Source organism: Theropithecus gelada, chromosome 14 (assembly GCF_003255815.1).
Source record: "Theropithecus gelada isolate Dixy chromosome 14, Tgel_1.0, whole genome shotgun sequence".
Lineage (NCBI taxonomy): Eukaryota > Metazoa > Chordata > Mammalia > Primates > Cercopithecidae > Theropithecus > Theropithecus gelada.
Window position 1 is genome coordinate 53,095,119 of NC_037682.1, and position 121,896 is coordinate 53,217,014.

Genomic DNA, 121,896 nt, shown 5'->3' on the forward strand with positions numbered 1-121,896 from the left:
GCCAGTGATGTAATGGGATTGTAACAATTTTCTTCACAGGAAATAGTTCAGGAGCACAACCACTCTGCAAGACGAAACACACCTAATACAAGATGCAGCATGTCTCTGGTGTCCCAGTCAGGGTTAAAAAATGGGAGAAGGAGATCCAGTGTGCACCTTTTGGGGTTAACAGCCAGACATCTCATAAGGCTCAGGACTGAGGACATGTGCACTGAACTCTGTAAAATTTTAAAATACACTTCAGTGTATACTCCTAGGTATATATCTAAGACAAAGAAAAATATGTGTCCACACCAAAACTTGTACATGAAAATTCATAGTCACATTATTCACAATTGCCAAAAAGTATGACTATCCAAGTGTCCATCAACTGATAAACAAAATGTGGCATATTCAAATAATATTTTTTAGTCATAAAAAGGAATGAAATGGCCAGGTGCGGTGGCTCACGCCTGTAATCCCAGCACTTTGGGAAGTCAAGGCAGGCAGATCACTTGAGGTCAAGAGTTCGAAATGAGCCTGGCCAACATGGTGAAACCCCGTCTCTACTAAAAATACAAAAATTAGCTGGGCCTGGTGGCAGGTGCCTGTAACCCCAGCCACTTGGGAGGCTGAAGTAAGAGAATTGCTTGAATCCAAGAGGCGGAGGTTGCAGTGAGCTGAGATCGTGTCACTGCACTCCAGCCTGAGTGACAGAGCAAGATTCTGCCTCAGGAAATTTAACAAAAAAGGAATGAAGTACAGATACATGCTACAACATAGATGAAACCTTGAAAATATTATGCTAAGTGTAAAAGGCCAGTCACAAAACACCATATATTATTCCATTCCATGTATTATTCCATTATTCCATATATATATATTATTCCATTATTATAACAATATATATTATTCCATTTACATGGAATGTCCAGAGTAGGCAAATCCAGAGAAACAGAAAGTAGATTAGTGATGACTTAGGGTTAGGAAATGGGGAGGGGAGGAGGAGTGACTGCTAATGGGTACAGGGTTGCTTTTTGGGATGATGAAAATGCTCTAAAATTGATTGTGGCAATGATTGCACAACTATGAATACACTAAAGACCACTGAATTATGTCATTTAAATGGGTGAATTGTATCTCAATAAAGCAGCTATATTAAAAAAGTTCCCACTCCTCCAAATGGATCAGACCACCTCTCCTCTGGACTTGAGCTTCCATCAGAAGGCAGGGCACGTTCCCAGCTCATAAGAAGTCTTTGGAATTCCGGGCTCTGTGTTAAAATCCAGGTCCATTTCTGTGTGCAAGTGACAATGACATGACACACACATGCTAATGAGTCTGAAGTGAAGATGAGAGGTCACGGCTGGAAATGTAGCTTGGGGAGTTAGCAGCATATGCAGGTAGGAGATGAAACTGTCATCCACATTCACGTGAAAACTGATAACCCATTGATACCAACCCTGCACAAACACAACCTTCCAACCCCAGAGATACAAGCAGGGGTGCTGTTTTTCTTTTTCACACAAGAGCATAAGCTAAACCATGAATCACACTTCCCAGAACCAGTAATACTGAAAGGGCTAGGTAGCTGGAAGCCCAAATTACTTAAATCGATGTCATATCATCTGAAGAGGCGACATTAGTATCTCACAAACTGAACGACAATTGCCATCTAGCCAATTCATGGTCCTGGACTCCTGTTTCCCACCTGCTCCAACACCAATTTAAGCAATTCCGAACTTTGATCTCCACAGCAGAATGTCTCAGATTTATTGAAGCGTCAGGTCCCAATTGTGCTAACATCCACCCTGGCAGGGCCATTATAAGGTGTGAAATCTGGGTGCCCATCACCCCAGCCACGTTCAGCACAGTGACAATCAGAAGGAACAAATCAATCTGCCTCTCTATAGTCATCATGAGAGCCTTGCAATTTACTGTAATGATGGCCATGGAGGAAATGCAGGTGAAGGGATCATTCTGTTCTCTGGGAACTTGGGCATGTGCTGAAGGAGCTGCTGAGCCCACCAAGAGAGGCCTTGCAACACTCAGCCAAGAGGCAGCTGCTACTCCTTACATGGGACTATTTCAGGACTTGCTTATATCCTGAGAGCTGCTTTAAAATGGAATTGTGTTACCCTCCTCCTGTGTTTTGCAAACAGCATCAAAACTGTTGGTTCCTGCTGCCCCAACTTCTCCCAGCTGTCATTATTAATTACCTGTCATCTGCAGGTCTGCCTCACCAGGGCTGGGAGCCAGGGAGAGCTCAGCCTCATAGTAAATAGGAAAACCCCTCCCAACAGAGAGGAAAGTTTATTTTCAAGTCTCAAGTGTGGGAGAATGGGGTGAGGGAGGCAAGAACCAGGGTCCCTTTGTGAGCCTCCCCACTGACCTCTACTTTGTAGGGCCAGGAGTTCTGATTCCACATAGAGACTACAGCAGCCTCTGCTCCTTACCTACTCAGCTAGGGTCGTAACCTGCCTGCTACATTCTGCCAGCTTCTGTCCCATGTCTCTGAATCTGAGACCTCACCCTGGACTCTGAGGAGTCTCCTTGATTCAGGACTCAGGCACTCGAGAGATGCCAAGAATTCTCTGCGCAGAGTCTCTGCACCCTGCCATCTCACTGTCCACTTCAACAGACCTGGTGTGCCCTGCTTCCTAAACATGGTGATTAGAACTACAGACCCCTCCTGAATTCCTCTCTCCTTCCCCATCCCCACCAGGAGCTCCCAACACATCCCACAGCCAAAACCATGCTGGCCAAGACAAAAACTGCTTTCAGAATAATCATTGTGAATTGAAAAGTCAATGTAATACTGCAATTGGCAGACTAAGGATTCTGCCTATGAATGTATCCTGGAAAGAAACGAGCACATAGTCTGCTCCACCTGGGTTCGTGTCACCAAAGGAGCAGAAACAGGCCCCCAACCGTGCCCCTTGGTAGTTCATCATCATCCCCAGGAGATGGGCTGCATTTTCATGAAGAGCCTCATTCACGGCTCCTCAGAGCCAGGCTGCTTTTCAGAGTAGAAGAGGTGCATTGCCTCTGGATTTTAAAAGAGATGAGGGAATGAGTGAATGGAAAGGAGTATGATTCAATGATGAAATAAATGCCCTGACACATCCCTCCCAGGGAGAGCATCCACCTCCTCCAGTGATTCCCCAGAAACACTCCCTGAGGTGTCAGGTGTGATAATGACATGCTCCAACTAGCTCAGATCCATTCTTCAGAGATGCAATGAGATACCTGCCTACTGACTTCTAATGCAGGTAGAGGAAACTGAGCCCCTGAGGCATCAGCCCAACCCACTCTGTCAAAACAGAGCTGAAACTCAGGTTCCCAAAGCCCATCCCTTCTCTTGTTGCCCTGGAGGGGAAATGGGTGGGAGGGGATCCCTTTGCTGGCTTCAAGACCCAGCTTGAAATCACCATGTCTCCTAAGGGTTCCACTTAAATGCGTCTACTGCAGCACTCAGTCCACTGTCTTGCAATTATCTCCCATGTGTCTGTAATTGCCAAGTTCGGGGTAAGTCCAAGAACTCAGAAGCTGGGAGGTGGGGAGAAAAGTGTGCAAGAGAAAGAGATTTCTTGACCAGACCTCCACTGGGTCTCACACAGGAGTGGCTAGGGCTCAGAGGGGAAGAGGGGATGGTGGTGGTGCTTCCCAGGCAGCTTCAAGGATGGCACTTCCCAAGGCAGCCACACCCTGGGCTCTGTCAGAAGGGAGTAGACACGGGTGATACACAGGGCCATATATGGATGGAAAGATGGCCATAGAGAACATTCTCAAACAAAGGCCTGCCTCTGAGCACGTTAGTGGCCAGGCTGGAAATCTCCTCTCCCTGACCCATCACCCTCCCATCCTACCTCTTAGGTAACCTGGCCCTTCCAGCCCAAAGCAAATAGAAATTTTCAGCCTCACAATGTTGATTTTAACTTCCAAGCAACCTATCAGAGCAATCACTCAGACTTAACAGCAATCATTTCTTCTTGGCTATCAGTTCTAACCTACTGATGATAAACAAGCTAATTATCACACTCTGGCCCTGTAATTGCACTTTTAGGACTTTATCCAAAGGAAAGTACTCTTAATTTTTTTTAAAAAAGCTTTAGGTTGCATTATTTACAGAAGAAAAAAAAATGAAGACCAAAGTAAACAAGAAAATCACTCAATGGACTATTATGTGCCTATAAAATTGTGTTTAATAAGATTTATAACACAATAATATTTACATCATAATAAATGAAGAACAAAGACAAAAAACTTATCTTTACAACATACACAGTATACTCACAATACTAAAAAAGAAAAAAATTATAATAAAGAATAGAAAGAAATGAAGCAAAACGCTAATAGCTGTTGCCTTTGAGAGCTGGAACTTTGCACAATGGTTTTATCTATTTTTCCATAAATCCCATAAGCATGGGCTAATTTTATAATGGGGAAGGAAAAACTTTTATTAAAAAAATCAGATGGTAAATGATTTGATTCATTCTTCTTTCCCCCAAGAGTGTGCAGTCATTAAGAATGTTTCTGTTCAAGCTGATAAAAGTTCACTGCCTCTTTCATTCATGGCCTCTCATTGCCCTAAAGCTGGTTCGAAGCAAAGACAATGACACTGGTCACAAGTCAGTTTACTAAAGCTTTGGCAGGCTGGCCTGTTCCAAGCAAACAGAATGATTGAGGAGACCACCCCTCATATCATCTTATGCCCGATTTCTGCTTCCAAAGAAAAAAAAGTAAAAACTAAAAGGCAGAAATGAAATCCACAAGCAGACAGCCCGGTGCTGCACCCTGGGCCTGGTAATTAAAGATCAACCCCTGACCTAATCCGTTATGTTATCTATAGATTGCAGACATTGTATAGAAATGCACTGTCCTGTTTTGTTCCGATGCAATTACCAGTGCATGTAGCCCCCAGTCACGTACCCCATGCTTGCTCAATCAATCACGACCCTCTCACGTGCACCCCCTTAGAGTTGTGAGCCCTTAAAAGGGACAGGAACTGCTCATTCGAGGAGCTCGGCTCTTGAGACAGCAGTCTTGCCAATGCCCCTGGCCGAATAAACCCCTTCCTTCTTTAACTCAGTGTCTGAGGAGTTTTGTCTGTGGCTCGTCCTGCTACATTTCTTGGTTCCCTGACCAGGAAGCAAGGTGATTGGCAGATGGTCGAGGCAGCTCCTTAGGTGGCTTAAGCCTGCCCTGTGGAACATCCCTGCAGGAGACTCCGACCAGCCCAAGCGACATGGTTCCTGAGAGCGCTCCCAGGTAGGCATTTGTCCCGGTGGGATGCCTCGCCCAAGCAGTGTGTGGCAGGCTCCTGTGGAGGATCAACGCAGTAGCTGAACACCGGGAAGGAATGGGCACTTGGAGTCTGGACATCTAAAACTTTAAGACTAGTCTTTGAAACTTGTCCACTCCATTTGAGTGGAAGCGTGGCCTGATCATCCACGGTGTGCCTTTATTGGCACTTTGGTTTTGGTTTTGACTTGGTTTGAAATGCTTGACAGGACCGGTCTTGGGAGCTTGCCTACTCCATTTGAGTGGAAGCGTGGCCTGATCACCCACGGTGTGCCTGTACCGGCACTTTGGTTTTTGTCTTTGACGTGACTTGGATTGCTTGATACTTTGGTTTTAGTTTTGACCTGGCTTAGATTTCTGGATACTCCGATTTTGGTTTTGATTTTGGTTTGGTATAAACTACAAAAGTGTGTGTGTGTCCTTTTTACCCATTCTTTGTTTTGTAGTGAGCATAGTGTTTTGTCTCAAGGAAACATGGGTGAGGCACAAAGTAAGCCCACCCCACTAGGAACTATGTTGAAAAATTTCAAAAAAAAGGATTTAAAGGAGACTATGGAGTACTATGACACCAGGAAAACTTAAAACTTTGTGTAAGATAGACTGGCCAGCATCAGAGGTACGTTGGCCATTAGAAGGAAACCTGGACAGGTCCCGTTTCAAAGGTATGGCACAAGGTAACCTGTAAGCCAGGGCACTCAGACCAGCTCCCGTACATAGACACTTGGTTACAGGTGGTTTTAGACTCCCTGCCCCTAACACACAGTGGTTGAGAGAACAGCAGCATAAGCAGCTGGCAGAGGCAAGGAAAGACCAGCAGAGAGAGAGAAAGGAAAGAGATAGAGAAGAAAAGAGGCAAAAAGAGAGAGGAAGAGACAGACAAACAAGGAGTCAAGGAGAAAGAGAAAAAGAGAGAAGCAGAGAGAGAAAAAGAGACAGAGGCAAAAGGAAAGTCAGAGAGAGACAAAGTCAAAGACGGACGGACGGACGGAAGGAAGGAAGGAAGGAAGGAAGGAAGGAAGGAAGGAAGATAGATTTAACATTAACCACTGAAAATTCCCTTAACCCAGCAGGTTTCCTAACGGGGATCTAAATCTTAATTATCATACGAAGGTCTGACCAGACCTAGGAGGAACTCCCTTCAGGACAGGATGATCGATGATTCCTCCCGGGTAATTGGGGGAAAAAAAAAAAAAGCCATCTATACCAATTCTAATTTGGACAAAACAAGGTCTTATTAATAGCAAAGGATAATTAAAATCCCAAACTTACAAGGTTTTCAACAAAAGTAAAGTTTGCTAAAAGTTAACAGTGTAGCATGTATTATAGTAACTTCTATTATTGTGGCCTTAGACAGTCTAGTCCACAGACATGAAAAAACGTTCACTTTGGAAAAGAATGGTTATCATCTTCAGGAAAAAAAAGGAAGAAAAGGGGGGGGGTGGAATTTATATAAAAGGAGTGTTATATGGTAAATTCTTGTCCTGAAATAAATTAACTGGTTGTTTAAAGAAAGAAATGTTTGCAATAAGCCAGAACGTTAAGGCATGTCGAAAAATTGCCTGTAAAAGTCGTGAAAGAAAAAAAAAGTTATTAAAAAAGTGTGTTAAAAAATTTATGCAAAAAATGCTGTATAATTTAAAAGTAGCTAGGCCTCCTAAATGTAAAACTATTGAAAAATAAAACAGTTTATATGCAAGATGTATAAGAAAAGTAAAATATACCTTTGGTAAAAGGATTATAAGGAGGCATAAGAATGTACATTTTTACCTACATTAAAAAGTTTTAAAAAAATTATTCTTTTGAAGGTTTAAGCAAGTTTTTAAATGTTAATTTTAAAGAAAATTCTGTGTATAAACATATTAGCTAAAGTTAAAGAAGTATCATCCAGTTTTTCTGTGAACTGGACATTAAAGTAAAAGGATAACAGGTTTTTCTTAAAGCACCAACCTTCTCTTTAGCAAAAATTATAAAAGGTTAAAAAGAGTCTATAAAATCTTACCTTATGGTCAAACATTAAAAATCAGATAACTATGTCTACAAGGTTTTATTAAAATTAGGTTTAACATTAATAACACACCAATATAAAAATAAAATTTAGCTTATCTGGTATAAAAATCATACGAGAAGCATTGTTAAATGTAAAATAGTATTTGGCTTTCTTTGGTTTAAAAACTAATAAAAATAGGTGCTAAAGGAAAACTCTCAGTAAAAAGGCACCAAGGACTATAAAGTCCACAGCCAAGGTCCCCACATTTAAAACAAAAGGTAAATTTCTTAGAAATTATATACTTGGTTTATCTTCCACCTTCCTTTCTCTCAAAAACTAGAAGTCTTTTAGCACATGTACTACCCCTAGAATTTCTGGTAAACCAGCACCAGCCTGAAGATCACATTCTCATCAAAAGATGGAAAGAAGAAAAACTCAAGCCAGCCTAGGAAGGACTCTACCTTGTGCTGCTAACCACCAAGACCGCTGTGCATACAGCAAAAAAAAAAAAAAAAAAGATGGACTCATCACACCCGAGTCAAGAAAATGCCACCCCCTCCAGAGTTGTAGGCCATAGTCCCAGGGGAAAACCCTACCAAACTAAAGCTAAGAAAAATTTAACTCTTTTCATCTATTCTATTACTCTTTCTTCTTTCCTAGTCTATTGCTGACCATCTAGTTATTAACGTAACCAAGTCAATTTCGCCTCAAACTATTGCATTTAATGCTTGCCTTGCTATACACGGTGAGGACTTGCCAAGTCAAAGACAGCTCTCTACTTCAGAAAAGTACTTCTGTCCCTCCTGACTCTCCTCAGACTGGGCATTAGTAAACTAAAACCATGTAATCCAGGGAGATTTTGATAAAGACGCCAGTGCCAACCAGGAGTCTTGCCCCCCGATGTAGAGCTTTCATGCCATAGTTAGTCCAACGTTCTGTGGATCACTACAGAGCAAGGATGGACTGCCCCAAACGGTTTTTGTAATTTCCTAAAACCATACATTCATTTTACTAGAGGATCACAGAAGTTAAAGACTTCAAACAAACTTTAGTAATTAAGACAGGATAACAACATGCAAATGCCTGGTTAAAATGGATCAAATATTCTATCTGCACGTTAAACAAAAACAATTGTTATGCTTGTGCACATGGCAGGCCAGAGGCCCAGATTGTCCCCTTTCCACTAAGGCGGTCCTCTAGTTGACAAGGCGTAGGCTGCATGGTAGCTCTTTTCCAGGATTCTACAGCCTGGAGTAATAAGTCATGCCAAGCTCTCTCTCTGCTATATCCCAAAGTCCAGCACCCTGCGGGTCAGCCCCCAAAGGCCATCCAGCCTCCGTCTCCCAACACTAAGTTCACTATGTGTCTCTCACGACAGGGAGGAAACTTAGCGTTCCCTGGAGACCTGAAAGGATGCAGTGAGCTTAAGAATTTTCAAGAGCTTATCAATCGGTTAGCCTTTGTTCATCCCCAAGCAGATGTGTGGTGGTATTGTGGTGGACCTTTACTAGGCACTCTGCTGAATAACTGGAGTGGCACTTGTGCTTTATAGCCCAATTGGCTATCCCTTTCACCCTGGCATTTCACCAACCAGAAGAAAAAAAAATAAGACATTGTAAAGCGAGAGAAGCCCCTTATAGGTCTTTCGACTCTCATGTCTATTTAGACACAATTGGAATCCCACGAGCAATACCAGATCAATTTAAAGCTTGAAATCAAATAGCTGCAGGATTTAAGTCAATATTTTGGTGGGTGACAGTTAATAAAAATGTAAATTAGATAAACTACATCTATTACAACCAACAGCAACGAGCTTATCATAAGTTAAAAGAAAAACTCATGTCGGCCCCAGCCCTGAGGCTACCCGACCTGACAAAACTCTTTATACTCTATGTGTCAAAAAGTGAAAAAATGACAGTTGGAGTTTTAACCCAGACTGTGGGGCCCTGGCCAAGGCCAGTGGCCTATCTCTCAAAACAAATAGACAGGATTTCCAAAAGCTGGCCTCCAGGTCTAAGAGCCCTAGCAGCAACAGCCCTGTTAGCACAAGAAGCAGATAAACTAACCCTTAGGCAAAACCTGAATATAAAGGCCCCCCCATGCTGTGGTAACTTTAATGACTACCAAAGGACATCATTAGTTAACAAATGCTAGATTAACCAAGTACCAAAGCTTGCTAGGTGAAAATCCCCACATAACCACTGAAGTTTGCAACACCCTAAACCCCACCACCTTGCCCCCGGTATCAGAGAGCCCAGTTGAACATAACTGTGTAGAGGTGTTGGATTCAGTTTACTCTAGCAGGCCCAACCTCCGCAACCATCCTTAAACATCAGTAGACTGTGAGTGGTATGTGGACGGGAGCAGCTTCGCCAACCGCTGCAAAGTGACTCTGAAGAAGATGACAAGCCCTGCTCCAGTCACACCCGGAAGCTGACTGGTCCACGCACGGCCAAAGCATGAGAAAACTCATCGCAGGATTCATGTTCCTTAAAATTTAGACTTTTACAGTAAGGACTTCAACTGACCTTCCTCAGACTGAGGACTGCTCCCAGTGTATACATCAAGTCACTGAGGTAGGACAAAAGGTTGTTATGGTCCTATTATTTTATAGTTATTGTAAATGTACTGGAACTCTAAAAAGAACTTGTTTGTATAATGTTATTCTATACAAGGTATGTAGCCCAGGAAATGACCAACCTGATGTGTGTTATGCCCCATCTGAGCCTCCCATGACCACAATTTTTAAAATAAGATTAAGGACTGGGAACTAGTGAAGGCTCATAAATGATACGAGTAAAGTGTTAGCCAAAACAGAAGAAAAAGAGGTGTCCAAACAAGTCACCTTAAAATTTGATGCCTGTGCTGTCATTAATAGTAACAAGTTAGGAATAAGGTATGGTTCTCTTAATTTAAAAAGAGGCTATATGGCAGAAAATAAGTACATCTGTCATAAATTAGGACTGTGTGGAAATAAATGTAAATACTAGTCTTGTGTCATTTAGGCCACTTAAATTAAAAAAAGAAATGAAAAGGATCCAGCCCACCTTCAGAAATGAAAAAATGGCCCTTCCTGTACTAAGGGACAATGTAACCCCTTAGAGCTAGTAATAACCAATCCCCTTGATCCTCGCTGAAAAAAAGAGGAGCGTGTGACCTTAGGAATCGACAGGGCCAGACTGGATCCTCGAATAAATATCTTGGTTTGAGGAGAAGTTTACAAACGCTCTCCTGAGCCAGTATTTCAAACTTTCTATGATGAATTAAATGTGCCAGTACCAGAAATTCCAGGAAAAACAAGAATTTTTTTGTTTTGTTTTTGCAATTAGCCGAGCATGTAGCACAGTCTCTCAATGTCACTTCATGTCATGTATGTGGAGGAACTGTAATAGGAGATCAATGGCCATAGGAAGCCCGAGAATTAGTACCTACAGACCCAGTTCCTGATGAATTCCTGGCTCAAAAGAATCACCTTGATAATTTCTGGGTCCTAAAAGCCTCAATTATTGGACAATATTCCATAGGTAGAGAAGGAAAAGAATTCACTCACCCCATAGGATGACTTAGTTGTCTGAGACAGAAACTGTATAACAGTACCACAAAAACAGTCACTTGGTGGAGTTCAAATCACACAGAGAGAAATCAATTTAGTAAATTCCCAAAGTTGCAAACTGTGTGGACCCACCCAGAGTCCCACTGGGACTGGACAGCCCCCACTGGATTATACTGGATATGTGGGCATAGAGTTACGCCAAATTATCTGACCACTAGGCAGGTAGTTGTGTTACTGGCACTATTAAACCATCTTTCTTCCTACTGCCCATAAAAACAGGTGAATTCCTAGGCTTCCCTGTCTATGCTTCCTGCAAAAAGATAAGTACAGCTATAGGAAATTGAAGAAAATGATAAATGGCCCTCTAAGAGAATCATACAATATTATAAGCCTGCTACTTAGGCACAAGATGGCTCGTGAGGATACCATACCCCCATTGACATGATCAACCAAATCATACGGTTACAAGCTGTCTTAAAAATAATCACTAATAAAACCGGCAGAGCCTTGACTATTCTGGCCCGGCAAGAAACTCAGATGAGAAATGCTATCTATCAAAATAGATGAGCTTTTGACTACTTGCTAGCAGCTGAAGGAGAGGTCTATATGAAATTTAACTTTACTAATTGCTGCCTACACACAGATAATCAAGGGCAAGTAGTTGAAGACATAGTTAGAGATATGACAAAACTGGCACATGTGCCCATGCAAGTGTGGCATGGATTTGATCCTAAGGCCATGTTTAGAAAATGGTTCCCAGTGCTAGGAAGATTTAAAACTCTTATAATAAGAGTTGTAATAGTAATAGGAACCTACTTACTGCTCCCTTGTTTGCTACCTGTACTTCTTCAAATGATAAAAAGCTTCATCACTACCTTAGTTCACCAAAATGCTTCAGCACAAGTGTACAATATGAATCACTATCAATCTGTCTTGCAAGAAGACATAGGTAGTAAAAATGAAAGTGAGAACTCCCACTATTGAGTGAGAGTCTCAAAGGGGGGGGATAAGGGAGGAGACCACCCCTCATATTGTCTTATGCCCAATTTCTGCCTCCAAAGAAAGAAAAAGTAAAAACTAAAAGGCAGAAATGAAATCCATAGGCAGACAGCTCGGTGCCACACCCTGGGCCTGGTAGTTAAAGATCAACCCCTGGCCTAATTGGTTTTGTTATCTATAGATTACAGACATTGTATAGAAAAGCGCTGTGAAAATCCCTATCCTATTTTGTTCGGATCTAATTACTGGAGCATGCAGCCCCCAGTCATGTACCCTCTGCTTGCTCAATCGATCACAACCCTCTCACGTGCACCCCCTTAGAGTTGTGAGCCCTTAAAAGGACAGGAATTGCTCGCTCGAGGGAGCTCGGCTCTTGAGACAGGAGTCTTGCTGATGCCCCTGGCCAAATAAACCCCTTCCTTCTTTAACTCAGTGTCTGAGGAGTTTTGTCTGCAGCTCGTCCTGCTACATTATCACTTAGTAAATGCTAGCAGAACCAGATTTTAGGTAAGTCCTATGGCGATCCACACACCAAGCTAACATTTGTCCCAGGCCTGAACAAAAATTAAGCAGCTGCAATTAACTGAGGCTAGGCAAAGCTCACCAAAGGTGTGCCCTCCAGCCATCTTCTCCTCTTGGTAAGTTCTGTCTTTTGGGGGAGGGCTGAAGTGAGGAGACTCTTGCTGAGGAGGAATGATAGTGGCTCTGTGTCTGGCTGATTTTCAGTTGCCTTCATTTTGCACTTTAGTGAGGAAATGAAGCTGAGATGGGCAAGAGGGAATGGAATAGGTGTGGGAGGGAGAATGAGACAGACTTTGGGGAATTAAGGGAACTCTTAATCTCTCCTATGGAGTTTTGGTCTGTACATCACTTATCTCTCCTAAATCTTGCTATTGGGCTCTTTTACCATAGTCCTCCTTCATATGAATATGTACTAAGCCATTTCTGAAAAGCAAGCTTTTCTGGATGAAAACAAAGAAGTCAACTGGCCTTCACGTTCCATCTGGTCACCCCCGTCCCCTACCCCGACGCACCTCCTCCAGGCTCACTGCTGCCACTGCAGAATCAGTGCCCATGGACTCTAGGACCCTCTGGTCTCACAGGCCTTTGTCAAATAACAGGATTAACCAACAATGTCTTCCCACAAAAGGAAAAGAGATTCCTGGGGGCAGGGATGAGGCATTTTCATAAGCTACACACACACACACACACACACACACACACTCAAAAATAGTGACCTGGATGGAATCTGGGGACCAGAAGAGTCATCCAAGGTTAGAGCAGAGTTTGGGGTAACCTGGGGACTCCCTCAATGGGAATAAGATGCCCAGTGATGATTCAGTTAGTTAAGAAGCATTTTAGGGAGCATTAGTTAAGTACTAGGTAGTATGCTAGGCACCAAAGATACCACAATGGCTCCCCTCATGGCGTCTGCAGAAAAAAACAAAAAAGAAAGGACACTGCCCAGGGCCTATGCAGGAGGAGGTCTCCTTGTGCTAGTGCTCTGGTCCTTGGGCAAAGCCCTCATTGAATTTCCTACTGATTTCAGGCTGCACAACCTATTGAAAACCTAACAGAATGTGTTTACATCTACTTTTTAAAAGTATTTTATTTTTGAAATGATTGTAGGGCTTACCTCAAATGTTGTTCTTTGTACCATGACAGTGAGTGGAGATTTTAGATGCTTACAAATGTTTATATGAGGATTTCATCTCTTCTCCTGGACTAACGGCTGGAACATAATTATGAATTGTGCTTGTTAACCAAATAGAGATATTCCATGAGACAAGAAGGCTGATTCCTAATATGGAGGTGTCCTTGGGCCAGGGCCCACTTATCCTGGTATCCATCTCCTCCTCCCAACACAGAGGTGCCTTCATTAGTAGAGGAAAGAAAGAGGTCTTTGTGATTATGTAATTCCCAGACCACCCTACACAGACAATAAAACTGAATGTGAGAGAAGCCGGGTGAAATAACAGCTCAGAAATCATAGAATACCAGTGCAGCAAGGGCCTAAGAGGTTATTTAGCCTAATCTTCTAATGTTAGAAATGGGCAAATAACACCAAAAGGGGAAGAGACCTGTCTAAGATTACATGGCCAGCTAATGGTGGGCTATTTTCATAAAGGTAAATATGGGGAAATTCATTCCACAGAAATTCTAATAACTACGTGTTTGATGATATTATGGTAAGCAGGAGGGCTCTCGCCATAGTGTGTGACAAGTGGCTGCAATGCAACATGACCAGTGCTACCACAGAGTATAGACAAGGCACTGTGGGACCACAGAGGAGGAAGCCTCTCACTCTTCCTGGGGGCACTGGGGAAGGTTTCATGCAAAAGGGGACTTCTGAGTTGGGTCTTTATGAATGAATAGAAGTTGGTTGTATAGGAAAGGAAAAAGGTCTTTCCAGAATATGGAACAGCATGTAAAAGCATAAACATATGAAAGAACATGATGTGTTTGGGGGATAAAGAGTGGTTTCCCATGGTAAAAATGGAGATTTATCGGAAGGGAAATAGAGGAGACGGCAAAAAGGTAAAGGAAGGAGTAGCTGTGAAGGCTTTGGACAGCATGCTAAGAAGTTTGTCCTGGAGAGAAGTTATCTTTATGCTTTAAAAAACAATGTAGTGGCAAAAGGATGAAGAATGGGTTGAACAAAAATAGACCCATGACAGGAAGTCTAGCTAGGTGGATAACACAGTATTTCAGGTGGAAAATAGAGTAAATATTTTGAAAGTGAACAAACAATCCAGATCACTTGTGAAGGCTGAATTAAAGCAGTGATATTTAGATGGTAGACTCAGCAGGATTTCATAAAAGATGATTAGACATGAGGAATAAAATGGAGGATGGGGCAGCAAACTACTGCCCTTGGGTCATGTGCAGGCTGCCATCTATTTTGTAGAGCCCGAGTGCTGAGAATGGTTTTTACATTCTCATGTACATGTAAATGCTTCCTTCAATAGCTGAGAAGGAACAAAAGAAGCATCTTTCATGTAATTTCACATGAAAATCGTGTGAAATTCAAATTTCAGTGACTATAACTAAAATTTTATGGGAACATAGCCAGCCACACTTGTTCATTGACCTATTGTCTATGGCAGCAAAGACAGAGTTGAATAGGACTCATAAAGCCTTAGATATTTACTATTTGGCCCTTTCAGAAAAAGTTGCTGACCTCCTGCAGGATTCTCCAATTCAGTTAAAATCAGTTCATCTTTCCAGTTGCCCAGACCAAAACCTTTGGAGTCATCTTAATTCTACTCTTACCCGCCATCCAATCTTTCATCAAGATCTGCTGTATTTTAAAAATATATCCAGAATTTGACACTCACTCACTCCTTCCCTTGCTACCACTCTGTTCCTGAACACAGCCATCTCTCAGCTGGGTCATTCTAGTAGCCTTTACTTATTTATTTGTTATTTATTGAGACAGGGTCTTGCTCTGTCACATATACTGGAGTGCAGTGGTGTAATCATGGCTCACTGCAGTCCCACACTCCTGGGATCAAGCGATCCTCCCATGTCAGCCTCCTGAGTAGCTGGGACTACAGGTGTGCACCAACACCCATGGCTAATTTTTTGTAGAGATGGGGTTTCACCATGTTGCCCAGGCTGGTCTTGAACTCCTGAGCTCAAGCAATCTGCCCACTTGGCCTCCCAAAGAGTTGGGATTACAGGTGTGAGCCACCATGCCCAGCCTCATTCTAGAAACCTTTTGCCTTATCTCATCTTTTGCTTCATCTCTGCCTGCTTCAGTCACTTAACACCATCTGAGCAATGGTGTTTTAGCACCATCAGTTAAAACAGAATTGAGATCACGCCATTCCTCTGCACAAAGTCTTCCCAAGTCTTCCCATATAACTCTGAGTAAAGGCCCAAGTTTTACAATGGCTTCCAGGGCCCTACACATCCTGCCTCTCCCCTTTCTCTTGTTATGCCTGGGACCAACCCCCATTCCACAATCATGCTCACTCTCTTCTCCAGTCACATCAACCTCCTTATTGGTCCTCAATAATGTACCATGTCCACACCTGCCTCAAGATTCTTGCATCTGTCATTCCTTCCACCTGTAATGTTCTTTTCCAAGATATACATATGGTTCTCTCCATCACCTCCTTCAGATTGGGACTCAAATCTACCCTTTTCAGTGAGGCCTTCTCTAGCCATCCTACTTAATATTGACAACCATCCTCAGACCACAACCCTCCATTTCTCTTTTTCTTGCTTTATTTACTACCACTCTACTAACACTGTTTGAGTGTTTTGTTTACTACCACTCAAACAAAAAACATACATTACCAATTTATCTTGTTTATTGCCTGTCTGCCCTATTAGAATGTAAGCTCCAGGAAGGCAGGAGTTTTTGTTTTGTTTTCCTTTCTAGTGCCTAGTACAGTGCATGGTACATGTTAGGCACTCAATAAATAATTGCTGAAAGAATGGGAATAATGGATCAGAAAGTGACTAGGAGATAAGAAAAGAGAAGCAGGTAGAGATAACTCTTTCAAGGCATCTGGTGAGTAGCTAAAGAGGAAACCAGTTATCAGGAGATCTTCTCCAAATGGGAAAGACTCAAGCATATTTACAGAACGTCAGGGCAACAGAGTGGCAAAAAAAGATGGGATATGATAAATAGCATATCTGGCTATGCCAAGTCTGGGAGGAAGCTGAAATAAATGGCCTTATGAGCAAGAAGAGAAGGGACCTTCTTGGAAGGGACTAGGGCAGGAGGGGAGCACAAAAAGACATTTGCACATATGGATGGGACTGGCCGGATATGGTAGAGAACTTGAAGGAGCTCATAGCTGGTCTCAATTTTCCATTTGAAGATCCACGGAAGGGTTTTAGGGGCTATGGACAACAACTTGGGTTTGAATTTCAAGAGTTCACTTATATGCAAATTTTTAAAATAAATGTATTAGAAAATTTTTTGAGAACTGCAACAATTTGGAAAAATTACAGATGAATTTTGTGATCTAGAAGTATCAAAAAAAAAATTAAGAAAAAGTTAGATATGCCCAGGAGTTCAAGACCCACGAGGGCAACATAGCAAGACCGTGTCTATACAAAAAAGATGTACTTTGGAAAAATGAGAATGCACACTGGTTAGAAGAAAAGGGAAGCTCTGCAGTGCTAAGGGTTCTACTCACTCTAGAAACCATAAATTTGTTGCAAGGTTTGTGGATTTTTCTCTAGCAACACTGGGCAGCCAATGAGAATCAAGTGGTCAGAACCAGTATTATTAGAAGAATTATGAAATTAAAGCCTTCATTGGATACTTCAGGTCCTGATCAAAATGTAAAACTCTGGGGGATAAAATCTTAAATGAATGGGTAAACGACAGGAATGACCAGTGCTGCCGGCCTAATTTGGGTGCCTTCAGCAGACAGGTACCATTCAAGTTGGTGTCCCTTGAAAGAGCACATCTTGAGGACAGTTTCAGAGAAAGAAAGTTGAAAAGTGGCCCTCTGGCAAGTAGATTCTGAAAGGGTAGTGAAAGAATCCACACAGGAGGACCATGTCCAGCAGAAATGGAATTGAAAACCCAAAAGATGATGAAAAAGATCAACAGAGAAAAACAAAAGTCATTTAAGCTACAACTCATAAGAATGGGCCCAGATATTTTAAAGTGCTGAAATGTGTCATCTTGGGAAAACGGAGGATCTCACTTGCAAAGAAAGATCCCTTAACTCCTAAAGGGACAAAACAGTGTCCCACAGGCTCCATACAGTCATGGGCTACTAGGCTATTTACAGAACCTGAAAAAGTCAGTGCAGTCCATAACAAAAAGACTATTTCAAATTTCAAAGACCAATGAAAATTGAGTTGTCAATTTTAATAGCTACCATTACTTGTGCCATGCAATGCATTTTACATTGTCGATCTCATTTAAACCTCGCAACTTCCATGTAAAGAAGGAATTCTTATTCTCATTTTATAGATGAAGACACAGAGGCTTACAGGGGTTAAGTAACTTGTCTTAAGTCATAGAATAAATAAGGGATTGAATCAGAAATCAAATTGAAATGTATCTAATCCTAAAGACCATGCTTTTAACTCCTGTTCTCTCTTGGACTCTAACACTGTTTTTTCTTATGAAAACACAGGAATGATGACTAGTTGAGTGCATTCTTATGAAACTCATAGTCATTCTATGATGTAGGTTTCCTTAGGAGGACATTTTTTTACATGAAATTATTGACTTAGAGTTGATCCTTGAACAACACAGGTTTGAACTGCAAGGGTCCACTTACACGCAAATTTTTTCAACAACTATATGGGAAAATATTTTTGGAGATCTGTGACAATTAGAAAAACCTTGAGATGAACCACGTAGCCTAGAAATACTTAAAAAAATAAGAAAAAGTTGCTCATGTCACAAATGCGTAAAATATACATCAATACTTGTCTGTCTTCTCATTTACTACCATAAAATGTAAACAAATCTATTATAAAAAGTTAGAACTTATCAAAATGTCAGAATGTATACATACACACAAAAACTGTGTGATGCCATTTGTAGATGAGAAAAAGTGTAAATGTAAAGATTAAATCCTCACTGCACAAAATGAACTGTAGTACATACTGTACTACTATAATAATTTCACAGCTACCTCCTGTTGCTATTGTGGTGAGCTCTAGAGTTGCAAGTATCTGCTTAAAACACCATATGACACCAATCATCTCCACGTGAACAGTTCATCTCTCCAGTAAATTGCGTACAGCAGTTAAAAGTGATCTCTTGAGATTCTCGCATATTTTTCATCATGTTTAGTGAAATACCATAAATCTTGAATAACACCATGGGACTCTAACGAAGTGCCACTAAAGATGCTAGAAGTACTCCCAAGTATCAGAGAAAAGTCATGACATTATAAGAAAAGTTGAATTGCTTGATACGTACCATAGGTTGAGGTGTGCAGCTGTGGTTACCTGCCATTTCAGTCAGACGACGTAAACTTACAGTATCGATAAATGCAGCACAGTTCTGCAAATGTATTTTCCCTTCCTTATGATTTTCTTAATAACATTTTCTTTTCTCCAGTTTCTTTGTTGTAAGAATACAGTATATAATACAAAATATGTGTTGATTGACTATTATCAGTAAGGCTTCTGGTCAACAGTAGGCTATTAGTAGTTAAGTTTGGGGGGAGTTAAAAACTAAACACAGATTTTTGACCATATAGGGGGTCAATGTCCATAACCCCCACATAGTTCAAGGGTCAACTGTATTCTAACCAGTATCATATCTTTCCATTTGTTGTGTCCTACAGTGGGGCACAGCAGGTACCAAATGAATGAATGGGAGTCCTTGGGCCTATGAGAACGCTACACCAAAGCACTGAGATAATTTGTGGACAGACTGATGGCAGTGATCTTGAGGAATGAAGAATGGGAGGTTCAAGAACACCAGAGAGAAAGTGGAAGAAGGCAGATTCCACAGAGCACAAAGCTGTGAGCTTATCCAGGATGCAGAGCAAGACCTGGCCTTATTATTACTGAAGTGATGGTTAATGGCACCCCACACCTACTAACCATCACTTCAGCACTGATCATTGAGATCCAGCACATACTCACTAAGGACAGTCATTTCAGACCAACCCACTGCCTTCTTTGCCTGGGCTTGCAGAAATACCATAAGCCGCAGCAAGCAGCTGGAGCTGGGTGGTGGCTGACCCTTCAGAAGAGGTTCTATGTTCTTCCATTCACCCATTTACAGCCCCTGGATTAGCTGACAGACTGAATGACGAATCAGGACTTTACAGTGAAATATAACAGGGATGAAAATAAGATCTTGCACTTGGTTTCAAAAACCCAACTGAGTAAATCCAAGATAGGGAAGGCTGTGATTTAGGAGCAACAAATATAAAAATGTCTTTGAGTAAGCTGATAGCAAGCTCAATGAGAGATCACAGTGTGACGTGGCTGGCAGAATAGTTAGAAGCAACCTTAACTGCATTAAAGGAACATAGTGTCTGTGCTAGAATAAGGGAGGTGACAGTCCTAATCTGGGGTGGCTGGCCTGCACTACAGCTGTACTATGGTGACTTCTGGAGAGCTCACTTTGAGAAGGTCTGGTAACAGGTCGATCTGCTAGGTATTCTCCATTTCCCCCGTCCCCACTGTGATCCATTCTCCGCACTGCTCTGTGCACTATGGAAGCTGCCCCTATATATTGCAGATCCCTTGCTCTGATGGGTTCCCACTGGGTTCAGCCCCAGTAGGTGATGCAAGGGCAAGAAGACAGAGAACATGCAGAATGTGCATTTCTTGTGCCACTCTCTTCTTGCTCTGTCTGCACATTTCTGACAGTGGCTGCATCCCTCTATGACTATAGTTCCAGTCCAGCAGCCCCTCGTCCATAGCCCCAGCTTGTAATAGGTTCCAATTTGCTTCCCTTGTCCCTCAGGCCTCTGAGTGATTAAGAGCTTCCCCCTGTTGCTAGCCCCTAGGGACCTCAGCATCCCGTCTTAGTTCCCTTAACCCTGCCCACAGCTCTGTCAATAGCCCCTTCACTAAACTATTTTCAAAATCTCAACAAATTGGCCTTTTTCCTGCAGGGACCCTGACTGAAACTAAAGAGACAGGATGCAAAAGACCTTAAAATTATGTCTGTGAGGAATAGAGGATGTTGGGCCCAGTGGCGAGAAGACTCAAGAAAGCAGGATAGCCTATTTCAGCAAGGTATCAATAAAAGGCCACCCCAGACTCATTCTCTGGCTCCAACAGTAATAGGTACAGAGAGATACATTTTGGGCTAAATATAAAATAAACCTTTCTACAGAGTAGGTAAAGATGGTTCTCCTGGTAGCAGATATTTTTTATTGCATGAGCTTCAATATTTCTCAGTTGCCCCATCTTAAACCAGATGAGACTATGTCAGGAATGCTGTAAGGAATAAGTTAGAAACCTGGTCTAGAAAAGAGCTTTCCAAGCCAGGGTTTCATGATTTGCCACCAACTGTACACTACTCAGTGGGTTACCAAAATAACCAATGTGGGGAAACTTTCGCATGTTTTTGCTGCTTCTCGTTTCAATATAAAGAACAGAAGTCTAGTTCTTCAAGTCTGATAATCCTGAACACTGAAGACGTTTTTATACTTTAAGATGACTTACAAACATGAAACATTTTACACAGCATCACAGCTTTCAAAAGGTTATTTCCAATTCACGGGCAATCTATTAAAAACATTTTTTAGGGGGAAAGAGAAGTTGATTAATGGTTACAAATATATCATTTGATAGAAGAAGACCTAGTGTTAGATTGGTAAAATAACTATATTTTACAATAACCTCTTGTATATTTCAAAATATCTAGAATTCCAATGGTCTAGCATAGAGAAAAGGCAAATATTTAAGGTGATGGATATCCCAAGTACACTGATTTTGTCAGAGGCATGTGAACCAGAGCAACTCCATCTTGAATGGGGCTAGGTAAAATAAGGCTGAGTGAGACCCACTGGACTGCACTCCCAGAAGGTTAAGGCATTCTAACTTACAGGATGAGATAGGATGTCGGCACAAGATACAGGTCATAAAGACCTTGCTGATAAAACAGGTTGCAGTAAAGAAGTCGGCTAAAACCCAAAACCAAAATGGCGATCAATGCAGACACTGGTCTTCTGCATTGATACACTCCCACCAGTACCATGACAGTTTACACATGCCATGGCAACGTTACCCTATATGGTCTAAAAAGAGGAGGCATGAATAATCCACCCCTTGTTTAGCATACCATCAAGAAATAACCATAAAAATGGACAACCAGCATCCCCAGGCTGCTCTGTCTATGGAGTAGCCATTCTTTTATTCATCTACTTTCTTAATAAACTTGCTTTCACTTTACTGTGTGGACTCATCCTGAATGCTTTCTTGTGTGAGATCCAAGAACCCTCTCTTGGGGTCTGGATTGGGACCCCTTTCCTGTAACAACTTGAGCTTTACAAATTATATGAATGTATTAATCACATGTGCCCCAAAACTATGTACATCATGCATCAATTAAAAAAATGTTTAAAACAAAAAATTTTAACTCAGCAACTTCTATCTACACACCAATCTTCTATCTACACATCAGTGCTTCTTGAGAACTGCCACCTCAGTTTTCAAACCAAAAACCAGGACGCAAAATCTGCCCATGGGCAAAAATATTCTACATGCAAACTACCCTGAAAAAAAAAAAAAGAATAAGGTCGCCTCAGTTCACTCTGGTGGGGCGGGGGGAGGCCCACGACGATGTTTGTGTCTCACGCAGGTTTTCTCCTTTGGTGGGGGTTTATCGTGTATTACACCGAGGGCATGCTAGGTTTGCCAGTTTTTCGCTCATTCATTCAACAAACACTCGATGTCCACCTACTCCATTAACAGGGCCCTTCTCGGCCCTCGGGATGGACAAAAGATCCGAAGAGGCCAACGCCACGACGCCGCTATCAGAGGACGTCAGCAGGTCCAGGAAACGACCTGATTTTAAGGACCAATGAAGTCAACGAGTGAGAGTGACGGCGCCCAGGAAAGTTGCGGCGGAAACTTGGGAAATGCCAGCCTTCGGGCGCAGAGGGCGGGGCAGGGCCTACCGGATCGCGCTGCCTGCGGTCTGGGGCCCCGCCTGGGCTACGGTCCCGCCGCCTCCGGCCGCCAAGCGGCGCCTGCCCACTGCCCGGCGGGGGCGTCGGCCTGGTCTCCGGCCCAGGAGGGCAACGCCGCAAGCGGGCGGGGCGGCCTCGATGGCCCGCGAGCCCCAGGCTCAGTGTGGGGCGCGAGTCGCTCCTGCCCGACGTGCCCGGGAAGCGCGCGCACTCATCGCCGCGCGCTCCCGAACGGCCCCAGCGCCCCGGCCCCTCGGCCCCTATGGCACCCCCCAGCTCCTACCGCCCGCCCGGCCTGCCTGGCCGCACTCACCCTCCTTGGCTTTCTTCCTCCGGGCCAGGGTCCCTCCGAGTTTCCCCAAGAAGGAATCATCTTTCTTGCGGGACGGAGGCGACTTAGGAGTGGGGGACTTGGGGACAGAAGGCGACTTCTGCGGGGAGGTGGCCATGGCGCGGCTCAGGCAGCCGCGGGCCGGTCGGGACGCGGAGCTGGCGCTGGGCTGACGCGGCGGGCGGCGGCGGCGGGCTGAGGCTGCGGCTTTCCAAACGGAAGCGGAATTATTCCAAGCATTTGAGGCAGCTCACGCTCGCCTTTCCCTTCCCTCGCTCCCTCCCTCGCTCCCTCCCTCGCACCGCCCTCTGCCCTGGAAGGAGCTGTGCTCCCGGGGCCGCGCCCTGCGCCCCTGGGTTGCCCCAAGCAGGGGGGATGCCCCAAAACTGCCACTTGCAGTACAGGAGGCCGTATGTGCCCAGGTTGGGAGCGCTCGAGCTGGAAAGCTTCATTTACCCAGGCTCTGCACCCATCACACAGCCTGGGGCAAAGCAAATCTGAGAACCAACCCAACCCTGCTACTCTCCCAAGGTCTTCCAGCCGGGGCTGGTGAGCTCGCTCTTCCCCAGCACTACTGCCTGTGGAGTTATCAGGCCCACGTCTTGCGCCCACAAGACTGCAGCTCCTGGAAGAAATTACTAGAGTGAACCAAAATGCGTCCAGGCCCCACCAAAGTCGGCAGAACCAATCACTCCTGAACCTATCCATGATAGTCAGCCTCCTCTTCTCTACTCCCATCCGAGACTGAGAAGCCTGGAGTGCACAAGGGTAAAGCCGAGGCTGCTTATTGTAAGACATCTGTGTTTCTAGCAGCTTATATAAACGAAGATCACACATGGTAGTGGAAACATGAATGGGAAAAGCACAACCATGAGCTCCTACAGGACCTCCCAGAGAATTTATCCTGCTAAATAAAATCAAGAGAGTGACAACCAGACTCATTTGAGATAACAGGGGAGTCACACAAAGCACAGTGTTTGAAGGACTCATACTGGAAATGATTAAAAGGCACGTGTTATTGTGCTTGCCCATCTCAAGTTCTCACTCGGGCTGTTTGTCCCTCTGTCTCTCTCACACACGGACTCACAGCGCCTTGGCAACTGTGTTTCCTCCTTATGGCCCCTTCCCTCTAGGCTACAGCTGATTGAACCTGGGTGAACAACTAATCCAAAGGGCGCTACTGCTTTACTGAAGAGCAGCCGATTGGCTAGCCCCAGTTAAGACTCTGCACTAAGCTGGAGAGACTGTTGTCAGAAGTTGTGCTCGTGACTGATGATCACTCGCAGTCAAGACTGGGGTGGCTGTTTCTAACCACGTGCCTGCTGACGAGTAGGGAAACAAAAGAAAGGAGCAAAGAAGTGTGCTCAAAAAGCCACTTGGTCTGCCTAATGGAAACCGTGGGGAGTAGCTGCTTGGACCTGGAATGTTTTCCCAGACCCCACTTGCACTTCCTGCCAAGGCCAGCTGTGCTTCTTCCCAGGAGCTGTTACTCAGCCTTTTATTAACCCATCCACCTTACCTTAGACTAAATAAACTGACAAGCAACAGTTTCAGAGTAGAACTAAAATTTAACAAACAAGATAGTCAATAGAGTCTCACCACTGTATAGGTTCATTTTATCTTTGCTTGAGAGTCATAATTTTACTTTTTTTTTTTTTTTTTTTTTTTGAAAATTCTACTTTAGTTGGTGCCTCTTACCTAACAGCAGAAAAGTCACGATGCCCGCTAGCCTGGGAGGATTACTACAACTCCTCCTCCCAGACAATAAATCTTAAAGGGATGGTGAGAACCCAAAATAGAAGTGTGTTTTGCTTACATCATTAATCATTTTCATTCAGGATATCAGATGTAGGACATCTTCAAAAGTGTATCTCCAGCACCTGGAGCTCTTGTCAGGGAATTAAGAGACACATAGCTCAATAGCTGTGTGATCTTGGAAACGTTTACTCCCTTTTCTGAGTCTCCATTTCCTCATCTACAAAATGAAATGGTTGGTACAGAATGGTGGTTCTCAAACTTGATTGTGCATCACAGTCCCCTAGAAGTTTGTTACATTCACAGGCCCCATCTCCAGAATTCTGATTCAGTAGATCTCAGGTGAAACCAAGGGATAGGTGTTTAAACAGACTCCATCAGGTGATTTTGATGTACTAATAGCTGATTCACACACTGATGTCTTGCCATTTAGGGCTACTTTCAGCTCTAACAGTTTGTGGTTCTTTATTCTTTCAAAAATTGCTAATTTCTGTATGCAAGACTTAGTCTTAAATGTGGCATAATCAAAATTACCCATGGAGATTCCTTCAATTGCCCATGCATGCTTTTACATATATAATACTCCTCAGTAATTGTTATGTTCATTAAACTTTGAAAACCACTGAGCAAGACTAAAAGGAAGGGTAAAGTCTTGATTGTTGAATGCTAGCTCCCAGAAAATATCAGCAAAATAAGCTGTGGAAGAAGGCAAAGCTGAATTTTTTGTATACCATGATAAGAAGAGCCCTGCCTTGGCAGAGTCTCAGTAACATCTGGGAGTAGGGGAAGGGATATTTATAAGGTTTTGGAATCTTGATGAAGACAGGCCTTTCAGTGGGATGGTGCTTGATTAAGTTTGACTAAGGATCATGATATGATAGATTAGGACTGGTAGACCCAAGGCAAAGCTTTCCAAGATTCTTGGAGAGTAAATAGTCTTTTTAATGCTATCTATTAAAAAGTGTAAGGGGTTTATGTTCATTTCGATGAGATTTGGTGGGAAGTTCTTGAAAAGAACAAGAAAGTTATTCATAGCTTTTATCTTCCTGGGCAAGAAATTTTTGGAAGACAGACAGGGGAATGATAAAGTCCTGTTAATGTATGCAATAACCTGCATTGGTGGGAATGGTTTCCAAGGTCTCATTATTATGCCGATATCTTGTTATTCAAGCACATCTACTGGTAAGATCATTATCAATCTTTCTGGAAAGGCCAGTGGGAATGGGTGGTGAATTATAAATCAGTGCTACTCACAGTGTAGTCTGCAAACCAGTATTGATCTGGATGCCATTATTAGCTGCCAAGACCAGCTCGGTCGGGGAGACCCTAACCCAGTGGTGCTAGAGGAATTAAAGAGACACACACAGAAATATAGAGGTATGAAGTGGGAAATCAGGGGTCTCACAGCCTTCAGAGCTGAGAGCCTCAAACAAAGATTTACCCACATATTTATTAATAGCAAGCCAGTCATTAGCATTGTTTCTATAGGTATTAGATTAACTAAAAGTATCCCTTATGGGAAACAAAGAGATGGGCCAAATAAAGGGATGGGTTGGGCTAGTTATCTGCAGCAGAAGCATGTCCTTAAGGCACAGATCACTCATGCTATTGTTTGTGGTTTAAGAACGCCTTTAAGAGGTTTTCCACCCTGGGTGGGCCAGGTGTTCCTTGCCCTCATTCTAGTAAACCCACAACCTTCCAGCATGGGTGTTATGGCCATCATGAACATGTCACAGTGCTGCAGAGATTTTGTTTATGGCCAGATTTTGGGGGTCTGTTCCCAACAATTAGCCAATGACACAAATGTAGAAATTGAGAGTTTTTAGAAACTTTTATAGCAATTTAACAACACTTTATGTCTGTTTAATCTAATAATAAAAATCAGGAGCATATATTTTGAATATCTTTTCATTCTATTTTTCTAGTAATTTTTGTTCTTATTTTATTTACAAAAATATTGCTCTATGATGAATTGGTCCTTTAGCAGATTGTTTGAGAAGCACTGTTCCACATTGCTCCTGTTTACTTACAGAGTTCATCTACTCTCATTTGATATAATGCTTTTAGAATCCTTAAGAATGCAAATTGATCTGTTTTTTGTTTGGAAGATTAAATGAGATAATCTATGGGAAAGCACCATCTACAGGGCCTGGCACTGAGGTAGGCTGAATCTAAATCTTACTTAGTCAGAGACATGCTGCATGCTATTCTTTGATAGGATGAGAAGACCTTGTACCAGCTCCCTCCAATCTAAATTGGTATTTACAATTATGTCCCCACTGAACAGCACCCTCTCTCATGCTTGGTCATTGTTTTCATCTTACACAAGGGGTTTGATTATAAGGACAGATCATCAATTAAATGTGTGATGTGTAAGACTCTGCTGAATCTCTAGGCTGCCTCTTCTTGAAATTGGGGCCTAGACAAATGCACTGGAAGAGAATAAAGTCAGGTTCCAATCTTAGCTCAGCAGTCAGGTGATCTTGGATAAATCTCTTCCCTTTCTGCATTTATTTTTCCCATCATCTATAAAATGAAGCCAAGGCAGTACCTACTAAAGCCAACCATCATACATACCTTATGATCAACAATTTCAATTATGGATTATACCCAACAAAAATGAGTACATGTGTACACACAGATATAGGCTCTAGAAAGTTCACAGCAGCACCATTCAAGTGCCTGCTAACAGTTGAATTGATTGTGATAACCACAGCAACAAGAGTGAACAATTTGCAACTACAAGCAGCAATAGGAATGTATCTTACAATATAATGTTGAGTGAAGGAAACCAGACACAAAAGAGCACATATTGTATAATTCTATTCACATAAAGTTCACAAACAGGCAAAACTACTCTATAATGTTAGAAGTCAGGATATTGATTAGCCTTGGATGGTATAGTGACTAGAATGGGATGGGCGGCATGAGGGAGACCACTGGAGCTGGTAATGTTCTGTTTTCTGATCTGGGTACTGGTTACATGGATATATTCACTTTTAAAATCAATGGGACATACAAATAGTACTTTCAGCAAATTTTCTGTATGTATTTTATACTTCAATAAAAATCTACAGCTGGGCATGGTGGCTTACGCCTGTAATCTCAGCACTTTGGGAGGCTGAGCTGGGCAGGTTGCCTGAGTTTGGAGTTCAAGGCCAGCCTTGACAACATTGCAAAAACCTGTCTCTACAAAAAATAGAGACATGTTGGTTTGCTGCACCCATCAACTTGTCATTTACATTAGATATTTCTCCTAATCCTATCCCTCCCCCAGCCCCCACCCCCAAACAGGCCCTGGTGTGTGATGTTCCCCACCCTGTGTCCATGTGTCTCATTGTTCAACTCCCACCTATGAGTGAGAACATGCGGTGTTTGGTTTTCTGTCCTTGTGATAGTTTCCTTAGAATGATGGTTTCCAGCTTCATCCATGTCCCTTCAAAGGACATGAACTCAACCTTTTTTATGGCTGCATAGTATTCCATGGTGTATATGTGTATATGTGCCACATTTTCTTAATCTAGTTTATCATTGATGGACATTTGGGTTGGTTCCAAGTCTTGGCTATTGTGAATAGTGCCGCAATAAACATACATGTGCATGTGTCTTTATAGTAGGATGATTTATAATCCTTTGGGTATTTACCCAGTAATGGGATAGCTGGGTCAAATGATATTTCTAGCTCTAGATCCTTGAGGAATCACCACACTGTCTTCCACAATGGTTGAACTAATTTATACTCCCACCAACAGTGTAAAAGTGTTCCTATTTCTCCACATCCTCTCCAGCATCTGTTGATTCCTGACTTTTTAATGATTGCCATTCTGACTGGCATGAGATGGTATCTCATTGTGATTTTGATTTGCATTTCTCTGATGACCAGTGATGATGAGCATTTTTTCATATGTTTGTTGGCTGCATAAATGTCTTCTTCTGAGAAGTGTCTGTTCATATCCTTTGCCCACTTGTTGATGGGGTTGTTTGTTTTTTTTCTTGTAAATTTGTTTAAGTTGTTTGTTGATTCTGGATATTAGCCCTTTGTTAAATGGGTAGATTGCAAAGATTCTCTCTCATTCTGTAGGTTGCCTATTCACTCTGATGATAGTTTCTTTTGCTGTGCAGAAACTCTTTAGTTTAGTTAGATCTTATGTGTCTATTTTGGCTTTTGTTGCCATTGCTTTTGGTGTTTTAGTCATGAAGTCTTTGCCCATGCCTATGTCCTGAATGGTACTGCCTAGGTTTTCTTCTAGGGTTTTTATGTTGTTAGGTCTTACATTTAAGTCTTTAATCCATCTTGAGTTAATTTTTGTTTACAGTAAAAGGAAGGGATCCAGTTTCCGCTTTCTACATATGGCTAGCTAATTATCCCGGCACCATTTATTAAATAAGGAATCCTTTTCCCATTGTTTGTTTTTGTCAGGTTTGTCAAAGCTCAGATGGTTGTAGATGTGTGGTGTTACTTCTGAGGCCTCTTTTCTGTTCCATTGGTCTACATATCTGTTTTGGTTACTGTAGCCTTGTAGTGTAGTTTGAAGTCAGGTAGCATGATGCTTCCAGCTTTGCTCTTTTGGCTTAGGATTGTCTTGGCTATGCAGGCTCTTTTTTGGTTCCATATGAACTTTAAAGTAGTTTTTTCCAATTCCGTGAAGAAAGTCAGTGGTAGCTTGATGGGGATAGCATTGAATCTATAAATGACTTTGGGCAGTATGGCCATTTTCACAATATTGATTCTTCCTATCCATGAGCATGGAATGTTCTTCCATTTGTTTGTGTCTTCTTTTATTTTGTTGAGCAGTGGTTTGTAGTTCTCCTTGAAGAGGTCCTTCACATCCCTGGTAAGTTGGATTCCTAGGTATTTTATTCTCTTTGTAGTAATTGTGAATGGGAGTTCACTCATGATTTGGATCTCTGTCTATTATTGGTGTATAGGAATGCTTGTGATTTTTGCACATTGATTTTGTATGCTGAGACTTTGCTGAAGTTGCTTATCAGCTTAAGGAGATTTTGGGCTGAGACGATGGGGTGTTCTAAATATACAATCATGTCATCTGCAAACAGAGACAATTTAGGCCGGGCGCGGTGGCTCAAGCCTGTAATCCCAGCACTTTGGGAGGCCGAGACGGGCGGATCACAAGGTCAGGAGATCGAGACCATCCTGGCTAATACGGTGAAACCCCGTCTCTACTAAAAATACAAAAAAAACTAGCCGGGTGAGGTGGCGGGCGCCTGTAGTCCCAGCTGCTCGGGAGGCTGAGGCAGGAGAATGGCGTAACCCGGGAGGCGGAGCTTGCAGTGAGCTGAGATCCGGCCACTGCACTCCAGCCTGGGCCACAGAGCAAGACTCCGTCTCAAAAAAAAAAAAAAAAAAAAAAAAACAGAGACAATTTGACTTCCTCTTTTCCCAACTGAATACCTTTTATTTCTTTCTCTTGCCTGATTGCCCCAGCCAGAACTTCCAACACTATGTTGAATAGGAGTGGTGAGAGAGGGCATCNCCGTCTAAAAAAAAAAAAAAAAAAAAAAAAACAGAGACAATTTGACTTCCTCTTTTCCCAACTGAATACCTTTTATTTCTTTCTCTTGCCTGATTGCCCCAGCCAGAACTTCCAACACTATGTTGAATAGGAGTGGTGAGAGAGGGCATCCTTGTCTTGTGCCAGTTTTCAAAGGGAATGCTTCTGGGTTTTGCCCATTCAGTAAGATATTGGCTGTGGGTTTGTCATAAATAGCTCTTATTTTTTGAGATATGTTCCATCAATACCTAGTTTATTGAGAGATTTTAGCATGAAAGACTGTTGAATTTTGTCAAAGGCCTTTTCTGCATCTATTGAGATAATCATGTGGTTTTTGTCATTGGTTCTGTTTATGTGATGGATTACATTTATGGATTTGCATATGTTGAACCAGCCTTGAATCCCAGGGGTGAAGCTGACTTGATCGTGGTGGATAAGCTTTTTGATGTGCTGCTGGATTCGGTTTGCCAGTATTTTATTGAGGATTATCACGTCGATGTTTATCAGGGATATTGGCCTAAAATTCTCTTTTTCCGTTGTGTCTCTAGCAGGCTAGCCTCATGACATGAGTTAGAGAGGATTCCCTCTTTTTCTATTGATTGAAATAGTTTCAGAAAGAATGGTACCAGCTCCTCTTTGTACCTCTGATAGAATTCAGCTGTGAATTCATCTGGTCCTGGACTTTTTTTCGTTGGTAGGCTATTAATTATTGCCTCAATTTCAGAACCGGTTATTGGTCTATTCAGAGATTCAACTTATTCCTGGTTTAGTCTTGGGAGGTTGTATGTGTCCAGGAATTTATCCATTTTTTCTAGATTTTCTAGTTTATTTGCATAGAGGTGTTTATAGTATTCTCTGATGGTAGTTTGTATTTCTGTGGGATCGGTGGTGACATCCCCTTTATCATTTTGTATTGCATCTATTTGATTCTTCTCTCTTTTCTTCTTTGTTAGTCTTGCTAATGGTCTATTTTGTTGATCTTTTCAAAAAACCAGCTCCAGGATTCATTGATTTTTTGAAAGTTTTTTTGTGTCTCTATCTCCTTCAGTTCCACTCTGATCTTAGTCATTTCTTGCCTTCTGCTAGCTTTTGAATTTGTTTGCTCTTTCTTCTCTAGTTCTTTTAATTGTGATGTTAGGGTGTCAATTTTAGATCTTTCCTGCTTGCTTTTGTGGGCACTTAGTGGTATAAATTTCCCTCTACACACTGCTTTAAATGTGTCCCAGAGGTTCTATACATTGTGTTTTTGTTCTCATTGGTTTCAAAGAACATCTTTATTTCTGCTTTCATTTTGTTATTTACCCAGTAGTCACTCAGGAGCAGGTTGTTCAGTTTCCATGTGGTTGTGCAGTTTTGAGTGAGTTTCTTAATCCTGAGTTCTAATTTGATTGCACTGTGGTCTGAGAGACAGTTTGTTGTGATTTCTGTTCTTTTACATTTGCTGAGGAGTGTTTTATCACCAATTATGTGGTAGATTTTAGAATAAGTGTGATGCAGTGCTGAGAAGAATGTATATTCTGTTGATTTGGGGTGGAGAGCTCTGTAGATGTCTATTAGATCTGCTTGGTCCAGAGCTGAGTTCAAGTCCTGGATATCCTTGTTAACCTTCTATCTCATTGATCTGTCTAATATTGACAGTGGGGTGTTAAAGTCTCCCATTGTTATTCTGTGGGAGTCTAAGTCTCTTCATAGGTCTCTAAGGACTTGCTTTATGAATCTGGGTGCTCCTGTATTGGGTGCATATATATTTAGGATAGTTAGCTCTTCTTGGTGAATTGATCCCTTTACCATTATGTAATGGCCTTCTTTGTCTCTTTTGATCTTTGTTTAAAGTCTGTTTTATCAGAGACTAGGATTGCAACTCTGCTGTGTTTTGTTTTGTTTTGCTTTCCATTTGCTTGGTAGATCTTCTTCCATCCCTTTATTTTGATACTATGTGAGATGGGTCTCCTGAATACAGCACACTGATGGGTCTTGACTCTTTATCCAATTTGCCAGTCTGTGTCTTTTAATTGGGGAGTTTAGCCCACTTACATTTAAGGTTAATATTGTTATGTTTGAATTTGATGCTGTCATTATGATATTAGCTGGTTATTTTGCTCATTATGATATTAGCTGGTTATTTTGCTTATTAATTGATGCAGTTTCTTCATAGTGTCATTGGTCTTTACCATTTAGGGATGTTTTTGCAGTGGCTGGTACTGATTGTTTCTTTAGTGCTTCCCTCAGGAGCCCTTGTAAGGCAGGCCTAGTGGTGAAAAAATCTCTCAGCATTTGCTTGTCTGTAAAGGATTTTATTTCTCCTTCACTTATGAAGCTTAGTTTGGCTGGATATGAGATTCTGGGTTGAAAATTCTTTTCTTTAAGAATGTTGAATATTGGCATTTACTCTTTTCTGGCTTGTAGTGTTCCTACTGAGAGATCTGCTGTTAATCTGATGGGCTTCCCTTTGTGGGTAAGCTGACCTTTCTCTCTGGCTGCCCTTAACATTTTTTCCTTCAATTCAACCTTGGTGAATCTGACAATTATGTGTCTTGGGGTTGCTCTTCTCAAGGAGTATCTTTGTGGTGTTCTCTGTATTTCCTGAATTTGAATAGTGGCCTGCCTTGCTAGGTTAGGGATGTTCTCCTGGATAACATCCTGAAGAAGGTTTTCTAACTTGGTTCCATTCTCCCCATCACTTTCTGGTGTTACCAGGGGTCCTTGCTCCCAGAGCTCCCAAGATGGTGGTGGGCCACTTCCAAGATGGTGGCATGCCTCATATTCTCTGACCTGGGGTTCGTGGCCTCATGGATTCCAAGGAATGGAATCTTGGGCCATGCAGTGAGTGTTACATATCTATTAGAAGCCGTGGGTCACAGACGAGAACTGTGGAACCCAGTGACTAGTGTTCAGCTCGATTAGGACGAACCCAGGCACTTAGCCATGCAGGAACAATGGCAAGCCTTTAGCCCGATTGGGAGTGGCAATGGGTGCCTTGCTGGATCAGAAGCACAGCAGACACTCTGCTGGATCCAAAGGGATGGAAGTCAGTGGCGGGTCTGCAACAGCAGCAAACAGCAGTGGTGGACGGTGAACAAAAGCTCAGCTCGAGCCGTAACAAACATGGACCAGAAGAACACAGTTGCAAGATTTAATAGAGTGAAATAGAGTGAAAACAGAGCTCCCATTCAAAGGGAGGGGACCCAAAGGGGGTTGCAGTTGCCAGCTCGAATGCCTGGGTTTATATTCTGATCATTGTCCCTCCTACTGTGCTCTCAGGCAACAGATGATTGGCTATTTCTTTACCTCCTGTTGTTGCCTAATTAGCATTTTAGTGAGCTCTTCTTATGTCTGATTGGTCAAGTGTGAGCTAAGTTGCAAGCCCCTTGTCTAAAGGTGGAAGTGGTCACCTTCCCATCTAGGCTTAGGGATTCTTAGTTGGCCTAGGAAATCCAGCTAGTCCTGTCTCTCACCAGTACACCAATCAAATGTGTATTTGGTCTTTTCACATAGTCCCATATTTCTTGGAGGCTTTGTTTGTTTCTTTTCACTCTTTTCTCTCTAATCTTGTCTTCTTGCTTTATTTCATTAATTTGATATTCAATCACTGATATCCTCCCACTTGATTGAATTGGCTATTGAAGTTTGTGCATGCGTCAGGAAGTTCTCATGCCATCGTTTTCAGCTCCATCAGGTAATTTAAGGTCTTCTCTACACTGTTTATTCTAGTTAGTCATTTGTCTAACCTTTTTTCAAGGTTTTTAGCTTCCTTGTGATGGGTTAGAACATGCTTCTTTAGCTTGGAGAAGTTTGTTATTACCGACCTTCTGAGGCCTACTTCTGTCAACTCATCAAACTCATTCTGCGTCCAGTTTTGTTCTGTTGCTGGTGAGGAGCTGTGATCCTTTGGAGAAGAGGTGCTCTGTTTTTTGGAATTTTCAGTTTTTCTTCTCTGGCTTCTCCCCATCTTTGTGGTTTTTGATCTTTGATGTTGGTGACCTACAGATGGGGTTTTGCTGTGGACGTCCTTTTTGTTGATATTGATGCTATTCCTTTCTGTTTGTTAGTTTTCTTTCTAATAGTCAGACCCCTCAGCTGCAGGTCTGTTGGAGTTTGCTGGAGTTCCACTCCGGACCCTGTTTGCTGGGTATCACCAGTGGAGGCTGCAGAACAGCAAGTATTGATGCCTGATCCTTCCTCTAGAAGCTTTGTCCCAGAGCGGCACCCACCTGTTTGAGGTGTCTGTCGGCCCCTACTGGGAGGTGTTTCCCAGTCAGGTTACATGGGTCAGGGACCTGCTTGAGGAGGCAATCTGTCCATTCCCTGAGCTCGAACACCATGCTGAGAGAACCATTGCTCTTTTCGGAGCCATCAGACAGGGATGTTGAAGTCTGCAGAAGCTGTCTGCTGCCTTTTGTTCTACTATGTCCTGCCCCCAGAGGTGGAATCTACAGAGGCAGTAGGCCTTGCTGAGCTGCAGTGGGCTCTGCCCAATTCGTGCTTTCCATCCTCTTTGTTTACACTGTGAGCTACTAAAGCCTCAGCAATGGCAGACAGCCCTCCCTTCGCCAATCTGCAGCGTCACAGGTCAATCTCAGACTGCTATGCTAGCAGTGAGCAAGGCTCTGTGGGCATGGGGCCTGCCAAGCTGGGCATGGGAGGTTATCTCCTGGTCTGCCAGTTGCTAATACTGTGGGAAAAGCACAGTATTTGGTCAGCAGTGTACCATTTCTCCAGGTGCAGCCTGTCACAGCTTCCCTTGACTAGGAAAGGGAAGTCCCCTGACCCCTTGTGCTTCCTGGGTGAGGCGACGCCCTACCCTGCTTCAGCTCACCCACCATGGGCTGTACGCACTGTCCAATCAGTCCCAATGAGATGAACCAGATACCTCAGTTTGAAATGCAAGAATCACCTGTCTTCTGTGTTGATCTCACTAGGAGCTGCAGACCAGAGCTGTTCTTATTTGGCCATCTTAAAAGCACCTTTTTTTTTTTTTCTTTAGACTGAGTCTCACTCTGTCGCCCAGGTTGGAGAGCAGTGGCATGATCTTGGCTCACTGTAACCTCCGCCTCCTGGGTTCAAGCGATTCTCCTGCCTCAGCCTCCTGAGTAGCTGGGATTACAGGCACACACCATCATGCCTGGCTAATTTTTGTATTTTTAGTAGAGACAGGGTTTCACCATGTTGGTCAGGCTGGTCTCAAACTCCTGATGATCCGCCTGCCTTGGCCTCCCAACGTGCTGGGATTACAGGCGTGAGCCATTGGGCCCGGCCAAGCTATTAGTATGTCATTTGAGACTCATGCATGATATTGTCATCACCACCATTTTATGGACAAGTAATTCAAAACCCAGAATTTAAATCATGGGCTAGAGATCACCTGTGGCCAATAACTTAGAGACTAATACTACAGCTTTCAGGATCTGTTCTCTCAAATATTATAGGATCCATACCTTTTAACTAAGATTATCATCCTTCAGAATAAAGACTATATTTTTCAGCTAGGTGTGATCACATGGCCAAATTCTGACCAACAGGTTGTAAGCAAGAGTGTCATGTGGCAGCTTCCAGGAACTGTCCTAAAAACATAGATGGGAAATGGATAGCCAGCTTCTCATATTATCAGACTATATAATCTAGGTCAACTCTCCCACTGAGAACAAATGGAAAAGCTGGACAACATGAAAAAAAAAAAAAAAAAAAAAAAAAAGGCACTGGAAAGGAAATGAAACTCACAGGGCTGAGATCTTGGAAAAGAAAAAAATCCCCAGAGAGGAAAGCCTGCTGCTTTGGGCTCACTTTTCCCTTAGGGACATCTGTTAATTTCAGATGAAGCAGTCAGAGAGGGGGAGAAGTTGTGCCAACCTAACAAGGACAAGTAGAAAAACGTTCAGGCGCCACCCAAATGGGTGAACCCCCAGCAAGCCCTCCAAAAGAGTCCACTCTCCGGGTGCAATGGCCCATGCTTGTAATCCCTGCACTTTGGGAGGCCAAGGTGGGAGGATCACTTGAGATCAGGAGTTCAAGACCAGCCTGTCAACATACCAAGACCACCCCTGACCCTCTCTAACAGAAAAAAAAGAAAAAAAGTTAGCCAGGTGTAGGAGCGCATGCCTGTAGTCCCACCTACTCCAAGGCTGAGGTGGGAGGACCTCTTGAACCCAGGGGCTCGAGGCTGCAGTGAGCTATGATCACACCACTGAGCACCTGGGCAACAGAGCAAGACTCTGTTTCTAAAAAACAAATGAACGAACCCGGAAGAGCCTACTCTAGTAGACAAGGAGATCATAAAAATATTTTCAGTTAAAAAAAACTGAGAAAAAAATATTAATAGTTGATCCAAACAAGAGGAAATACTGAAGTGAATGGCAGAAGGAACATCATCCCAAGTGAGGGTAAGTATATGGGTAAGCCTAAAAGCCTATTCACTATACAAAACAACAGAAATAATACAGGATTTAAAAATATAAATCAAATTAAAATACACAAGAGCAGAAGCATTCAAATCGGGAAGCAAATACATGGAGTTAAGTGTTTTAAGATCCAGGCATTGTCTGGGAAGAAGTAAAAGTAGCAATTTCTACTGGACTCTGATAAATCCAAGATTATGTTGTAATCTCTAGGGTAACCATTAAAGGAATAATAAAAAAGTAACTATAAGTACCAAGATAATGGAAAGAAAATTGGAGTCTAGGTGCTCCATTCAGATTTCATAAATTACATGTGATCTATATCTGTCATATAGAAGGAAGCTTTTCTTTTGTATTCTGTTATCTATTTATTTTACTGGGTTGCTTTTTATTGAATAGCTTAAAAACCCAGGATAGAGGTAAACCAATCATATCAAAGCAAATTAAGGCAAAATTCAAGCCCAAAGTGACTTTCACTAGGAAAAGATATTCTTCCTAAATGTGAAGGCCATCTGTTATGGGTTGAATTGTGTCCTCTAAAAAAGATATGTTGAAGCTCTAACACCCAGTGCTTCAGAATGGGATCCTGGAAGTAGGGTCACTGCCAATATCATTAGTTGTTAAAAGTTGTATTTAGGTCATACTGGAATATGGTGGGCACCTAATCCAATGAGACTTGTATCTTTACGGGAAGAGGAAAATATGGACACAGACATGCACAGAGGGAATCTGATGCAAAGATACAGGAAGAAGATGGCCATTGGAGTGATGCAGCCACAAGCCAAGGGATGTCTGGGACTTCCAGAATGTGGAGGAGGAGACGAAGAATCCTCCCCTAGAGTCTCAGAGGGAACATGGCTCAGCAGACACCTTAACTTTGGATTTCTAGTCTCCAGGAGTGGGGGATAATAAATTTCTACTGTTTTAAACCTGCTGTACTTTGTGACAGCAGCCCTAGGAGTCTCTCACTCTTCCAAATCACACTGACCTCGGAAAGGATCAGGGAGAGGAAAATCAAGAACTCGGTGTCATCTCAATGGCCTGGGACGTGGACCATACACCATCCAAGGGACATAATGGCACCCCCTGCAGACCAAGATGAGGGTTTTACAAAAGCTCTGGGTCCCAATCAATAATCAGAGTTATTGGACCACAGCAAAGCAGGATGGGGAAGAGAGAAGCCAGCCAGAGCCTCTTGGGGATCTCTTTGATCACTGCAAGCAAGGTGTGCTCTTAGGATGACAGGAATGTGTGAGAAATGAAATGCCTGTGGAGTGGGGGTCTTAAGGGACAAGCCTCACTGCATGTCCCCCTTGGGAACTCTGGGATATTAGTGGTGGCCTTTGAAGGTCAGCCTGCTGGTGAGCATGTCCTCCAGGAGTTCTACCTGCCTGGCTGAAGGCTGTCCAGGTGGCAGGGATGGAGTGCGAGAATAGGACTTCTCTTGCAGGGCAGGGAAGTCACAGGACAGGAGGAAGTTGGACAACCTCAGCCTTAGTTGGCAACATGGTGGAGTGAGGGCAGGGCTGTTTTTGAGAATCACACAGGATGATGCCACTCAAATAGTCTCTGATTCAGCCAGGGGGGAATGAGTCCAAAGTTCTTTGAGACAGATGACCTGCTCACCTACCCTTCAGGAGTAATAATGAACTATAGACAGTTGTGGAGAGATTTTCTCACCTGAGCATGATAGCTGAGGGCCAGCTGCAGAAGTGAAGCCCTAAAATCAGTAGTTCCTCCTTGGGTAATCTCACAGAGGAATGAAGAACACACAGGTAAACAAGAGCACAGCAACGCTTTTAAGGGCAGAAAGCAATAGGTATGAGCCACTGCAGACCCAGCCAGGCAAGAGGGAATACCTGGGGCCCCAGTGATTATACTGGTGTGTGGTCCATGTCCCAGGCCACTGAGATGATACCCACGGTCTTGATTTTCCTCTCCCTAATTCTTTCCTAGGTCAATGTGATCTGGAGGAGTGAGAGACTCCGCTTCCATCTTTTTTGAGGGAGATGTTATAGCTATTCAGACGTTTGATGTTTCCTTTTAGGGAGGAAGGTTGGAAGTATTATATCTAACAATGAAATGGAACCAAATCACCAAGGCCAGATGTTGTCTGCTGGAAACACTAAAGGGTATACTTGAAGAATTGGCCAAAGAGCTGTGCAAGGGGCTGGACATCCAGTCAGCAGAGGGCAGTCCAAAGAGATGGTCCCCAAAGAGATTCCATGAGCACTCTAGTGAGTCAGACGAAATCAGAGAGGTAGCAGAGTTCTGAGGAGTGAGTTTCCTGGCCTAGTTCACCTGGTAGGTGAGAAGAGCTGAGTTCACAGTAGCTGTTACCATTATCCAGGTCAGAAGGGCTGGGCGAAGGGCACTGTGATGTTTGGTTTTGCTTTCTTTTATTTCTAAGTGAACTGGGAGAGGGAGAGAGCGTGAAATTACCAAGTGTGCCCTGAAGGCTCAGAGACGGTGAGTTGCAGCAGTGGCTGAGAGTCTGCAGCTCTGGGAGCATAAGGAGGTCAGCTGAGCCCCAAGGAAAACTTGCAAAGCGCCATCAGAGGTAGCTGTTGCTTGGAGCTCTTCACTGCACACATTAGTGCTGGTAAAACAGGAGCTCTCATCTGCAGTTATGTGTATTTGCTGTTGATGTTCAATAGAAAAATAAATCATTTCAAATATTTGATCAGCAGACAAAAGCTTTCAAACAAAGGGGGCACCTTCATGTGAAATGATGGGAGCTCCTGGGACTGACGGGTTGATTACTGGGATGTGGCAATTCTGGTGTATCCTGCACTCATAGTTTAAGAATACGCATGTTCTGGGGTTAAGAAAAGAGGTAAAACGAACAACCTAAAAGAGTGTGACTTGAAGGAAGAGGCTAGCTCTGCGCAGAAGGAAACATTCCTGTTGAGTGAATTAAATGCAAAACCAGGTGAGAGAAAGGTGAGAGAAAGGGGGAGCCTGAGGCTACCGTAAGCCTCATCCCTCCCCTTCCCCAGCCTTGAAAACAGCTTTCTTTGTTGAAGGAATACACCTGAGGTGAGCCTTCTTCGCTCCTCCTCCCATTCAAATCCAATCTGCTGGTCAGGTAAGTCCTTCCAGATGCCCTGTGGTAATAAAATCTCCTGGGTTAATTAACAGACTCCCACACAAAATCAAAGCCTTGCCCAGGCTCTTTCACTGAGAAGAAATAAACGAAATGGATGCTGCTCTCAGAGGTGCCAAACCAAGCCCACATGAAAATGTTTTGATTTCTGAGACACAAAACCATTTATTTTTGGTTCATTTCAGTATCTATAGCAGTGCACAAATAACACATTTCCATCCACATGAATAGTTCCCAATTGTTGGAGCAAATTAATCTTTTACAAGCTACTCAGCAGTGAGGTTAGAAGATAAACAGTAGATGAAATTGTACACTTTCCCCTGTATGTGAACTTTCTTATTACAATAAACTCCTACATTTAAGCTCACCACATCCAATGACTGCCGCTCTCTGTTCATGTGGCAGCCCCGGCTGCCCCCTGCCACCTCTGCCCTACTGGGGTAGTTCTCTGATCAACCACCTGGGTGGGGCATGCTGCCATTTTCAGTTTGGAAGGAAAAGCCTGTAAATCTGCTTCCTGGGAAGAGAGACACTGCTGAATTGTCATTTGCCTCCAGAATGCAGAAAACATCAATTTCATTGCAGCTCATCAGGGCTGGAAACACCTGCCACTTCCTTTCTCAGTTGCAACTAACATGGTGCATCTTGATTGATTCCAAGCAGCCTAGCACTGCCAAAGTCAAGGTTTAAATGAAACAGTACAACCTGATATTATTTTTCAGTTTTAGAAATACAAACTTATTTTTATTGCCAAAGAAGCACTGTGATAGTGGAGGATATTCTTTATGCTTGAGACAAACGTGAGTAGAATAGGTTGATGCTTATAATAAAAAAAGATTTTTCATCTTTGTATTTGGGGATGGTACCTATTTCTTGATCTTTGTATTTATTTGGAGGTGGAGTTAAGGACTAATATTCTTTCTGTATCTCAGCATCTGGCACAGGGCTGCAGAACCCCATGGGCATTCAGAGGATGTTAAATAAATAGACCAATAAATCAATGGTTTGGGACAGCAAGCTTAAGAAATGTCCTCTTGGCCCAACTTAGGTACAATTCTGACCTTATAACTATCATAAACACTTTGATTTAACTGAGAAACTGTGTGAGACTGACTGTGAAATATGATCTGAGCCTGGGCTTTCTGTCCCATTTGGAGTCCTATATAGTTTGGCCTTGATCACATTCACTAGTGCCCTTTTATGGGGCAGTGCAGACTCTGTGCATTTTCATCATAATCCTACTCATATTGCATACAAATAAACTGTCTTCAAAATGTACAGTATTTTACACTTTGAGAGTCTTAGAACGCTCTCTCTTGCAAATAAGGAATGGAATCACTTTAGATAGTTCAACAGACACAATATTTGTGTCCATTGGAAATGTTGAAATGGTTTTTATGTACTAGTAAAACAGAAAGACCAGTGTATGTAGAAAACTGTTAAGGATCAAGTTTATGTTTTAACTTGGCCAGATAAAACTGAGCCATAAACCACAGAGCACAGCCTGTGAAAGAAAGTGAACAAATTGCTTCTCTCATCTATTAACAGAATACTAGGGACCAAACCACCTTCTCTGTTGGCTCTCTTGGGAGACTCATTCTTTGGGATGGAAATATAACAAATTAAAATAAGTGGCAATTAATTCTCTTGCACAATAACAACTCAAATATGACACACTTTGAACATCATCTGTTAAATGTATGCAAGCATCAAAGGATGCACTTTTATGCAACTGACAGAAAAGCCTGAGGTCTGAATATTTCTGCATATTCTAGAATGAAAACTGAAATTATAAATCTTTTTCTTACAATGAGTTGATATTCCTGTGCATCTATAATCTTACCTCTAAATGCCTGATAGCTGAAATCTTTAATACTATACAACTCACTGCCCCAAACATCTGGGTTATTTGTATATTAAATAGCTTATGTACCAATTTCTTAGTGCTAATAGGTCTTCTCCAAATTATAACACCTGGAAACCTGAATTATGAGGAAATGATATTATCAATTATCACCAATACACAAATAAATAAAAATAGATAAATATCCAGAAGTGGTACAGTTTTCATAGGTAGGTAGGTAGGTAGGTAGTAGGTAGGTGCCTCCTCATATTACCTAATAATAGAATTCAGGCACTGGAAGACTTGATTCTTATTTTAAAAAAAAAGGGAAGGAAGGAAAGAAAAGGAAAAAGAACTGCAGCCTTTGGAACTTGGTATAACACAGAAAGGATGTACTTAAATGTAACCCAAAGCATTGGCTAACTCAGATTCAGTTATACATCTAATTTCTGGCTTGTCAGCTGGCCACATTGGTGTGCGCAGAGAGCGTCTCTGACAGAAGTGGTTCATGGATCGATTTGAGAGAAATCTGGTCTCCCTAGTCAGAGCCAACTGTTGAAGAGCACCTTTTGTCTAATGACACATTTAAACACTTGCCGAAATGAGGGCAGCCAAATATACAACCAAGAGTTCTTTAGTGTTTCTCTTATCAATAATAGACTAAATCTTCAGAGAATCCCATTGAGCAAAAACAATCAAATGTTTTATGACAACACATCACCATATTAAATCTTCTCTTCTTTGGCCCCCATGGGAACTGTCATAATGCCCCAGGAATTCCAACATGTCAGCACACAAACTTCATCTTCCAGCTTTCTTTTCAAACTGAATTGTCATTAAAAAAGTCCATGACCCAGTTTGGGATTTGGTAAATAGGGTTACTGCCTTCAGCCCTCCCTCTAAGTCAGAAGTGGTTTTGTCCTTGCTCTGTAGAGTTCCTGGGGAGAGGGAGAGATACTTCTCTCTGTGAGTCTCAGAAGACCAGCAGCAAGAAGCATTCCTTCTCTTGTACCCTAGTGTGCTCAGTTTCGGTAGCAGCACCAATATCATCAATATTTTATCAACAAATAAAAGAAATTCCCTTTTTTTTTTTTTTCTGTCATCAACACTTACTTAAAAAGTACTTTAACATCATTCTGTTTCTGAAAATGCTTTTCGTTATTTTCCAGGGTCCATAAAAAGCATAGCATGGGGACAAAAAGCTTTTCTAAGCCAGCAGTGTTTGGTGAACACTAACAATCCCACTGGTATAAAGTTAAAGTTTTATTTCCTTTTTTCTTTTCTTCTTAAAATAAAATTAAGGCTCAAATGTTCTATTAAGCTCTCATTGCTTATGTATATTATATTAAGGCTTATAAATGCACCTGGTAAATGAAATTCACCCTGGATTGAATTAACACCTGCCATATAAGTTATTTGCTTTATGTAATCAGTAATCTGAAGGTTTCTCCTCTTTCTCTGGAAACACAATTTAAATATTAACCTAATCTTTAAACTGCGGCTGCTTCTTTCTGACATTTGGAAACCGGTCATCCATACAAAAAAGGCAAATATGGATATATTAATGAAAAGGCAGCTTCTCAAAAATCTTAAAGTATGTAACTCAATGAATTGGGAAGGAAAATGATAAAAGCAGCAGGAAAGTCAAGTCTTTGTGTCACTTTCTAGGGAAAACAATGCTGGTCATCTGCCAACAACACCTCCAGTCTGAGAGCCTGGCTGAAGTTGACTGCCAATTGCCAAAGAGCTTTTGGGTTTTCTTCATTATAATCTCTGGAAGGACCTTGGGAAGCTGCCATGCGTGCAAGAGAATTTTAATTTAAAAAAATGCAGTAGGGTATAACTTAAGTTCCAGGGATGATAAATCCTGCAGAAGGACCCACGAGGGTGTGTGGTGAACTTGGCCTGATCCGGTCCCAATGTGCAGCCAGGGAGAGGGACTACGGGCCTCCTCAAGTCCTGCTCAGCTGACAGCCTCTGGAGAATACGAAGCTTTCAAAGTGCTGGTCCTCGGCTTTTTCTCTGACGCGTTGTTCCTCTAAGGAATCGACGAGTTTATTCCTTTGCTCAATCACTTGCATCAGCTCGGTGAATATTTCTTGCTCTTCATTTAGATCCTTCTCATCTTTCTGGCTCTCTAAAGAGAAAAAGGAAAAACAACATTGGGCTCAGGGAAGATTGGGCCCCAGGAGAGTTCTTGGCATGGACATTCTCAATTGTTATGGACTTGGTCTGCCTTTAATTTTAATGGAGAAAACAAGGAAATGAATTTAACACCAAGGAACTGCCCTTAAAGCGAGAGATGAGAAAGGTGGGTGCGGTGAAGCAGTTCACTCAGTTTTCATCTTGAAGATATATACACAGTGACAGGGAAAACCCCTTTGTAACAAAAAGAATTTAATACCAGCCAAACCCTATCAAGTCCCCCAACCTTCCCTCTGCCCCAAAGAGAAACTAACAAAACAACAAAAAGGTGGTTCCCATAAACATATCTGAGCCACAGCAAAGAAATCTGTGAGAAGTTTCTAAGTAAACCAGCTGCACCAGTGGCTACTCTTTCAATGACCAGAATTTTTTTTTCTTCTTTTTTTTGAGATGGAGTCTCACTCTGTTGCCCAGGCTGGAGAGCAGTGGTGTGGTCTCAGGTCACTGCAACCTCCAGCTCCCAGATTCTCCTGCCTCAGCCTCTTCACTGCAACCTCCACCTCCCAGATTCTCCTGCCTCAGCCTCCTGAGTAGCTGGGATTACAGGCGCCTCCCACCACGCCTGGTCAATTTTTTGTATTTTTAGTAGAGACAGTGTTTCACCATGTTGGCCAGGCTGGTCTTGAACTCCTGACCTTGTGAGCAGCCCACCTAAGCCTCCCAAAGTGCTGGGATTACAAGCGTGAGCCACAGCGCCCGGCCAGAATCTTTTTCACGTTTAGTTAATGACAAACTGTAGCCTTTTGTGTAGGGACCACAGGGAAGCAAAGTGAGGCTACAACTGTCTGATAGAAAGGTGTTTCCACACTGACTTTGCTTTTCCCTTTGTCTTCCCGAGTACCTGACCTTCTTGATAATTGGCCTGAGGCATTCAGTTGCCTGGGGGAGATAGGATTGTTAGAAAATGAAAAGAGAGAGTAGGAAACAAGTAGTAATGAGCTTTGGCCACAGAACACAGGATTCTGAAGCCAGATTTAAGTCTTGTCAAGTAGATGATTGCCTTAGGAGAAGTCTTTCTAAATTCCTAGAGCCCTCTGTCTAACCCATGGAGGACTGGGTGAGGAGCCTTATCCCAGAGAAGAGAGGGTGCCACTGTCCCTCATCAGGCTTAGCTCTGAGGTCTGGGCCAGGGAGCAGGTAGGTCTGATGGAAGGGAGACAAAGAAACACCACCCCTTTGCACCTCAAGTTTTAAGCAGAGAGAAGAGAGAAGCAGGAGGGGCAGAGGATTAGAGCCCCAGGCTTGGTCTCTCCATTCTGGGCCTTGGAAGCCCCACAGGGGGCAGGAAATGTCATATCTCATTTGATGGGAACAGTGGGAGTGGGAGATGGATGGGCACAGGACTCTTGCCCTGCCCTTGTTCAGAATTCTGGAAAGAAGCCAGCTTAAAGGGCACCCCTATGTATAAACATAGGACAGTACTTCATGGTTGGGCAGAGAAGAAGGGTCTGAGTGTGGCCCCCCAGATCTTGGTGTGCTGTATGTGGCATGGTGGAGCCTAGAAGGGTACACTTGCCCCACTGATACCAAAGACAGCTGGCTGGTGGACCTGCCACAGGGCTCCCCCATGGGGGAAAGTGACCCCACAGGAGAAACTGTCTGGCCGCACTGAATGGGAGATGTGCTGAAGTGAGGCTGGGTGAGCCAGGAATGCCGGTAGGCACCCAGGCATGCTGAGAGAGTGGGCAGGCTACGGATGAGACCAGCATACACCTCAGCTGCAGATGCCACAGAGAGAGTCGCAGCCCAATGATGGGGGATGCCATGTGGGGACTCACTAAGCAGAGCATTCCACACAAAGTCCTAATGCCACAAGGTCACACAGACCTGCCTCTTCCCATTACCTGCCAGGCACCCTGGGGAGAGACGCAGAAGGGAGGGGTGGCATCTTCAAGACTGCACATTTTCATCCCAAAGAGACCGAGCATCTCCTACATGGACTGTTTAAGTTATTGCATCAGATTAAGTTTACCATGGAGGGATAAAGAGTTCCTATTTTTTCCCTTGCTAATTAGTGGGAGGATGCGTAGGCGGAAGATGAGCTCAGGTACAGACAGAATAAAGAGACTACATTTTTTGGATACATCTGAGAGGGGTGAGGAAAACATATGACCTTCACTCCTTAGTAAGAATTTTTTAAAAAAGAATCAAAGGTGGCAAATAGTCTTTGGTAGTATTTATTTAGTATCCTGAAACAGAACAAATTAAACTTTTCAAATCTGATATACAAGTTAGATATCAGTTAGACTCTATGGTTTATTAAGTCCAGGATTACTACTCATTTAATAAACAGCACAGAAAAATTAAAATAAAAAATCCTCTCTCAGTTTAGGCTTGTCATGGATGGACCCATCTAAGCCCCTCTGACATATAAAAAATGATTTATACCACTTTAGTCTGTACAGTGCTGCTGCATAAGGATTTTGTTAGAGTTCTGTTGCTATAAAGAAACAGCCTGCAAATCACTGCCATATGGGAAAGAACAGGAGACCCTGATCTGTGATCTATTCCTAAATCTTAGCCCTACCATTCACCTTGAGCATGTTATTTAAATTCTCGGAGACTTGGTTTTCTAATTTGTAAAACTGGGCACAAAAATACGTAAATAAAAATCAGGATAATGATGCCTAATATTTGCTCAGTACTTGCCCTATACTGGGCAACCTCATAAGGTAGGTGCAGTATGATATCCATGAAGTATAGACATTCTTTAAGTTGTTCTTTAGATCTAGGTCTGAATATAGGAAAGTCATGCGTGGATCTGGCACTGCAAACACACAGGCACAAAACAGTGAATATGCCTTTCTGGCGGGAACTAATAACTGCATACAGCAGTGTATGATGTCAGTTGGGTTTATCTTCACTCTCCCTCCTTCCTGGTGGAATCATTTTCTCATGTGTGATGCCCTGGCCCTGCCCACGCTGGGAGGGAATGTTTCCTTTACCAGCTCTAGTGCCTGGCAGCACTAGACCTGCCTTTCTCTGTGTTCCCAAAGCCCTTCTGTTATGGCCTTCATCTCACTGAACTAGCATTACTGGACTGGGGGTGTTAGTCTCCCCAGTGAGACCACAAACTTCTAGAGGGCAGGGGTTTCTCTTCATCATAAACCAGGCCCACAGTTCCTAGTAAATGTGTGTTAAATGAATGGGTGGATATGTGAAAGAATAAGTGAACACAGGACTTTGTTCCTACTGCCACATGTGATGGGGGAAAGCACTGCCCTCACAGCCCAAGTGAATGAGGCTAAATGGGGCTTGTGGTGCTGCTGGTGGGAGGCAGGCTGGCTTTGCACTTTCCTTTGACTCGCAGGCTGGCAGGCAGGAAGAGCACCCCACTCTGGGATTTGTGGCACACTCTTGCTCAAGAGCCTTTCAGGGTGAAAGTTCTGAACAAGGACCCAAGACATCAGCATACTTACCCTCCTTGAGCATTTTCTCTCTCAGTTTCTGCTCCAGTCTGCTTTGATGATCTTCTAATTCTAGTTCCTGGGCCCTGGGTGATAAAATGTTAAACTTTATAAACACTATAGATTTGTGAGGAAACATTGATGAATAAGCCCATTGAGAGTAGCTACAACATTCTTTTTTCCTTATTAAAACTGGAGTTTTAGCCTATCTTTATTTTTTATTACAATTATTATTTTTTTGAGACCGAGTCTTACTCTGTCATCTGGGCTGGAGTGCAGTGGCGCCAGCTCACTGCAACCTTCGCCTCCTGGGTTCAAGTGATTCTCCTGTCTCAGCTTCTCAAGTAGCTGGGATTACAGGCATGCACCACCATGCCTGGCTAATTTTTTTTTTTTTTTTGAGATGGAGTTTGCTTTTTTCACCCAGGCTGGAGTGCAATGGTACAGTATTGGCTCACTGCAACCTCCATCTTCCAGTTTTAAGCGATTCTCCTGCCTCAGCCTCCCGAGTAGCTGGGATTACAGGCATCTGTCACCCAGCTAATTTTTGTCTTTTTAGTAGAGACAGGGTTTCACCCTGTTGTCCAGGCTGGTCTCAAACTCCTGACCTCAGGTGATCTGCCCTCCTCTGCCTCCCAAAGTGCTGGGATTACAGGCATGAGCCACTGCACCCGGCCTTAGCCTGTCTTTAAACTGAAGGTTCTGCTGCTGATGGTATCTCTGTAGGTACCTGGAAAGACTGCTGAGATACACTGAACTCAAGAGACCAGGGGGAGCAGCTGAAGGCTGCAATGTGCTTTCAGTAGGCTTCGGAAGGCCATCCAGACCACCCTTTAGGGATGGGGTGGGGATGAGGAGAATAGTGAAGAAATGACTAGCATAGGCCCGGGGAGAAGCAATGACAATCAAAAGCTTTTCTCTCTTTTAGGAGTAACTTGACTTAGAGCATTATCTCCAATGATGCCCAAGTCTCTGACTGTGGTACATGAGAAAACAAAATGGAGGAAACAAAAGTGACATATTTTGTTTGGGTGGGGTGAGGACCTTAAAACTCAAGCAACTCTCCAGCTGGCTGTAGGAGAGGTGGAGTCAGTGACGCTTTGGGGTAGACAAGCTTGGGTGCTGGGGCCTCAGCATTTCCACTGAGAGGAGCAGCAAAGTCAAGAAATGAAGTGAGTCCTCGGTGAAGGTGGAACTTACATTTTCCATGCTGGGGGATGCCCCATGGATATCACCGTGGGTGTGTGAGCTCCCCACAGGCTAGCCCATGTGGTAATGTGGACGCTCCCCAATGCCACTCTGGAGTTCTCAGGAGAACTGAGGACCACACACAGATGTGGCAGTGGTCAGAGGTGAGAGTTGAAGTTGTGTGATCCCTAAAAGGAAGGCTATAGAGAAAGAAAGTTTGAAGACAGAAGCCTGGAAATACCTACACTTAGAAGCCAAACAAAAAGGTAGCCAGGGAAGAAGTCATCCAAAAGTTGGAAGAACAAAACAAGAAATGCACCATCACAGAGACAAGCAAGGGATGTTTTGTGAGAAAAGAGAAAGGTCAAGGGTGTTCACTGCAACAGAGACTTGAAGAGGGTGAGGGCTGAGATTCGATCCCTGGGTTTGACCTGGTGGGGTCTTCTCTTCCAGCCTCCACCTGCCATCTGCATGTGTATCATGCATCGCCCCTATGAGTGCTGGGGTCACTTTGTTATACCCTGTTACTGGCGTTATTTTTACTACATCTGCTACTACATGAGCCAAGGTCCCTGCTTCTTGTTATCAACCCTGAACTTCTTGTGGCCCACTGTGGTAGTCAATGGAGATGGACCAGTCAGATCTTCCTTTAAGAGAACTTCTGGGAGAAGCAGAGTGAGCTCACTGCTGCAAGATCCACTTCCATGTCATGCAGACCGAGCACAGAGGAGGTGTTGCAGTTGCCCTGTTCCTGCCCTGCATGGAATTCCTCGATGGGCGGTCTTTGCACTGATGTTCCCATTGACCTAGCCAAGACTTTCTTAGACCTGTGCCACATCTGGGGCTCCTCCTGCCCAATTCTTCTCCCTCCCCACTCTCCTTTTACAGGCATAAGAACTGCTGTGGAGTCTGAAGACTTCTCACTTCCTCCTGCTCCCTCTCCCTTCACAGGCATTTTCCCCAATAGACCTCTTGTTCTTTGAAGTGTCTTGGCATCTGGTTCCCAAAAGCATTGAATCAAGATACCAATAAGACATTTCTCCATGCTCATTCAGGGCTTTCTCCAAACTAAAACCCATCTTTTAGCAGAGCTCCTACCAGCCTTTGTCTAGTTCACATGCCCAAGTTTTCCTATTCACCCTCCTTTGGAGAGGAAAGTCCTTCCGACAGCGTGTTGACCAGGGAAACTGCAGTTATGGGACACAGGCAGCAGCCGTGCCTCCCTGACTCTCAGGCAGACCCTTCTATCACCATGGAGCTCTTCTGTGTTTTCTTATTACTACCGTGCTATGCATGTGCCTATCTGTTTCCCTCAAAACTACCAGATCCTAGAAGATAGAGTCTATGACCTTATCCATCTTTATTTCCACAGAACCCAGCATAGTTCCTGGTGCATAGAATGTGCTTGATACATTTTTTACACTTTTAAAATAATTTTTACATTTTTATAATTTATCATTTATACCCGGCCTCAATGCAGACACTGTAGCTATATAAAAAGGGCTTTGTAGTCAGGTAGAGTGGACAAATTACTTAGTTGCCCTGAATCTCATTATATGCGTCAACTTAAAAAGTTGTAATAAGGCTGGGTATGGTGGTCCAGGCCTATAATTCCAGCACTTTGGGAGGCCAAGGCGGGCGGATCACTTGAGGTCAGGAGTTCGAGACAAGCCTGCTCAATATGGTAAAACCCTGTCTCTACTAAAAATACAAAAATTAGCTGGGTGTGGTGTGCACCTGTAGTCCCAGCTACTTGGGAGGCCAAGGCAGGAGAATCACTTGAAACCAGGAGGTGGAGGCTGCAGTGAGCTGAGATCGCGCCACTGCACTCCAGCCAGGGTGACAGAGCGAGACTCTGTCTCAAAAAAAAAAAAAAAAAAAAAAGGTTATAATGAAACAAATCATCACTAGAGATAACCCCTCTTCTTCCCAATTTCTGGCATCCTGGCATTACCTTCCATGTCAATGGAACTCAATGAATGTAACTCTGGGCCACCTCTCCCAACCCTACCCTTTCTCATTCTCACCCCAGGGGAGGTACATTTGGGAAAAATAGACTATGTGAGCTCAACTCACTCCTGTCTTTCTCTCTCAGGCTCAGTCTTTAGCAAACATTTGTTCTCAATAAGCCTTGCCATAGTTCTAGGGCAAGGTTTCTCAACCTTGACACTTTAGACATTTTAGGCCAAATAATTCTTTTTCGTTGGGAGGGACTGTCTTGTACTTTGTAGGATGTTTAGTAGCATCCTTGGCCTCTGTTCACTGGATATCAGTAGCATCCCTGCCCCTAGATATGACAACAAAAATGTCTTCAGACATTGCCAAATATCCTCTGAGGTTATCGCCCCTGGATGAACCCCACTGGTCTAGGATAACAGCCTTGCCCCTAAGGAGCAGGTGAGTCTTCTACCTTTTGTGATTAGGTAGGTGTATGTCTACTTCTGGGGTTGGTTAGTGTAGTGGGTTGAATGGTGACCCCCTAAAAGACATGTCCACTTCCTAACCTATGGAAACTGAATGTGATCTTTTTTGTAAAGGGTCTTTGCAGATGCATTTAAGTTAAGGACCTTAAGATAAGAACATTCTGGATTTTCTCAGTGGGTCCTAAACTCAATGACCCAAGTGTCTTTATAAGAGCAGAAGAGAAGACACAGACACACAGGGAAGACTGTGTGAAGACAGAGGCAGAGACTAGAGTGATGCAGTCACAAACTCAGGAAAGCCCAGAGCTGGAAAAAGTGGAAAGGGCTAGGACAGGTCCTTCTTTAGGTCCTTCCTCGTGTTTCTGCAGGAAACACAGCTCTCCCAACACCTTGATTTTGAACTTCTGGCTTCCAGACAGTGAGAGAACAAATTTCTGCTGTAAGCCATCCGGTCTGTGGTAATTTGTTATTGCAGCCTAGGAAACGAATACAGGTAGCAAGCCAATCTGGGCTGTCATACTTAGCCATGTACAAGCCATTATCATATCAGCCATTATTGGTAATGAAGATAATATTTTGATGTTCCATCTATTGACTTGGTTGTCTTATTTCTCACCTGGCTCAGAACCCAGGCAGGGAAGAGTGGTAGTATTTATTACACCCCTTCAAAATCCTTAAAATTACCTCCTGGGGTTGGGGCAAGAATGAAATGATACAGCATAAATGGAAGCACCCAGCACGACTTGTGGCACTTAAATTTATACTACATGTTACTTTTTTCTCTCTAGAATGATGACAGGTTTAGTGACCTTCAGCTTTTTCAGAATGTGGTGAGATCCATCTCCACTTTTTGATCTCCCAACGAGGCTGCAACTGCATTCAGAGAGGACAGCCAGCCAGATCTTAGTTCTTCATTCTCTTAAAGCCACAGGAAGTGGTCAGGCATATGTCACTGAGTCCTTCCCAAGATTTATCTCAGAGGCCAGACACAGCCTTCCCATTGCAGGTGTGTGATCACTCTTTTAACATGGGCCCAGGGAAGAGAGATGGATTGAAAATGCCTTATCCAAATGACCTTCAGTTCCAGACCCATTACCCAAAAGGTATTTTAGCCACAGGACTCTGCAGAGAGAACAGACAGCTAAAGATTCTTTGCACTAATGCCAGCATGATATGCAAGACATAAAATATCAATTTGCCTCAATCACTATTCTGTATGCACAAGGAGAAAAAGTCCCTAGACTTCAGCCTAGGAGGGTAAGCCACCCTGCTTTGCCCCTTTGCTTTTAGGACTCACTGGTATCTGTGTTGCCTTACTTACATGATTAGGAGCTCCGACTCATATCGCATTAATTTATTCTTCTCCAGAACCAGCTTAAACCATTCCTGCAAAAGCTGTGCTTCATCCTGTGCGCCTGAATCTGCTTAAGAAATCAACAGCAAATGGGTTAGATTGGCGTTTCTCTCCCCATGATCAAACTGCTTTGAGCCACTTTAGCAGGTTATGTTTGTAGTGAGAAGGGCTCTGCAGGCAGCAGCTCCCTGACACCCTGTAGATGCCTCCAGGTTATGGGCATGACAAATAAAACCCACCTGTGCATGCTCTGGGAACGTGTGTGGGGGGGTCTTCTCGGACACTTAGGGCATGACCACTCCAGTTCCAATGGTCACATAACCATGATAACATCCCACCACAAACGACCCTCCCCTTGCCTACTTGTATATTCTTTGTAAAACTTATACATGTAAATGTATCACATTCTTCACCAAGGACAACCCTAGCTGCTGGTCATCATTTCCTTCTTCTTTTTTTCCCCCAGATCAAATGCCTACTGAGTGCCCAGGTGGCCTGTGGCTCCTTCCATGGGGCAAGGAAGCTCATGCCACATTTGGTCACAGAGGAGTGTTGACTGGCATTTTGATTTTTTGAACAAAGAAAAGTCAAATAATAACAAAAGAAGTTATTAGCTTTGTGTCTCCTGGGGGTAAAGTTATATCCATGTATTCTTATTACTTAGATTATGACCTTTATTAAACAGAAGAAGAATCATGAGAAAACTGGCACTGTTTCTTAGATATTTAATGTTAGACACTAAATATCTAGGTACTAAAATGTTAAAAGGTGGCTTTTGAATATTTCACCCTGAAGGGAGAACACAAGCTGTATGGCAAATGCTCATGGCCATCCTAGAAGGATTTATCCTGGAGGGTCCTATACATAGAGGGGAAAACAAGGCAGACAGAAGCTTTGTGTGACCTTGTGCAAGTTGCTTAACTTCTCGGAACCTCTGCTTCTTCACTAGTTAAACTGGAATGAGAAGACACACAGGCAATACGATATGAGGATGGCTATGTTGATGGGCTATGTACCTTACATGCAGCATCTAATTTAATCCTCATAACAAACTTTTCTGTAGATACACTTATCATCACCACTTGATAGCTGAAGAAATGGAGGTTTAAAAGATTAAACTTGCCCAAGTTCACAGTAAGCAGCAGAGCTAGAGCCTGAACTTAACTGTGTCTGATCCTTAACTGTGTCTTCACTGCTATGTATATTTCTCCCTCCCTCCTGCTAAAGTAGTCTTTTAAGGTAAATAATACGCTTAGTTCATTGCCTTGCACATAGCAAGAAATCCATAAAAATTAGTTCCCTTTTCTCCCTGTCTCCTGGACCACCTTTTTATTGAAAATGAAACTGGGGCCCAGAAAGATTTACAGTCATGTCTCAGTATTTATGGAGGACTAGTTCTAGGACCCCCTCTTGGATATCAAAAGCCATGAGTGCTCAAGTCCCTTATATATAATGACATAGTACGGTCAGCTCTTCAAATCTGTGGGTTCCTCATCTGTGGATTCAACCAACTGTGGATCAAAAAATATTCAGAAAAAAATATTTCACAAAGTTCCAAAAAACACAAATTTGCTGCACTTCAAGTACTATGTTGAATCCATACAAATGAAGTAATTTGTAGGCATTGTGTTAGGTATTATGAGTAATCTAGACATGATTTTAAAATATGGGAAGATGTGCATAGGTTATATGCAAATACTGTGCCTTTTTTTTTTTTTTTTTTTGAGACAGAGTCTCGCTCTCTTGTCCAGTCTGGAGTGCAGTGGCACGATCTTGGCTCACTGCAACCTCTGCCTCCTGGGTTCAAGCAATACTCCTGCCTCAGCCTCCTGAGTAGCTGGGACTACAGGTGTGCACCACCACACCTAGCTAAGTTTTGTATTTTTAGTAGAGATGGGGTTTCACCATGTTGGTCAGGATGGTCTCGAACTCCTGGCCTGAGATGATCCTCTTGCCTTGGCCTCCCAAAGTGCTGGGATTACAGGTGTGAGCCATCATGCCTGTCCTGCTATGTCATCTTATATCAGGGTCTTGTGCATTCATACATTTTAGTATCTGCACAGGAGTTCTGGACCCAGTCCTACATAGATACCAAGAGGTGACTGTATTTGCATGTAACCTATACACATCCTCTAGTATACTTTATATAATTTCTAGATTATTTATAATACTGAATATGATATAAATGCCATGTCAATATTTGCCATATTGTATTGGTTTTTCTATTTGTATTATCTTTTATTGTATTATTTTAATTTTTCTCTAAATATTTTCAATTTGCAGATGCAGAAGGGTGAACTGTATATGCAATATCCCAGATTATTTACTTTATGGGCAAACTGGTGCTAGAATGCAGAGCTTGGCTTCTGTTTCATTCATTCACTTAATAACACCTATCTATCAGACATCTCCTATGTGTTGGTATTACCTTAGGTACTGGAGATATAGTGATATATAATGTTACATTGCATGAGAAATTTGCAGATAGTAAGGCATTGTGCCTACCAAAAAGAATATCACTAGATGCTCTTTGGATCAGATGGACTCAAAGAGCTAGAATAAAATAGAATATTAGAAAACAATCACAATAAAGCAACAAAAAGTACTGTGGGCACACGGGGGAGGGAGGATTTTCCTGATCAGGGTGTGAGGCTGGACTTTCTAAGGGACTGGGGTGGAAGAACAGGAACACTTTTGAGAGGAAATAATGAGGGTGGAAGAGGGCATTTTTCAAGAAGAGGGAACAACTTGAGGAAAAAGGAGGGAATGGGGAAGAAGATGGTGGAGACAGAGATTGGGGGGGCTGAGGGGCACGGAGGGGTGGGCAAGGAGGCCTGGCATTTTTTTTGATGATTTCATCACAGAGAATAGTGCTAAGGCATTTGCACTTCATGCTGTAGAACACAAAGGGACATTAAAGGAGGTGGAGTAGGAGAATGATGTGCGAAGTGTCGTGTGTGAAGGACTAAAGTGAGAGAGGGAGGAGGGAGGGAAATAAGGTGTGATTCTTTCTTAGGTTTCTTGAGTGAATGAATGTTTGAGCAAGCGAATGTATAAACATTGAGGGCCAACATCTTCTAAGCATTGTATGTGGTGCCAGACAGGGGTAAACACTGCTTCTAGCTCTTTAGGTAACTGGTAGCTCATGGTCCATTGGGGAAAACCAACATAGCCAAATAGAATACAACATGCCTCTTGTGAGAACACAGGAGGCAGGCAATTAATTGTGTGTGGAGAAAGCAAGGGAAAGCCTCAGAGAGGGGACAGCAGGTGCACTCAGTCTAAATGGATGAGTGAGTTTGCCAGGGAGAGGAGGGAAAGAACAAGGCATTCACGGACATTTGTTGTTGGATGAAAGAACGAAGTATGTATGCCAGAGATCACATAGAATATAGAAGTTAAGAATGCACACTTTGAACTCAGACTTGGGATCAAAATGCCACTCCTCTACTTCCCATTTTGTGGGCTTGAGTGATTATCATAGACTTCCTAAGCCTCAGTCTTTTTATCTGCCATGCAGCTGCAGTGGGATTATGCACACAAAGCCCTTATCCCAGTCCTGGCACATAGTATAAGCTCAATAAATGGGAACTGTCACTACTGAAATCATACAATATACATGGTAGAAGAACCCTCCGGGGTCATCTGGTCCAGCCATGAGCCAATGCAGGAATTCCCTCCATTCCTCCCTGACAGGTGACTGCTCTATAATTATCCATGGGATGAGGGAGCTCCCTTCTGTTCAGGAAGTCTACTGCAGGGCTGTGTACTTTTAAGTCCTGAAAACTTTCTATTGGCCTTCAATGGGTTGACAGCTAGACATTGATTCCAGTTTTTCTCCCTGGAGGAGGATGGAAAACAGTCACTGTATATTTTACATGACAGACCTTTAGATATTTGAGGACACGTCTCAATTGACTGAAGTTTGCTCTTTTCACAGTGCCTCCAGATCGTCTGTCATTTTGTCATAGGAAGGATGCCCATTCTGCTTACACTCTAATTTTCCAAGATATATCTTAAAGAGAGTCTAGAATTAAACAATATATAAACAACCCAAAATAGAGAGACCCTCTCACACTTTCATCCTATGCCCAGAGATTGAGAAGTCTTTTTAGCAGCATTTTCACTGGGGCTCTTATTTACCAGTAAATGAACTCTGGCTATTCCACAATGGTGGTAGTTAAGTCTGATACCTTCATCTCCTACTTGTGCAACTGATCTTTTTCATAACCCAATTCAAGACTTTATATGCATCTTGTTAAATATCACCTTATTTATTTGGCCCATTATGGAGATATCTTTTGAATATTTTATCCAGCTGATACATTTCTCCTAACTCTGAGATTTCTGCAGAATTGATAAATGGGCATCCTGTACATTTATGTGATATTAGAAAGCAAAATGTCAGATGGAACTGGACATGGAAGACAGCCATCTGGCCCATCATTAGGGACCTTTCTCAGCCTTTGGATGAAGCTGACTCTATATGCACCAAACTGGTATCATCCAGCCCACATTGCTATATCTTGTCTATGAGGCTGTTAGAGAGATGACCAAGGTCAAAATAATTTCCTGAACTGAAGTTCCACAATGTCTGTCACGTTCATTGGCACTACAAACCTTGCATCTCCACCCAGAAAAAGAAATGACATTTGTTTTTCACAGCTTCTCAATAAACACTAGTGGTTCCTAGTAATCTCAAAATTCTTTCTAAATACTCACAATTTCTTTTCTTTTCTTTCTTTCTTTCTTTCTTTTTTTTTTTTTTTGAGATGGAGTCTTGCTGTGTTGCCCCGGCTGGAGTACAGTGGCGCAATCTTGGCTCACTGCAAGCTCCGCCTCCCAGGTTCACGCCATTCTCCTGCCTCAGCCTCCCAAGTAGCTGGGACTACAGGTGCCCACCACCACGCCCAGCTAATTTTTTTGTATTTTTTTTTTTTAGTAGAGACGGGGTTTCACCATGTTAGCCAGGATGGTCTCGATCTCCTGCCTTGTGATCAGACATCGTGCCTGGCCCACAATTTCTTTAATAATTGTTTCTAGGCTGGGCGTGGTAGCTCACGCCTATAATCCCAGCACTTTGGGAGGCTGAGGCGAGGGGATCATCTGGGGTCAGGAGTTCAAGACCAGCTTGGCCAACATGGTGAAACTGCGTCTCTACTGAAAATACCAAAAATTAGCTTGGCATGGTGGTAGGCACCTGTAATCCCAGCTACTCAGCGGCTGAGACAGGAGAATCGCTTGAAACTGGGAGGTGGAGGTTGCAGTGAGCCGAGATTGCACCACTGCACTCCAGCCTGGGCAACAGGAGCAAAACTCCATCTCAAAATAATAATAATAATAATAATTGTTTCTAGAATTTTGACAAGGGTCATAATTCATGTTTCTTTGCCATATGAAAAGTGGAAAATATGCTCCAAAACCTTTAGTCTTTTGGTTCCAAAATTCTCCATGAGTTTTCAAAGACTGAGGTCATACGTACAAGCTATTCCTTTTGTTTTGTTTTGTTTTGTTTTTGAGAACGAATCTCACCCTGTCACCCGGGCTGGAGTGCAGTGGTGTGATCTCTGCTCACTGCAACCCCTGTCTCCCAGGTTTAAGAGAGTCTCCTGTCTCAGCCTCCTGAGTAGCTGGGATTACAGGCATGTGCCACCATGCCGGACTAATTTTTGTGTTTTTAGTAGAGATGGGGTTTCGCCACGTTGCCCAGGCCGGTCTTGAACTCCTGGGCTCAAGTGATCCACCCACCTCAGCCTCCCACAGTGCTGGGATTACAGGTGTGAGCAATCGCGCCCCGTCAATGTGCAAGATATTTCAAAAACAGGGGCTTAACTCAGCAACTTCTGATTGAGTAACGCTACATGCAAGACACTATTCTATGTTCCATCTTTCACCTGGGCTTACAACTCTCTCATTTTTTCCACCTATCTATATTCAGTCCCTTCTAGATATTTGTTTAATGTTTCTAGATTGAAGATCGTTTTCCCTTGATAGAGAAAACAGAAAAGCTGAGAGCTGAGAATTCTGCCTTTCCTCGTCATCTAACATTATACCATCTGCCACACACACTGGGCCTATCCTTCCTTGTTCTCAATCCAAAAGCAGCAGCTTTCAAGACACTATTTTGCTGTCTTTAGAGCATTTTTTTGTTGTTGTTTTTCAGATTCAGCCTCTTTGCTGCATTATACCCACAGGTTCTAGCTAGACTTTTATCCAGGATTATGTATCCTTTTTTTCAATCTTTTGTGTCCTAAAATCTGGCCTGTTAGAGAGTCTCTGTGCTGCCACAGTGATTCCCCTTGACACTGTACTTGACAAACACAGGTTGAACAGAATCACTCAATTTAATTATTTTTTCAGTGGAATAACTTGTAATTTTGTTGGCTATAGTTCTTTTTTTTTTTTTTTTTTTTTTAATGGAATGAAGCTCTTGTTGCCCAGGCTTGTGTGCAATGGCATGATCTCGGCTAACTGCAACATCTGCCTCCTGGATTCAAGCAATTCTCCTGCCTCAGCCTCCTGAGTAGCTGAAATTACAAGCACCTGCCACCATGCCTGGCTAATTTTTGTATTTTTAGTAGAGATAGGGTTTCACCATATTGGCCAGGCTGGTCTCGAACTCCTGACCTCAGGTGATCCACTCGCCTCGACCTCCCAAAGTGCTGGGATTACAGGTGTGAGCCACGGTGCCCAGCCTATTTTTCAGCGTCTTCCTTTCTTCAGTAGTCAAACACACTTTGGGGGATCTTTGGATGTGGAATCAAGTGCAGGCTTCCAGGAATCTGCCTTCCCAAAGTGTTGGGTTCAGGGTGACTATGCTCAGTTCAGCGTTGCCTTGCTCTCCACTCCAACCATGCACCAAGAGGTTCCTCTATGATTTCCATCAGCTCCCTGCCCCCTCCCCATCAGATTCCTTCCTGTGGGTCCTGATGAAGGCAGCATTGCCCCTCGCTATAAATGCAATAGAGCAAAGTGAAAGAAGCATGGGCTTTGAAGTCAATCAGACTTTGCTCTGCCACTTACAAACACGTGACTTTGGGCACATAACCTCACATCTCTCTGCCTGAGTTTCCTCCTGTGGAAAATGGGGATGGTGATGATAGTACTACCTTATAAATTGGATTAAATGAGCTGATGCCTATCAAATGCTTAGCATTGTGCTCGGCACATAGTAAACACTCAGTAAACTGTACCGTTGTTACTCCTACCTTGCCATTTCTTCCAACATCTAGTTCTATAGTTTAGCATGGATTATTTTCTGTTCACTTTTAGAATTCAGCTAGAGTATAACTCCTGCCTTGATTATACATGGCTAAACTTTATTTTGTAACTTAACATGAAGGTAACAGAAACTCATAAATAATAATTTTTTTTTTTGGCTTCATGTACATGAAAAGGTCATGTGGCTGTGTGGATCATCTGCACTTCTTGGGAAGACACGAACACCTGGTACCTATGCGATGGTTTGCTTATCCACATCTCCATCTGGTCCCATAGCTGCTGGTGCATGGAAAACCCTTTCAGGGGACTCTCATGACCAGTTAGGAACCAGGATGCAGCTGCAATGGTGCAGCCAAAAGGCAAGCAGCCACTGGCTGTGAATAGAATGGCCCAGTTCTCCAGCCCTTTCTTCCTCTCACCCTCTGCCTGGGTCCACTGTCAACTGGCTCTTCAATTGTTCCTGTGTCCTCATCACATGATTTTTCCTGTGAGAAATGTAAATATCCCACTTGCTGAGGTGAAATGATCAAAACCCAACACAAAATGACTTTTTATTAATAGAGTCATTTATATTGGCTCACTTTTGCCCAACAGTGCTCTCAAAATTGCAAAGCACACTATGTCACTCCCAACCACCAAGACTGGTAAATCTTAGTCCCTACCTACCCTAGGGTGACTGGCATGTAAAGGTCAACAACTTTTTCGTTTCTTTTTTTTTTTTTTTAAGACAGAGTCTTGCTCTGATGCCCAGGCTAGAGTGCAGTGGTGCAATTTTGGCTCACCACAGCATCCACCTCCCAGGTTCAAGTAATTCTTTTCTTCAGCCTCCTGAGTAGCTGGGACTACAGGCATGCACCACCAAGCTCAGCTAATTTTTATATTTTTAGTAGAGATAGGGTTTCGCCACATTGGCCAGGCTGGTCTTGAACTCCTGACCTCAGGCGATCCACCTGTCTTGGCCTCCCAAAGTGCTGGGATTAGAGGCATGAGCCACTGCGCCAGGCCAATAACATTTTTTGGAATGGATAGTAGTAGAGAGAAAAAATGATCTATTTGTTCTTTAGACTCATGTCTTTTTTTTGTTTTTTGTTTTTAACCTTTTTTTTTTGTAGGTAATGCTGAAGGCTTCTCCGATTATGTATTGGTGTGTGTTTTTTTTCCCAAGTTGGGTCTTGTTTTGCCGTGTGGTTCATAACTATCTATCTCTTTTGATGTGATTTTGCACCTCCTTAGAATCTGTGAAAAGTCCTAATTCAGTGTTCACTGCAATTTTGTTGACGTACTCTTCATCCTCACTGATGATCTAGGGGCCTTCAAGGGGCTTTAGAGAAAGTGGGGCAGGAACTCTCAATAGCAGTGTGCAGGGCCTCTCCCCTGGACTGGCTGGGTTTTGGTCCCTGCCTTTTGTTCTCTGGTCTCTGGTCAGCACTCCACTCTGGAGCTCATGCACAGACCTGTTTCATTCAAGTCTCTACCAACCTTCATACCTGGAGCTCTGGGTATGTCTGCCTCCCACAGGCTCCTTACATAGAATGATGATCATCCAGAAAGCTGTGCTGTGGATCTGGCCTGATTCAGTCTTGACAAGCCCAGGATGCTAGTAGCTAGCTCACAATTCTGTTCTGGGAGTCAGAGCATGCAGCTGAAAAATAAAAATTCTAATCTTCCCCTTTTAAATTACTTTTTTTGTTTTGTTTTAAACTGTATATTTTTTAGAAACAAAATAATTAATTTTTCTTGACTTTGGGCTTTATTGAAATTGTATTACACTGTATGTATTCTTCCACAACTTGCTTGTTTTAAATTCAAAATTATGTTGTAAAAATGCATCCATGTGACTGATTCATTTCCACTGCTGTATATATAATATTCAGTTGTATGACTATACCACAAATTATTCATTTTCCTGTTAATGGATATCTGAGTTGTTCTTACGAGTTCTGCTATTATGAGCATTCTTCTATGTGTCTTTTTGGCCATGAGGGTAAGAGTTTCTCTGGAATATATATCAGGAATGAAATTCTTAAATTGTAGGGTATGCACATATTCAACTTTACAGCCTAAAGCCAAATTGTTTTCCAAAGTGTTGTGACAAGTTATGCTCCCACTAACATTGAATAAGAACACCCCTTGTCCCTCACCCTTGCCAAGTACTTAGTATTATCAGATTTTTAAAGTTCTAATAATTTAATAGTTTTCAATAATTTCTTACTATAGTCTGAATTATTTGTATTTTCCTGTCTTTTTCCTAGGTTTGTTAGACATTTAGCATTCTTCTGTGAAGAGTATATTTATGCCGTTTGTCTATATTTATATGGTTGTTTGCCTATTTCTTACTGATTCATAAGAGTGGAAATATTCTAGAATGCTGACTCTTTTTTGGTTACATTTTTTTGCAAACACAGTTAACCGTCTATATCTGAGCCTTCTACATCCTCAGATTTAACCAATTGTGGATTGAAAATATTCTGGAGAAAAAAAAGGATGGTTGTGTCTGTACTGAACATACACAGACTTTTTTTTTCTTGTCATTATTCCCTAAACAATATGGTATAAAAACTATTTACACAACATTTACATTGTATTCAGTATTATAAGTAATCTAGAGAAGATTTCAAGTATGCGACAGGACATGCACAGGTTATATGCAGTGACTACGCCATTTTATATCAGGGACTTGAGCATCCTCAAATTTTGGTACCTTCAGGGATTCTGGAACAAATCCTCTGTGGATAACAAAGTGTGACTGTATATTTTCCAAATGAGTGGCTTTTCATTTCCTTTATAGTATCTATTGACTAACACTTGAGGTAAAAAAAATTCTTCTTAACATCTCAAGTTTCAATTTTCACATTAAAGTCCTTAATCTTTATGGAATCGATTTGTTTGTATGGTACAAAACAAGACTCAATTTCGTTTTTTCCTCTATGGAAACCAATTGTCTCAGAATCACTTACTTCCTGTGATAGCTAATGCTACTGCTGGCTTATATCAACTTTTCATATATATGAGATTATGTTTGGGTCCTCTGGTGACTTTCCGCAAAGTATTAAAATTGGCTCCATAAGATAGTACATGTTTTTTGCTAGACTAGGTACCTTATATTTTTGATGCTAATATAAGTGATACCTTTGTTACTTCATTTTCTAGGTGTTTGATGCTGAGATATTAAAATGCAATTAATTTTTCTAGTTTGAGCTTATATCCAGTCACTGTTATTTAGGTCCTTATTATGTTTAATAGTTTACTTGTACATTTTGGGGTTTTTTTCAAATAGACAATCATAGCATCCAGAAATAACAAACATTTTTTTTCTGTCTTTCCAAACCTTTTGCCTTTCTCTGCCTTGTCTTACCACACTGGTTGGGATCTCCTGCACAATGTTAAATAGAAGACTTAAGAGTAGGCAACATTATTTTATTACCGATTTTTGAAGAAATGCTTCTATTTAACAGTGATGTTTGCTGCATGGTTTTGGACGATATGTTTCAATTAAGAAAGTTCTATTCTGCTCTATCGTGTTTTTTTTTGTTTTTGTTTTTGTTTTTTTTTTGCTAAAAGTTTTTAGCAAATGGATGTTAAATTGTGTCAAATGATTTTCCTTCTTCTATTGAAAAGACCATAAGATTTTCCTCTTTAATTTTTCAATATGGTATTTGTAAAATCACCCTTAGATTGCCAGATTTAAAAATTAATGGGATTAAGTGTTCATTATATTCTTTTATCTTTTTGAATCTTTGCTGTATCTGTGGTTGCATCTGCCCTTTCCATTTATTCTTTATTTCTGTCTTCTGTCTTGTTTTTAAAAAACAACTTAAGAGGGTCAGCTTTAGTCTCTTATTAGTTTGTTCAATATTTGGCTTGCAATGAGGCCATGGACTTCCTACTGAGTGGCCAGTGAAGCTGGAAACGGAGGCGAATACATAGCAAGTGGACTGTCGGTATTTGTTGAGTGAGCCAGTCTTCCATAGACTAGGAGTGTTCCTGTACATCTTTGCTGAGTGAGCCAAACTGCAAGGCCCTACCATCCTCTGAACCTGAGCCATTCCTCTAACTAATCAGGTAGAGAATTCCGAGAAGTGGGTCAGGATACTACCGTGTGACTACTGCGCAACTACTTGCTTCCTGGGAAAGGGGAAATGGCTCATTTACTGCTTGCTATAAAAGCTGCTGAGTCCTTTTGCTGGGGCTCCCTAGCTATGGGACAACTCACTGCATGCACAGGTGCCATCTGGGCTTGCCATCTGGGCTCATCATGTCACACCATGGGACCTGGGGACAGGGTAACTTGGGCTACCGTGCTGATGCTCCTGCTGTTTGCTATGCTGTGAATAATAAACTCTCTTGCTCTGATGTACTGAATTTTGTTGTTTACTTTCTGCACCTATAACATTGTGGCAAACAACTCAAATTCCTTGCATGCTTAATCATCCACTTTGAAGTCTTATTACTCCTAGCCATTATCTATAAGGTTGGTGTCCTTTTCTGACAATATCCCACTATATTATGTGACAAAATAATATTATCTGTGTTTCTGTGTTCATGGCTACCTGTATTTAGAGAGACTCCTTTAGAATCACAGAAGATCTCAACCCTTCCCCTGCTCTGCTGATTTATGAATACACAGTAACCAGCCATGTCTAATGATGGATGAAAGGGTACAACCTTTAACCCACTGCCTTCCAGTACCTTTTGAGAACAAATAGTTATGGAAGGAAACCTAAAGAATATCTATTTCCTAAAACCCATTCCCAAATTGTGGCAGAGTGTCAGAGAAGCATGCCTCAAAACCCATAGTCTGCTATCTTTGTTGAACAGCTTTTATTGCATTGCTGTTTTTTTTGGGGGGGGGGGCGGTGGTGGCGGGGGTGTGGGAGTGATACCAACGAGTCCTCATGGAGATCCTTGTTTGGACCAGGCATGCAAAATTCATGTATTACAAATATTTATAGAAACCAGCTTAAATCTCTTTTAGGGAGTATAGTTATAAATGAATGTGGATGGATGAACAAATACATACAATTTGAGAAGTCATTGACCATCCAGCTGTGTTTTATAGTAACAGGGATATAAAAGAAAATAGAAGAAATATTTTTGAATACCTATTTGTATTTCAGGTCCTTTTTTGGGTGCTTTACTAACATTATTTCACTTAATCTTTTCTTCATATCACCCCTGTGAGGCTGGTATTATTCATTCAATTTTACAGATGAGAAAAACTGGCAGAAAAGTAAATAATTGTATAAGGACGACATTGGGATTCAGACTCAGGAGGGTCTGACTCTAATGCCTGTGCTCTGTCCAGGACACCTCACTGTACATTCTCCAGGAACTTTTATTCCTCGGGTCCTCAGCAGCAGCGAAAACCATGGAGTCTAAGCCCAGCTACTTCCCTGGTTCTGGTGAGGCGTTTGCTGGCATTTCTCACAAAATGTGTGCTCCTGCTGCCACCTGCTGGCACCTTGCACATCCTAATTTTCCTTGGTAAACCCCTCAATCTCCGGGAAGTAGAAACCATCTGGCTCCAAAAAAGGCGAGAAGTTCCATACAGACAACTAGCTGGTAAATCTCCCCCAAAGCTGGTAAAGTTATAAGGGAATAATTATTCTTATTCGCCTCCCCTGGGGAGAAATCCTTTCTCCTTCGAAGTTACTCAGTTTTCATCAGATTCCAGGTATTGAAGGAAAGCCCAGGTTGTGTTATCCAGACCACTTAAATTTGAATGGTGGTCTCTTGCTAGATTGTGGTATTCCATGGCCCTAGTAGGTAACACTGATCATCATATTGACAAGCAACAAGCCAGCAGGTAACAAACAGTGCCTCAACCAACAAGAGTCTAAGTGGCTGCAGAGCTGGGCTTGGCCTCTTTCCAGAAGATGGTAGGGCCCCCAGGAATCAGGTTACTGCATATCCTGGTCCTTCACCTGGCCAGCTAGGACCAAGAGGGGACTTTCTTCCCTCTGTCAAAGACATCTCACAGACACACACACACACACACACACACACACACACACACACACACACTCACTCCACCACGTCCTGCAAAACATAATGATTTGTCATCTGGGGTGGATTGTTAGATTTTTGTTTTCTTTTGTTTCCCTTTCCTTGACAAAATGGGGAAAAACCCTTCCCGGGGGCGGGAGAGCTTATTTCTGACTGCTGGGAAAAAAGAAAGCAGGAATTGTTGTCACGACAATGAGGAGCTCATCAAAGCCTCATTTTGCTCATCAGCCATCATTGCCCTCCATCCCGCACCCCCGCATGTTCCTCTAATTCAATGCCCGCCTAATGAATAACTCCCAGAACAAAAGCCCCTTTCAGGCAGCCTACATAATTATCAGAGGAGCCTTGCATAACTGTCGCAGACTACTCATGTTTTCAGGTCTGTCTCTAAATTTGGTTATTCACAACCTTTATAGCTCAATATTATTGCCTAACTGTGATCATTTTCTAATTATCCTAATAATACCTATTAAATAATTCCCATTAAATCACTTGAACCGGAGCAGCACAGGCCAGCTCAAATACAACTTAACCTAATAAGCATTGGTCATTCATTAAGCAACAGGGCAATCTCTTAGAGGGACTGAATAGAATACTAAACCACCAAGGAATATTATTATTGCACAAATGTTATTACAAGTTAGAGTATATTAATTTTGGTGCCTGGTTTGCAAAACTTCTATTTGGTTTTGAGGCCACTCTCCGTGACTTGACTCTTTTAGTCTCCAGCCCCTTGTTGATCTGCATCTATCACCCACACAAGGACAATCAAGGGAAAAAGGCCCATAAACTTAACAGGGGAATTAAATTACCAAGGATATAAAGGGAATGAATGGAATCCATCTTCTGGCTGGCTTAGCACACCTCTGAAACATCACAAGCTGGCCAGATTTCTTTTGCTATAACTCAAAATAGCTCTCTCTTTTCTTTTCTTTTTTTTTTTTTTTTTCATATTTGGGGATGAGGAAGATTTTCAGAAGATGCTTTACAATTTTGGTTTCTCTCATTTAAATTTCAAGCAGTAAAAATTAGACAATTCTTTAAAAGGAGATGTGTGTAGATACTTAGTAATATTTTGTAAAATGATGTGAGTAGTGTTTACTGAATGCCTACAACGTAGTCAATACTCTGGCAGAGACTTTGCCTATCAACACCCCTAATTCTCAAAATGACCTGGTAATATGGGGATTAGTATCTTCATTTTTCAGATAAGAAATCTAGGGCCAGAGAGGTTAAGTGATTTTCCCAGGACTATTCAGCCTAAGTGGAGTGGAACAGAATTTGAACACAGGACTTGTTGGCACCCACAGCTCCCCACTTTCCACCATGCCACTTCTTGGCATATGTTGCTGGCGGCAAACTGAAGCATACTCTGGCTTTTCTGGTTTTTCCTTTTCCTTTCTAACACTCTCACTGAGATCAGCAGATTCTCAAAGACAAGAACCAGAGCCTTCTGGACTGGGAATATGACCAACCACCAAACAAGGGCAGTTCATTCCACCGAAAGCCCCACAGCAGCTGTAGAGATGGACAGTGACTCTCAGTCTAGGCAGCAAGAAACTCTTTATATTTGTAATAAGCCTACTTCTTTTTTTTTTTTTTTTTTTCCCGGAGACAGAGTCTTGCTCCGTTGCCTGGGCTGGAGTGCACTGGTGCGATCTCAGCTCACTGCAAGCTCTGCCTCCCGGGTTCACGCCATTCTCCTGCCTCAGCCTCCTGAGTAGCTGGGACTACAGGTGCCCGCCACCATGCCCAGCTAATTTTTTGTATTTTTAGTAGAGACGGGGTTTCACCATGTTAGCCAGGATGGTCTCGATCTCCTGACCTCGTGATCCGCCCGTCTCGGCCTCCCAAAGTGCTGGAATTACAGGCATCAGCCTCCGTGCCCAGCCTGTAATAAGCCTACTTCTAATGAGCAAATTTGGGTCATCTTTGCAAGGAAATCCAGCACATTTTCGTGAAAAAGCAAACAGGTATTGGTTAATCATCTGCTCCAAGCCAGACACTGGTCTATGAATATTACACAAATTATTTTAGCTAATCCTCACCACAAATACAAGTAACTATTATTATCACTCCCAAATTACCAACAAGAAAACTGAGGCACAGAAGAGGTAAAATCTGACTCTAGCATTTCCCTGAAATCTACTCCTAAATTAACCATGTAGTGAATGAAACCGAAACCCCAGGATCCCTCACTTGGATGAGTCTTTGCAAGGTTCTGGAAGCAGCCCTCACAATTTTACACACGTGACTTTGCACGAACTCCAGGCCTCAGGAAATCTGGGTCTGCACCTGCTAGTGTCATCGCTGTGACATAACTGGACTTTTAAAGAATTGAAATCCTAACGTTTCACTTGTTAAGTAACAAGTAACCTGTTATTTATATTATTGCACATTATTTCAGTGCTTGGTTTTTCACCTTTTATATCCCAAATGCTGAAGGCTGAAGACATCACATTATAAAATTAAAGAGACAATACCCCCAACAAACTCTTAGGGCCCCCCAATTCATGAGCCACACACCTACTGGAAGATTTCTGAAAATGTAGATTTAAGCCATTCCTTACCTGAAAACCCATTCACTGGCTCATTTGTGAAGATATTTCATGTCTTTTCACATTTGACCTTTGCAGGCACTGTTCCCTGTGCCAGAATAATCTCCCCTTCACTGGTTAACTCTTGTTCCTTCTCAGGTTCTCATCGTATAGATCACCCCTTCCCAGAAGCCTTGCCTGCTGGCTCCCCTTGCCCCAAGATCACTTAGGCACTTCTTGCTTCTGTTCACATTGCACCTAATTCTTGTTCCTATCATAGCATTCGTCATACTGTATTGTGGCTTACCTCTTTACCTATGTGTGTCTCTCAATGGACTATAAACTTCTCAAGGTAGGAACTGCTTCACACTCATTGTTACAGACCCAGTGTTTTAATGTCTAATGTATAGTAGGTCTTCACCAGATGGAGTTCTGTTTGAATCTAAGAATCTGAAGCTATTACTGGAATAGTTACCACTTATTGCTTTACCTTGGGCCAGGCAATGTGTTAACTTAAGCATCATATATAATTTCTTCTTTAATCCTTGTATCAGTTCTATAAAGGAGAAAACCACTATTGTCCGCATTTTAGATGAGAAAATGAAAAAGTATAAAGGTTTATAACGTGACTGGCCCAAGGTCATACAGGTAGTAAAGGAAAAACCAGGACATTGACTCACTCTGGGCTTTGAATTACTACCAACACTGCTCCAATACCCATATATTTCTCCTGAATTTATTTCAATCCCTGAATTACAAAGAACATTCGTGTTAGCCAGTGGAGAGGTAGGGCTGAACAGAAGCACAGTTACAAGGTCCACGGACTGACCAGTGCTCCTGGGAATTTCAAATTGGGCTACTAGTTTGATTTTTACATTTGATCTTGGCCAAAAGGCCGAGAAGCAATAGTTTGATGTTTAAAGTGTGCAGCAGTTGTGGATTTAGCACCATATGTCCATGCTAACAGCTCCCCAGCAGGTGACAAGGTCTGTTTTCCTCAGATGGTTAGACTAGTACTATTCTCAGACCACGCCCACTGCTCTGGATCTGCTGGGATGCCGTACCTGCTTCTCCTCGCAACGCCTTCTCCAGCCTCACACCCTGGATCTCAGAAGCCCTCTGCAGCTCCTCCACCTCCTCCAGCTGCCTCTGGATGGCCTGCAACACCAGGATCAGATGTCACACAAGGACTTTCCACATAGAGTCCCAAGAGGGGCCGATTCTGTCAATTACTTTCCAAGAGAAAGAGTCCCTTTCACTTGTGATGGTCCTGCCTTGAGTAACTAGGCAAGGACCTCTGAATCCCAGACAACTATACCCTGATGTTTCCCTTCCTTAGCATGCAACATAAAGCAAGGAATCTGTGTGTATGTTTAACTGGCCCCTAAGTAGACATTAAAACAGTCTCCTTAGACAAGGCCAATCACAGATGTCCTCCAAGATAGAGGTTGTTGGGTGAGGTGAGCAGTCATCATGGCTCCTGGCCTCCTTGGAGCCAACAGCCCGACTATGGCCATGGCATAATGATTGGAGCTGCAGCCACTGTTCAGAGTAGGGCAGGGGGTCCGGGGGCAAACATGGTACTTGCATAATCTATTTTCCCCAAGAAGAACCAGCCTATACCTCCCAAGGAGTCAGTCTGGAGAAAGAGAACTGGGCCAGCTCTCGGGGTTTCGTGCTCCTGTTTTCGATTGTCCTGCTCCTGTCCTTAGCTACAAATTGTACCTGTTCTTTCATTGCACCATGGGCAGATACCCAGCGTTCTTTCATTGTGGAAGTGTACTGTGGCTTTGTTACTAGCAGGTTGTTAAGGTGAGACACAAGATGTTTAGCTTGTTAGGGATGACATCATCCTCTCCTTAGGTTCATTATAGACACCTGTTAAGGTCTGGGGTCATGACTGTGTTTGTATTTACATATTTATTTTCCTTACTATTAATCTCCTGTGTATATTACAAAGGAAAGTAGGGAAAAGCCGTTTCTATATAAATTTTGTTCATCCCCATCCATTTTCTCTGCTTTCAAATACCATGCTCTCAAAAGGCATATCCCTTGGCAGAACAGACTTTGCACCTGGCAGAACAGGTATATTCAAGGAACTGTCAGTTGTTTGGGCAGGCAGAATGCCTGTGTTCCTTCTCTGTTTTACTTTACTCTGTCTCACTCCCTTCTTCCTTAACCCCACATCTTTCTAAATCTCCCCTGGAATCACAAGTACAGCAGCTGAGACCCCTCCAACCCTGGAAAGAGACCCAAGCAGGGAGGGGTGGGGCCTGTGCAACCACCTGGCTCTTCTTGTCCCAGCTATGAGTGCTTAAGTCCCAACATAATATCTGAAATAGATGGAAAGTCTACTTAAAACAATTCGTAATTTCATGCCCTCTTCCTGTCTCTCCCTTAAAGACAATTACATCTTTATAAATCCATCTCTTGCTGGCATGCTGTAGAATTGCTAAAGAAAGGAAGCACCTAAATGGTTGTATTAATGATCATTGTGCAGTTACAGCTATCTGGTTCTTAGAGACTAAATTGTGTCCCACCCCAAAGACATATGTTTGTCACACCCCCAGTGTGACTATATTTGGAGATAAGGCCTTTAAGGAGGTAATCAAGGTGAAATGGAGTCACAGGGCTGGGGCCCTAATCCAATGCAGCTGATGTCCTTACAAGAGGAAAAGACACCAGAGAGATTTTTCTCTGCTCATGTGAACTCACAGAAAGACCATGTGAGGACATATGAAGAAAGCAGCTGTCTACAAGCCAGGAAGAGAGGCATTACCAGGTGTCAAACCTGCCAGCACCTTGATCTTGGACTTCTCGGCTCCAGAACGTGAGGAAAATGATTTTCTATTGTTTAAGCCACCCGGTCCATGGTACTTTGCTATGGCAGCCCAAGCAGATGAATACAGTGGTCATTCTTTAGAAACTAAGCATGAGGCTGGACATGGTGGCTCACACCAGTAATCTCAGCATTTTGGGAAGCTGAGGTGGGAGGATCACTTGAGCTCAGGAGTTTGAGACCAGCCTGGCCAACATGGTGAAAACCCGTCTCTACTAAAAATACAAAAATTAGCTGGGCACTGTGGTAGGCATCTGTAATCCCAGCTACTTGGGAGTATGAGGCGAGAGAATCACTTGAACCCAGGAGGCAGAGGTTGCAGTGAGCTGAGATCACACCACTGCACTCCAGCCTGGGCAACAGAGCAAGACTCTGTCTCAAAAAATAAAACAAAAAACAACTAAGGATGAAAGTCTCAGAGATTCAAAATGGCTGCTATGGGTGCCAGCAGGATTCAAAAGGCCATTGTAATTCCTCTCTTATCATAACTTTCTGTGAGGAAAATACAAGGAAGAGGCATTGCCTAGTTTGCCAATCAATATCATAAGACTTGTCTTGTTCTTGGAAGGAAAAGTTGCAGTGTTTCAAGGAAACCTGTTTTAGAGGTTGCAAGTGGACAGAAGTGACCTTTCCCCATTCGCTAGGTGAAAGAGGTGGCTCCCAAGCCAGCCATGGGGAAGGGGAAAGGCGGGTGGATTGAATGATATCACTCTGGTCAGAAATAGTGTGTAGGATTATTAGCCAGATAAAGGGATTAAGTGGAGAAAGGGATGTGAGGGTATACTGGATTAACATGAGTGGTCATTCTAAGTCTGTATATCCTAAAATCCAACCCTTGTTCAAGACTAGGCTTGGGTTCCTCAGAGAGATGGAGGATGCTTTGACTTTCTGCTTCATTTTGCTTGTCTGTGATGGGGTTGTGGCTGAGCAACTTGGGTGGAAGTGTTCAAAGTCAGCAATCAGGCCAGGAAATCTGTACTGGAATGCTAGATACTTATGATTTCAACTAATCTTGAAATGGAGACAGCACTTAATAGCTGCCAGTTTAGTAAAGACACTGTCAGGGAGTTGGTGGAAGGTTTGTGTCCTCACAGAGGACAAAACTAAGGTCACTGCTATGTGGCCGTCAGGGATGACTCCCAAGGCCATGCGTTGGCTCTTGTTCCAGCCTCACATGTCTGCAGATGGAGGGGTGGCTGAGAATAGGCTGGATTAACATGTGGGCTCTCCAGGACCCAGAGTCTTACTGAGACTAAGCCAGAGCCTCTTTAAAACAGCCACAAATCTGGTCCCTCAGAGAACAAGACTGACCTTTCTCCAACCTGCTTTCCCTAATACAATGCAGACTCTCAAACCTCTTTCCCATCCAGAGTCCCAGAATCCTGGACCCAGGCCCACTCACTCATCTCCAGTTTATTTACTGACCTGAGCCTTATAGAGCCTTTTCAATTCTTCTTGCTTAACCATCTGCTTCATTGCTTTTTCTAGCTTCTTTCTTCTTCTAAGTGTCTTCTTCTCCTATAAAAACCAATAGAGAAAAAAATTATGTCAGAGAAAAATGGGGTTGAAATTTACAATGTATCATTATAGGCTTCTGCCCTCTCCAACTAATGATTCCTAGCCACTGCTTACCTTCTAAAATAATGACATCTGGTAGAACTCTATGCAATGATAGAAATAACCTATAGCTGTGCTGTCTAAAATACAGAAACCACTAGCCCCATGTGGCTAGTGGATACTTGAAGTGAGTGTGGATTAGAAATTGAATTTTAAATTTTGTTCAATTTTAATGAACTTAAATGTAAATTTAAGTAGCCACATGTTGCTAGTAGGTTCTGGACTGGGAAGCTGCTATGTGTGTATTGGGAGGGAGTCTATGTGTAGGTCTGTAGCTGGGAATTGCTATAATAGAATACTGTCTGGGTTCAGCTGAGAGAAGGAATGATACAAGAATTATACTTTACAGGGATGCTACAATATGGCCTAGGGATGAGGGGCTTGGGAGAGAGAGACAGGCAGGCAAGCAGACAGATATACACACACATGCTCTCTTTCACTACGTGAAAACCAGTTAACAACTTTAAATAGTGCTTAGGTTGAGTCTACAGTGGCTAATTAAACCTGGAAATGGAGAAATGTATCATTCCAATGAAAGTGTTTTTTGGCTTGAGGGAAGCATGATATTGCTTCTCTTCCCTACCTCACTTTGTTTATACAATTATAGCATTACTGTCACCAGGTTGTGTGTGTACCTGTGCTTGCTAAAACTTTTTTTAAAAAATTGATGCATATAAAGTAGAAGTCTAGATCTTGATAGTGTCACTTCCAGGTTTTAGACAAAAGAGAAAAGAGAAGAGATGGTGTGGCTAATTCCACATACTGGAAAGTTCAGGAGACACTTCTGATGGGAGAAATAGCAGAGACTAATGGTTGAGCACTGGGACCACAAGACAGGCAAAGCTGGCATCCAGTCCCAACTGAGATGTGTGAGCTTCAGAATGTCACACAACATTCTGAACTTCAGTGCCCTCTTTAGAGTAATGAGAAGAATTTAGTGCCTTTGTAGGGATATACTAAGGACTAAATGAAATAACAAGGCTAAGCCTTTTGGAGAATACCTGAAAGAGACATGGGATGAACACTCAGTAAATGCTAAGAGCATGATTTTTATTATTACTAGCACACCTATATTATTATATTTTAAATTAGCATGATTATCACTTTTTACTAAAATCTATTATGATTTTTGTGTGTAGGAGTATATATTATACACACACACACAGCCATTCTGTATCTACAAAATAAATGTTCAAATTGCGCTATTTTTACTCCGTGTGCCTTCTCTGAGCATACACGTCAACTTTCCGTATACTAGGATGAGGATTAGAGCATGCTAGACATTTCTTTTTAATGCTGGAAGAAATAACTATGAAATTTAAAAATTGTTGCAGGTAGCTTGGTGCCTACAGGCTATTTTTCTGGAATTCTCCTTAGGACCTGAAATCCTAAAGATCTTCTTCATCCTTGGAAGAAAATTTTACTCTCAGAACTCAAATTATTCCATATCATATCATCCTTGTTTACAGGAGATGACTACCAGATTGAATGCCAATCACTCTGAATGGGGATTCCAGACCTTTTGCATGGGGGATTCTTCATGGGTCAGCTAGGATCTTTCTGGAAAGGCTCTAGAGGAGAGGTGGTGGGGATTAATGGTAACTGTCATCCAGAGATTATCTAACTTAGTCTATATGGAGTCAGTTCATTTATTACCAAGTGCCCCTTGAGCTTCCATTATACTAACCTATGTAATAAATCCTCACATTTACTAAATGCTATATGCCAGACACTGTACTAATTATTTCACACGCATCATCCCATTTATTCCTCAAATTGCACTTACTTTACAGGTAAGGAAAAAAAACTCAGAGAGGAAATTAACTTATACAAGATGATGCAATTATTAATAGGCAGAGCCAGGAGTTAGGCACAGGTAGCCTGAATCTAGTATCCACATTTCATTAAGTCTATACTGCCTTTCCTTGTGCCACATACCATTTAGACACAACAAGGACCTACTCTAAAGTGGGACTATAGAAAAGAAATGCCAATGCCCCCCCCCCCAAATAAAGACCACTGAATGCAGTTCCCAGGCGAAAGGTGGGGGGAATTGCCTCAACAGCATCATGTGGTGTTAGTGCTTCCGAGCAGCAAAGCTATCAAACTCTGACTGCTTTATCAAGAGTCAGCAAAACAGAACCTAGAAGAGGAAAGAAAGTCATTTATTGCCTTTTATTAAAAAGTTGCTGATACAGAAAAGAAGGATGCTTCATTAATAAACACTCACACAGTCTTACATATACAAGGCATGGTTCTTATATCCTCACTGATGGTGATGATGAAGAGAGGGAAAGACGCGAAGGGCGATGGAAGAAAAGAAGCAGAAACTTGGCAGAATCAAAGACAAGCTGCTGTGTCTTTTCCTGCTGTAGTCTCTTAGATCTGGATGGTGGTGTGGGAGGAAAGGCAGTGGGGAACAAGGGTCAAGCAAAGGGCAGAGGCTGAGAGGACACATTCTACCTCCAGTTTCCTGTGCAAAGGTTCATTTGAGCTGTCATGGGCTCTGTGTCTCCTGACTGGGGACACACCTGTATGGGACAGAAGAGACAAAGAAACCAGAGGACGAAAACCTCCTCTCATTCCTTCAGTGTGAGCCCTCGAGAGGTTGGAAAAAAGAAATCTTCTTGCCAGCTTCCCTTCGTGTAAGAGTGGGCCAGGTCAGAAGCCAGGTGAAGCAGGCATGCTTTACCACCTGGCAAGCTGACGTGATGGTGGGCTCTGTTCTGGGCCAGCAGGACGACAAGGAGCTATTTTGAGACTGGTCCTAGATACCACAGTCTTGCTATTTCAATATGTTTGGGCCATTCTATTCTTTTATTCTTCGTGAGTGTCAAGATGGCTGGGGCTGGGATCTCTGCCTAATTGGAATATAGAATTAACTCAGGGTCATTCAAGGGGATGAGAGGGGCAGTAAGAAAACCACAGAAATCAACACAACACACACATAATTCATTTGTGTTGAATACTGAATTAATTAGGGACACCATTGTTAGAAATGAGAAATTCACACATCTTTCTCTCTCAACTCTCTCTCTGTCTGTCTGTCTTCTCCCTCCCTCTGTCTTCCTCTCTCCTCCCCTTCCCCCCTACACATCCCAGATCCCTCCTGCCTTGCTTCAAACTGGGCCATGGGGAGTTGGAACCCCAGAGTGACTTGAGATGATGCCAAAGCTCCTAATGCCAGATATGGAAAAGTTGAGGGTAAGTAAATAAATTTGGTTCTCCTCCTTCCTCCCCAGATCCTCACTACTCCAAAAAATAAACACTACCAGAGCGGTGAACTGCTTCTCTTTCTACCCGGGAAGCATTTTGGGTCCAACCACTCAGTAACCCCTGCCCCCACCTGCCCCACCAAGTACTCTACTGTCTCAGTGAAAATGCTCCAGCTTCAGTGGATAAAGAAAATAATGGTGGGCTTTGGTTATGGGACGTCTGTCTCTGTGTATGTGACAGACAGACACATTTATAGACATATACAATGTTTGTGTTTTTTAATCTACAGATATGAGAGTTGTTTAAAGAGTTCTCCAAAAACATTAATGTTCATTGAGAAAAGAAGTCAATCGTCTCCCCAGCTGGCACGGGACTTGTCCCTTCCACAGCAGGGATCCTTGGAGTATCCATGTCTAGATGAAACTGCATGGTTCATTTCATATTTCTGATTAGAATAAACATAACATTTTCCATGCAATCTGCCTCTAGTGCTTCTTAAATGAAGCTGTGCTTCCCCCAGGGAAATATGCATCTGCTTGTTGTAATGTTTTCGATGGTTTGCTTGTTGGACCACATATTAAACCCACTTTAAGAGCTGCCGTCACCAAATGGTTTCAAGTAAATATGTCTTTTTTTTTTTTTTTTTTTTCCTCCAATTTGGGTCTGAGAAAGGCAAACTTCTACAAGCTTTTTTTTTTTTTTTAAAGGAGACAATTCTTTGGGTGTTCAAGGTAAAGAGAGCACCCTGTCAGATGCAATGAAACATGATCCTCTTAACGAAACCACTGCAGCTGGAGCCCACATTGGTTCTGAAATCTGGATGGTAAGCAGTCCCCACCAGCCAAGGCCCTCTTTGGCTGGTCAAGTGTTGTTACCTTTGACTGCAAGGAAAGCTGGGGATCAAATTCTTCATCTGCAGAGGAGGAGGAGGTTGAAGAGGCAGAAGAGGAAGCCTCTGTTACCTGTGCTCTGAGGGGAAAGTTCTTGGAGTCTGAAATGGGAACAGAAAAACTCAATGAACTGCTAGCTTCATTTCCTGCTTTATGAACCAAAGCTGCTGCTTCCTCCTCCCCGCTTACTCTCATTCCCTTCCTCCCTGCCCTCCCCTCACTGCACCTGCCGTGAGCATGAGGCAACAGTACCTAAGGGCAACTGAAAATTTGGCCCTCCGCGTTAATTACATTTCTGGGTCCCTGCCAAGAGCTTTGCAGCTCTCTTTTCACATAAAAAAAAAAAAAAAAAAAAAAAAGCCAAGGTATTATGCAGAAATCAATTAATTCCTTAAACACCATTTATATGGTGTGTTGCTCAGAATGCATTCAGAGATAAAATCTATTATTAAAATGCATGTCTGAAGTTAGTTGAGTTACCTAAATGCTTGTGTAAGGTTCGTTCTGCAGAGTAATTGAATGCAAAAAAGTTGGAGCCAGCTCTTAAACAAACCGCCCTTCTGCGGCTCACAGCATCTGGCACCCATTTTTACTACATGACATCTGCTCAGTGTAAAAGAGCTGGCGTCAGAATGTCTGGTCATAGAAAAAAAAATCCCAAATGTAATCAGAAGCAAAAGGACTCTAAGCCTAAGGTTTTATCACATAGTCTCATGCAACATAAATATTTCATTAATTATGGCCAAACAAATGCCATTTTTATTTTCCCAACTTGCAGATATTATCACATCATCGAAGTGGTGATTCAAATGCCAGGAAAGGCAGTTTCAGATAGGGATGGCTCAACAATACAGGGCCCAAGGGAGAGCTGAAGTCGAGGAGATATGCCAACCTCTGAACAAGAGGTAAATGGTTAGAGGCAGCAAAGTGCCCAGGTTAACTAGAATCACTCTGTGATGCGGCCGGAGACCATGTGTGATAAGGTGTTCCAGGTGCCACAGGAGGCTTTTATTCTTCTCAGCAAGAACATCTGCCCCTACACATCAACATGATGCAGAGTTGATGAGTAATAGCTAGATTAACTTACTCTGATCACTGAATATCAGGACCAGCTAGGACTCCACGATAGGTAATTGACTAATCTTTACTTTGCTGTGGCTGCTTATGTCTGAATAGAAATAGGTGTTGGGTCGGAGGAAAGGAGAAGCACCTCCAAGTCAACTAACATTCTCTCCAGCCTGTCTTTTCCTCCCTAAAATTTTCAACAATTCACCCTAGTGAGAGAGGCCAAGTTTGACAAAATAAGGGTATTTTAGCCTCCAGGAGCACATTTACATACGTTGTTGTTCAAAGCAAAATAATGCAAAACATCTATATAATAATATAATCTCTCTAGGGAGGGCGTTTGCTGTTTTCAAGTTTAATTTCCCAGATGGAAAGCTAAGGTAAAGATAGAATCAGAGAGCAGTATAATAACGGGAAGAAGCATTGCTATTGATGAGCTGAGATTGTTTCCCAATTCTAGCCACTAAATGACCACTGAGTAATTCAGTCACTGAGTGTTCACTTCTTAGCGTATGACCTTGAGGAAATAATTTTACCTCTTTGAGTTTCTCAGGATCATTATTTCTAACTTGCAGAATTGTTGTGGAAGGGTGAAGATAATCAGTGTAAAGTGCCTAGCATAATGCCTGGTATATTAGCAGTGCCAAAGTAAATGTTCTTATGGTTGGCAGCAGCAAGAGCAGCAGGAACCACTTGATCATCATCACTGATCTAACATAACAATACTGCAACATTAGAAAACTGCCTAGTTATCCTTTTTTTATGGAAGAAATATAAACCTAAAGTTGAAACTTCTTCTAACTTTCAAAAAACAAATATTTCCATTGAAATTTCTTTTTGAAAGTGAGGAGAAAATGCTTCCAAAGATAATGAATTTCTTAAACTTCTGGCAAGAAAGAAGTTACATAGTTGCCACTGAGTCTTTTTCTTGTTACCCTCTCCATCACAGAAGCAAACATTCTAGTACTTTTTTGTTTTTCTTTTTTTGAGACGGAGTCTTGCTCTGTCACCCAGGCTGGAGTGTAGTGGCGTGATCTGGGCTCACTGCAACCTCTGTCTCCCAGGTTCAAGTGATTCTCATGCCTCAGCCTCCTGAGCAGCTGGGATTACAGGCGCCCATCAACATGCCCAGCTAATTTTTGTATTTTTAGTAGAGATGGGGTTTCGCCATGTTGGCCAGGCTGGTTTCGAACTCCTGATTTCAGTAATCCACTTGCCTTGGCCTCCCAAAGTGCTGGGATTGTAAGTGTTAGCCACCGCACCTGGCCTAGTATACTTTTCATTTGTAAAATCTTAAAGACTTTGCAGCATTGTTCCATTCTGGCTGTGTTAGAATGACTGATTCTGGAATTCATCTCCCAACACAAAGCACTGAAAATTAAGACAAAATACATGAAGCATCTATTTGCAGGCATTGGACAACTATGCAGTGCAGTGCAGAACTGTGATAAAGGCAAGAACAGAAGCAAATGAGGAAAATCCTACAATCACAGTAGCTTTCTGCTTAAAGGGTCTTTCCAGATCACAGTACAGGTAAGAAGAAACTAAATAAAGCATAACAGATTCATTGAGTTGAAAAGACAGATGAGAGTTTGGGCAGGCTGAAACAGCTGGAATATGTGGGGCAGAGTATTGGAGAAGAGGGAGCTATTTAAAGAAGAAATTCACACCTAAGCATAGAAATCCCCTCGAGTCTATTGCTTATAGTAAACTATAGATACATAGAGAGAAACTCTATGAGGTTAGGCAAATAGTTGCTGGGAAGTTGTAGGCTAAACAATCTTGAAAGCTTTTATAGGACTGGGAGATGTTCAAGTTCTTCCTAGCCAGGGTAGAACAAAAATTTGAGGCATTGATAGAGACCACAGAAAAATTACAGGGAATGAATTAGCCCTAGAGTAAAGGTTATTATAGATTTACCTGAACAAAGCGTAAAAGCAAGGCTTGAAAGGAAAACAAGTCATCTGCAAGTTACCCTACTGCCTGCCAAATATTCCTTAATTAAAGAAAATATAGGCATGCTACAATGTAACATTCAAAGTCTGGCAGCTGGTAAACAATTACGAGATATGTAAAACAGCATGACAAGTCTGATAATCAAGAGAAAAATTCGTCAATAAAAGCAGATCCAGAAATGACCGATATGATGGAATTAGCAGATGAAAATTTTGAAATAGCTATCATAAATGTGCTCAAGAACTCCACCAAAAAAACTATTATAATAAAAAAACTATTATAATAAATCAGTAAAGCTGCAGTATACAAAATTAACATAGGAAAATTATGTTGTTAGTATACACTAACAACAAACTATCTGAAAAAGAATGAAAAAAATCTCATTTATAATAACTTCAAAAAAAACCCACCTAGGAATAAATTTAACCAAGGAGGTGAAAGATCTATACATTGAAAATCATAAAACATTAATAAAAGAAATTGAAGAAGACACAAAGAAATCAAAAGATATCTCATGTTCATGGATCGAAACAATTACTGTCAACATTTTCACTAAATATATACAGTTGAAGCATTGCAACTAAAAAGATATTGTCAGACTGGATTTTAAAAAAGCAAGAACTTGCTATATATTGTCAATAATAAATTCGTTTTAAATATAAAGAGAAATTAAAGTAAAAATTTAAAAAAACTAGAGTGTGATAAATCAATAAGAAAGATCATGTGACTGTATCAAAGTAACTTGGGGACCAGGAATATTAACAAAGATAAAGAGGGACATTCTATAATAAAAGGTAAACCTACTAAGAAAATGAAACAATTTAAAATATGTGTGCACTTGATTAATTAAAGAAACAAAATATAGACATGCTTAATTAAATATTAATTAATTACAGAGCTCCAAAATACATGAAGCAAAAATGAACCAAACTGAAAAGAAAAATAGGCAATTCAAAAATTATAGCTAAGGGGTATTAACTCTTTTCTCTTGGAAATTGAAAGAATAAGTACACAAAAGTAAAAGTATGTGACTTGGATACACTATTAAACAACTTAACCTATTTCACATCATAGAACACTTCACCAAACAGCAACAGATGATTTGAAAGGGCACAGGAAACATTTCCTAAGTTAGACTATATCCTGGGCTTTAAAACAATCTTGATAAAGTTCTAAGGAGATTGAAATAATAAAAACCATGTTATCTGACCACAAGACAAAGTAGAAATTAGAAATTAATAACTGAAAGATACTCTAGAATATCCACAAAATATTTGAGAATTAAATAACACACTTCTAAATAACCCATAGGTCAAAAAAAGAAATCACAAATAAAATTAAAACAATGTGTTTTTGAGACAGAGTCTCACTCTGTCACCCAGACTACAAAGAAAATTAAGAACAACTTGAACGGAATGAAAACACAACATATTAGAATTTGTAGGATTCAGCTAAAGCAGTGCCCAGAGGCAAATGCATTGCTTTACATTGTTTATACTAGAACAGAAGAAAGCTTTAAAATCAATGATTTAAGCATACTGTAAGAAGCTAACAAATATGAATTAATTTCAAAGTAGTAAAAATAAGACTGACAATTGACTTTGAAGAGAAACAATGGAAGCTATGAACAATGGCATGTATCATCAAATGATGAAAGACAATGCCTGCAACTTGCAGTCTATATTCTAAAGAAATATCCTTTAAAAACAAAGGCAAAAGTGAAATGTTTTCAAACAAAACCTGGCAGAATTATCCTCAGCATACTCACACTAAAAGGAATGCCACGGGGAGTTCTCCAAGCAGAAGAAAACCAATCTAAGATGAAAGTATAGTGATGCAGAAAAAGATGAAGAACCAGTAAAATAGAAAATGTGCATGAATCCATGCACATTCAGGACTGTTTCAAACCATAATCATAATGTCTATGGGTTTAAAAGATGTATTGAATTAAAATATATGACAGTAATCACACAAAAGTTGAAAGAAGGTAAACGGAGTTTAAAGTTTTCTAAAGTCTTAGGTTATCCAGAAGGAGATAAGAGAATTAATTTAATATAGATTCATTTTAGTTATCAATTAACATTATAGTCTCTTGGGTAACCGCCAAAATAATAATGAACAAAGTATACATAATTACAGGCACTATATACTATGTATTACATAAATAATAAGTAAAAGAGAAGAAATTGAATTTTAAAATTCCAGATTAATTAAAAATAAAGCAAGAAAAGAGAAAAAATGAACAAGTCAGGTGAGACAAATGAAAAACAAACAGTACACTGATAGATTTAAACCCAAATATATCAGTAATTATGTTAACTGTAAGTAGACTAAATATTCACAATAAAAGATAGAGACCATCAAATTGCATTTTCAAAAACCCAAACTATAAGTTGCTTATAAGACAGACACTTTAAATATAATAATACAGTAACATTAAAGTAAAAAGAAGGAAAAAGGGATATCATGTGAAAAACAAACCAAAAGAAAGTTTGTATAGCTATCCAAAAAAAAAAAAAAAAAATCAGACCGAGACATTAAGGCCAGAAATATAACAAAAATAAGGGACATTTAATGATTATCAAAGCATCAATTCAAAAGTATACTATAACAATCATAAATGTGTACATACCTAACAGCATAGCCTCAAACTATATAAAGCAAAAACTTACCGAACCAAAAAGAGAAACAGTCAAGCCCCTCAACCATTGTTAGCTATTTTAAACAAAGCTCTCTTAGCAAGTGACAAAAAAACCAGACAAAAGAAAAAAATCAGTAAGGATATAGAAGATATGACTAAACACTATTAATAAATTTGACCTAATTGATAAGCAAATATAGAATATCACATCCAATAACTAGAGAATATATATTAATATCTATGTACATATACACACATATGTATTATTTGAAGTACATAAGAAACATTTATTAAATTGATTATATGTCAAGCTATAAAGCAAGTATCAATAAATCTCAAAGGACTTAAGTCACACACAGTATGTCTTTGGATAAAAGTGGAATTAAGCTAGAAATCAATACAATAACGTAGAAATTGTAGGGTCTCAGAAGCAGCTTTCTCTGACCTTCTCCTGCCCTCCTGGCCTCTCATTCTCTCCCCGCGGCTATCCATAGAAACTAGACTCCCAGAACCCCTTTCCCTCAAAGCCAGACATACAATCTAAAAATATTACTCTAACTTTCCACCCACATTTCTGTGTAAAAACTGGCCATGAAGAAATGATCTGACTTGCCTTGTTTGACTCTAGATCTTAAGACTCCTATTCCAGAGAAGATCCTGCCCCATACCCAAAATGAAGGAATGCTGTACGGAGAGGCCAAGAAGGATCTGAAGAGACAGGCGTTGCTGGGTTTCCCCAGTCTATTAGCATAAGATTTTACTCTTTTTGTCCAATTATATTTCTTCATGACTATCCATATTTTGTTGAACCTAAGCATAAAAATGAACAGTTTCCCTCTATCTTTGGGTCTGAATTCTGAAGACTCTCATGTCACATAAAACTATGATCAAATAAATTTGTATGCCTTTTCTCTTGTTAAACTGTCTTTTGTTGGTGATTTTCAGCAACCTTTCAGAGGGTGGGGGGAAGTTTTCTCTTGGACTTGACAAAATTAAGTAATATTTTTCTAAACATCCTATGGATCAAAGAAGAAATATAAATAAATTTAAACTGACTGATGATAAAAGTATGTCATAACAGAATGACTGGGATGTGGTTAAAGTGGTAATTAGAGAGAAATTTAGAGCCTTACATAAAGCACACATCATGCAAAAAAAAAGAAAAAAAGTTGAGAAATATTCTAAGATCCATTTCAAGAAGCTAGAAAAAGAACTACAATTGAACCTAAAGAACATAAAAGGAAGCAAATAATGAAGATAAGAACAGATTATGAAAGACAATAAAGATAAAGCAGAAATAAAATAGGAAATTAACAAAGTGAAAATTTGACTCTAAAAATACAAAATTGATTAAGAATTATTAAGAATAAAATGGGCAGAAACCAAAAATTACCAATATTAGGGATGAAAAGTGCTATAGAGTATTATTAAAGGAAGTTATTATACAAACTATTATATAATAATAAATTTAAAAATTTAGGTTGAATAAATTCATTGAAAAACAAAATCTGCCAAAACAAACACAAGAAGAAATAGAAAATTTGATTAGTTCTCTATTAAAGGGACTAAATTTATAATTAAAAACCTTCCACAAAAACAGTTCTAGGTTATATGACTTCATTTGTTTCCAAATGTTTCGTAAAAATGTCACCAATATTAAAATAAAAAGCTCTTCCAGAGAACAGAAAAAGGACACTCTCAAGCTGTGTTATAAGACTAGCATAGGCTTAAGACCAAAACCTGATAAAGATATAAAGAAACATTTGGCCAGGCGTGGTGCCTCAGGCCTGTAATCCCAGCACCTTGGAAGGCCGAGGCAGGTGGATCAGTCTGAGGCAGGTCAGAAGTTTGAGATCAGCCTGGCTAACATGGTGAAACGCTGTCTCTAAGAAAAATACAAAAATTAGCTGGGTGTGGTGGCATGCACCTGTAATCCCAGCTACTCTAAAGGCTAAGGCAGGAGAATCTCTTGAATCCCAGAGGCGGAGGTTGCAGTGAGTCAAGATCATGCCACTGCACTCCAGCCTGGGCAACAGAGTAATACTCTGTCTCAATAAATAAATAAATAAATAAATAGAAAAATTTAAGCCAACATCATTTATAAACACAGGTGTGAAACTCTGAAAAATAATTAGTAAATTCAACACAGTGATACATAAAAAGGTAGTACATTATGACCAAGCTGGGATTATTTCAGGAACACAATAATGATTTAACATTCAAAAACCTAGATAGTCCTAGCCAGAGCAGTTAGGCAAGAGAAAGAAATAGGTGGCATCCAAACTGGAAAAGAAGGAGTCAAATAATCCTTATTTGCAGATGACATGATTTTATATTTAGAAAAACTGAAAGACTCCACACAAAAACCCTATGAGAACTGATAAACTTAGTAAATTTGCAGGATACAAAATCAATATACAAAAATTAGTAGCATTTCTATACACTAAGAGCAACCAATCAAGATTCTTTTCTGAAAAAGAAATCAAGAAAGCAATCCCATTTACAACAGCTACAAACAAATAAAAAAACCACCTAGGAATAAATTTAACCAAAGAAGTGAAAGATCCCTACAAAAAACACTGTAAAACACTGATGAAAGAAATTGAAGAGGACACTGAAAACATGGAAAGAAGTTCCATCCTCATGAATTGGAAGAATATTGTTAAAATGTGTATACTACCCAAAGCCGTCTACAGATTCAATGCAACCCCTATCAAAATACCAATGACATTCTTCACAGAAATAGAAAAAAAATCCTAAAATTTGTACAGAACCACAAAAGACCCCAAATAGCTAAAGTGTTCCTGAGCAAAAAGAACAAAGCTGGAGGCATCATATTACTTGATTTCAAATTATATTACAAAGCTATAGTAACCAGAAGCATGATACTGGCATAAAAACAGATACAGAGACCAATGGAACAGAATAGAGAACCCAGAAATAAGTCCACACACTTACAGTCAACTCACTTTAACAAAGGTGCCAAGAACATACATTGGGGAATAGATAGTTTCTTCAATAAATGGTGCTGGGAAAACTCAATATTCATGTGCAGAAGAATGAAACTAGATCCTACCATTCACCATATACAAAAATAAACTCAAAGTGAATTAAAGACTTGAATTTAAGGCCTGAAACTATGAAGCTACTAGACAAAAACATTGGAGAAGTGCTATAGGACATTGGTCTGGGCAAAGATTTTTCTGGGAAAGACCTCAAAAGCACAGCTAACAAAAGCAAAAATAGGTAATTGAGATTATATCAAACAAAAGAGCCTATGTACAGCAAAGGAAACAATTAACAAAATGAAGAGACAGCCTAAAGAATGAGAAAGAATGTTTGCAAACTATCCATCTGAAAAGGGATTAATAACCAGAATATATAAGAAACTCAAACAACTCAATACAAAAAACAAACAAACAAACAAATAATTCAAATAAAAAATGGGCAAAAGACCTGAATAGATATTTATTAAAAGAAGGCATACAAGTGGCCAACAAGTGTATGAAAAAATATTCAATATCACTAATCATCAGGGAAATGCAAATTCAAACCACGATAAGATATCATCTCACCCCAGTTAGAATGGCTATTATCAAAAAGACCAAAAAATCAAAAATGCTGGCAAGGATGTGGAGAAAGGGGAACATTTACTTAAACACTGTTGGTGGGAATGTAGAGTAGTAAAAGTATTATGAAAAAAACAGTATGGCAGTTTCTCAAAAAACTAAAAACAGAACTACGATATGATCTAGCAGACCTACTGCTGAGTATATAACCCAAAGAAAGGAAATCAGTATATTGAAGAGACATCTACATTCCCATGTTTATTGCAGCAGAATAGCCAAGATACAGCGTCAACCTAAGTGTCCATTGATGGATGAATGAATAAAGAAAATGTGGCATATATATCTATACAATGGAATATTATTCAGCCATAAAAAATAAAATCTTGTCATTTGCATCAACATGGATGAAACTGAAGGTCATTATGTTAAGTGAAATAAACCAGGCACAGAAAGACAAATATTACATGTTATCACTTATACAGGAGCTAAAAATGACAAAGTGGATCTCATGGAGATAGAGAGTAAACGGTGGTTACCAGGGAAGTGGAAGTGGGGAGGGAAGGCTAAAGAGAAGTTGGGTAATGGGTACAAAATACAATTAGTAGAAGAAATAAGTTATAATATTTGATAGTACAATGGGAAAATTATAGTTAACAATGATTTATAGTAAATTTCAAAATAGTTAGAAGAATTGTAAGTTTCCTAAGACAAAGAAGAGATAAATGTTTGAAGTAATTGATATTTTAATTACTCTGATCTGATCATGGCACATTACATATATGCATCAAAATATCACATGTATCCCAAACACATATAAAACTATGATTTGTTGATTAAAAATACAAAAATGTTACATATAAAATTATGTCATTTAGCACATATTAACTAAAGTAACAAAAGCATATGATTATCCAACAGATGTAGAAAAAGCATTTGCTTACATTTATCATTACTCATGATTAAAACTCATAGAAAGCTAGGAATAGAAGGAAATTTTATTGATCTAATAAAGGACTGACGAAATCTGTAGCAAACATTATACTCAATGGTGAAATACAATCTCTTTCATACTGGAAAAAAGACCATGGTGTTCACTATCACCACTTCTATTCGGCACTGTATAGAAGGTCCTAGGCAGTGCAATAAGGCAAGAGAATGGAAAAAAAGGTATACAAACTGCAAAGGAAAATGTCAGGCTGTCTTTATTGGCAGACAACATGATCATCTTGTTAAATTCTATTCAAAAGCTATTACAATAATAAGTGAGTTTAGTAAGGTCAATATAAAGTTAATTTGCTTCTACATATTAATAACAAACAATTTAAAAGCAAAATTAAGAAAGCAATTTTATTTACAATGGCAACAAAAAGATGAAATACTTAAAAGATACATTTAATATGTGTGAAAAATCCACACACTGAAAACTAAAAAAAATTCTAAATTAAAGTGAAAGAAACCTAAATAAATTGAGAGATATACCATTTTTATGGATTGAAAGACCAAACAGGTGTCAGTTTATCCCAAATTGATCTATAAATTACAAGCAAAATTCCAGTAGGCTTCTTTGGTAGAAATTGATAAACTAATTCTAAAATTCATATGAAAACACAAAAGACCTAGAACAGCCATATTAATTTTTAAGAAAAACAAAGTTGTAAGACTTTCCCTACCTGTTTCCAAGACTTATTCTAGCTGGGCATGGTGGCTTACACCTATAATCCCAGCACTTTGGGAAGCCAAGGTAGGAGGATCACTTGAGCTCAAGAGTTCAAGACTAGCCTGGACACCATAGTGAGACCTTGTCTCTATTAAAAAAAAAAATGGTTTTTTAATTAGCCAGGCATGCTGGTGTGTGCCTACAGTCCCAGCTACTCAGGAGGCTGAGGCAGAAGGATCACTTGAGCCCAGGAATTGGAGGCTGTAGTGAGCTATGATTAAGCCACTGCACTCCAGCTTGGGCAACAGAGTGAGGCTCTGTTTCAAAGACAAGACAAGAAAAAGAAAGGCTTACTCTAAAGCTGCAATAATCAAGGAAGTGTGCTTTTAGTGTGAGGATGATTATATAGATCAATGGAACAGATTAGAGAGTACAGACATAGACCTACACACATATGGTCAATAGATTATATATAAAGGTGTCAAAGTAACTCAATGGGGAAAGAATAGTCTTTTCAACAAGTGGTACTGAAGCAATTAGATACATATGGGCAAACAACAACAACAACAACAAAAACCCATGACTTATATTCGCTATAAAAAATTAACTAGAATTTTGCATTCGTTGCAATGTAAAACATTATCTAGAGTCAGATTATGCTGAAGCCTAAAGTCTAGAAACTATAAAACTTTTGGGAGAAAACATGTGAGGAATTCTTAGTGACTTTGAGTTTAGCAAAGATATCTTAACTATAACCAAATTATAAAAGAAAAAATCAATAAATTTGACTTCATTGTAGTAAAAAGTTCTGCTCTTTGAAAGATAGTGTAATGAAAATGAAACAACAATCCACTAACTAGGAGAGAATGTTGCAAACATATATCTGATAAAGGATTTATATGCAGAACTCTTAAAACTCAATACTAAGAAACAACACAATTTAAAAATGGGCAAAAGATTTGAAAGCTACTTTACCAAAAAATAGACAAATAAAAAATTCATACATTAAAAGAAGCTCAACATCATTAGTCTCTAGGGAAATGCAAATTAAAATTGCAATGAGATACTACTATAGGCATTAGAATGGCTAGAATTTAAGTCTGACAATGTCGTGTTAACACGGATGTACAGTAACCGAAACTCTTGTGCATGGTTGTATGGCATGTCACTTTGGAAAACAATTGACAAGTTTAAAAATAAAATTCAATATGCACTTACCAAATGACCAAACAAGCCCATAGCTAGGAACTTAGCTAAGGCAAATGAAAACATGTCTCTACACAAAGACCTGTACATTAATGTTCATAGAAGCTTTATTCGCGTTCAAAAACTACACCCCATCTCATGTCTATCAATTGGTAAATGGATAAACAAATGATGGCACATCCATACAATGAAATCCTACTAGCAATAAAAATAAATGGATTACTGATATGGGCAACAACATGCATAAATCTCAAAAGCATTATGCTAAGTGAAAGAAACCAGACACAAAATACAACATACTGTATGATTCCATTTATATGACATTCTAGGAAAGGCAACACTATTGAGACAGAAAACAAATCAGTGTTTTCCAGGGACTGGGAATATGGAAAGGGGATTGATTCTAAAGAGGCATGAGAAAACCATTTAGGATGGTGAAAATAATGTCTATTTTGATTTTGGAAGCAGTTCCATTACTACGTACAATTGTAAAAGCACACGGAACTGGACACTTTAAAAGGGGAAATTTTATTGCATGTAAATTATACCTCAATAACAAATTAGAGTTTGGTAGAGTAGATGAATTCAATTGTTTTCCTACCTAAATGACCATATAGTCAATCACAGAACTGACAGATAAATCACAGTATATTCCCACAATGAAATATAGTTTACCAGGAGAATAATATGGCCACAAGAAACAATGAGGATAAATCTCATAAAAACAACGTTGAATCAAATAAACCAGAAAGAAAAGGTTACATTTACCTAATGAATACTGTTAGAAATCAGCAGTTATCCTCATGGTAGATGGTAGCTGTGTGGGATTAGTGACTGAAAGAAACACAGGACTTTTGGGGTTCTGGTAATGTTATGCCCTCATCTAGCTCCTATTACATGTATGTGTTCAAGTTGTGAAAAGTTCTATATTTATGAGTATTTTTCTTTTGTGTGTTATAAGCAAGAAAAATGACTAGAAATAAACCTTCAGAAATGCAAAATATCTTTATGAACAATACTATAAAATGTAAATAATTTTTTAAAATCTGACTAAATAGAGGGCTATAGGGTGTTCTTAGATGGGAAGACTCAATATTCTAAAGCTGTCAAATGTCTTTAATCAATTAAAAACCATATCACTTAAATCCGCATTTAAAAAACCCCACATGCCTGGGAAAATATCTAATGAAAATTGTACAAGGTCTCCACAACTACAAGACATTAACAAAATTGAAGACCTCAATAAATTCAGGGATGTATCATGTCCATGGATTTGAAGACTTGCTATAGTAGTACCCCATGTTCACAGTTTCACTTTCCTCAGTTTCAGTTATCCACAGTTGACTGTGGTCAAAAAATAGGCACGTACACTACAGTAAGATATTTTGTGAGAGCTAGATCACAGGCACATAACTTTTATTACAGTATATTGTTGTAATGATTCTATCATTAGTTGTTAATTTCTTACTGTGGTAATTTATAAGTTAAATTTTATCATAGGCATATCTGTACAATAAAAAAGTGTAGTAAATACAATGATATGGTTTGGCTCTGTGTTCCCATCCAAATCTCATCTCGAATTCTAATCTCCAAGTGTCGAAGGAAGGATCTGTAATCCCATATTGAGAGAAGGAAGTGATTGGATTATGGGAGTGGTCTCCCCTATGCTGTTCTCATGATAGTGAATTCTCACGAGATCTGATAGTTATTTAGGGGGCTCTTCCCACTTTGCTTCTCACATATGCTTTCTCTTGCCTGCCACCATGTAAGATGTGCCTGCCTCCCTTTCTGCCATGATCGTATGTTTCCTGAGGCCTCCCCAGCCATGCGGAACTGTGAGTCAATTAAACCTTTTTTCCTTCATAAGTTACCCAGTCTTGGGTAGTATATTTAATAGCAGCGTGAGAATGCACTAATACAGTATTATCCATGGTTTCAGGTATCCACTGGGGGTCTTGGAACGTACCCCCTGCAAATAAGGGGGAAACTACTGTATTGCAAAGATGTTAATTCTCCCCAAATTTAGCTATAGATTGAATACAATCCCATTCAAATTCCCAGCAAATGTTGTAGAAATTGATGAATTCATTACATAAGTCACATGGCAATGCAAAAGGCTAATAATACTAAGGCAATGTTGAAGAAGGACAAAATGAAGGATTTACTCCAGACTACGATGATTTATTATAAAACCACATAATGAAAACAGTGTGATTCGGGAACAAGGTCAGACAAACCAACCAGCGAAACAGAAAACAAGGCCCCAAAACAGGCTGCCTAATTTATAACAAAACTGTCACTGTAATACAGTGGGAGGAGAATTATTTTTTTTTCTGTGTGTGTGTGTGTGTGTGTGTGTGTGTGTTTTCTTTTTTTTTTTCTTTTTGAGACAGAGTTTCACTCTTGTTGCCCAGGCTGGAGAGCAATGGCGCAGTCTTGGCTCACCACAACCTCGGCCTCCTGAATTCAAGTGATTCTCCTGCCTCAGCCTCCTAAGTAGCTGGGATTACAGGCATGCACCACCACGCCTGGCTAATTTGTTTTGTATTTTTAGTAGAGATGGGATTTCTCCACATTGGTCAGGCTGGTCTCAAACTGTCGACCTCAGGTGATCTGCCCGCCTCAGCCTCCCAAAGTGCTGGGATTACAGGTGTGAGCCACATGCCTTGCTTAAGAATGGCCTTTTTAATAAATGCTGCTTAATTGATTGGATAACAACATGGAAGAAAGTAAACTTTAACCTAACCTCACAAAATATCCAAAAATCTATCCTAGTTTCATCATAGATATGACTGTGAAAGGAAAAATAATAAGGCTTCTGTAACAGTGTTGTCCAATAGAATTATAATACAAGTCATGCATATAATTTAAAATTTTATAATAGCCACATTAAAAATATTTAAAAAATAAAATTAATTTTAATATATTTTATTTACCCCCATTTCAAAAATCTTATTATTTCAACTTGTTTTATTTATTTATTTGTTTATTGGTTTGTGATCAGTATTGATCTCTTGCCCAGGCTGGAGTGCAGTGGTGCAATCGTGGCTCACTGAACCTCAACCTCCTGGTCTTAAGTGATCCTCCCACCTGCCGAGTAGGTGGGACTATGAGCATGTGTCAACATGTCTGGCTAATGTTTTTAGTTTTTACAGAGACAGGGTTTCCCTATGTTGCCCAGACTGGTCTTGAACTCCTGGACTCAAGCAATCCTCTTCCTCAGCCTCTCAAAGTGCATATATCTGACAAAGGACTTATATCCAGAATCTATACAGATTACAAATCAATGATGAAAGGGCTAATAACACAATAAAAGCATGGGCAAAAGACTTCAATAGAGACTTCTTACAGAAGAATATCTAAATAAGCATGTGAAAAGTTATGCAACATCATTTGGCATGAGCCACTGCACTGAGCCAAGAATGATTAGTGAGATGCTTTACATTATTTCATTCATACTAAGTCTTCACAATCTGATGCATATTTTACACTTACAGTATGTCTCTGTTCAGATGATACATTTAAATGGTTAAAGTGAAATGTAACCCTATTAAAGTTGTGTTTAATAGAAAACCATTTTACACTGCTTCAGTTTTTAAATTTAAATTAATTAAAATTTTAAAAATTAAAAATTCAGTTTCTCATTCACACTAGTTACAACTCAAGTATGAAATAGTGGCTATTATATTTGGACAGCACAGTTCTAGAAAGTAAGAGAGAACATCTACATGACCTCGGAGTAGGGAAAGATTTCATAAACAGGATGCAAACATCAACAGCAATAACGGAAAGTGATATTGTTTGGCTCCATGTCCCCACCCAAATCTCACCTTGAATTGAAAATCTCCATAATCCCCATGTATCAAGGGTGGGACCTGGTGGAGGTAATTGAATCATGGAGGCAGTTTCCCTCATGCTGTTTTTGTGATAATGAGTGAGTCTCACAGACCTGATGGTTTTATAAGCGTCTGGCATTTCCCCTACTTGCACCCACTCTGTCCTGCTGCCTTGTGAAGAGGTGCTTTCCACCATGATTGTAAATTTCCTGAGGCCTCCCTGGCAATGTGGAACTGTGATTCAATTAAATTGCTTTCCTTTATAAATTATCCAGTGTCAGGTATTTCTTCATAGCAGTGTGAGAACTAATACAGAAAGTATTGGTAAGTTTGGCTTTATTTAGATAAATACTTCTCGCCGGGTGCAGTGGCATTGCCTGTAATCCCTGCTACTTGGGAGGTCAGAGTAGGGGATTGCTTGAAGCCAAAAGTTTGAGGCTTCTGTGCATTATGATTGTGCCACTGCATTCCCAGGCTTTTATTAGAGACACCGTCTCTTAAAAAAAAAGTACTTCTGTTTATTCAAAGACATCATTAGAGAGTGAAAAAGGGAGCCAAAGAGTAGAAGACAACACAATAAAAGTATGGGCAAAAGACTTCACTAGAGACTTCATACAGAAGAATATCTAAATAAGCATGTGAAAAGTTATACAAAATCATTATCAGGTAAATGCAAATTAACACCATAATAAGATACCACTGTACACCTGTAATAATAGCAATATCAGCAAAACAAAACAAAGTGGAGACTATCAAGTGTTGACAAGGATGTGGAGCAAGGGGAGCTCTCATTCCTTGCTGAGAGTATATACATTGGTACAATCACTTTGCAAAACTGTTTGATAGTATCTACTAAAACTATCATACATACCTACCCTATGACGTAGCAATTCCACCCCCAGGTATATGCTAATGTTCTTTTCTTAACCAAACCCGAGCCAGGCTCCTCTGATCCTCTTCTTAACTAGGCCTCACCTTGGCCTATGAAAAGAACAGACTCTTGACATAAGTGATTTTGTCCATCCCTTGTCTCTCCACATTAAAAGGCTTAAACAAACACTAACATAGTTTCTGAAAGCTCAAGATCCAATCACTAAGATGGCCATAACCTCCCTTGAAGTGCCTGCCTAAGAAAACTTAAGGTTGCCAAAATAATGGACTGCTCGTTTTAGCCAACACGTGATGACAGGCACCACTGTCACTCGTTCTCAGAACATTTATTAAATAAAAAGCTTACAACTGTGAATCCTTCCTCTGTCCCTTTGAGACGTATGCGTATCTCCTACAACTCAGGAGTGTCTTTCTCAAGGACCTGATAAGCCATTCCTTTGAAATGTAATCATCAGGAAGGATAGGGCCACTGTCTCCCAGTCTCTGTGGAAAGACAGAATTCTGACTTTGTTAACTGCCAGCTAACAGATGCAGCTGGCCTAATCCCCATGGCCACTGACCAGCCCTTTGTGATTTTTCACTTCCCTGACTCTACTGAGCCCTGACCACCTCCTTACGCCCTCCTTCTCCCTATAAAACACTCAGTCGCTTCTGTAGAAATTGAAGTTGAGCTCAGTTTACACTGGAACCTCTACCTTATTGCAATAGCATGTTACTGATTAAAATCTGCCCTTACCGTTTTAACCAGTGTCTAGCTTTATTTATCTTTGGCAATACTCAACAGACACAAGTACATATGTGCACCAAAAATACGCACGTATAAGAGTGCTCAAAGCAGCATTATTCACAATCAAAACAACTGAAAACAACCTCAATACCCAAAAACAGAAGGCACATAGTCATACAATGGAATAAAATGGAGCAATGGAAAAGAACAAACCACTTCTGCACATAACAACATGGATAAATACCCCCCAAAGAATGTGATATGGTTTGGCTGTGTACCCACCCAAATCTCAACTTGAATTGTATCTCCCAGAATTCCCATGTGTTGTGGGAAGGACCCAGGGATGGGTAATTGAATCATGGGGGCCAGTTTTTCCTGTGCTATTCTCGTGATAGTGAATAAGTCTCATGAGATCTGATGGTTTTATTAGGGGTTTACACTTTTTCATCTTCCTCATTTTCTCTTTTTTTTTGTTGTTTTTTGAGACGGAGTTTTGCTCTGTAGCCCGGGCTGGAGTGCAGTGGCTGGATCTCAGCTCACTGCAAGCTCCGCCTCCCGGGTTCCCGCCATTCTCCTGCCTCAGCCTCCCCAGTAGCTGGGACTACAGGCGCCCGCCACCTCGCCCGGCTAGTTTTTTGTATTTTTAGTAGAGAGGGGGTTTCACCGTATTAGCCAGGATGGTCTCGATCTCCTGACCTCGTGATCCACCCGTCTCGGCCTCCCAAAGTGCTGGGATTACAGGCTTGAGCCACCACGCCCGGCCCCTCATTTTCTCTTGCCACTGCCAGGTAAGAAGTGCCTTTTGCCTCTTGCCATGATTCTGAGGCCTCCGCAGCCATGTGGAACTGTAAGTCCAATTAAACTTCATTTTCTTCCCAGACTCAGGTATGTCTTTATCAGCAGTGTGAAAACGGACTAATACAGAATGTTTAATGAAAGAAGCCAGGTACAAAAGAGTATATACTTGTATGGGTTTTTCTATTGTTGTGGAACCAATTCCCACCAGTTTGGCAGGTTTACAACAACACCCTTTCATTATCTTACAGTTCTGTAGGTTGGAAGTCCAGGCATGGCTCAATGGGGCCCTTTGCTCAGGGTCTTACAAGGCTGCAAATAAAGTGTCAGCTGGGCTGCAGGTCTCATCTATATCTCAGGGTCCTCTTCCAAGCACATTCAGTTTGTTGGCAGAATTCGGTTCCTAGTGGTTGGAGGGTATAGGGTCTGTTTTCTTGCTGCTTGTCAGCTGGAGGTCAGTCTCAGCTCCTAGAGGCCTCTTGTTCATAGGCCCTCCCATACCATGGCAAATTTACTACTTCTTCAAGGCCAGGAGGAACATATCTCTCTCAAGCTATGAATCCAGTCTCTGACTTCAGGAAGTCCTTGTTAAGGGCTCACCTGATTGACTTAGGCCTACCCAGGACAATCTCTCTTTTGATTAACTCAAAGTGAATTGTTTTGGGGCTTAATTATATTTGCATAATCCCCTAACTTCATCATGGGATGAAATGAAATCCATCATATTTATGTTCCCACCATATTCCAGAGGACTAGATTTTTTTTTTTTTTTTTTTTTTTTGAGATGGACTTTTGCTCTTGCTGCCCAGGCTGGAGTGCAATGGTGTGATCTCAGTTCACTGCAAATTCTGCCTCCTGGGTTCAATCAATTCTCCTGCCTCAGCCTCCTGAGTAGCTGGGATTACAGCGCCTGCCACCATGCCCAGATAATTTTTGTAATTTTAATAGAGACAGATTTTTGCCATGTTTGCCAGGCTGGTCTTGAACTCCTGACCTCAGGTGATCTACCTGCCTCAGCCTCCCAAAGTGCTGGGATTAAATTTGTGAGCCACTGTGCCCAGTCCAGAGGACTAGATTCTACACAGCAAGCACACTAGGGAGCAGGAAGCATGGGGTCCTTTTAGAATTCTGCCTACCACATTACTGAATGATTCAATTTTTGTAAAGTAAAACAAAACAAAACAAAAACTGCAAGAGTAATCTAAGATGATAAGAGGCAGATGATATGTACCTTTGCTGGGCAGGGCATATAATGGGGAGAAAGCATGAGGGAGTCTTTTGGGTGCTGATAACATTCTATAGCTTGATCTCAAAGAAAATTACACAAATGCGCACTTTGCAAAAATTCATCAGCTGTAGGCTTAACCTTTGCAGTTGTTACTGTATGCACGTAATACTGCAATAAAAATGTTTATGCAAAAAATTAAAGAAGGTTCTCAGGGCATGTTCTTTAATTATACACAAGAATGATAACTAGCATTAAAATTGTTTCTATAAAATGACCACTGATAAGTACCTGAAATTAGTTTATGACTCCAAGTCATTCAAATACGCCGATAAGTTTATGTACACCATTAATTTAATTGGAAAGTTGTCTTGTAAAAATACAAACAAGTTAATTTCAGCCTGGCTCTTATTCAAATGATAATAACTTTTAGGTACTTCAATTTGAATGAGCATGATACTGTTTTCTCTCTCCATTGCATGGAAGTATGCACTCCCAAGTTCAATGTGGAGGCAACAGTGTCAGTGCATATATGTGAGTGTGGGTTTGGTGGACTGAGCAAGGAAATTAAAAAAAAAGACTGATGGGTCTAATCTGATAGGTTAGGTAAAATCTTTACTTTCTTAGGGTACTGACCTAAGAACACTTGAGAGAAACACAAAACTCTTCTAAGAGAGGTGGCAGGCACTACTTCCAGAGCTGACTAACTCCAAGCCAATTCCATTCTGTACATTCCCAGTCTGTTCCAAGGCAAGGAAGTCATACTATTTTCTGATGAATATAAATGAATGTGGCTCTCCATGCTAATCAAAGCAGGAAAATACATTTACCCTAACTTATTGTAATTAGCACATACAGAAATCATATAAATGTGATATCAATGAACTGTAGGCCAATATTACCTATGAATTTAATGCAAAATGTTAAATAAATTATCAAACATAATAAAAAAGTAATAAGACATCATGTAAAGTAATAAGACAAAGTAATAACACATCATGACCAAGTGGTATTTATCTCAGCAATGCAAGGGTGGTTCAATATCCATAAATCTACTGTATAATTCATAATATTAATCAAATTAAGGAGGAAAAAATCAGACATCTCAAAAGATGCTGAAAAGACATTTGACAAAATTCAACATCCATCTGTGATTAAAAATATTCTCACCAAAATAGAACTAGATTGCTATTTCCTCAAAATGATAAAATATATCTCAGTCAATCCAGAAGCCAGTTATCATGCTTAAATGGGAAAAATACCAGCAGCATTCTCATTATGAGTAGGAATATATTAAGGAAATAATTATCACTACTGTTATTTAACATTGTTCTGGAGATTCTAGAAACAAAAGAAACCAGCGAGACAAGATAAATAAGAGGTATACAATTTAAAAGCAAAAAGTAAAGGTATAATTTGCAGTTGTTATGATTGTATATATGGGGGAACTCAGGGGAATCCATTGAAAAACTTTTACAACAAAGAGAATGTAATAAAACCGATAAGTACAAAATTACTACACAAAAATCAATAACTTTCATATATACAAACAACAGTAGAAAGATAAACTGGAAAATATCTTATTGATGATAGCAACAAAAACTAATATATCTATTAATAAAATTAATGATTATGCTAGATCTATATGCTCTAAAGTGTACAATATTCCTGAGGGTCACAAAAAAGACATGAACAAATGGAAAGGTAACTCATACCATAATTTTGTAAGTTCTTGCCAAGTTACTTATACATTTAACTCAATCCCATAAGAGTATTCACAGGACTTTTTTTTGGTAGATAGACAAGCCTATACTAAGTTCATATAGAATATCAAACAAGCAAGAAGAGTCAGGAAATTTTAGAAAAAGAAAATCAATAATGGGAATACTCTTCCTACCAGATAGTAAAATACCTAAAATTTAAAAATATGTAAATACATAAAATTAGATATTTAAAACAGTGTGGTATTGATACATAACAGACAACTAAATTGAATATAATAGATGGTGTGGAAATAAGTCCAAGTTCAGGAATCTTATATGTGATAAATGTGTCATCTCACATAAGAGAGGAAAAGAGAGATTATTCACTAATTTTTTAGGATAGCCAGGGAAACATATAAAAAGTAAGGCTGAATCTATAGCTCACATTTTATACTAGGAAATTTATTGATGTAAATACTTAAATGTTAAAATATTGAAAATAATCAAGAAGACTAGAAGAAACTGTGAGAAATTTCTCCTACAAACTTGGAAGACACTCTTTCTAACTACTATATGAAACCCAGAAGCCATATAATAAAAATGTTTCAAACTACTATATGAAGTTAGAAATTTTACACAAGAAAAGCCACTATAAATAAAGTCAAGCACAAACAAGAAACTGGTAAAAAAATATTTGTAATTTGCATCATTACAAAAAAGGGCTAAATTTCCCTTTTGATAAAGAATCTGTACATATTATTAAGAAAAAACCAACAAACCATTAGAAAACTGGACAAAGGATGGAATCAACTGGTCACAGAAAAGAAGACGCAAATGGCTCCTCAACATATAAAAAGATGTTCAATCACCTTGTTAAACAAAAAATGAAATTCAAACCACTCTGAGATCTATATTTCACCATCTGATCAGTAACATACCAGTTAGTGCAAATGTAGAGATCGAGTTCTTATACTTTGCTGCTGGGAATGTGAACAAGCACACTGTGATGAAGGACAAGTTAACAGTATCTATCAAAATCCCCGATTCACATATCCTTTGCTCCAGTATTTCCACTTCTAAGAATTTATCCTAGAGATAAATTCACACATGTGCGTAATGGCCTAAGTTCTCAGTTAATTGTTGTACCACTGTTTGCAATAGCCAAAGATTTGAAATTACTTAAACTTTGCATCATAGGGGGCTGGCTACATCAATTATGTTACATCTACACAGTGGGATACTGTGCAGCTATAAAACAAAGAAGAAAGTGCTTTATGTACTAATATGGAATAAGCTCCAAAATAAAATGAAAAGTTCAAAAAGAGTGCACACAGCATGCTGCCGTGCTATCATTTGTGTTAAAAAAAGAAAAAATATAATATGTAAAATTGCTCTTACATTCATAAATTCTGTCTGCAGGAATGCCTAAGAAACTGATGACAATGTCTATCACCAGTATAGGACCTGGATTGCTCAGGGACAAGGAAGGGAAAGAGGACTTTTTATTTTGAACCTTTTGTACCCTTTGATTTTGAACCATGCAAATATATTATCAAAAAATGCATAACACATTAAATTTTATGATGTGTGACATAATATACCCTTATGTCACACATCATAAAATTTAATGTGTTATACATTTTTAATAGTTTATTAAATAATCTATTTAATTTATTTAAAAGTTTAATAGTTTATTAATTTGTTATGCATATTTAAGAGTTATACTTCAGCCTGTCCATGCTTATCCTGAACCTGGCTGAAAATAAAACCTCTTGTTAATCCATATAGCTGGTTGATTAAGGTACTACTGAAGAGAAATAATATATTACTTGAAAACTAATGTTTCAAAATAAAAGTTAAATAAGAAAATAAAAAGGCTTTTTAGGAAAAAAGAAAAAGTTGATCAACAATAGGGATGGTAGGATCACAGTTTGTTCAAAGCAGTCAAACAAGTATCAACAACAAAAAAGAACTCGTGTGAATGTTTAGCTAAACTGTCTCTAAGGGAATAGACTAAAACTTTGGCAAGGAGGAGAGGGGATGAGATAATACATTTTACTTTTTATTAGATATTTCCATATTGTTGGATTACTCTGATTATTTGATATATTAATTTTAGAATTTAAAAATTTTAATCAGGTTTAAATTATTTAAAAAGCCTACATTTTCATTGGTAAGCAAATATGCATAAGTGTTTAGGCTAGGAGTTTAAAGGGAAAAACATATGCATAAAGATGTTCATTCAACACCATATATAAAATATAAATATATGCATATATAACATATATACAAATGTAAGTTAAACAATAAGACAATAGTTCACCATACCTACCAGATAGGATATTCAATTAAATCACATTTATGTATACTACATGGTAATTGGCATAATATCTATGATATAATGTTGACTTTTAAACGATACAAAATTTTTGGCTAGGCATGGTGGCTCACACCTGTAACCCGACACTTTGGGAGGTCAAGGTGAGACGATTGCTTGAGGCCACGAGTTTGAGACCAGCCTGGGCAACATATTGAGACTCCATCTCCACAAAAAATAAAAAATTAGCCAGGTGCTTCAGTCCAGGAGTTTGGGGCTGCAATGAGCCATGATCAGGCCACTGCCCTCCAGCTTGGGTGATAGAGAAAGACCCTTTCTCTCTAAAACAAACAAACAAACAAACAAACAGAGGCTGGGCATGGTGGCTCATGCCTGTAATCCCAATACTTTGGGAGGCTGAGGCGGGCGGATCACCTGAGGCCGGGAGTTTAAGACCAGCCTGGCCAACATGGTAAAACCCCATCTCTACCAAAAATACAAAAATTAGCTGGGCGTGGTGACACACATCTGTAATCCCAGCTACTTGGGGAGGCTGAGGCACGAGAATCACTTGAACCTGGGAGACAGAGGTTGCAGTGAGCTGGGATCATGCCACTGCACTCCAGCCTGGGTGACAGAGTCAGACTCTGTCTCAAAAAAAAAAAAACAAAAAAAACAAAATTTTATGTACAACTTACTAAAAAATATTCCTATGGAAAGAAAGAAAATAAGTGAGAAAGTGGTGGTAGGGTTATACTTGATTGGTCTCTTTTCAACACCTTCTATAATTTCAAAACTAATTTTTTCAGATTTTTTTTCAAATTTTTCACCTTTAGGGTTTTCCTACTTTTGTTAGTATTTGAGAAGCAAAACGAAGTGAAAGATGCCTGCTTGTCAATGCAATGAAGATAACTAACTGCCCAGCATGAAGTGCAGACATTTATCAGGACAGAGCCACTTACCTGCACCTCCTGCTGTAGGAGGAGGAGGAGGGGGAGGGGCTGCCTGGCACAGGGAGGTGCTTTTGAAAGGCTGCAGCAGCTTCTCTAGGGCCTGCGCACTGTCTTCAGGCAGCACCTTCGTCTTGGGGCTGCCAAAGAGGTCCCTGATGTCCTTTCTTTGTCTGGATTCTTGGAGGAAACTCTCAAAAGATTTGTCTTTGAGTCTGAGAGAGGAAAAAAGTGAGATTCTTTTCTTCGGAGGCTTAGAAGCATCTGGGAAGGTCTCTTGCAAACTCACTTTCTCAAGGAGTGTGGGGACATCTTCAATCTTGCTACAGGGTGGGGACCTAAGTGCAGGAAAGATCTTCGATGGCCGATTGGGCAAACTATGGGTGCGGAGGACAGGGTCAGGAGGGCTAAAGGCTGAGGGCCGGTTTCTCCCAGGGGAATGCTGGTCCCTGTCTTTATTGGAATTGGTTTTCCGAAGGCTGGATGAGCGAGTGCAGGCCTGTGTGGGTAAAGTTTTGGATTCTTGCTTGGCCCAAGCCTTCTTCCCACCTTCAGAGTTGGAAAGAAGGGGCTCTAGAGACCTTCGGATGGCATTGGCTATGAGCCGCAGCGGGGACTTGGGTGGAGGCACGCTTCGCTCCCCTTGAGCTTGTTCCGCGGGGGTCCTCATCTTCTCCTGAGCCCCCCTCTGGGTTGGCAGGGGCTCTCTTGCTGCCCTAGGGAGCAGCAAGGGGCGGACTGGTTTTAGCACACGGCCTCCTCTATCATTCTCAGCACTTTTCTGGGAAAGTCGCTCCCCGGTTTTGAGGTGCACACTCTCAGGGATGGAGTCATTCCAATCCAACAACATGGTCTTCTGCTCCTGAGTGAGGACTAACTTCTTTAGGCCCAACTTCTCCTTTGCCAGCGCTGGTCCTCCCTCTTCTTCCTTCCCAGCTCCAGTACTTCCTTTTTCCCAGTCTTCTCCAGCCAAGGGAGATAGCTCTTGACCTGGCCAGTTCCTGTCCTTCCCCCAGATGGGGTGTGGGTCTCTGTGGTTGCTTCCAATGTCCCCAAGAGGTGCCTCTGCTGGCTGCCACTCATCAGAAGTCATCTCTGCAGGGCCTGAGAGGCCATCTTCACCAGGGCTTACCAGGCAGTACTCTGCCCACTCTGGCTTTGGGTGATGAGGCAGATACAGTGGAATTTCCCTGGGTGCTCCTTGGGCTATGGTTCGCCTTTGAAAGGTTGGGGTGGGAGGACTTGCATGACCTCTCGAGACCTGTGAGAGGGACTCAGAAGCTGTCATCTAGATGGGATGGGCAAAAATAGCAGTTATTTTAAAAATTTCACCATTTATTTATATGATTAAAGCAAATCTCAATCTACAACCCCTCCCCTTTTTTCTTACCATCTCAGATGCCCAAATTCAAAAATTATTTTGCCTAAGATGATTTCAAAGGGATACTCTTTGTTCTAAGTAGCTGCCTTGGGTCCTACCAGGATCTGCCCAGAACCCCCAAATCAGCATTGATGAAAGGCTTTTCTGAATCACAGATTACCGGGGTTGGAAGCCAGGGGGAAGGCAAAGGTAGAACCCTGCTGTTGTAAGCTCCTGTGCCCATGAGGGTAGGGCTGGCTGGGCCTCTGTGGGTGCTCAGTCATTGTCTATACTAAAGGGCATGATCTGCCCATAGGTATGTTCCTCTAACAACCAAGAAACCAAGGCTGCTTCTTTGGAGGCCATTAAAGTAAGAAGCGACAGTCACCCTCTGGGCTGAAGCTGTGGTAGCACAAGAATGGCCCTTAAGACCTTCCAATGACCCTTTTTAACCTCCCACCTTGCACCATCAAGAAAGTAGCTATTTCTAGCATGCAGGAACTTGGCCCTTGGCAAAGACAGAACATGAGTGGACTCTAGGGGTGGCTGTGTCCTCCCAAGAGCTCTGGTGCCTGAAGGGCAGGTAATAGCACAGGGGTTTCACCAGAGCACCCATCTTTTCTGTCTTGTGCACTCTACTTTCCAGAGTCTAGAACAGGCCTGGCAGGTAACAGAGGCTTGATAAATACATACAGAAGGAAAGAGTCCAGCCTGCATATCAATGATGATATTTTATATTCAAGGAAGATGTTGCTTCCAAGGTTCTTGGATGCTACCAAAGGAACCCTCACTTCTGTGCCTGCCATCCTACAGCTGCAAATTCCTCAATGCCCTTTGCAAGTTCTCAAGGGAAAGGTGTCCTAGCAGCTCTGTATCTCATGGAGACCTGGCATGGAGTCTAAGCCCTGTAAAGTTTGCTGAGGGAATGACTGTGTCCTCAGGGATGGCTGTGAAGGAGCAGCAGGAGATTTTGTGAAAGGTATACATGAAGGTGGCTGGGGTAGAACCTTGAGAGAGTATCTTCTGGCCCTGGCTTTGCACTTAGGTTGACCTACGAGCACATGGAATCCAGAGATAAGTGTGGAAGGTGGGAAGAGTACAGGTAGCTCAGCTTCCTGACACCTGGGCAGGACCCTCAAGGACACTCACCTGAGGTGGGGAAGAACCATCTGGAGCATGCTCAGAAACACTGGCTGAAGAAGAAGATGGTGGGGAAGATGAACGAGAAGACAATGAAGGAAGAGGAAGAGAAGGAGAAGGGTCCTTTGGAGGTGACATAGTTCTTTTGTTCACTGGCGTCAAACCTACCAAGGAAAGAACACACTCTTCATTACAAAGGTGTTATTATTTTATCAAGAAAAGAGGAGGCTTTAAGTGAAGCTCCAATTCTATAAACCATCAGAAAGAAGAAGATGTCAGAGCCTGACTCAGAGGTTCCTGGTGCCCGAGGTGTGGGACTCAGAGGAATGGGTATAGCAGTGTCAGGGTCCCGTGGGGCAAAGGAAGTCCCAGGGTGAGAAGTCTAAGAACCATTATGTTTCAGACTCATGCGAGGATGCTCTTGAGAGATGTATCAGGGCATTTCCAGAACGTTTCTTAGAAATGTGCATCTGCCTCCAAAGAGCATCCTAAAACCATTGTGGATGGGAGCTGGGCTGTGTTAAATCACTCAGTCAATAAACCACCTGAGCTTTCTTCCCACAAGATGCTGGACCCTTAGCCATGGGCCCAGAAAGGTTAGACATCCACGACAAATGAGATGGGCTCTTTCTTCTCACATGTGTGCCAAGAGGCTCTCAGACAGGAGGAGTCATTTGAGATTTTAAGAGAATACAAGAGAGGGAGGTTACAGTGAGTATCAAATCATTTGAAGGATATGGAGTGGGCCCATGCCAAGCTCCTGTTGGTCAGGGAACAAACAGGATACAGTGTGGCTACTCAGAGATGGAGGTGAAAGGAGTGGGGCAGGGCCCTGAGGACAGGCCTGGTTCTGTGCTGTGGGGGGCTGAGATCATCTAGTCTGCTGACAGTCGTAGCCTACTGCAAGATCAACCAAGCTCACATATGTGTACTCTCTTCCTCTCTCCCTCCCCTCCTTCTTACTTTCTTCCCTTGCTTCCCTCAAGCATGGTAACCTTAAATCTAAAATCTCAAACATTTTGTCTCCATATTGGGTCATTTGAGATCACTTGCTCAAACTGATTCAGTAAAATGCCATGTACCCTCTCAGATCTGCCCTCTCAGTACCTACCCGCAGCCCAACCAGCTCTCCCATGAACTGTGGTGGCATACAGGGATGTCCCTCAGAAACTTCCCAGGACCGCCACATGGAACGAGTCTGCTCTCTTGTCCATCTCCCTGCTTCTGGCCGCTCAGCTGACTCATTCAGATTTTCCTCCAGGGTGTCTAGCCTTCAGATTTTCACCCGCTTCTTAGTGCAACACAATCCCCTGGTCTCAGTTTCCCCAAAGCTCCGAGGGATAAGCTCCTCCTCAGGGACCCATGCAGGCCAAGTCCCATCCCAAGGAGAGTTCCACTGAGTCCCCTCCACCCCCGGGGGCCCACACTGTTCTCGATATTCTCCCCTGCTTTCCCCCGTACATCAATGCGAACATGTGTGACTGCACGTCCCAGGCGTGGGCTCTGAACAGATGGCACCACACGCACACGGTCAGCAAGCTCCCAGAGGGAGGTCTCACAGAAAGCTTTGGAGGGAAAAGGTAATTCTGGAAACAGATCTGATCTGAGGGTGGCAGGAAGGAGCTGCCAGGGAGGCGGCTGGCCTGCCTCCCGCTACTGCACCCCCATCGCAGCCCACGATTAGAAGGTTCAAGCCTAAAAAGGCAAAAGTTGTGAGTCAGTCCTTGCCTTGCTTCCCGTCCTTGTCCTCAGCTTGCCAAATTCCTGCCAAATTCCTTCCTTCCTTCCTCCTTGCACCCTCATTCTCCCTCTCTGCCATCTTCTGAATCAAACTCCTTCACTTGCCTCAGTTCCTCTCAGCTCAACAGACTGCCTTTTTGTTCCCCTGAGGATCCCTCAGGGACTTCCTGACAGGAAGCCAGGGCCACCTCAGGAACCAAGCCTGAGAGAAACGCCTCAGGGCTCACGAGGTCATGACCCAGAAGCTGCTCCCTTCTTCTCCTTTCTCTAATCCCCACTCCCACCGCTGCTAGGGGGTCTCCTTCTCTCCACACGCGGTCCTCATGCACTGCCTTCAAGATGGAACTCCAGCAAGGCTTGAGAAGATGAGGGAATCAAAGCCCCAGCTCAGGCCGCGCCCCTTGTCCCTGGGCTGCCCTTCAAGCCACTGCTTGGGAGGTGGGCACAGCCTGGGGAGAGAGGTGATGGGAAACCTCCCCTTCCTGATGCCCACTGTGTCTTTGGGTCCTCTCAGAAGATGGTGAAGGGGAGCCTGGAAGTCCACCCCTTCACATGCACACCAGCTGCCCGGCTCTGAGCAAGTTACTTAATCCCTCAGTCTCCTCATCCAAAAAGTGGGCTGTCTGGTGCAGTTTCATGGAGTGGTTGAGCAGATAACATGGGCTAAAAAGAGATGCCCAGTTGGCCGGGTGTGGTGCCTCACACCTGTAATCACAGCACATTTGGAGGCTGAGGTGGGTGGATCACTTAGCTCAGGAGTTCAAGACCAGTCCGGCCAACATGGCGAAACCCTGTCTTTACCAAAAATACAAAAATTAGCCAGGCATGGTGGTGTGCGCCTGTGGTCCCAGCTACTGGAGAAGCTGAGATGGGAGGATCACTCGAACCTGGGGGATGGAGATTGCAGCGAACCGAGATCACGCCACGGCACTTGTCTGGGTGACAGAGTGAGACCTCATCTCAAAAAAAAAAAAAAAAAAAAAAAAAAAAAAAAAGGTGCCCAGTGGCGCAGGACACAAAGTAAAAGCTAGTTGTTGGCAAAATACGAACTCCATTAGTTTCCCACCCTCTCACACACTTAAGCCGCATCCAGGTAAAGAAATTTGCTGAAGCACATTGCTGAAGCTCTGGCCCATTCCAGAGGGGGCTGCACACTCTACACAGCCACGATTTCTCCAACTTTTGGGCCAAGAGCTCCTCATTGGCCAACTCACATCCCCCACTGCTGGCCGTTTCCTTGAAACCTTGGTACGGCCCACCCGGGGCTGCCCTGTCCTCTGCCCGGGTCTCAGTCACACGTGCCTCTGGCACCTTAGGGTTGCTTTATGTGAAGGATACTGATGCGTGCACCAGGGCCTGAGTTTCAGCATCCAGGCTGCCTCTGGGTCAGGCGCTTGCGCTACCTCCTCTCTGGGCCCTCTAGCAGCAGCAACCTTTCCTGTAGATCCTAGAGGTCATCTGGCAGCATGAGCAGCTGGGGAGGGTGCCCAGGGCAGCCACATAGCCCCTCCAGCCCTCCCACCTGGGGCTTGGGGCCAGAACCAGCTGTGATGGGGCAGTAATGCCTCTGGACAGGAGGGATGGTACCACACATTCTGCTTCCAATGGCAAGGCCAGCCCTGCTCCCTGGGATTTTCTTTTAGGCAAAATAAAGACAATAAAAAAGATGGCTGTTGTGGCTTTCGGCTCTCGGGATTTTTGTGAGACTGGGACTTCAGGGTGCAGCTTCCTAGAACTTGGAGGTTTTGCAAGGTTCAAATCCCTCTCGAAGTCTTGGAGCGCCCTCTAGGGGCGGTAGCCTGAGCAGGTCTGAATCCATGTGCTCCCTTTGCGCTCAGTTCAGCTGGCTTGCTCCTTGGTGCCTTACTTCATTCATTGATTCAGCAAACAAGGATTGGGTTCCTCCTCTGGGTCAGACCATGCTAGACACTAGGCTGATTGAAATGATCAAAACTCAAGCCCTACCCTCAAAGCAGCTTTCGTATACTCTTGAGAAACACTGTACAATACTCTTTGATAACTAAAGGCTGAGTTTCCCAGGCCCATTCCAGACCCCATGGGGCTATTCAGCAGTCCTCTTGTTCCTGCACCTCCCCCAGCGACCCAGCCCTACTGGGAGGGTCTACCACCAGCCTCCCTGCTCTCACCCCAGGCTGAGAGCTTCCTGAGGACGGACTGAGTCCCCACACTGGCGGCACACAGTAGAGTGGGCTGGAAGCCTTGGGATGGACCCTGCACCCATGCATCCGGGGCCCGGGCAGCAGGCTTCCAGGGACTTGGGGAGGGCCAGAGCAGGGCAGTAAAGGCAATGACCCATGTGTGACAACGCTAGCTCCTCCACCCTCTGCTGTCACCGCTGGGGGCTGTCAGAGGATTCAGGAGTCACTCTAGGCTGTCCCCAGATGAAGTGGCCTGCCCAAGAGTGCAGCCCTGGGTCCTGCTTCCGAGGTGCCCCTGTCCCAGCCTGACCCGGTGCGAGGGTGGTGGGTCTGTGGATGGCGGGGGAATGACTCACTGGCTGGGAGCCTTGACTCAGAAGGAAGGAAGACCAGGGCTCAGTTCCAACTGCAACATTTCTTGGTAGAAACCCCTGTCTAAGCCAAGGCCTTTCTGGGTCCTCCTCTCCTAGGGTGAGGCCGGAGAGGGAGTGGGTGTGGGGGGAGGTGGAAGGCAGCGATGAGCCTGGAACTGGATGAAGAGTCTCTGTCCCTTGCTCCAGGGCCTGGGGAGGGAACTCTGCGCAGTAAGTGCTGCAGCCCCTGGATCCCAGGCCTGCCTAGACGCTGTGAGTCTGTGTGTGGTCACTGCACCGCCTGGCAGGGCCTGCTGCCTCAGCACCTGCCACAGCCCTGCCCTTCCCCAGGACACTGGGACCAAGTCTGACTCTGAAAAAGGAGCAGGGTTGTGTGTGTGTGTGTGTGTGTGTGTGTGTGTGTGTGTGTGTGTGTGTAGGGGGGTGTGTGTGTAGGGGTGTGTGTGTGTGCATGTGAGTGTGTGTGTGTAGGGATGTGTGTGTGGATGCATGGGTGTCTGTTTGTAGCATCCTGCTTTGCATGAGGTCATTAATCTGATGCCCCAGTCTCACTCCAGTGTACAGAATCAAATCATAGAGTTCCTTCGGTTTACTCGTCTGTATTTCAAAAGCTTAGAGGTAATGATGGCTAAGGCCCTGTCTGGGTGAAACTGTAGAATCCTAAGGCTCCATAATTCCTGAGCCAGGGGTGGAGGGGAATGGGAAGATCTTGAGTCCCTTGGAAAAGGCTCCCTCTAGTCAGCAGTGGAAATAAAGTCAACCTGATATTTTATTTCTTGCCTCTGACAACTAGGAGGCCGCACCAGAGAGATACCATGTAAGGAATGAGAACAGCTGCCCCTGAGAATTAACCAGAGATCTTCTGCCCAGTCCCAGCCTCCCACTCCCAGAGAGCTAGTGACTCACTCCACCGGAATTCTCTCCTCCAGTTCTGGTATTTGCTTGGGGTTGGAGACTGGAAGCTATTGGCCCGTTGCAGAGCTGCTGTGGAAAAAGAGAGAGACAGGGAAGATGGGGTGGGAGGAAGAGTCCATTTAATGTGTACAGTAAGTAGGAATTTATCTCCTATAGCTCATTTACCACAAGTTAATAGACTAATGATTATAATAGATTGAACCCTCTCCTTCCCTTACACCATACTCCTGTCCCCACAACATACACTACCAAACTTTTCATTTGTTCACGCATCAAATATTTTTGTGTGGTTTTTTTTGTCACCCAGGCTGGAGTGCAGTGGTGGGGTCATGGCTCACTGCAGCCTCCACCTCTTGGGCTCAATGATCCTCCCACCTCAGCCTCCTGAGTAGCTGGGACTATAGGCACGCACCACCACATGCAGATAATTTTTAAATTTTAATCTTTTATTTTTTATAGAGATAGGGTCCCACTGTGTTGCCCAGGTTGGTCTCAAACTCCTGGGCTCAAGTGATCCCCCCACCTCGGCCCCCAAAGTGCTGGGGTTACAGGCATGAGCCACCACACCTGGCATCAAATATTTATTGAGACCCTGCTATGGGACAGGTACCACCCTCAGAGAATGTCTCAAATTGTGAACTATCATTACTAAGATCATCAGTAAGCATCCATATGCATATATGCATATGTGTTGATATATTTATACATGCATGGGTATATACATACATGCACATATTCATTCATGTCAGAACAGTTATTTAAAGCTGAGGTAATCATGGAACATCAATGTTCCATATATGTAATACATTAAAAAGTGGAGCTGCTCTAACCGAAGCCAGGAAGCTGCAGGAAGTTCTATTCTCTGCCTCCCCTCTCCCGACAAAGCCCCCCAAACCCTTTGGAAACTAGGTTTAACTGAGACTGTGGACCATCATTGCTGTGGCCCTCCTTTGGCCTGGTTCCAAGGGAAACATATTTCCGGGACACTGTACTTCCTTTGGAAGACCCCTCTGCCAGCTGGGCCTTGAGGATTAGCTGAGCAAAATGAACATCACATGCAGAAGAAAAACAGGTCTTTGTCACTTAGGGTGTGAGAGTGGGCAGTGGGGTCCACATGTTCCATATTCCCACACAAGGCCTGCAGATGCATTCTCAGGCTTCAGGCCTCTGTACCTCCATCACTGCCAGAGAGAAAGGATGGGGACGGTGAACATCTGAATGTGCACACAGGCAGGCCAGGAAGCATGAATGGAAAGGAAGCCCAAGGGCATGATGTGGGTATGGGAGATGGAGGCAGAGAGGGTCTGAATCCAGGACTCTAAATCCAAGGCCCAGCTGGCCCAGCCCTCTGTCTTTCTTTCTGTCTAGAAACAGTCCTAGATATTCCGCTCCCTGCCAGGTCTCACAGTGGAACTCTTTCTTAGCAGCCAGGCTGTGGAGCATAAGTGTCAACCACTACCTGCGGGTTTTCCTTCCTCAAGACCAGCTCCTTCAACTCCTCTCTCCCTCTTACTCCATTTGTGAAAATGCCCTTTGCAAAAATTACAACTGAGAAAATTATGACAGTGACAGAGATCTGACCTAACCAATCCATCTTGCTTCTAACCTCCACCCTTTGTTCATTCCTGGGCGTAGGCTGAACTAATTTTGGGAGGAACTTAGTTTATAGTTTAGTTTTGAAACAAAGATGATAACAGCCCTTTCCCCAAACAAACCCCCTTCCTGCCTGGGGACTAGACTGCCTTTGCAGGACTAACAAATTCGCCACAAGATTAGAAATTGTGGTTTAGGAGTCATGCAGCTGGAGGCTGCAAGATTCTTCATCTTCCCAAATTGCATCCTGGGGCTACCATCACTATTGTAAAGCCTAAGGTCAGTGCTTGGGATATTTTGCAGACCCTGCACTCAGAGGATGAGCTGGTACCACCCAGATTGATAAACTGGCTCATCTGGACTTTTAGCCCCCACTCAGGAACTGACTCAGTGCAAGAAGATAGCTTCAACTCCCTATGAGTTCATCTCTGACCTGACCAATGAGCCCTCCCCATTTTCCAAACTCCTACTCAGCAAATTATCTTTAAAAACCCTGATCCCCAAGTTTTCAGGGAGACTGATTTAAGTAATAATAAAACTCTGGTCTCCTGTACTCTCCAGCTCTGTGTAAATTAAACTCTTTTTCTATTGCAATTCCCCTGTCTTGATAAATCAGCTCAGTCTAGGCAGCAGGCAAGGAGAACCCATTGGGTGGTTACATTTGGAGGCGCTTCATGCCTGCTCTATCTGGCAGGTTCCCAATCCCACAGGCCTACTCTCAAAATCCAGTCCATGGGGTTGAGGAGGAGCCTGTGTGGATGGGCACACAGCTTCCCATGAGGAGATGGAGAGCTCACCCTCCCAAGTGCTGGCTGGCTGGGCTTTCCAGGCATAAGGAGCAAGCAGGTCTTAAGCACAGCTACACCCTGCTGGCCAAAGCTAGCCTCTTAATCACTTAATGAAGACATTTCTAAAAAAAAAAAAAAAAAAAAAAAAAAAAAAAAAAATGCATAAAGCTCTAATTGCTTCTTCTTAGCTTGTAACTTTGTGGAATGGAACCTATTGGAAATGGCTAAAATTCAAGAGAGATTTTCCGTCACTGGTGTTAATAGAGCACACATGCACACATTTTTACCACAATGGGAACAATAGGGTGGCTAGTAATGCTGAGCAACATAAAGTGGGCTGATCCCTTCTTCTTAGCTTACATTCTATGTGTGTTTATTTATTTCAAAGGAGCACTTTCAGAGATCTTAGTGCATGACCCACTGTAAAAGGAGTCAGAGGGTATTTTGCCATGTGGTGCTGATGATATCATTTTATTATTACAAACTGATAGGAGTCCTCCATATTCCATTGGACCATCCTGTTATCAAATTATTGCCAGAAAAAAGATGGATAAATACCGATTCCTCTAAGCCAGAATAATTTGGGGCAGGTTGTTCTCCTAAACCTAATTAGTTTATAGCCAAGAGTCCAATGCACTAGATCTATTCATTTAGTTGCTTGGGCGTGGATTTTACAATGAATTCATCTAGGCAGGCCTTCCACAAAGCTGCATTTCCAAAATCCCCAAAGTGTAGAACATGGCCCACTGTGTCAAAGCCCCTGGGGATGCTTACACAGAATGTACGTACTTGACCCCACTCCAGACCCACTGAATCTGAATTTCTGATGGTGGGAACCTGGGAATCTGCCTTTTAAACAAGATTGTCAAGAATCACTGACCCCGATGTTTTAGGGGGCTTTCTGCAGCCTCCATGACATAGGGTGTGAGCTGTATTTCAGGCCACCCTCTTGGGCATGCTCTGTGAATTTTGAGGATGTAATAGGTGCCTTCATGTGCCAAGGTAGTCCCAGAAGTCTTTTTAAAAATTGTGGAAAAAATATACATGATATAAAAATTGTTACTTATACATTTTTAAGCCTAGGTTTCAGTGACATTAAGTACACTTGCCCTGCTGTGCAGCCATCACCACCTCACCACCACTCATCTCCAGAACTCTGCTCTCATCCCAAACTGACGTTTGTCCTTTTGTGACTGGCTTACTTCCCTTAGTAGCATGTTTTGAAGGTTCATCTAAGTTGTAGCGCATGTCAGAGTCCCTTCCTTTTAAAGTCTGAATAACATTTTGCTGTATGGATATACTGTGTTTTGTTTATCCATTTGTCTGTTGAACATTTGATTTGCTTCCCCCTTTTGTCTAATGTGAATAATGCTTCTACGAGCATGGCTGGACCAACCTGGAGTCTTTTTTTTTTTTAAACTCCACACTGCAACCAGGAGTCTTTTCAAAGCAACATCCTGGTCTTGCCTGGCATTCCCTTGGTCTACCTTGGAGGCATTTATCCAGGTGAGAATTGTAGTTAATGAAGCTCCATAAAACCCACACAAGGGGTCAACCCTGCATTATTTGGTAAAGTGATGGGGTTACCATAACCAGCAACACAAAGCACAGCACTTAGAGCTTAACTGTACAATGTGGTTCACCTAGCAATGATCAAACAACAACTGATGAAGACTAACTTGACAAAGAATTGTTTGAGAGTCACACAGCCTACCCACTTATCTACTCTATATTTTATTCTGGAGTTAAACTGGACTGCCAGAAACAAAATGCTTTGATCTCACTACCCAACGCAACCCAACTAGTCTCTCAACCCAACCCCATCCTACTAAGAAAACTGCTATTGCTGAGTCAGGTTTTTCTTTGGTTTTGTTTTTTTGTTTTGTTTTTTTGTTTGTTTTTTTTGGTTTTTTTTGGTCATGCCCTCACCTTCCAGCAAGGGATGCTGTAAGAAACAGCCTCAAGAATACTAGGGCTGCATTTTCTGAGGAACTGTTAAGACATAATCTAACACATTTCTCAATATCATGGATTCAGTACGAGCTGGAAACTGTCGACAGAGTTAAGCATTAGGAGAAGTTGTGCCTGCTCAGAGACCTGCTGCAAACCAATACACGTTTTTCTCATAAACAATGAGAATAATGATGTTCTGTGTTTCCTTTTGAACGCTGGAAGCCAGAAAACTCAGAATCAAACTTATGATTCAACTAGAGCAACTGTCTAGGATTATGGTCTGCCTCTCTGGGGTATATCCCTCCTAAACTGGCTTTGTTAGACCTGATTTTGAGGCTTGATCTTTCACCTTTATAGTTGTACAATTTTGTTTTATGTTTTTCTTGTAAGTTGCCTAAAACCCTCTGGCAATTGGAGGGGAAATGGAGGGAAGGGATGAAAGGCAGGCCGACTTCGTATCTGGAAATGGGGAGCTGGAGCCCAGGAGGATGGAAGGGTACACCAAGGCCACGCAGTAACCAGAGGTGGGGCTGGACCCAGCTGGGCACAGGAGAGAACTCGGTTCAGTGCCAGTGCTGAGCCTCTCTGCACAGCCCCACAAATGGTACTTAACAAATGTGTTTGGATGATAATATGTCCTTTTTTAAAAGTGTCACTTTTTAAAAAATGAGGGCAAATTAAACATTTCTAGAGTAAATTCAACATTTCCAGGATTTAAAATTATCTATATGAGTTCTTTCTGCCCCAGCCCTCGTTTTCCTGGGAACATTTCACGGACCAGGTGGCAATTCTGCTCCTGACCACCAGGTGGCGGTGCAGGACAAGTTGAGCTCCTGCTCTCCCAGGCTAAGGCTGTGGGGCTGGGCAGGAAGTTTCTGTCAGGTTAGCCTGTTTCTTCCCAGGCTCGTCCAGAAGTTGCCCATAAATCAGACGATTTGGTCCCAAGTTGTTGACTGAATCAAAACACTCAATTCCAGGTCAACTTTGTATTAAACACAAAGTAGCTGCTAAAGACAGCTACTTCTAAGTAAGCCAGAGCTTGGGCAGCGGTGGCTGGACGGTGTCACCAGCACGGGCTGAGACTTCGGGAGACCACTCAGCCTGTTTGCTCCCCTGTGAAACAGGCTTTGTACTACTTACCCCACAGGGTCATCCTGGGATGAAATGGGCCACACGTATGGGAAAAGTCCTGGTTTATTATAGGTACGCAGTAAAAGTGCATTCATTATTGTGTAGAAGTTTGGGTGCAACCCACAAGCTCCAAACACCGCTAATGGCCCCAGTGCTGTGCAGGTGGGGAGATGATGCCGTCCAGGGTCGCATGTTGTTCAACAGCAGCCCGGCCCAGCTCCCTTCCCTCAGGGGCTATGGGATGCCAGAGGGGCCCCTAAGGAGGTGCCCACACAGGAGGCAGGAGAGAAATCACTCCAGGCAAAAGGGACCTGCGGGCCCCTGATCCCTGCCGGCCTGTGACCAACCACAGCCGGCCAGGCCCCGTGACATCTTCCCCACTGGGATTCCAAAGCTTCTCATGGAGAGGGAAACCAGGCCTGGGTCCAGTCCCCTCACTGCCACTTGCGTCCCACTCCCCAGAGGTCCTAGTCCCACTGCCTTGGAGCCTAAGGGCGAGGCCTCCTGTCACCTGGTCCTCCATGAGGGAAATTCGGCTGTGGGGGTGTCTGTTCCCTCCCTGCGTCCCAGAATCAAGCCCGGTGGGCTCTCTGCTTACCATGCACAGTTTTGGGCTCCTCAGGGCACTGTGGAGAGACCGCCCTGCTCAGGGCCTCCCTCAGGGAGGTGCGCGGTAGACACGGGGATTCTGGCCGCCGGGGTTTCTCTTCACAGGGCTCTGTGTGGGAGGCCTCGCCGCCACCATAGTCAGACTCTGTGTCAGAGCTGGAAGGAGGAAGGAGTGGGTGGGCGAGTCGGGGCCCCGGAACCCACGCCCCAACACACCCACACTGTGTCCTGCCCAGCACTCCTCCAGCGCACTTGGAGGGCCTGGGCTTAGTCCTGGGTGCCCACAGCCCAGCTGCAGACTTTGTTGTGGGTTGAATTGTGTTCCTGAAAACTCATATGCTGAAGTCCTAACCCCAAGTACCTTCAGATGTGACTGCATCTAGAGATAAGGCCTTTAAGGAGGTCCTTAAGGTAAAATGTGGCTATTACGCTGGGCCCTTGTCCCATACACCTGACATCTTTCTAAGAAAAGGAAATGTGGACACACACATGCACAGAAGGAAAGCACTATGCAGACAGGAAAAGATGCCATCTACAGGTTAAAGAGGGAGGCCTGGAACAGATCCTTCCCTCCAATCCTCCAGTAGGAACCAAAGCTGCCCACACCTTGATCTCAGACTTCCAGGCTCCCAATCAGTGAGAAAATACATTTCTGTTGTTTAAGCCGCCCAATCTGTGGTGCTTTGTTATGGCAGTCAGAGCAGAACAATACAGGCTTGGCTCGGAGCAGAAGGGGCCCAGCAATGCATGAGGAGCTGTTTGAATAACGCCTGCTCTGCTCACTTGCACCTGTCCCGGAGCATGACTCCCAAGGTCTGTCTGGTCAGATAAGCTCATAATTAGGGACTTGGTCCCAAAACTTCAGGCATTTAAATACTGCTCTCTTCCCCATGGAATGGATGAGGGAATGGAAAATTCTACCTGGGTGGGGGTGAGGGGTGAGCAGTATTTAACATGGGCCTTTAATAACTGGTAGGAATTCAAGTGGCAAAGAAGTGGAGGCAGGGTGTCCTAGAGAGAGGGGCAGTCCAAGCACAATGTTCCAGGATAGGAAAGTACAAAACGGGTCAAGCAGTGACGTGTTAGTGAAACTCTATATATGCACACACTCTCTGTACATGGAAATCCAGCAGGGTTCCTTCCACAAGGCCACTGCCACTCATCTACCTGTGTCTATGGCAGACCCCTTAGCCATCAGAGTGCCCAAGCCTGGCCGGTCATGGCGCCCCAGTCCTGTTCACCGACTGTTCCCAGAGGGAAGTATGTGATGTGGGAGTAGCAGTTGGGGGCCTGCCTTGAGATCCTGACCTGAGGACATGAATTTATGGATATGGTCTGAGACCCTCAGTAGCCGAGTTCCATGTGTGGAGACAGCCTCTCTGCCAATGGCTGTAAAAGCAGCAGAGAGGCAGGAAGGGAGAGTGGTTATTTGAGACTCTGGCTCCAGCCTTGCCTGAATGAGGACCACCCTTGGACTTCCCAGTCACATGAGCCAATGCGTTTGCCTTTGTTACTGAAGCTAGTTGGAGTTAGGTTTATGCCTGTTATTATGGAAACAGGCCTGCCTACATTGAGGCTTAGAAGACTCTGAAGGCTGTGTGATCCAGGGCAGGTCATTTCCCTTCTCTGGGGATCAGAATGAATCACCTGTGGGATGCTCAAGCCTATGTTCCCAAGCCCCATTCCAGAGTCTGCATGGTCAAGACTTGAAGAGCCAGTAGTCTACAACTGCAGTCCCTGCTTTCCCCTCATGTTCCCCCCACACCTACCCCTTTACTCCACTGAGGCCACTTTGTCCAAGTTAACAATGAGCCTCCTGTTGGAAAGTCCAAAGGTCATTTTTCTATACATATCCTACTGGGCTCTCCAGCAGCCTCTGATGCAGAGAACCAAACCCTCCCTCTTGAGACACTTTCTTCTCTTGGCTTCCACCACCCGCCATCTCCTGGTTCCCAGTGGGTTTTGCTAGCTCCTTCTCCACTTGCCTACTGAATGTTCAAATGCCCCAGAGCTCTCTTCTGAGCCCAGCTCTTCTTTGTCTACAGGAAGATATTCTTACTCTAGAAGCAACTCATCAGAGCCCTGGGCTTTAATAGCCTCTAAAATCACCATCTCCAGCCGTGCTTCCCAGAACTTCACACTTACATATTCGACCGCTTACCTGACGTCCACACAGACACCGGCATCTCAAACCCCAACATGTCCAAAACAGAACTCTTGACTTTCTCCACTAACCTGCACCTTCTCTGAAATCTTCCCCACCTCAAGATAACTTTAGAAATGACCATACCAGCCATTTAGTCACTCTAGAAAAATTCTGGGAGTGACCCTGAAATTCTATTTCCCTCTCATTCAGTCCATTAGCAAATCCATCTCCACTGCTCCCATCCTGACCCCGAGCTGCAGGCTCCCACCTACTCTTCCTGCCTTCATCCTCACACACCCCTGCCTCATCCATTCCCCAAGGCAAGGCCTGCTGACCTGTGAAAACTGTAAATGAGATGTCACTCCTCTACTGAAAACATCTTTGAATTACAGTCAGGCCTTTCATAATGATGTTTTAGTCAGCGACATAACCCATAACGATGGTGGTCCCATAAAATTATAATGGAGCGGAAAAATTCCTATCAACTATTTACGTCTCAGCCCTTGTTAACATTGTAGGGAAAGGTATCACTCATGTGTTTGCGGTGATGCTGGTTAAAAACCTACAGTGCTGCCAGTCAGTTAAGAAGTAAGGAATAAAAAAGCTTATAGAATAAGGGTATAAAGAAAGAAAGTATTTTTCCAGCTATTCAATGTGTGTGTGTTTTCAGCTGTGTTACTACAATAGAGTTAAAAAGTTTAGAAAGTAACAAAGTTACAGTAAGCCAATTTATTATTGAAGAAAGAAAAATATTTTTCAGATAAATGTAGGGTAGCCTAAGTGCACAGTGTGATAAAGTCTACAGCAGTGTACAGCGATGTCCTAGGCCTTCACACTCACTCACCACTCACCCACTCACTCTCCCAGAGCAACTTCCAGTCCTGTGAGCTCCATTTATAGTAAGTACCCTATATAGGTGAACCATTTTTAATATTGTATACTGTATTTTTACTGTACCTTTTCTATGTTTATATATGTTTAGATTCACAAATATTTACCATTGTGTCACAGTTGCTGATAGCATTCAGTACAGTAACCCAGTGTACAGGTTTGTAGTCTGGGAGCAATAGGTTATACCGTATAGCCCAGGTGTGGAGTGAGCTCGCCCATCTAGGTGTGTATAAATGCCCTCTATGATGGTCACACAATGACAGAATCACCTGATAACACGTTTCTTAGAACATATCTCGGCTAATTAAGTGATGCATGACTGGATACCTGGAACACAATTTAAACTCCTTACCTTGTCTTATAAGCCTTGCTCCTGCCTGCCTTCCTGGTGTAATCTCTTATTCTTCTCCCACTCAGGGTGTACCTGCCACACCGACCTTCTCTTACCTCTGAGACACACTCACTCTCACCCAGGGGCCTGTCACTAGCTGTCGTCACTTCCTACATTCCCCTTCTCCCTTGGCTGTCCCTTCTTGTCAACCAATTCTCAGCTTAAATGTCACCTCCTCAGGGAGGCTGTGGAAGTTTGTCTGCAAAGATGGTTGCAATCATTCCCCTTAGATCTATGCCCCCTTGCAATGGGGGCTTTGCAGCTCTTCCCCTAAAGAGAGAAGCCTATTTTCCACCTGTTGAATCTGTTCAGGCCTTGTGACACGCTGTAGCCGATCAGATGGAACTGGAAAAGCACTGTGCAGTGTCAAGCCTGGGGCTCGGGAGATCTTGGATGGTTCCCCTCTTTCTCTTAAGGCCACAGAAACAAGGCTGGGCTGCCAGTTGGAGGATGAAAGACCCATGGCCCAATAGCCCTCTGTCACCCCAGCTGACACTCAGACTCCAGAGCAGAACCCTACTGGCCCAAACACACAGGTGAGCCCACCAAGGCCAGAACTGCCCAGCTGCACCTGGCTTACTTGGTCAGGCTTGGCTTACTCTGGTCTACTTTTTTACACAATCATGGTGTAATGGATGGTGGTTGGTTTAAGTCACTCGCTTTGGGGTTGGTTTGTCACTCAGCATTATTGTGGGCATCAATAACTGCTACAGAGGCCTTTTCCTGGCCACCTAATCTAAGGCAGCTGACCAGCCACTCTCTAGCATATGTGTCTATTTTATTTCTTGACCTGGCACATATGTGATGCTTTTCTTGTTTAACTACTTACTTGCTTCCTAGCTGGCTTCCAATGTGACGAAAGCCATGGGAAAGCAAGGACCTTGTCTTGTGTTGGCCGCTGCTATTTCCTCAGAGTCTAGTAAATAATAAGCAACCAATACCTGTTGTTGACTTACCTCTTGAGTGAATTCAGTGAATCTGGAGGAGTCGTGGAGTGTGCATGGCTAATAACCACTCCAGGTGATTCTGATGCAGGTGATGAGGACAGCGCTCTGAGAAACAGTCACCTAAGGCACCAGGGCTTCACTCCTCATGTTCCCCACTCTGTATCCTAGCCTGCCCAGCCCCATGCATCACCATCTTGCAGTGGGCAGGCCCTGGGGACAGGTGACACCCATTCTGCACCCCTCACTACAGTCAGCATGACACTGCCTCCTGAGAAGAGCATGGGGCCAGGCCCTTTCCCTTCCCGAGAAAATAACGATTGCTAACACTCACAGTGCTTATGATGTGTGGGCACTGTTCTATACACTTCCTACAGATGAATTCTGTGAATCTTACAACTCCCTCTGAGATGGGTACCATGATTGTCACCATTTTACAGATGAGCAAATGGAAGCACAGAGAGGCCACACTGCAAGCAAGTAGAGAGAAGACCCAATCCCAAATGTGATTCCCTTCCTCCAACCCTGCTTCTGTCCCCATCCAGCAGCCTGAGCATACCTGCTGTCCTCGCTGGTGACCAGGACACGCACAGCCAGCACATCCTGTCCAGCTGCATCCTCCCCAGGGCTGATCCTCACCGAGGTCCACTCGGAGGGCAAGGGAGAGGCGGCGTCCCCTTTCACATCACTGTGTTGTGGCTCAGAGATGCTCTTCGGCCTCTTGGGGGAGGTGGGCTCATCTGCTGAGAGGAGAGCAGGGTCTAGAGAGATGGTGCAAATGAATGACCCAGCAGGACTCCTCCAGGGGCTCGGGACCCCTCTAGGCCCGGGGTCTACTCAGACACTCCAAAGCTGACCTTCTTGTCCTCTGTGCCACTGCTGGAACCCTCAGCCCCGAGCCCGCCAGATGCCCAGGCATTTAGGGCACATCTCCCACATGTAGGGCGCGAATGCACAGATTATCCCATTTAGTCCACAGGGAAGGTTCTGAAACATTCAGAGGGGCCATTCTGGGCTAACCAGTCTCTGAACTGCTGCTGTCAAGACAGCAACATCCAACATGTTGCTAAATCCAGTGGTAACATCTCAGTTCTCATCTTATTTGACTATTTGACACACCAGCAGCATTTGACCCAGCTGGTCACTCCATCCTAGAAACAGCTCTCTCTGCTTCTAGGATGGCAAGGCCTGCCCAAACCCCAGCCCCTACTTCACTGGCAATCTCCTTTATTTCCTCTGCTGGCTCCACCTTCTTCCCTTGATCTCGTAACACTGAAAGATCCCGGGACTCAGTCTCTGAACCTCTTTTCTTCTCTGTCTACACTCATGCTCTTGATGCCCTCATCTGGTCTCATGGCTTTAAATAACCCTAGACAACAATGACCTCCAGATTTCTATCTCCAGGCTGGACATTCCTGATTCTAGACTTATATAGACCACTGCTCACTTGCATCTCAATCTGGGTGTCTAATAGACACATCAAACTCAACAAGTCCGAACGGAGTTCTTCATCTTCTCCCCAAACCCAATGTCATTGTCTTGCCTACAGCCTTCCCCCTCTCAGTAAATGGCAACTTCAGCTTCCTGTTGCTCCAGCCAACACCTCGCCAGCATCTTTGACTGCTCTTGTCCTTTCATTCTTCATTCAAGGCATCGGCAAATCCTGATGGGTCTGCCTTCAAAACACGTCAGGAATCCAGACTCCTCTCACCACCTCTCTGCTTCCCACCCCTGGTCTGGCCACCATTGTCTTTTGCTTGGATCATAGAAACTGCCTCTGCCTGGCCTCTGTCCCTGCCCTCTTGCTGTGCCCCACCCCCACAGTCTATTCTCAACACAGCAGCCAGGGTGACTCCATTAAAACCTGAGTGAGATCATGCCACTCCTCTGCTTAAAATCCCCCAATGGCCCCTCATTCACTCAGAGTGAAAGCTGAAGGCTCTACCGAGGCCTGCAAAGTCCAACATAACGTAGTCCCCAGTGCGTACCATGACCTTGTCTCCTAGCACTGGCCCCAGGCTTGCCCTGCCCTCACCATGGCACCTCTGTGATGCTCCTCCACACTCTGGGCACAGGCCCTTCTCAGACCCTTGCACTGCTCTTGCTTCTGCCTGGAAGGTGTTAATCCCCAGACATTTCCATGCAGGCCTCACTCACTGGCTGTCTTCAAGTCCTTGGTGGAACGTCACCTGCTCTGACCATCCTATTTAAAATGGCAGCCCATGCCCTCAGTGCTGTCCACTCCCCTTGATTTTTAGTCATAGCGTGTCTCACCCTCCAATAAACTATACAATTTCCTTTTTCATTTTGTTTATTGTCTCTTTCTTCTATGACTAGAATGTAAGCAGTAATTTTTGTCTGTTTCATTTGTTGCTAGGGTGGTACCTGGTGAACTGTAGGTGTTCAGTGAGTGTCTGCTGAATGAGTTCATGAGCGAATGTGCCCAGCTCTGTCTTGGCCACTAACTAGCTGGGTGACCTCATCTCCGGGGGCAGTGCCCAGAGAAGAGGTGCCATTTTTCCTCCCTAAGGTGGAGCCTTCACCTGAACCTGGCTCCCTCTCACTTCCCTCCTCCCTTTCCACAGTGTCATTCTTGTGTTCTCATTTGTCTACTGAGTCTTTCCTGTCTGTATTTAAATATGCTGAGTCTCCTGTCTTAAGAAAACTTGTTTTAATCCCAGTCCTCACCCCAAGCCCCCAGCCTACTCTTTCTTCTTCCTTCCCAGCCAAGCTTCCTGGAAGGGTTGGCTACACTCTTCTCTCTCTCTCCTCTTCTTTATGAACCCCCTATTCCTATCATCCTGCCTGTGCCTCCACCACTCCCAGACTGCCCCCAGCACAGTCCACAGTGACCTCCTTGTTGCTAAGTCCAATTCACAGGACTTTGGGGGTCCTCCTGCGGTCCTTGAACCTGCCCCGTCCCTGCTCCCGGGGATACCTTCTCTCCCTGTCCCTCTGGCTGGCCAT

At 42.4% G+C, this 121,896-nt stretch overlaps 2 protein-coding genes and 1 long non-coding RNA gene across 3 annotated transcripts in view; 1 reads left to right on the forward strand and 2 right to left on the reverse strand.

Moving 5' to 3' along the window:
- The window catches only part of PARVA (parvin alpha), a 169,876-nt gene extending 146,517 nt beyond the window's left edge, over window positions 1-23,359 (reverse strand). Inside the window, exon 1 of the mRNA XM_025355698.1 lies at window positions 22,728-23,359. Coding sequence (XP_025211483.1) covers window positions 22,728-22,863 — 136 coding nt within the window. The 5' untranslated portion in view covers window positions 22,864-23,359. The remainder of the gene's footprint in view (window positions 1-22,727) is intronic.
- A 19,793-nt stretch (window positions 23,360-43,152) lies between these two features.
- On the reverse strand, window positions 43,153-114,695 carry MICALCL (MICAL C-terminal like). Its single transcript, XM_025356029.1, has 10 exons — window positions 114,547-114,695; window positions 108,475-108,549; window positions 103,305-103,459; window positions 100,808-102,083; window positions 76,243-76,358; window positions 71,960-72,052; window positions 68,760-68,853; window positions 51,899-51,998; window positions 46,979-47,052; window positions 43,153-43,491 (listed from the first exon to the last, which is right to left on the reverse strand). Exons 3-10 carry the CDS (start codon window positions 103,431-103,433, stop codon window positions 43,307-43,309), a joined length of 2,067 nt encoding a protein of 688 aa, XP_025211814.1. The 5' UTR covers window positions 103,434-103,459; window positions 108,475-108,549; window positions 114,547-114,695; the 3' UTR covers window positions 43,153-43,306.
- LOC112606068 lies at window positions 113,739-121,232 on the forward strand. Its single transcript, XR_003115591.1, has 2 exons — window positions 113,739-114,020; window positions 120,580-121,232. It is a non-coding gene; the product is annotated as an uncharacterized LOC112606068 (long non-coding RNA).
- The last annotated feature ends 664 nt before the right edge of the window (window positions 121,233-121,896 follow it).

Excerpts from the sequence above, each read along its gene's own strand:
- MICALCL (XM_025356029.1), bottom strand. The coding sequence starts at position 103,433 with ATGTCACCTCCAAAGGACCCTTCTCCTTCTCTTCCTCTTCCTTCATTG. Across the intron at positions 102,084-103,304 it reads ATGGTTCTTCCCCACCTCAG|ATGACAGCTTCTGAGTCCCT; the intron begins GTGAGTGTCCTT and ends CATCCCATCTAG. Across the intron at positions 72,053-76,242 it reads AGCTTTCCTTGCAGTCAAAG|GAGAAGAAGACACTTAGAAG; the intron begins GTAACAACACTT and ends TGGTTTTTATAG.